This window comes from Syngnathus typhle, linkage group LG5 (assembly GCF_033458585.1).
Source record: "Syngnathus typhle isolate RoL2023-S1 ecotype Sweden linkage group LG5, RoL_Styp_1.0, whole genome shotgun sequence".
In the NCBI taxonomy this organism is placed as follows: Eukaryota; Metazoa; Chordata; class Actinopteri; order Syngnathiformes; family Syngnathidae; genus Syngnathus; species Syngnathus typhle.
In genome coordinates this window covers 8,327,804-8,467,743 of record NC_083742.1, presented here as the reverse complement: position 1 = coordinate 8,467,743, position 139,940 = coordinate 8,327,804, and the positions used below count along the sequence as shown (strand labels likewise).

General features: G+C 39.2%; 3 protein-coding genes and 1 long non-coding RNA gene across 5 annotated transcripts; 1 reads left to right on the top strand and 3 right to left on the bottom strand.

Moving 5' to 3' along the window:
• Window positions 1–332: 332 nt before the first annotated feature.
• Window positions 333–20,974, top strand: htr7c (5-hydroxytryptamine (serotonin) receptor 7c). Of its 2 annotated transcripts, XM_061278966.1 has the most exons (3): window positions 333–503; window positions 674–1,011; window positions 20,230–20,974. In XM_061278966.1, the coding sequence occupies exons 1-3, from the start codon at window positions 333–335 to the stop codon at window positions 20,966–20,968; spliced, it is 1,248 nt and encodes a 415-aa protein (XP_061134950.1). In that variant the 3' UTR covers window positions 20,969–20,974. The 2 variants fall into 2 exon arrangements, with proteins under 2 accessions (XP_061134950.1, XP_061134951.1); XM_061278967.1 differs by lacking the exon at window positions 333–503 and having other exon boundaries at window positions 545–1,011.
• On the bottom strand, window positions 11,103–41,928 carry LOC133154340 (uncharacterized). Its single transcript, XR_009714457.1, has 3 exons — window positions 41,902–41,928; window positions 40,329–40,489; window positions 11,103–11,219 (listed from the first exon to the last, which is right to left on the bottom strand). It is a non-coding gene; the product is annotated as an uncharacterized LOC133154340 (long non-coding RNA).
• A 12,953-nt stretch (window positions 41,929–54,881) lies between these two features.
• Window positions 54,882–63,999, bottom strand: atad1a (ATPase family AAA domain containing 1a). Its single transcript, XM_061278990.1, has 10 exons — window positions 63,899–63,999; window positions 62,861–63,083; window positions 62,679–62,777; window positions 62,089–62,209; window positions 59,208–59,408; window positions 58,688–58,794; window positions 58,432–58,521; window positions 58,034–58,084; window positions 57,778–57,950; window positions 54,882–57,025 (listed from the first exon to the last, which is right to left on the bottom strand). The coding sequence occupies exons 2-10, from the start codon at window positions 63,029–63,031 to the stop codon at window positions 56,896–56,898; spliced, it is 1,143 nt and encodes a 380-aa protein (XP_061134974.1). The 5' UTR covers window positions 63,032–63,083; window positions 63,899–63,999; the 3' UTR covers window positions 54,882–56,895.
• Window positions 64,000–90,199: 26,200 nt separating this feature from the next.
• galnt9 (polypeptide N-acetylgalactosaminyltransferase 9) lies at window positions 90,200–138,533 on the bottom strand. Its single transcript, XM_061278679.1, has 11 exons — window positions 137,625–138,533; window positions 131,923–132,103; window positions 124,578–124,744; window positions 121,019–121,193; window positions 112,844–113,041; window positions 107,428–107,545; window positions 98,716–98,901; window positions 97,538–97,675; window positions 95,501–95,596; window positions 92,200–92,367; window positions 90,200–90,943 (listed from the first exon to the last, which is right to left on the bottom strand). The coding sequence occupies exons 1-11, from the start codon at window positions 137,863–137,865 to the stop codon at window positions 90,797–90,799; spliced, it is 1,815 nt and encodes a 604-aa protein (XP_061134663.1). The 5' UTR covers window positions 137,866–138,533; the 3' UTR covers window positions 90,200–90,796.
• Between the last annotated feature and the right edge of the window lie 1,407 nt (window positions 138,534–139,940).

Below are 139,940 nucleotides of genomic sequence, written 5' to 3'. Positions count from 1 at the left end.
CAAAACTTCCTCCATCGTTGCTTCCTCCCCTTCTGGGGTAATGGCAAGTGTATTATACACTTCCAGCGCCTCTTCGCCGACAGTGTGGAGCAGGATGGCAATTTTAACCCCCTCATTTTTATCCACCGCGCCAGAAGCAACCATATAGAGCTGGAAACGCTGCTCCCACCTGCGCCAGTTTTCAGCGAGGTTCCCCGTGATTATCAGCGGAGACGGTGGCCTGAACTGCTCCATGTCGGCTGTGTTAGCTCCCGTTAGCTTGCCGCTTATCTTCGGTCAACACGTGTTGAATACTGTCCTTGACTTACTCCGTAACTCCGTCTTCTGACACCATGTTGTGGCTTTATGCTCTGATACACTGTTGTAGTGTTGTCACTAACCGTGGGTTGCTTACTGGTTGTTTCACCAATAATACACGGAGGCAAGGATGCAGTACAAGTCGATCTTTTTTACTGCCCGCTCAGTCAACATCTCCCCGACTCTCAATACAGACAGACCACACAGTCGAGCACCGAGTGCTCGATTCCAATCTACCACAGTCGTGATGTTCAACACTTCAGGCATTGAGCTCCCATTGAACAAGAAGGAAGATATTTCTGAAGTTACTAATGGCACCTGGCAGCTTTTTTACAACGTCCTGCAGAACATCGGACCCACAACCATGCGGAATGAGTCGTGCGGGGAGCAGCTGCTGAATTTCAGGCGCCCGGAGAAGATCATCATCGGAGTGATGCTGGCCGTCATCACAGCGGTCACGGTGATGGGAAACACGCTGGTCGTAATTGCGGTGTGCGTGGTGAAGAAATTACGGCAGCCTTCAAACTACCTCCTGGTGTCTTTAGCCGTGGCCGACTTGTCCGTGGCCATAGTGGTGATGCCATTTGTTATAGTGACTGACCTCACCGGGGGCAAGTGGCTTTTTGGCGAGGTCTTTTGCAACATATTCATCGGCATGGATGTAATGTGCTGCACGGCGTCCATCATGACCCTCTGTGTGATCAGCGTGGACAGGTACAGTACGTCACGAAACGTAAATTGCTTATATGCGCGCGCCTGCCTTAACGTAAATTGCTGATATGCGCGCGCCTGCCTTAAAGTAAATTGCTTATATGCGCGCGCCTGCCTGAAAGAATCCGACCTGAGCTCAAGTTGGACTCAATGAACAGGTTACGCTGTGTAAGTGAGTAAGTAAGCAAATTTCATCCGCCAATAATAAACTGGGAGTCAAATGCATCTAATAACGGGGTATTTGGCGCCAGGGGAGGCAAAATTCAGATCAGCAGATATTCTAATTGCTACACTCACTGGAGCAGCAAATGCACACGCACACTCATTAATTTACGGCACATTTAATTAATCTGCTTGACCAGAGGCGTGGGAAGTGTAATTTGGATCAACTGCAGGAGTCAGGACTTTTAAAGCAAATTTCACCTATCCTGTGCACTCAGGACATACTGTATCGTACGTATCAGGTTATGTGAATGGCTCAATACTACATGAAACAAGAAACATCCCTGAATGAACTTAGAGCGAGTAAGCATCTGTTATCAGAAAAATCCAAGTTTTCGTACTTAGAACACACTAGAATTAATTTACACTAATTGTGTTGAACAGTACAGTCATCACAACGAAACAAATGAGAGTGGAGTTAACGTAATAATCAAAGCAGGACTTAGATTATTTTCTGCGGTATGGTGAGTACTGATGATAGGATAGCTGTTTTGAATGTGATTGAAGACTTACAAAAATGTATCTGCAGGATACGGGTTGGTCAGGATTCTAGAAATGTTGACTTTTCTCGGTGAGGACATTAATGCTATCTTGGAGCCAGAAGCATAGGCCCAATAAATATTTAATCCCACAGGTTTATAAGGATGTTCTCCGAGAGACCACTAAGGTGGAATTCAGTATCTCTGACCTTTCCTGCCCAAAATCTAATCAGCGACAGATAACACCACAAAGACCCATGGAAAATAGCAAACTGTGAGCTCACTTATGGGCAGAGGTGGGCACTTTACCCAATTTTGCCGCTCCGACATCCATCCTTCGTTGCTGTCCTCAGTTAAGACTTGATTAGCATCCAGGTAATAGGACTGCATGCAGTTTCCCTCCTCTGCCTTCTGGAGCATGATTGCTGGAATAGGTACATTTGGCTCCAATTCAACAAAGATACAATATACATACAAAAATGATAACAACAATGAAATGAATGGTGATATACTATTGATAACATGGTTAACAAACAGAACTCAACATTCCCTTCTGTTTAGTGTACCGACAGGATGAGTGATCACTGAAAATGGAAGTCACCAATACAATTGCTAGATTGCAAATTTTGTTTTGTAAATGGACATTCTTTTTGGCCTTGTTCAACAACAAAATTGGTTTGACTGATGATATAGTTAGTTTGACATTTTAATAGGACAGCAGGAACACTGATAACTGATGACATCTCACCAGAATAGACGTTTGAAAAGTCACCAATACCCTCTTGTTGAAACCAGTGGCTTACATCTTTTTACCGAACTCGGTAATTAAAAAATCAAAATTTCCAGCAGACAAATGCCCCTTAATCAATCCCATACAAAGTGTATCCCACATTAGATGGACTAACCTTTTTTCTTTTGGGCAAAGAAGGGTTCCCTCAGCACGTCTGACATGGGTCAAGCTAAAGGTTGGCTTTGGCTGGCTGATTAGTGAAGCTCCCTTCTTTGCCTGAATAATTTGTGTTTATAAAGAAGTGAAGGAGCTGGTATGCTGTGCATGGACATGCTTTCTGAAGGACAGGGCGGTGTAACAATACAACCACAGATAACAAAATGCACTGTCCAGTTAGGTTTAACCCTTTGGCTGATTGGTTAGTGGCATTGTCAGTGTCTGGGATACTAGGTTTCAAAATCCAGGTTGGAAAACTCTCAGATCGCTATGCTGTTCTATAATTGCATCCATTTAACTATGTATGGCATGATATGATGAAAAAAACATTTAAAACTGTAGCAGACCAATTGATAAGGGAATTCCAAATACATTTTATACATCTTTCGGAACCCTAACTTCTAAGCAATTTATTTGTATGATACACTCCCATGGCATTTATATTTTAATATAAAATCGGATTGATGATGTCATAATGTTGATGGCCACACATGGATGAGTAATTCATCACCTCTGTTGCTTAAGTTAACATTCAGTTGCATAATTGAAATGATTGTTTCTGTCTGTGTTATAAAGAGAAAAGATGAAGTCATTCACATTGCATGCACGAATTTTAAGATTGAGGTGTATGAAGACACCCTCCCATAAGATAAAATGCGTTTTGGCTTCCCTTTTTTTTTTACAAGTTCCCTGAGTGTAATATGTACACATTCAATAATTCAAAAGTCAACATAAATGATTTATTCAAAACAGTGGGAAGAGAGGGTGCTTTCCTGTAGTTCCTTGGATGTCTTAGGAAAGTCATACTGAAGGAATGAAGGCGCTAACATAGGAGTTTGGATGATAAAATATAGCATATATAAATATCAGTAACTGTAAAAGTTGACTGTAGGTTACACTCAGCATGGGAAATCAAACAACTATTTCAGTAAGAAGCAATGTTCACATTTTTAAGAATTTGTGAGGTGGGTCTGTCCCTGCAGAGAGTGCAGCTGGGGAATATTCACCCGCAGCAACACACACGTGCACGCACGCACACACACACACACACACGCATGACCTGACATTGCTGATGGATCCTCAGGTAATGTGATGTGACGCCCAAGCTCTGCTCTCGGGCACTTTTCCTTTCCAACTTCCACCTTGTGTAGTACTAGATCTTTCCTACAGGACAAGCATGATCAGCTCAAAGGAAGTTTGTCTGTGAAGGAATTCTTTGAAAAATCGAAAAAGTGCACGTTCGAGTCAGGAAATACGACAATATTTGAGAATCCCATGATCACAAGCATAGTTAATGCAACAAAGCATTCTGAGTATTTCATGCTGACTACAGTTTTAATCTTCGAAGAGGAAACGAAACAAAATTCCATTTAGTTAGTCAAGACATTTTACTATCATGGAAATAGAATGGTCAAACATATATTGTAACATTCTTCATTAAAAAAAATTAACCTATGTTAATTTTGAGATTCTAAACCCAAAACAGTCTCAACTCTAATGATATACAGTAGATGATACGGTTTCATTGTTGACATTCTTGAGTGGACAAAGAATGTGAGTATCTATCTACTAGTGAATCTTTTTCTCTTTCTGGTTATGACACTCACCCAGCCAGCCAAAGCAAAACACTTGTGCTCATGCCCCAGTGTCAACAGAAATAAATACAATTTCCGGCCACAAGTCAGGTGAGCGCTCCCTTCCATTTCAAGATTTCTCTCAGTTCACACAACTTGCTATAAAAATATCCAAACTAAATGATTTGTCCAAATCACCAGTTATTTCCCCACCCCATTTTGCATTTGTGCAGAAAATCATTTTGCATTTGTGCACAAAATCTGTAAATGAGTCTCCTTTTTTTTCTCCATTTTAAGTTTTGGAACAAATATTAAGAAAACAAGTAATTATTTCATTTTTTTAGTTTCTTTTTTGTTCTGAATAAAGGAATAAACAAATGATCCATTTTCTTAGCAGAACAAAAACAAAAGAAACAAGATTAAGTCCATCAAAGGTATACATCTTGCAGTAGTATAAAACACTTAAAAGACTCAATACGACAGTCTCAACATGGCACCAATTTATCTTTAAACTATGTTTATTTGTGCAATCCAACTGGGAAACTGTCTCACAAGTTTCTGTATGTCAATTACGCTGAATAAATCAGAAACAAGTGTTGTCTCATGACACATGACCATCCAATTTGTATTTTACATTTTATTTTTCGCTGCATTTTATTGCTGTCTGTATTGTGATTCACTTCAATCAAAATTATCCTTTCGCTCTAATCTGTAACCTCTTGAACGCAACCATACAACTGAAAATGAGGCCAGGAAGGAATTTGGGATTTTCAAGTGTTTGTCAGCTAAAAAAAAATCACAACCATCTTTGCTTTTTAAAGTCTTACTTATATTGAAATCTTACACAGCTTTGAGTGGATTTATGTAAATACAAACCCTTTTTTTTTTTTTAACCAAACCAAAAAATATATATGGGAATGTTTCACTCTCTTGTGAAACTTGACATGGAGGATGATGGATTATTAATAACCGGCAAGCTGATAGTGATCAGAGCTATACTTTACTATTGTCTCCTTGCCACTCTATTTATTCAACAATCTCCAGAGACAGGAAGAATAAAAAGGGTGAAGTGCTGAGTGACTTTAGTGTTGCATAAATCAAGCTTCAAGTTTGGCATTACAATGTTGTGATCCATTATTAGTCGATACTAAACAAGAGGGCAATAAACAGTTACAAATCAGAAAGATAATAGGCTTTGTGTTGACTTCTTGTTCCTCTGGGACTTAGAAAAAGAATGCCATCATAAATAATTGGTTGTTCACTTTTAAGATGTCACACATACTATACGTATCTAACTCTGTGTGTGCTGATATGAATAACATTTGCACATATTTAAAGCAATTAGGAATGTAAGCGAAAACAGTTACACCAAATTGTATATTTGCTATCTTTGCTTTGGATGTGAAAAATGGTGACTTAATCTTTGGCACTGACTGCAGTTTGTATTCCAATTGTGAATTCAATATTGTTATGATGCTGACATCAATTATCAATCGGATATATTTCCACGGACCGCCCTTTAAGGTGTGGTGAACAAAAACAACTGAATAAATGATCTGACCGGCTTATAAACAATGGTATCATATAATAATAAATGTGAATCCACTGTGTACTTCTCTGCAACTGGACTAGCTGCGTCCTCATAACATCGGACCAACAATCTAACATGGGTAATGTTATGTTCACGTCGCAGAGCGAATCCGGTACATTTAAAGAAAAAAAAAGATTGTTCAGACTCAGATAAATAAAATGGAAATAAAGCAAATTATTTATTCTTTCTTGAGCAGCCCGGTACCAAATGATCCACGGACTGGTACCGTTCCGCGGCTCGGGGGTCGGGAACCACTGCTCTAAGCTATAACGATAATGACTTCAAGATGTGCAAGTAACAGTTTACTAATGGACCCTTGGTGAGATTGTCTGCTGTTGAAGCATTCTGCCAGAACTGAGTTATTGGCACATGATTCCTAGAGGTTTGAGGTCGCATACAATATGCTGAGAAGCGTGAGCTGTTAGGTCACAATTTGGAGCAGAGATTGAAAAGAACACAATTAGGAGGTGATTAGGAGCAAATTATTGACCAGCAAGTTTATGAAGCCTGTCGCTTGCTATTTTGCAGAGCTTACTGCTTACTATGTACTTACTACTGATTTTAGTATCGATTGATATCAAGTGAATGGCGCCAGTATCCACGATATAGATACCAAGTAATTTTAGGTTAAAAAAAATCATGTTACTTTAAGTTGCTTGTCCTATTAAATAACACTTATATGCAAATTCAATTTTTTGATGAGTTCTCAACTGTCCCATTCTATCTTCAATGGAAACATGCCTGGATTGTCATCATGAATGTTGCAATATCGCTATAGAATCCTACATTTTTCATATTGAATCTTTGACCTTTTTGCATGGCATTGCGTATTGGTATGACATGTCTGGGTAATGTAATTACACAACACAATGTATTCACACCTAAAAACGATCCACTGCAGCATGTCGCAGTGTTTTTTTCAAGGAGCTCGTAGTGCTTTTTCTCTGTCACTTCATTCACACATACTGTTTCACTGCTTTGGCATTGAAAGCTCTCTCACAGAACGTCGGCAGTCTGGTGAAATGGAAGGAGAGTGAGCAAACGTCAGATGGCGGCGGTGTCTGTAACGGGGTGTAGAAATTGAGGGCAATTAGGTATTGTGGAGCCATGGCATGGAGGGATTTTCTATGGAAGTAGGAGCAGTGGAGCCCCTGTAAACTAATACAGTACAATTGTCACTCAATACATTAGGTACATACACACAGATACAAATACAGACAAACTGTAGTTGTCCATTATTTTGTTGACCCTATTTCCCATTTTACATGTACTGGCTGTAATTAATAAATTAAATCTTTGGGTCAAATTATGTTCAACCACGCATGTGGGTCTTTTCCAAAAGGAAGATTCGGTACATATTGTGTTTACAAAAATCTTTTTTTTTTTTTTTTTTTACAAATGATATCTGTCTTGGCTGTTGTTCCTGTGAAAGGCATTGAAAATTGTTTAAGGTTTCCTAGGACTTATTATGGTCCTAAATGTTGTTATTTATGAGCCATTCTTCTTTGAATTAATGTTACTATTTTAGTTAAATTTTTAACACATCAGTTTGTAATTGTCATAGACAGCATTATTTTTTGTCCGTATTGTTCAAAGAAAAGAAAAGAAACGAAAAAGAATTCAATTTTCAGGTTTAGCTCATTCCCATTTATCTACTCAGTGTACAATAACTGTCATTTTCTCAATGTTGCACCTCTTTTTAAATATGTATCTTTAGCATCTAGATCACTGATGCAAAGAGCTGATTTTGGTACAGCCAGTGTGGGATTGATCTCCACTTGCAACTGTATAATTTAATGTCCTGCCACACTAACTGGGACATGTGAAAGACTAATCCGATTTTCAATCGATCGAAGCGTATACTTGCAGGAGTAATTTGATTTCCGATCGAATAGTCTGGTTGTGTTAATCCACGTTTAAACAGTTGATCAAGGTCAGAATAAAGTGTTTGCACGTAAAATGTTCTGCAACCTGTTTTTAATAAATTGAATGAAATAGTTGGCTCTCTCAATTGTTTTGATTGCAACTTCTAGTTACATCATGTGGAGACAAAATTTGTATTTGTCATTATATTAATATGACAAATTACACCTCTATTTGTCATTATATTAATGCACAGCTAAAACATTTACTGTGCATGCATCTTAATTTCATTTGTCAGAAATAACCAATGCTGTATCCATCTGTCTCTTACCCAAAGTCAGCTGGACTAAAAAAGGCTCCACCTGCAACACTAATAAGAGTCCAAGCCCGTTAGAAAAGCAATGGATAAATAAAACATTGGTAACTCCCATCAGGTATTTTTGGGTCACAATTTATAATTCCTGTCCCAGTGAACCCTGACAAAGTCATCTGGCCGAACTTCACTGAGGCCTTGGTTTGATTTTAATAGTGGCAGGCTGACAGAGCATCTCTAAACTCTTCTAAACATCACAATATTTTGAATGTAGTCACAGAAATGTTATGATGAGTGAATCATAGATTACAGTATATGTTTCTGTATTCAACTGCTCCGAACCGGTTTATCCCGCTGCAAGACGATTTAGATAAGAAAGTCCACAACACATTGGTGAGCTGCCAATCTTCGGGAAGACAACCACCTGCGTTGTATATGTCAACATCCATCTATGTATGATGTGTTGAAAGCTTTATCTCACTCTCACTATCTCTTTGGGGTAATACAAAATCTGTGATTTGACCGTTCAGGTCTTAAGCCCTGTCTACTGGATCTAGGTCAGAGTATTTTAGTGGATTTGAAACAAGCAAGTGAGCATGTTTTAAAATCCACAAGAGGAAAGAACACAATACGCTTTTTTTGAATTTGCGTTCACTTTTCGAAAGACTGTTATAAAGTCAGTCATATTCTACGGTTAGTCAATTTCATACTGGACATTAAGCGGCCTACAATTTTTCAAAGCTCTATTTACTCCAATCAGCAAAGACCCCTTGAATTGGATAGGTTGTGCATATTTTGCATGTCCAAAGGTAGCTGCAGTGATGTAATACAGTACAGTAGTAAATTTTAGGTATTATGATGATAGCATGTCACAGACAGTTCAAGTAATTAAATGTATAATGGAATCATTTTTACTGACAATATGTCCAGTTTAATGACCTCATTTATAACCATGTCAACATTTATTTTCAGTGACCAAAGCTAATGACAGTGTTCTGGTTGCGTAGCTGGAGTGTATTCCAAATGAAGGGTGTCACGAAAACTCATTTAAATGAGAAAATGTATGTTGTTCCAAAAAATGCAAGTGCATTGAATCGAATCCATCTGATCTTTTATTGGAGAGGTACTGAATATCTTTGAAGGAAATGCCACATTTTAAACTGTCAAGTTCATTGATATGTGTTGTCCCTGCGGATGCAGCGGTTTTGGGTCAGTAGACGCCAAAGCGCTGTTCATTCTAGCACTAACTGTTACATCGCATGCAGTGGCCCACGAAGCATCAGCACAGGCACCATTGATGTAACTCCTGCACCTTGCAGTATAGTCAAATTGTTGTTTTAGATCAGACTGGACTGCTAGAATCATCATCAATATAAGAATTGTTGATGGGTACAGGTGTTGTACGTGAGTATCTGCATAGCTGTAAGAGGTTTGTAAGTATTTGAAATGTGATCCAAGTGTTCTGGGATCAAATTCATGGTTTAAAGCAGTGCTTCTCAACCAGAGGGGTACGTGGAAACATTTATTAATTTATTTCCAAGGTGTCAGTCAATTCATAGGTTTGTCAATAAAATGATATTTGTGCGCTTGTTTCACTGAGGAGACAAAAATCCTGTGGTCTTATTAGTGCTCAGATGAGTGATAGAAAGAGAGTAAAAATGCTATAATGGATCTGAATATTATTCTTGTTTGGTGTTTTATACATTTATATTTTTTATATTTATATTGGTTTATTTTCATGAGTAATTTGAGTTAAAAATAGGGCAATATCTGAGACAAAATAAAATGACTCATTTAATAGTTATAGGCTCCAGCGCGCCCGCGACCCCCGTGGGGACCTAGCGGTACAGAAAATGGATGGATGGATTTAATAGTTACAGCACCTTTGCACAAATTAATACACACAACTTTGTGAAGGAATGGAGTGTGAAGGAAAAAAAAACACAATTATATTTCAATTTACAACTCATGTCCAATTACTCCCTGTCAATGATCTGGAGAAGAGTGCCTTTTTTCTATGTACTATACAGTATATTTACAATGCATGTGCAAACAACTATAGTCTGGATTTTTTCCCATGTATTTGCAGCTTATCATTGGTGGGGGTCTGCAATTTTTGTGGCAATCTAGCTTTCATGACAATTATGGCATTGCCAAAACAACAAATGATAAGTTGACCTAAGCGGCCAAGAACTTGTACACAATACTATATATGTAATTTGGGGCATCAATCATTTGCTCAAGTTTGCCATTTGTGGTCGTGTTTGGTCCAAATCTTCACTGTAGCCACAACTTTCCGTGCACAAACAACACGAGTTCATCTTAAACAACTAAGCACATGGCATTGCCTCAGAGCAAATTTCAAAGAATAAATGAAAATGCTTATTATTCCATGAATTTTGCATTAATACTGAATATTCCTGCAAGGAACTAAAATCCCCTATCGCTTCAACTTTGCATCCCAACACTAAGTCACCAAATCCATTAAAACAGTAACATCATAGCAGAATACGTGTCTTTGAATAAAGACATGAATTTGAATAAAGTATTTGTGCTACAGGCGAATATGCAGGCATTAGCAAGGACGTCTTCCACTGTTTCCTTGTCATGATAACATCAGAGTGGCAGTGTGAAGTACCCCTTCTTTTTTGTTGCAACCCTTTGGTCAAAGAAAAACCTGAAAACTAAATAAGCGTAAACTAGAGGAACTCTTCATGTCTACCCAATTTATTCCTGACCTTTAAGGAAAGATGTTGAGTAAAGGAAGAGAAAGGCATTTTGCCAGGAGTGGTTCAAATAGCAACCTACAAGAAATATAATGTCAAATGTAGAGTTTGCTAGGCATTTAGGGGTACCTGCAATCAATTGACATCAACTATATAAGATGTATAAAAGACATTTAAAAAAAAAAAAGAAAATAATGGTCAGTTTTACAGTCTGGGTAATATTTTGGCGATAATGTTTATTGTGGTCATATTTTGCAGTAGAGTAGAAATGAACAGAAAATGAACACGAAAAATATATATCATAAAATGTATGAATATCTGATTTGGAACAGATGGAACCGATTTAATGCATTTTCATTTTTTCAATGGGAAAAGTTACCTCATTTTAGAAACGTTCCATCCATCCATTATGTACCGGGCTAGATGTTTCTCATCATGAGGGGCTGTGAGCCGTGCTTTGTCAAGTCCCTCACTGGACCTGTTTGCTCTGGATGACCCTGACAGGAGAATAAAGCCCCAAACATCTTAGCTTCTAGGATCACTAGGACATGCAAACCCCTCCACCACAGTAAGGTGGAGGGGTTTTCGAACGTTTTCAGTTACAAACTGGGTCACATCACGATCACGATTTATATCGTAACAATACACACGCTTAAGTAAACACTATAAACAAACATTTAAGGTTGTTCGGTTTTCAGGAGGTGAACAGCAGAATTCACAACAGATGTTTGAGACTTCGAAACCAATACATTTTCAAGGACATTCATTTCTATGACTTTCCAGTCTTATGGTCTTTCTGTATCTCTGTTGCAATCTGCAGATGACACTAAGCTTCATGCATCGTTCCTCTAGTTTTGTGGGCATTGGTTTTGTATACAGTATATTTGTGCAAACTGTTCAATTGATTGCTGTGAAAATGGGCCACATAGAAAAAGCATGCGATGACATAAGACTTTTAAAAAGTCATAAAATAACCAATGTAAAAAAGTCACTTTTGGTATAGTGGTACCGTGGGTTCTGTTCCCACTCAGTGATAATGTAAATTTGAGAGTGACTGGTAGTCCGTTTTTATATGCGTCCTGCAACTTTGACCTGAAATCTGCTAGGATAAGATCAAACTCATCCATGCCCCTGAACAGCGTAAGCGGTGTAGGAAAAGGATGGGTAGATTTTTTTTTTTACATTTTAATTACATTATACATTGGTTATATTTCACATTTAATTAAGAATTCTTTTTAAATTACATTTATTTAGATACATATTATTTTTCAGTTATAGCAGACTGGTTAAGAAAAAAAATATTAGTCTGATAAGATAAGATAAGATAGAACTTTTATTGACCCCACGACGGGGAAATGTGGTTGTTACAATACATTTACATTATGGGCCCTGTTTTCATGCTGAGCTCATCTAGCAAAAAGCACAGTCAAACTGTGCGCATGGGTGGAGTTTTCCTTGTTTTTGTATTTTGCTAGACTTTGATCAGGTAGAATTGGGTGGAATGAAGCTTTTCCGCCTCTGCCCACCATTGTGGGATGGTAGTAGCGCCAGACTTCATTTACATCAAAATCAGAGCGATTGCAGTTTGCCCGAGTATGCAGTGCTTGACATGACGAAAACAGAAAGGCCCGCTGAGGTCTGTTCATGACATTAGTCATTCTAACGCATTACAAAAGTAACGGGATACAGTAATATATAATACATTTACGCGATAACAATATAATGTAATATTTAATAATATTACGGACTATAATGACTTACATCTTATGTTTTTGTAATATTATAACAGGTACAGGTAGAGTCTAGTAATGCATTACAATTGCAGGAGCAACTCAAATTAATTACTATGTATGCTAGACATTTATATACAAAATGTACGTATATCACAAGGTAAGCTTCTTAGATTGAGCATAACAAAATACATTAAACATCCTATGATTTTACACAAGATGCCATAAATTAGTACATTAAATATGGAAATGGAATCTATGTCCCTCCCTGTCAAAGCACTGTTGGCTCTCACCAAACAAACTATGACTGGTGACATGAATTTCAGTACAAGAGCGAATGTTTATCCTTGCTCTGTGTAGCGAGAAAATAATGAATTCATTCATAAGTACTCAGCTTGCAACACACACAGTCACATTTGTGCATCTCCACATACACTAGTTTGAAAGATTACTGGCAAATAGCGTAACATTATCGACATGTAAACACAGCTGTGACAACAGTCAAATAACATTGACGATACTGATCCAATTTAGTAAAGGTCACTGATGAATAAGCAGGTAAGATTAGAATAATTTATTGGATTTTTTATACACAGTGCTGTATTTAGTGCATCAAATGTGCAATTTCAGGGCAACGTTGGGCAAACAACTTGAAATAATACATACGGTAAAAACACGAGTGATGTAGCAAAATGGAGTCATTAATGATTAGATCACATAAATAATTAATTGATGATTAATTCAATGAATTATTTAATTAATGCTGGTGGAACAAACGCCACTGGGGGCACTATGTTCTTTTCTTAAAGATTAAAATGCAAAAAAACTCTGGAATTAGTCATTGATTAGAAGACCACTACAGTTAAATTATTTTGAGTTTGTTGTTAAATCATGCTGGTGGAATTCGATGATCTACAATACACTCAAACGCCACTAGGAGCACTACGTTCTTTTCTTAAAAATTTAAATACCTAAAACCTCTGAAATCAGTCATTGAGGCCGCAACAGTTACATTATTTTGAGTTTGTTTTGAAAACTTGGAGTTTAATAACTTTTATTTAAACACACACAAAGACAATCCCCAATGCAGCTTTATGAAAATTTATTCTCTAAAGCTACTTGGGAATTCTAAGGAATATGTCATGAGGAAAACTAACTATGGTGGAAAAGAATAGCAAAGAATGAGAATATCAAAGGATAAACAAGAAAAGCAAAGGATCTTGTGCGTTCTTCGGCACTCTGTGAATAACGATGTTTTTTTGGCCTGGTTGTATGCCAGGTTGTATATCACCTTGACTGCTTTAAAAGGCATGCTAATTAGTTTAACTAGCTTTCAAAAAAGCTTGTTAAATAGGCAAACATCTAAGCAAATCCCCTCACTGAGCAAACAAACAGTGCCCTCGCTGATCAAACAACAAACTAAGGATACAAAAAGAATGGACAAGTTTCTCAATGTTGAATTGGAGATTGAAATATCAATAGTCTCGACAGTACAGCTTAAAACAATGATTAAATGTCAACTCTGTGACATGCGCATAAATCAGTATGCATCGCTCCTTTGACTCATAGAGGGCTCTTCCACAAGAGGGTGCAAATTCCCCCTCCAAATGCTTAAGCTTATTGGGTCCTGTCTATGAAATACATAAGTATTCACACCATTTTGCTCAATACTTTATTTTATTAAATTATAGATGCAGCTTTGGCAGTAATAATGGCCTCGTCTTTTTGAATATGATACCACAAGCTTGGCAGAACCAAAGTATCTTTCTGCATTTCTGCCCATTTCTCTTTACATCACCCTTCAAGCGCCATCAAATTGGATAGGGATAGTCAGTTGACAGCCATTTTCAGAACTCTCAATGGACGTTTGATCAGATTCAAGTCTGTCCTCTGACGGGGCCATTCATGGACATTCACAAAGTTGTCCTGAAGGCACTCCCATGTAATCTTGACTGTGGGCTTTGTCCTGTCTGAAAGTAAATGTTTGCTTTAGTCTGATGTCCTGAGCACTCTCGCACAGATTTTTATCCAGGATTTCTTTGTACATTGCTGCATTCATCTTTCCCTGAATCCTGACTAGCCTCCCAGTTCCTAATGCTGAAAGTCATCTCTACAGCATGATCCTTACTGGAACCTTCTAAGCAGAATATTTTTTTTAATTTGAAAAAATTCTTACTGATATACACTTTCGCCTGTGGGAACTTTTAAGACAGGTGTAGGCTTTACTTACTAACTTTTTCCATTGCCTAAGATTTCTGTGGGTTTACCAGTTCAATAATTCGGTGACAGTGCCTTGCCAGCTGTCCCAGCTGAACCGACTCCCATTGACAAATATTGTCTCATTCCCACGTCAGCATCAGCTCTGAATGACCCCCGGCCAGCAATACGTCCAGCTGGACTGAGTCCATCAACAAATATGATGGTTTTCCACAGTGAACTCAGCATCCACTATGGTCTTGTATTCTTCATCACTGTCAAAAAATAAATAGAATTATCTAACACCTGAATGTATTTCAATTTGATGTAGCTCAATAAAATTGCAACTTTGCAGACTTTGTCTTGCATGGTCTTCTTGGAGAGCAAACATGTTTGAACACTGAACATGGTCATTGTTCCTGGTCTTGGAAAATGTGTGTGAATCTACCCACCTCATTCCTGAAGGAGGAACAATTAAAGGGTCGACTCCCTGTAAGACACTTGAGCTAGCATTGAGCCATTTGTTACATCCCGGAGTGTTTTATTTGAACTTTCTTTGTTTGCTTTTGTAAGGATCATAAACCCCAATAGCATTTAAAAGTGTTTGGCACAGCTTGGGAATGAATGTGTTACATATATAAGTTGTTGGCGGTTGTCTTAACAAGCAGAAGAAGTTAATTCTGTGGATACAAGAGCAATGAGAATCGGTATAGTTTCCGGCATCTACCTAGGGATGAGGGACACTGAATGATTAGGCTTAAAAAAAAACTGCGATCACCTAAACTTTTTGATTATCCGCCTTTCATTGTTATTGTTTCTTTGTCACCTAAACATTGAGAACACTGACTAAAACAACACCAGGTATGATTTCAGGTGTATGGGGTGGCCCGTTGCTCATCAGTAGTCAGATAAAAATACGATCATTTCAGCATACCTATTTTTTTGTGTCTTTTGGTGCCAAGGAGTGACGGTGAGAACCGATCTAGGGTCCAAAATGTGATGACTGCAAATAACAAAAACATTCATGCATGCACGCACACTCTGACATACATAGAGTTTTATTGTAATGCTGCTGAAAACATGATGCGAGCTCGTGCTACTTTAGCTGGTACCTGAATCTGTTGAATTTGTGTTAACGTCTTAGATGTTGAAAGAAGCTTCCTTTTGGTATTTCACTAGAAACATACCGTAATTTTCGGACTATAAGTCGCGTTTTTTTTCATAGTTTGGGTGGGGGGGGCGACTTATACTCAGGAGCGACTTATATACATATATATGTTTTTTTTTCACTTTTTTGGGCATTTTATGGCTGGTGCGACTTGTACTCCGGTGCGACTTATAGTCCGAAAATTACGGTAACTGTTTCGTGACAGAGAATTTGATAAGATTTTTTAAACGTATGTCCATGGGTCTTCACAAATTGTTCCTATCTCTGCCCCGCTTCTGCCATTGGATCCAGCTGCATATTTTTCATCCCACTCCATGACGCCAAACAGAAGAGATGCATTTAAAATTTAGTACTACCTGGGACAATGTAACTTTTGTGGATGCTACCGGGTTACATAGCAGCCAAAGCTGTTTACCGAAAAGCTATTTGATCATGAAAACCGAAAAAGTGGTTACGACCATGCAAATGGAAAAAGTGTAGTGGTCAAACTAGTAATGTCGCAATGTGTAATATTACCACTTCTCAAAACTCGATTGGGATGAAGGTTAACTATACCATCTTGGACTTCATATCCTAAATCATTTTGGAATTATTTGCAGCTTTTTAGTTAGCCTTGTTCATTCTTTTTGATTCCACTGCATTCTGCAAATGCCACGATACCTGCATGTTTACTTTATACACCTCGGTCACAATACTGACAGTGATGGTCACAATGGCTTTTAGAATGCGCCTATCACTATGCCACTAACAGTTGTCACTTATCTCTATTGCTGTGAGAGCAGATAAAAGGCTGATAGGAAGGTTTACAGGACAGGTGGTAAGCCTCGTTGCAAAGACTATAAAATACTCAAATAAAGGATTTCCGCTTTTCAGCTATGAGGAGGTATTACTGTATCAAAATTCGTGAATATGAATTTATTTCAGTTTTTTGATAGATAGATAGATAGATAGATAGATAGATAGATAGATAGATAGATAGATAGATAGATAGATAGATAGATAGATAGATAGATAGATAGATAGATAGATAGATAGATAGATAGATAGATAGATAGATTGATTGATTGATCAGTAGTTAATAACTTTGCAACTCATTTTCAGATTGAGCAGAAGAGCTGTTTGTAATATGTTGTCATCATGCAGCGTCTGCAGTCAAATGTGGATCATAGTAAATACACAATGTAAAATGTAGAAAAAAAAATCTCAATCTTTTCCTGACTGAACTGCTCATGCACAGGGAACACAGCGTCAGCACACACGCAACGCAGTTACATGACTCGAGGCCCGGCAAATTAAGGCAATGTGCACAAAGCGCAACACTTATCACAGCACACCAATATGTCTTACAGGCTTTTATACAAAGATATTTTATCTATCTAAAACAAGAAGTGACAGTAGCAGTAGTCAACCAACAATCTCAAAATATTTCTCGTGAGACAAACTAAGCATGACATACCCCCCTAAAAAAGAAATGTAGGCCACTTCTCATTTTCAAAAGCATATTTTAGCTCTCCCTGATTGCCATTGGAAGTCTAAAGATGAAAAGATGAGTGGAAAGTTTCCATGGGGGAAAAGTGTATGTACTTCCTCACTGCCCTGTTCCTCTTTTTGCTGTTCTAAATTTACCTCACTGCCACCCAAACCAACCACAGCTTGGTAAATATTTCACCGCGTATTCCCTCTCAGACATAAAAGGTTTGAGAGATACCCTCAGAGACAGGAGGCTGTTGCACACTATGGCCGATTACAGCGTTATGGTGCAGAAAATAATTTACTTCACTGTGCCCTAGCTGGTAGTCCAGTGGAAGTAATGGAATTCTCCATTAGTTTGCCCACACAGTGGGTCTGTGACAGCAGAATCCCGGCGGCTTGCACATTAATACATCCCAAATACTCCTGACATACCTAAAAAAAAAAACACTTTTCTATTTTGTCCAGACTGCCTATGTCTACGGGCAGCTTGGCTCAGGATGTCGAATGTGCACTCAATCCACAACCTTGCGGTTGACGGTTTGACTCTGTGGCTGCATAAAAGTATCGTTTAACAAGACGCCGAGCTCTCACGCTCCTCATGTTGCATCATCGTGGTGTGAATCTTCAAGTCTTTCAATGACAACATAATCCAAAAATCCAAGAGTATTGAAAGAGTGTGGTCAATTCTTTTATTCATGCTGTAAACTCAATACATCTGGGTTCAACATCAAAAGATCAGTATGGGACAGAAGATTTTGGGGCCTATTTTTGCACCCAGCACAAGTCTAACGTTAAGTGTGGTTATCGTTGCGCTATTGTGAGACTGATGGAAATAAAGACTGAAATGTCACTCGATTGTCTCATTCATAGTTTGATGTCCAACTTGGGTGTTTTCAGTCTATGTCAAAAAATAAAAAAAATTATCTCACAGTTTCAATACTTTTAGAGAGGAGTATAAGTGCTAATTTATGGCCAGGGCCTTTAAGCAGAATTATGACACCACCCTCGTCATTATTTCACCTTCACATGCATTCTAATTCTCTTCATTTCACTGACGCTACTAAAGATGATGTCAGGTCATGGCTGCATGTCAAAGCTGTCTACCCGGGTTGAATGTGTGTTGAAGTGTCCCAAGCCGACTGCAGATGCATTGGATGTCTACATATGAAAGGGGGCCTGCATCGGATTTTGAAAAGAAAAGAAAAGAAAAAAAAAAAGGGGATTGCACTGTTTGCATATCCATAAAAAGAATCACATAGTACTGTGTGTCACATATTGGCATAAAACCTGGAACTGACCTGCAGTGTGAACGTAGCCTAGCTCTTCATGAACCAAATACAAGTGATCATTATAGGTGCAGTAACTCTGTCATCAAACAGGCCAAAGATGAGTCATAAACACGCACGCACGTACCCGCATGCGCCCACACCACAAATGACCACAACCCTCATTAATAAAACATGTATTCAGGGAGAAGTCTTGCATTACTGAAAATCCATTATAAATCTCCTTGTGTATATACTTATAACATCCATCCATCAATTTTTCAGGACCACACGAGGGTCACGGGTGTGCAGGAGCCTATCCCAGCGGTCTTAGAGTGGTAGGCAGTAGACAGCCTGAACTGGTCGTCAGCCAATCGCAGGGCACACATACATGAACAACCATTCACACTCACTACGGACAATTTGGAACGGTCGATTGGCTACCATGCATGCTTTTTGGGACGTAAAAGGAAACCAGAGTACCTGATAGAAACTCACACAGGCACGGGGAGAACGTGCAAATTTACTTATAAACTATGTTGTGGAACATAATTCACATCTCAGCGTCTTCCATGTTGGATGTTGGATGAATTTGACCCAACTTTGGGTTGTTTGGCAAAATAAGAACTCAGTTGTTGGGTCGTTTTGGCCGAAATAATCCAGGAAGTTGGATCAATTTGACCCAACTTGTAGTTTTCTATTCTATTACCATTTTAATTCAAGTTAAATGCATTTTAATACTATATATTTGAAATTTTAGTGCCTGATTGCAGTTTACTCTTATAGTTTGAGCTCAACATAGGATCAAAACAGACTCAATTACAAAAGCAGGATAATCTAATTCTAAAAATATAATTTGCAGGGCTCTTCTGTTGTGATTTATATTAGTGCACAACGAATATATTCAGAACTTCCTTTTAAACTGTCACAAATTCCACATCTGAGCAGGATGGCCGAACTTAATTAAGTTTGTCTCATGTCTCCTGCTCCCAAAACCTTGCCTGTTCCAGAGCAAAAACCACAGAAAATGTAAACGTAAATCTAAACATACTACTTTGGATCATGATACATTTGATGCTGAATGAAGACTGCTGAGGGCATGCTGCCAAAACACAGTGAGCTGCAATATACACAGTCTTAGCATTTTGCGAATATAGCAGCTATTTTGTCAAGCTTTTGTAAGCTTTCCGGCATCATTGTTTTTCCACACTGCTTCAGCTGCTACTTGAAACCACAGAGCTGCTTACTTGATTGATGGCTCCCTCTTTAGCAGCTACATTTCTCATGGAATGTCACAGAATAAGAGCTAATAGAGCACTTGGCATTTTTAGATTGCCTGAGCTCTTCCTGAAACTTTTTTGTTTGAAAGGGCACGGTGTGTTTGACACTACACTTACACTAAATCTGAGCCTTATTTTTTTTTTTTTTTTACATAAAAGATGACAGAATAACAATGGCAACATTATTCAAATTAATACCAAGGACCTTAGACCAAGTTAAGAGTGACAAAAAAATAACAGAGTAATAAGGATGAAGAAATGATTCAAATTAATGCAGTACCAAGGACCTCAGGCCAAGTCAAGAGTGACGTACCAGAAATAAGCATGTTGGAATGATGGTCTTTCCTTTCCGAGCACAGACAGTGTGTAATGGTATTTTTGTGTCCCCCGCACAGGTATCTGGGCATCACACGGCCCCTAACCTACCCAGCACGACAAAATGGTCAGCTCATGGCAAAGATGATCTTGGGTGTGTGGTTGGTGTCAGCATCCATCACTTTGCCCCCCTTCTGTGGCTGGGCCAAAAACGTCCACACGGCCGGCGTGTGCCTCATCAGCCAAGACATTGGCTACACCATCTATTCCACAGCCGTAGCCTTCTACATCCCTATGCTGGTAATGCTGTTCATGTATTACAAAATCTTCCGGGCAGCCCGCAAAAGTGGTGCCAAACACCGCTTCACTGACCTTTCTCGCCGGGAGCGCCTGGAAACGGTGACCAATGAGGCGCTACGAATGCAAGGCCTAAAGCCTCCTGGTGTGGCAGAGGAGTGTGCCGCCTTGTCCCGACTGCTGAACCGTGAAAGGAGAAACATCTCCATTTTCAAACGAGAGCAGAAAGCGGCCACAACACTGGGGGTTATTGTGGGGGTCTTCACTGTGTGCTGGCTCCCATTCTTCATTCTCTCCACTGCGAGGCCCTTCATCTGTGGGGTCGTGTGCAGCTGTGTGCCCATCTGGTTGGAGCGCACGCTGCTCTGGTTAGGTTATGCCAACTCCCTAATGAACCCCTTCATCTATGCCTTCTTCAATCGAGACCTACGCTCCACTTATCGTGACCTTCTACGCTGCAGATACCGAAACATCAACCGCCGTCTGTCAGCGGTGGGCGTGCACGAAGCCCTCAAGGTCTAAAGAGGTTTTGCAGCAGACAGTGACTTACAGAGCGAGACGTGGTGGCCCTGCGCTTGTACTAGTGCACCTCGTGGATTGTGGCGTGTACGCAGCAGGCCTGTAGATAAAACACATTCTGACAGAATGTGAGTCACTGTCAGTAGCTTTCCGGTCCCACTGAGAAGGCAGATAGACAGCGTTATCATTGCTGTGTGTGTGTGTGTGTGTGTGTGTGTGTGTGTGTGTGTGTGTGTGTGTGTGTGTGTGTGCGTGTGCATGTGCGAAGAGACAGTCAGTTATGCTATTTTGGAAAAGAAAATCATAGAGTGAACTTTGTGAAATAATCATGTCGACTGCTTTTGTGGATTTATTGGTGGGTGACAAGCTGTGTTACACAATCAATCATCTTGTGCTCTTCAAAGATAATGGAGGCTAATCGATTTCTGTATACTACAAAAATTATGTTCAATAAAGAAACTTCGTCGGGCACGAGGCATATTAAGTTCTTCTGTTGAACAGATTCTGTGTATTTTCCTGTGCACTTCTGTTAGAAGTCATTGTTTGAAAGAGGCTGTCCTACTGAATAAACAGAGTTTTTTTTTTTTTTTAAAGTGTGGCGATGAAAGACGTCATGGATTATACGAGTAAAAATATCTATGATTTGTTTGTTTGACTTGAAAGATCTGTCCCACACGTTACTTTTGGATTTTAAATAGTCAAATGTCACCATAAGAGTTCCATGTTTCACACTGTCACACACTTGAATTCTGTCTTTAGTTTTTCCACGACTTGTCATTTTTCACACCACAGTCGTCTTGCTGACCTCGTTAAAACAAGTCAATGTATCACTTTAAGAGACAATATGATCCAGAGACTGCTCCCACTGGTAGTCAAGAGCGTCCCTAATCTTGTATGTGAGATGAACCGTCACAACATATCACTCCCATTACAAGTCTTTGGTGACTTGTACAACTTGTCTCACATGCCATCAGTCAAACAGTGTGTGCTGATTCTACCTCGACTTTTGACGATTCTCTACATTACCTCCGGGCTGATGTGACTCAATATTCTTTTTGTAGTCAATCCTGTTTTTCAATCATGTGATGTGGATCTCGAACTGCCCTCTTTCAGCACTGACATTATCTTTAGTGGCAAAGCATCTACAGTATTAACTTTGTAAATAAAGAAGTACCCAGTTATAATGTCACTGTGGTTCTGGCCAATTCTCATGTTATTTTTGGTTCAGTTTGGGTTCACACACACATATCCACTCCACAAAGGCTACGTACTTCTTGTTATTCGCACACCGGCTACTTAAGCAAGATTGCCTTCTGACTGACTTTAGGGTTCATACAGACAAAGGTACACCCAAAGCAGGGGTGTCAAACTCATTTCGCATTGTAGTCAGAGCTTCTTTCGGAGGGCCATTATGACTGTCAACCCAAATAAATGTATGAGCACCTCATATTATATACAATAAAAGCTACACAACAAACTGACAAATAACTCATTTTCAAATCAGACGAGTAAAAACTGGTCAAATATAAAAAAAAAAAAGATATTAAAAGTGAAGACAATTTGCAATTCTAGTAATGAGACACGAATTTGATGCACAATTTGATGTGGCGGGCCGTATCTGGCCCCCGGGCCTTGAGTTTGACACAAGTGACCTGAAGGCTTGCTTGAAGCCATTTTCAGAAGTGCTTGACAGTGTTTGATTTGTTTGCTAGCACCTACAGAATATATTTAAATCATAGACGGGTGTGTGTGTGACAGATGTTTGCCAGTTTCTTGATAAAGCCATTTTGTATTGCACAGCCGGAAGAAGTGGTGTGAATGTTTGTTATGCAGTTTGAGCAGTGCAAAAGTGGTTTTTGAAACCTCCAGGAAGATGGGGCGAATGTCGTTCTAAACCTCAAATCTAGCCTTCACAGCAGAAGGGTGTTGATGGTTTTTCTTCCAAGTGCCGCATACAAAAAAATAGAAGGATGCAAGGGCCAATTTGATTTTGTTTTGCAGCTACCTTTGTCGCCAGCACTCATTCATACAGAATGGGGAGGTCAGTCTCATAGTTTTGGTCGCCTCTTTGAGTCAATGGCTCGTCTACTCCACGGTGTCCGAAGCCCTCTGCGAGACATCTGGCATGACCGTAAATGGCCCCTGGATTGTTGGGAACCATTACTCTACCTTCCTTGAACTTACCTAAAAAATATGATAAATATAGTTATACATATTTGAACATTACCGTTTGGGGTTACCCATTCTTGCAATTGTTTTAAATGAGCAAAAGAAAACAAATTGTGTGTAATTGTCCATTTGACACTGAGGATCCTTTGAATCCCAATGAACATTGATCAAAAATCTTTTCAAATGTTTTTATGGGCAGTACATAAAAGATGTTTAGTGGCCTGAATGTGAACTATTCTCAACAGAGTGACACAAAATGAAAATACTGATTCAAAAGTGCCTGAAGTATGTATATGTCCTCTGCCAGCGTGTTGACATTTTGCCTAGGAACATGAAATAGCAGTCAGCCTCAGTGCACCTTTGTGCAGCCCCGTAACAAGGTCCAACATCCAAGCATCCATGTCAGCAGATATTACACTTGGGGGCATCAGCGGCGCCACATTTCACTCACAGCGAATGTGGTTTGTATCCCGAGCCTGCTTTGCGTGTGTGACACGGTGCTGAGCTGGCGATGGTGATGGGAAAATGCGCATGTGATGATTCAGAGGAGGGAAGCAGGATAGAGGCAGATGATTCTTGCCCAAACGAGATGCCATCCAGAAGATATTTGCACAGTGCTGACAATGCAATGTGCACACTCAATTTGCTGCTTTTTAATGTGCTCTTGTAATTATGGGAGGAAGCTTGAATTATTTTTGGGGAAAGACATCTCTTTTTAATTGAATACTGTGTCTCGCACCAAGAGTATGTCACCTCTGCCTTGAAGACACAGGGCTAGATAAGGAGAAGCAATTTGATTTAGACTGTTGGGACAGGAAGAATGCGAGAAGGGTAATGCACAACGCTTTCCACTTAAAGGAATGTCAACGGTACATATTCTTCTGGTGCAAATAATTATTTATGGTAGCAAAGGCTCTACAAAACGCATATATACTCACATAGTGCATCCCAAAAAGTGAGTCACACCACACTTACCTAAACAGTACAAAATGATTTAAAAGGTCAATAGCAAAAAACCAACGATGCTTGCTCTTTAAATAAAGAGTGCTCGAAAGTGTTATGGTGATGAAACGGGAATCGAGTTTAACAACAAAGTGCTTTTTCATTTCTGAGACAGTATTGCAAGCCCAACTGCATACATAAGTAAAGACACAAACACTAACACATTTCTAGTATAAATTAAACACCTAAGGCTGGGGTCCACCTCAAGCTTCAGTGCTAAGGCTAACAGGTCCTCCTTCGTCATTGTTCTTCTCCCTCAACATCAGACATACTTGTAAATATGTAACGGATGTTTTTCAAAGTTGAAAACCCCTTGATCACAAACAGATGCGCCTTCTACAAGTGCATTCAGTCAATATTGTGTTTTAATCCTAGAGGCCAATAATATTCCAAAAGGACCCAGAACTAGATTCTGATATAGCTCCTGAACATACGCTCTTGGAACAGCTTGAATCACTCAAATAAAACGGATACACGCTTACAATCATCAATTCGATTTGAAGAGCTGTTTCAAAACTGACACTTGCGCAACTAGAATACACAAAGCTAAACATGAGTCTTAGCCCTAACTACAAGAAACATTCAGAACAAGCAACAAAACAAGTGCAATCTAGTGTCACCTAGAGCCTACTTTAATTTAATCAATAAAGCACTCATGGCTGATAAATATACTCCCCCGTGCTTCAGTTTTAACGGAAATGTGTTTGGCAACAAAGAAAAGTGTATTTGCTGATCGTATTCCGATTGTCGACCAACCACATGTCCCACTTATACGGTAACTAATCAAGCTACATTAACAATATGTTGCCGGCAATCACGGTGAGCCCTTTTCAGCCCACCATGGACAAATCAGCATGGGCAAGGGACAATGTGGGATGAATGGCCGGGAAAACGTGATCATATGTGTGCTTCTGAAAGGGGCTGAGCCACTGATTCCCACACTGAATTTGAAGTGATTTTTATTTTATAATTTTGTCTTCATTAGCATATTTGTTATCAGAGTAATCTAAAAACAGTTCAAAGTAACCATGTTAAATGACTTTAATAATACAGCACTTGGATTACTTTACTACATTTTCGACAAGTAGTGCTAACTATATCGGATGCATTTTTCAAATTACGCTCCCAATCCTAGAGGCCGATCACAATTTGAGTCACCGCTGTTACCCTATACCACTTCCTCCGGGTATGACCTCCATTAAATTAATTTGTAGGCTTATCTGCAAAGTGCCAAATCAAATAATTTATTTTGCCACCTTTTTTTTCCTCAAGGCAGTGTTCTGTAATTAGCTTTTGCTGGAAGGTGAATGCATGCATGCTTTTTAATGTTGCTGGCTTCAAAGGAGTTGCACGAGGCCATGCGGACAGTGCGCTTCAAAGTGAACGGAATTTCTTTCCTATACCCAAGCCCTAATTCATTCACTGTCATGTACTCTGGATGTAAGATGTCTACACACCAAGGACGTGTGGTCAGGGCAAAGCCTTCCTGTGCTCTCTACTGCATGTGAAGAATTAACAACATCAACAACAACAACGACGACGACGAGAAAACCTTTTATAATGATTACATTTCATTCTTAATGTGATCCATAAACACCTCTGTTCAAATTTCAGTGATATATATATATATATCACTGATATATATATATAACATATATATATATATATATGTTTTTTGTGATATATAAAAAAAAAAAAACAGGAACGAGAAAAAGCATTTCCAATCTTCCTTCACCATGAATGTCACTATTTATGCCTTCGATAGGTACAGAGACAATCAGGTGAGTAAGGACACAGTGCAAAGTAAAGTTCAGATAAAGGGCAACTGCACATTCTAAAATGATTTGAGGCCTTGAACGGGTAAGAGTCTATGCATGAAAAGAGGTATACTGAATGTATTCAGAAATTAGTTATTCCTGTCATTGATACAAGAGAACATATGTATGCACTAAGTGTATTTTAACAATTCTATACACGAATTATGGATTTATTTACTGGTTTATGAATATGGTTTACCGGAAATTTAGTAATTCCGTTGTCTTTAGATTTTATTGGAAGTTTGTTGTGTTTGATGTTTCCAGTGTGCATATTGCTTGTCAAACGATATTTTGATGTTAGCGTTATTTCGCATGTTTTTTCAATTTGCGCTGTTACGTCAAGGTAATACTTCCTAATGGAGCCCCAACATAACCTCCAGGAGGACAATTTGCGCCTGCTATGTCTTTCGCTTACATATATTACAAATCGACATAAATCAACCCTCTTATTTGGAATAAAATCTTGATTGGAAGGGGTTTGATCCAATGAGAATATTACAAATTGGGTGTGTATACGAAGCATTTTTATTCCGATCAAGCTTTAAAACTAAATGCATCCATGTAAACGTACGCAGCCAATGTTGTTTAGGAATACACAAGCAAGGCAGGGAAATGTACGTAATAATGTCGCAACAGAACACTTAACAGCCATAGAGGGCAGGCAAAAAAAACCATAAAGTGCTAAAAGAGAACCTGCAGTAGACTGAGATGGTCAAAAGGAGAAGGGCAAGGCAGCAATGTCAAATGGAGGCTTAGGCGATGGAGGAAGACCACCTTGCATTGGCTCCACTTGAGATGTGACTTTGAGGTTCTATTCCTACCTATGAAATATTACATGGCTTAGCAGCTTATTTTCTCGCCAACCTAGTTGTACCATAAATTCCATCCTTTGTTCACAAAACCTTTTAGTGAACTCAAGAACCAAAGAGAAGTCTGCAGGTTCGAGAGCATTCTCTATTCGGGCTCCAGAGCTCTGGAATGCCCTACCCACAGATATCAGAGCTGCTAGCTCAGTAAAAGCATTCAAGTCACAATTCAAATTTGTCACTACCAGGGACAAGAATGGGTTGGACTATCTCCTTGCAGGCGCTGCCATGACTGAATGCGTCTTCCTGGAGCACGTCATTTGTTCATGTAATATAAATATATACATATGAACATATACATACATTTTGTGTTGAGTGTTCAATGTAGCCCACTCTGGATCCATTGCAGCCTGCTCGTCTTGGAAGGGAAATTCTCCCGTTTGCGCTCCCTTCTCAAGGTTTCTCATTTTCCCCAATTGGGGTTTTGTGAGTTTTTCCTTGCCCTTCTGAGAGTCAAGACCAGGGGAGGTCGAGAATTATTGTTAACTGTGGCCATGTGAAGCCCTTTGAGACATGTTTGTGATGAAGGGCTATATTAATAAAAATGGTTTGACCTTGTGCTCCGATGAGACGAGTGACTACTGAGGTAAGAGTGGGTGACTGGCAGAGTGGAGCAGTGGTGGGCTGTGTGAGAAAACACTGCAAGAACATGCAGGCAGTATTAGTACAAAACCTGTTTCTGTAAGAAAAAAAGAAAAGAAAAACTAGTACTTTATTTGGGGTGTCAGTGTTGTGCCGTTAACATGAGTTAGAACTTGTGAACACAGCCACACTACAATTGTAAGAGACTGTGCACACTTGTACAACCAAATTATTCGAGTAATTCATAATCCCCCCCCTCTCAAAAGAGTTTTATTTTTCTCAATTGAGCTGTACAATTTATTTATTTATCGATGGTGGATTTTCTCGAATGACACACAAAAGCCTGATATTTGAACAGTGGTGTGTAGACTTTATCCAGTATTCTATTGTTTTATCCCATATATTTATTTATTTTTAACATTACTTATGAAGTCTCGCATAAATAATGTAAAAAAAAACCCCCATCTCACACATTTTATTATGTTTTTTTTAATCTTTTTTTATGTTTTGAGAGCCAGGAAATAAGTATGTTGATGTCAAGAATAATAGATCATCTTCTGCATGCAGGAGCGACAGTCCAATGAGAGTAAAACATGAAAATTACATCATAAATGGTAAATAATTCCTCTTTCTTAGCTGTCTGCCAGATTAAATTACAATGTCAGAGATGCAGAGGGAAAGTATGAATGCATCGGGTTGTTTCTGTAGCTGATAACGCATTAACTGTTCATTGCATTGTTAAAACCTCTGACAAGTGTTGGACATAGAAAGATTTATCATTCATAACTTAGCACACAACAGCTTGGACAGTCATTTGACATACAGCATAAAGCGTAGTAAAATGATTCACTCTGTCATCTTTACATTATTTACAATGATATTTAAATGACCTTCCCTCTTTTCTTCTCTCAATCGTATTTTAAAGTATGTATGCAATTATAACTTCATTTACATTTCAAATGGCTGTTAGCCAAACCAAGCAACTTTCACCTCTTTTAAAATATTTTTTTACACTCAAATGCAAACTCCCATCTTGCTTTCCTCAGGCTGTTTCAGCTCATTTATGTAAAGAGCATAATGTGCGCATTATGCAAACCATTTTATCATATCCTACCAGGACACTCAGCATCGTTTTACATGGCTTATTAGAGCAGATTCACATCTGCGCATTCAGACTTTTCATTCAACCAGTACCATCCAATGCTTCTGTAATCTGAACTGGCATTGTGTGTCCAGACTGAGAATGTGATTTGGCACAAATCGTGCAGGGATGGTTCCTGAGGGTGGGGAGCAATGTGTTATAATAGAAAATCTGGCTTCCTAATAAGATTTCAATTGAACGAAGGACAAAGGATAAGGTGAGCGTGTCAATTTTTTTCCTTAACGTACAAAATCATATGCAATGTAAAGGAAATCAATCGGGGGTGCAATTAAACAAACAATTATAATAAAATCCCTTTCTGTTGTTTTTATTAAAACTAGTGGCATGAAAGAACAGTAGATGAACTATGGGGGTGGAAAAAAAAAAATCACCCCTCTCTGGCCTCAACTTGTACCGCTAATTTCATTTGTAAGAAACCACTGTTCCTGAAGAAAAAAAAACAATCAGACAAAAAAGTTGATTATACGTAATTGTAATAGAGCAAAGGTAGCTTGTTCATCCCAACCTGTCCTTACCAATGAGGACAGATTGTATGACCCTCGGGATTGATATGAAGGACATTGAATAAATGCTCAAACAGCTTGCTATGCAGTACTTATGCAGGGTGGGTGTGGACTCCCAGTGGAATATAATTTCAATAGGAAAGACATTTTGTGTGCCAACTCTGGCTTGTCAAGGTGGGAAGGAAGTAGCTCATCTTGCCCATATTAATATGTACAAGGTAGCCTGCGCCGTATTATGTGGACTGACAGCAGTCAGTCTGTAAGTGTAAACTCCAGTTCACTCAGGTGCTCTGTGCCGTCTAAAGCTGTTATAGCACCAGTCAGTTTGGACCTGCCTCTTGTCACTGCACATTATTCCTGATCTCTGGTGCTGAGCTTGTCCAAAGATTTCCTGTCCCAGCATGTTGTCTGGCCGCTCATAAATGTCACCTCTATTTGCTCCTGTGACTCCCATCACACGATACTTGGTTGTTGACCTCTAGTATACTGTCAAGTGTTAAAGAGCAGTCAGGATCGTTTGTCTTTGGCACTTGTGGGAGATAAAGCCGGCCTTACCAGTCTAACCAAAAGTATTTTCATTGATTCTGTCATTTTCTTACTCTGGATTGCACCTATACAATCACGGTGTGTACGGAATGATTATTTATGTTGACAACACATTTGCAGTTACATATTGCCCTGCAGTTGGTTGGAGACTAAACTTGGTTGTACCCTGCTTCTCATCCAAAGTCACCTAGGTTTGGCTCCAGATCACCAGCAACCCTAATGAAGATAAATGGCATAGAAAATGGATGGATAAATTTGCATTTAAGATTTTATCAGCAGCACCTTCTGTAATAGAGGTTAAAAAAATTCAACAATCATTATAAAATTCCTAAATTGGAGTAACATTCCAAAAATGTCTGTATTTACATTGTACTTCCACCATGGAAAAGAAAACTACAGTGAACTAAAACAACTGCAAATCTCCCATTGATAGCTAAGGAAAATGACAATGCAATTTATGTGGGACTTCTTATTTATATTTCCAGCAGGAGAAAAAACATCCTATATTTGTTCTACCCTTATTGACTTCCTGAAAGCATCTTGCTTGGGCACTGATGATGACAAATTCTCATTCTGTAATATTTGTTTTGCAGTTTTGACCCCTTGTGTGGATAATGGTGCTTTGCAGAGGTTGAATTCAACTCTGAAAAGTCTAAATGACCTTCGGGAGACGATGCAGTTAGACACTGTTCTCTTTTTTTTTTCTTTTTCCCCAGAGTTCAGTGCTCGATGACGCATGATGGTGCTCTTCTTCACTTCAACATCATTGGGTATCGTTACAGGTGTTTACAAGAATTGATTATTAAAAACACTGAAACACCCAAGGGCAATTATACGATTGAGCGTGAGGCTTCAGTGCTCATAAAACTGCTGTATACTTGAAACAATGTGACTGTCTGAAGTGTTTTTGCAAAATGACTTGGGTTGATTCAAACTTGCAGCCATGACCAAAAATAACCAACCGGCTCTTCAGCTGAGTGCATCACACAGCCTGAGAGATGACACTAGTCTTCCACACTATATACCCAACCCTTCATAAAATCAATACATGCCTTTTATTTACCAGTGGTGTTTTTTTTACAAACAGCTCCCCACCCCCACACACACAGGTTTTACCAACAATCTTTTATATGACTATTAGGAGGTACACTTTTTTAGATGAATTAGTTGACGATTCATTTTTCGTAGATGTTGGCATGTTTGGATGCATCTTGTGAAGATATAGATGCTCAGAAGCAACAGGGAATTAAAGAAAAGGGCAACAGTCTGATCTGAGGCCTCAAGGAAGCCATTGAATTCTGTTAGCTAAGGATTTGGCAGAAGAAAAAAGACCCAGCTGGGCCAACAATCCAGCACAAAGAGCTGCTATGACTTGGCTATAACACACATGCAAGTCTGATTAGCGTGCTTTTAGCCAGCCTCATTAAAAGTCCCGCTAACAACATGGGGCAGTTGCGTGTTATTGCTGATGTCAGCGGAGTATACATTTATGGAGACGCATTAGTCACAGACCTCAAATTCTAACTTAAATCTACACAGAGTACAGTACTAAAATATGCCTTTGGATAAGAGGAGGGAGACAAGGAGTTTAAGCTGGCATGGGCATGTAATGCAAATGTCTTCAGGTCATCTGTAGACAGAACTTTTCACAGAGGAAAAATGTTACCCGATCATTCTTGTATAAATATGTCCTCAGATGACATGTTCTTTCTCAAGGAATGTTCTACCGCATCGGGAGGGAGATATGATAACAGGCGAGATATACGTGGCTCTTGTACAATCATGGTTCCCTTCTCCAGTATACCAAACCCTTTGGCCCTCATTCGTCCGTCCGTCCTTCATAATATAATCTTCTGTCCGTCATCTTCATTTTAAAAGCGCTTCCGTCACCGGTCCTTCCGCCTGTCCATCGTCAGTCCGTCATAATACAACAGATGAGAAACCCAACTTGATTAAAATGGGGGAGTGCATTGATCAGGTGCTGGTCAACAAGCCCCACCTCCAGCAGGGTTCTACGGTGGACAATGTCCGGCCGGTAAAGGGAAATGCTGGTCCAACAATTTTATTCCAAGGGGTCTACGTGAGCCATCATTTGTCTAGTAACTAGACAAATGATGGCTCACTAGACTCTAGTTCCTCACTCAGGGCTTGTTTGCCATGGCTCATCCTGCCAGGAGCATAAACCCACATATAACTGTGCTCCTGCCTATCATTGGGAGTCAGAGACCCACGATAAGGTGACGGCTAATGGAAGGGGCTATTAATCAAGATTAATTTATGACAAGATCTGCAATTAATTAGATTAATATTTTTAAATCAATTCCAGCTCTAGTTCAAACAAACTAGAATAACGGTGATGTTGTATTTGCTAACATGAAAAAAGTGCAAAAGTTTAATTAGCAAGAGCAGTGCATTAATGAAAAGTACTTGTTAATGAATCATTGAACACCATTTTAATGCCGGTTTGGGCCCTCATTAGACAAGTTATCTTTGCCAAGGTCTCTTGGCTTATTACTAACGCCAGTGGAGTTGGTAATGGATGACGCTGTACAACACAAGCACTTTTCTGCTTTGTTACCATGGAGACCAGCCTGTCGAAAACACGACACCATCTTATACCACAAATAAAATCTGGTAATTCAGCTGTTAGAGTATAATGAAATTTTGCCGTGATTATAATCCTACTACACCAGGTGTCTGAACAGACCTGGTTCCGATTAAATAAACAAGGTCTGAGAAAAATAGTCAACTATTCAATATCCACCTGCAATAAGTTTACTTTAGCACATTACTGTCTAATACATCAGATGACCCATTTATACTCTGCTCTTCAGAGTGATATTTACACTTGTCACACCTCCTGTTCTTATGACCTCTGCTGAGTTTGACACAAAGTTTTTTATTGTTAATCTAATACACGAGGACAAGGGAACAATGCTAGGTATTAAATCATGCTCTGCAAGAATTTAAGATAATTGTGTTATAGCATTATGCACACCAATGCATTAAAAAATGAATGGATTAGAAGACATTTTGTAGAGTTCTCTTAACATCAAATGTCAGTAAATCAAAGGTCACAGACCCGAAAAAACAACATTCAGATAAAACGATGTTTTAATCGAAATCCAGCATTTTCTCAAACCAATCAATATTTTCAATTCTGTTATGCCTTTGTATTGTGAGCAGCAAACAAAGCCTTTCTTCTTTTAGTGAGCAAAATGTGCACCAAGTGTGTTTATGTCAACGTTCCTCAGAGACCCTTCAGTGAAGGGCGACAATAAAAATCACTGACAGCAGATCAGAAAGAGACCCTCATGACACAATAAAAAGTGTTTGGATTTGCTTCTATCAAAATAGAATGGACTGAGATAGCTTTATCAGAGTTGATGGTGGACACAATTCAGGTTCTTAGTTGTACTTGCTGTGCTGTCGATAAAACGCACAAAAAAAAAATTGTAATGACTTCACATCTGGTGTTTCATCAGCTGAATTTTCATCCAGATAAATTTAAGTGAGGTAAACCTCAGTGCCAGAATCACTTCTGTTATGGAGTGGCATAGAAATATATAACACATTGTCGCTGACGTTACTCATATTTGACACCTTCGATCCTTTAAAATGTGTAGTGTGAAGTGTCTATTTCTGGATTGCCACCTTTTCATTTACTTTGAGCACAGTTCAGAGAAACAAGTTCATATAGTCGCCCTTCAACAGACTGTTTGGAATTGGGTACACAACTGTGAACTACATACTGATTGAAACTTTGTCTCATATGAATAACAGCAAAAAGCTTCATAGAGGTGTGTCCATCATACAGTTTTATGAACATTATTCTCACAGTATTTCCGTGAGATGGCTCATTGAATCAAGATAAGTCTGACAGAACTGCCATAACCTGCCACTTGTATCTGTTTGTCCATCCATCCATCATTTCTATCCCGGGTACCCTGGATTGGCCACCCGGTCAAACAAATGTTTAACCAAAACTCACTTTTAACAGCGTGTACTGTAGTGATCGACTGGCGAGGCTTTCGGCACCTGATGTTTACTTGGTGCTTTTTCTTCCTATCCTGTGAAAAACGGAAGTCAATTCCCTTCTTATTGTGGTATCATCCGCAGCTTGGATGCTCCATTGGCAAAGAGTTTAAATCACTCTTTTTATCAATGTCAATTCTGCTTTATATTCTTTTCCTCCCTTGGTGAGGCTAGTCCTACAGTTGGAATGTTTACAAAGCCATACAAACACAGTTAATCTTTCAACACGGTCTGAATTTTGGCGTAATTTGGTAGTTTGAGGAATCTTAATGCCATTTTTGAAGCATATCTTCAATGCCAAGTTATAAATGTGTTGTTATTCAAATTACTACCTTGATTTCCTGACTATGAACCGCACTGTACTATAAACCACACCAGCTAAAATTAGGGGAAATTTTTGTTTTTCCCATATATAAGCTGCACCGGACTATAAGACGCCTAGTTTATGATAAGTACTCATGCACAATACGCCACTACTGTCTTCCTCGACACATATTCCACCTCTCTCACTCTTACCTTTTCTGCTCGAGCCCCCCCTGACGGCCGTTAGAAAGAATGCATGTAAATTAGCCGCATCATTGCGTAAGGTGTTTTAATATTTCATTACCATTTGTAAGGGAATATACACAAAGAGGATTGTCAGGAAAGAGATGGTTCTTTGGGGACGCTTACCTTTTATTAACATAACGTTTATTGACAGAGATGAAGGGGCACTGCAAATATACAAACATGCATAAATCTCCACGACGACCATAATAAACTGAATGTGCAGCGACCACAAGCAACACACAACTGAGATGGAACCACTTACAGGGTTTGTGTATAAGAGCTTCCTTTCTATAGTAGTGTTCATCTTGATCTTGTTCTGTCTCCTTGTATGAATTATGCGGCACTATTTGCCTGGCGGATGAACATGCGATCAACCCACCACTCTTCTCCCAAGTGATCGGGTCAGATATCCCTCCGCCCAGCAAAGCGGTGCCGCGCAACAGATGTCCACAGCCTTTTTACGAGTGTATAAGTGTTTTAGTCATGACAAAAAACACGGAAAAAAATCCATAGATAAGCCGCACCGGACTATAAGCCGCAGGGTTCAAAACTTAGAAAAAAAAGTTCCAGTTTATAGTCCGGAATTTACGGTACTTAGCCCTATCAGCAATATTTGATAAGGTTTAACATTTTGGGGGATGCTGATTGCAGCCTTTTAATTTCCTCAGGTATTCTTAGCAAAAAAATACAGTATAATAAAACTACAAATTTACTACTATTGTAGGTGCTACAAATTGTGATCTTTCACTAACAGCTGACTGGTCTTGCTTCCACAGACAGGGCACATAGTGTTAAAATGCTAAAGAGAATGAGTCACAGTCACAGCAAAAAATAACACCTCTGCTTGACACCCTCAGTTTTCACACTTGCGGTTGCAATACTAAAGAATATCACAAATCGCCCGAGTTTTTTCCCTGCTAGGAGATGGCAAATGTTAAACAAATGACACCAAATACAGCCAAATGACAGGGATTGTGCGCATGCCATCATCCTAATGATAATCCATTGGAAATTTGCACGCCTCCCTGAAACTACATCTGTTTTTTGGGGCTTTGGCGGGTCACGGTTTGAGTCCCACTATGGACAAAAATGGCAAAATGGCTACTAGTTGTTGAAGGAGCAAGTTTGCTTGCTGGCGATGACTGTAAGAGTGACCTTGAGTTAGGCCAGAGGTCTGCAACCATTACGATCAAAAGAGCAATTTTGCCTCCTTTTCTACCCAGAAAACATCGTCGCGAGCAGCAAAGAATATACGGGGGGCACGTACGCACACACACACAGAAGGCAAAGGTTTCTAAGAAGACATTTCAGTGAAAATGATTTCTTGACCTTGAAAGTCATAATTACGAAGATACAATTATTACATTAAATTGGAAACTGAACAGAAACAAAGTTCAATGAAAAAAAATCACTTTCCTCTGTCATGATAGACCTATAAATATGTGCAAGTATGCTATGGGCTCTTTGGTAGACGCAATGCTGGGAGGACCGAGAAATGAAGACATTGGAAACCTTGACCTATGTCCAGCCAAATCTTTGAAATACAGTTGCAATCACTGACGTAGAGGCCAAGCAGTGCAGAAGGATTTAGTCGCCGTGGCAACTTGATGTGACCATCTTTAAAGTACAACCGCAAGCAAAGCCTGCAGGTTGCCAAGTTTTTGTGCAACTTCGATATTAGATTTCATTTTGTGCGGTATGCTTCCTTGTGATGGATTAGCGGGTCACAACGAGGTAGACATTACTATCTGTCATTTAGAATTTGTAGAAGAGCCCACTAGCCAAACAAAGGCAGAAGATTTTTTTTGTCTTAAATCACTGTGACAACACAGGAGATCTTAGTACAGCGCGTGTCTCCTTAATCATTTAACACTTTTCACTGCCAAACTAAAATTAATCCTCAGTGTACATTTGAATGAAGATGGTGCTGCTTCAAATTTTCCGCCTTTAAATACGCCGCTCGTGCTTGGGGTTGTGCTGCATCCATGGCTGCACGTAACAGTTACAAATCTGAGTGGGTAACAGGCAAGATTGCAAAGGGCGTATGAGAATTTTGTGTGTGTGTGTTTTATCTATATAATCCGTAATGCAGTGGTAATCTGACCCTTGAGGAACAACCATAGCAAAGTCTAGTTATTTCAACTAATGGGATCTTTTGTTGCAGTGCATGAAATTTTAGATTTTAAGACATTGTTTTGGATACTGAGAAATACTTCTTGAGTACTTGGTAATGAAAAAAGGCTACCATTTGAATAGACATTTAATGACTACCAGAACAGGCCCACGGGCAACTCATGTGGGCCAGTGGGTAACTGCTGTTTTTTTTTTTAAACACATCTTACTGTCTTTGCCTGATAAGACCATTTTGCTCTGGTTAATGCGGAGATGCTTAACAAAGTTCTCTCCACTGTGAGGCCCACCACATATCTTGTGGATCCTATCGCAACATCACATTTTAAAACCATTTTATGGATTGCTTCAAGGAGAGCCTTCATCTGTTCATCCATTATCTGAACCGCAAACATGATAAATTGCTCTATTTAGAAAGGCAACTTCCCTGCGGCCTTCAAAGTGGCAGCCTTAAGGCTTCTGAAGAAGAGCAATTTAGATCTGAACAACCTTGATAACTACGTACTGACCTGTATCTAAAGTGGTTATTATAACTCAGTTTTTACTCAATTAAAATACTTCTGAAAAGTTGCAGTTTGGTTTTAGGATAAATTACAGCACTGAGTCAGCTGGAAAAGACGCATGTGGTGATAAAATGCTATCAAATCATATTTTAGCTCAGGATAAGCGAATGAGAAACAGCCATATAAAAGGTATGCAATCTGACTCGCTCAGGTGAAAACTTGTTGGATATCCAATAATACATTGCCACTTAGAAATAACTAAAATTAGAATACTACTTATTAATAATGTTACTTTTTATCATATGCGAGTTCTCGTATGGATTGGTAGGGGAAAAAAAGAAATATGTTGGGAGGGAGTGGGCGACTGTCAGCGGGTGACAAATGTCAAACAGGCAGCTATAGCCTCACTTACCCCGGAGCAGTTCTGCAGCCGACATATGCCAAGGCAACAATTGTCAACAAAGCCATTATCAAGTCCTTGATTGTCAGATGTAGTTTGCTCCTGCCATTTGCTGACAACATTTTAAACTTTTCTTGAGGTGATGGGTTGTAAATACAGACCCATTTCCAGAAGATTATTTACACTTCATTCCAAAACGATTTAAACCAAGAGTTTGAATTATTCGTTTCCCGTTTTAAGTATCTTCTGGCTGCAATTGAGACAATTTGCAATTTTCAGACCGAAGACATGCATATGAACCTATTATCTTTTCACCAAATCCTCTGATGAGATTAGCACCGTTTTGTTATTTTGTAAATATGAATGAAAATAATGAATAGAACATTTTGCCTCCCATTCAGAAGTCCAGCTTGGCTTCCTACCACATTCAAAAACATGCATCGTAGATTAATTGAAGACTGGAACGAGCAATGTACACAACTGAATGCCATTTATTTGTGATGTGACATTGCATTTATTATTTATCATAACTATTCATTATCAGAATTCCAATTTAAATAGGATGAGAGGCTGGTTGTTGACATGAGCGCTTCTCTAAAATTAGCAGCATAACCAGTGGATGAATTGTCAAATTGAATTGACTGTGGTGAATCTGCTTGCACAGTCACCATTTGAGCCAGGGAACATGCAAAAGTTTGATTGGCAAGATAAGACCAACGGGATAAAGTTGTTTGTTGTCGGGAAGAAGCAAGGGTAACTAGCTATGTTCGTCTTATGCAATCTGAGTTTGGCAATCATGGCCCCTGAACTAAAATGAGCAATAAGCATTAGAAAAATAAAAAAGGGTTTACTGACAATTAACCTGCGCAAAAGAGAAAGCTTTATTTGACGGGTCCAACATAATATTGAAAACAAAACCTAACAATAATGGCACATCAGCGTAGACAAAAATCCTGGCATCCAAACCAATGTTTTCCACAACCCTTTGAGCTAATCACTGCAATCGAATGACTTCTGTAACTCTTAATCACACTTCAATATATCTGTCAATTGTTATTTTCATCCAACAATATTAATTTAAGGTTAATATTATATTAGAATTTTTGTTAGTTGGATATTCAAAACATAAACAAACTTAAAGCCATACCTGAAACAAAAAATTCTTACAAATGTATTCCGTGCAACAGTTTCGTTGATCTGTCGGACTGGTGCGTGGAAAACATGAAATCAACACGAGGGACAAGCACATGAAACACATTTAGCTGCGGTATCGTCATGTGTAAAATATAGTAAATTATTAAAGTTGAAACACACAGTACATAGTGTAGCTTCCAACTCTTAAATCAACTGAAGCAGACAAGATTAAAACGAACATCTGGTGATTCCCCAAAGCTGAAGCTTGAACACATTCCATGAGTAGCTGAAAACGCATTCCCCAGTAAATGTGCATGAGTGAACAGTACAGTAATTCCTCTAGCTACATTAGCTTTAAAATATAGTGTCATGCATTGTAGTGATTCAAAATACTCCCTGCCATGTACAAACAAACCTGCATGGAAAATATGCCTCAGAGGCATTCTGGATTTAGATTTGTATACAGCAGCCTCCTCTTTAACTTCCTCACTGTGCTAAAGAAGGACAAACTGGAGGCGTGTGGCAAGACAGAAAGTCAGTAAGTCATAAAGAGAGGATTTATGCCCTGCGTACGTCCCTGATGAGAAGTACAAGTTCATTGGTGACATTCTAGTTACCAAAATAGAAGGCTGCTGAAGACAGGGTGATAGCAAAAAACAAAAGGCCTGAGGAAGGAGAGAGTTTGATTTGCCTTAAAGTACCACCTGCAGAATAGTATCATAGCATCCGTGTTTTGCCAGATTGTAGACCAGAGGACTCAAATAGTCCCACTGTGGTTTCATGCCTGGTTTGACACTTTGGTGTGGAACAGTTCTGCCTAACTGTGCAACATAAAATCACAACCATTTAGCAGAAATGCTCATAGTTGAGTGATTCCAGAATATTTCCCTCTGAACAAGTAACTGTTGCTGACTGCCACATTTTCCTCCTTTATTTCTTTCAGTGTTATTTCTTAAAGCCAGAAAGGTGCCCTTTGAAATTACTTTAAAGGCACAGTTGAAGGAGCGTAATATTGGCATAAGTATATACAGTATAATATTGCCACACATTATTTCATTGGTCCGACCGTGTGCATGCATCTGTCTGTCTCTCAGTTCTCTTTCACTTTTCTGAGGTTGGGTCACGGGGGCAGCAGGTAAATCAGGGAAGCCTACACCAGGTGTCTCAAACTAATATTTGTCACGGGTCGCACCGTAGTCAGTGTCCTTTGGAGGGCCAGTATGACTATGACCAAATCACAACAACAGTGAAAACAATTTGCAATTTTAGTATTGACATACGAAGTAGATGCCCAATAAAACCACATAAAACGATGTGGTCGGCCGTATCTAGCCCTGGCCTTGAGTTTGACACCACTGGCCTAGACTTTCCTCTCCCAAGCCATTTTGTCGAGCTCCTTCTGGGGGATCCCTAGTCATTTCCAAGCCAGCCGGGAGACATCGTCTCTCTCGTGTGTCCTGGGTCATCCTCGGGGCCTCCCCCCAGTGAGAGATTCCTGGAACACCTCACCAGGGAGGTTTCTTGGTGGGATTCACGAGCCACCTCAACTGGCTCCTCTCAATGTGGAAGAGCAGAGGCTTGACTGAGCCCCTCCCGGATGGCCAAGCTTTTCACCTTATCTCAAAGGAAGAGGCCACACACTGCTAAGGAAAAGCCTTTTGGCTGCTTGTATCTGGGATCTTATTCTTTTGGTCATAGCCCACGGCTCATGACCATAGGTGAGGATCGGAACATACATTGACCAGAGGATCAAGAATTCTTTATCACAATGGACTGCACCGATCTTCTTGTCGATCTCCCATTCCATCCTCTTCTCACTTGTGAACAAGACCCCAAGATTACACATACATCCAAGGATGCTTCTCCTTCATTCATGCCTGCCATCCCTTCACCCTGCACTCGTACAGGTCTTAATACTATGTCCTTTTCCGTTCAAATGCCTCATCATGCCCCTCTTCCCATTACCTTCTTAGCTACTTCCGACCACAGCAGCACATTCGGCGTCCGGGATGTCTGGACAAACTGTGAGAACTTCAGCCTTCTCCCCAAGTCGACCTTCATTTCCCAGGATTGGGCCTTTTGCAGCAGACAAGGTTTTGCTTTGACTGTGGTTGGTGGAACCAGAACTGGAAAATATTCAAACAAGTAATGAAAACTTTGAGACTGAGCTGGTGTCTGCTTCCTGTATGTTGTGTTATCTAAAAATCTTGGTATAACATTGAGGTGAGCTGAGCTGAGCACCAGCTGAGCTTTGGTGGTAGAAATTCACTCAATCAGAAGCCTCTGCCACCCTGCACAAACTAATTGGATAGGCACTTATCATACATTGCATACAGGCACACGATTAGACAAGAATTAAGTATTCACTTTGTAGCAGTGAATGTGCAAGATATGGCAATTTTGAATCCAAAGCCCCAGGTGGCAGGCAGCAGCTGTGGTAAAGGTGTAATAACAAGCGTCTTCTGCAGTGATTTGGATCCTTAGCTACATGCAGTAATTGAAGCAACCTTGAACCCAAATGTCTGAAATAATCATTAGGTGTTTTTTTTTTTTTTTTGTTCGGGCCAGACACAGATGTTTGAGTTCAGTGTTCGGTTCCAGATTATTGACAACTGTGAAGCTTATAAAAACGTGAGGAAAATAATTTATTCAAATTGAGCCATCAAGTGACGCGACCAAATTCCCTTCAGAAAACAGAATGTGCCTGCACTTTGAAGTCATTTAGCAGGAAATTATAAATATGGGCTCACTTGGACTCCTCACAGGGAAGTGGCTTTATTGAAAAGGTCGTCTCTGCAGTGGTATGACGTTCTACCCACACAACTCTCTACAAGGGGCTTCATCTGAACTGCCAGACCCACTTTTATATCATACAAAACGCACAAGTGCATACACTCTCCCTCAAAGCTGTTGTTAGTGTAAAGGCAAACTGCACGAGAATCCATGGAAGGGGAGAAAACCTCGTATTTTTCTGCCTTTGTATGCCTGCTTTCCATTAGGTAAACCGGCACAAGCAAATGCAGCCTTTTCAAACTTTGAGTCAATATTAGAAAATCAAAGCGAAAGCACCTTTTCCAATCAAGAGGAATAGCATTTAATTGCTCTGTCTGACATAAGTAAATAAGACCCAGATTCTCCCATTGAATTAAGTGTTCAGGTTACTGATCCACCTTAATGAAATATATACACCCTGGGAGGCATGACCTTGGCATGAGGGCATTCCCTGACAAATCAGAGCAGTTTTTCCACTTGGGAGACTGTACTAATCAGGCGTGTTACTCGGGATAACGCGCTCTATAACTTTGCATTTATCAAAAAACTCAAAGGGTTCAGGCTAATCAAAATGGTTTATTTCGCAAACAATACTTATAATAATAGTTCAATACCAAAAGGAATACCAGGTATGCATGTGTCAGTAAGAATCAGTGGTGTATGCAGTGCATGAATGTCAATGACTGGGTGGCTGTGAGGGTTACCATGTCTACATGAAAGGCAACTGGAACACAAAATGAACTGAAGACAAAGCCAAAGGTGTTACCTGTTGTGGGAGAGAGCAGAGGAAAGGAATGAGCACAGCCCAAACAATGTAACACCTCAGGTGCAACCAACCATTCAGGTAGCCCCACCCCTGCCTGCCATGGGAAACCTCCCACAACAGGCAGGGGAGGGCCGTGAAAAAAAGAACTATGAACTTCATCAATCATGTTTGGAACCATGAACTTAGTTCATCCATCCATCCATCCATCTTCTGTACCGCTTAGTCCCCACTGGGGTCGCGGGCGTGCTGGAGCCTATCCCAGCCGTCATCGGGCAGTAGGCGGGGGACACCCTGAACCGGTTGCCAGCCAATCGCAGGGCACACAGAGACAAACAACCATTTGCACTCGCACTCACACCTAGGGACAATTTGGAGTGTTCAATCGGCCTACCAAGCATGTTTTTGGGATGTGGGAGGAAACCGGAGTGCCCGGAGAAAACCCACGCGGGCCCGGGGAGAACATGCAAACTCCCCACAGGGAGGGCCGGAGGTGGAATCGAACCCGCACCCTCCTAACTGTGAGGCGGACGTGCTACCCAATTCTAATTAGGAACTATGAACGGAACAAAATTTGTGAACTGAACTTTGAACTAGTTTGCGTAGAAAATGAAACAGGAGAGTGTTTTGTTAAACATGTTCAATGAATGTTTTTTCAATTTCAAAAACGTAATCGTGATTTCAATATTGAATAATCGTGATTTTGATTTTTACCCATTTTCGAGCAGCCTTATTGTACGGTTTGATTCAGTTAGGTGTTTCTATGCTCTGCTGGTGACAGCTGCATGACAGAGCGGCTGCCAACTTGTGCTCGCGGCTTGGCGTTTGTGTGAAAGCGCCACTCACAACAACTACATACAGTCGTTGTAATGCATACTTGCCAACTGGGTTGTGAAAAATTGGGAGAATTTTCTTTCATTGGCAAATCGGCTCAAAGTTTCTTTGCCAGGTTTCCAGGTTTTTGCCTCATAGCTACCATATGAAGTTATTTAATCCAACAAGCACGCTTTTGGAATATGGGTGGAGCCGGCAGAAATGAGAAGGCTAGAATATGGTTTTACACTACAGCAAAAAAAACAACCACAAAAAATATAATGATGATGTTAGCATAATAATAATAATAATAATAATAATAATAATAATAATAATAATAATAATAATAATAATAATAATAATAATAATAATAATAATAATAATAATAATAATAGTAATAATAATAATAATAATGGGTGGATGGATGATAATAATAATATATTTAATAAATGCATAGTTTTACAAATATCAACGTAACAAGTCAAAATCGATCTATTTCATCTATTTAAGGCTGACATTTTATTACAGTCCTTGTTTTGAATCTTAATACGTCGTGTAGGTGATGGAAATTTGCATTTGCATTTAAAAACAAAGACATAGGCTGGTGGAAATTGCAGAGCTGTTTTGATGCCACAATTCATTTTAGCTTTCATTATCATCAGCTCGACTATTGTCTATTGCAACAATCAGACTCTTAAAATTTACCTGAAGATTTGCAGGGTAATTAGCATCATTGGATCGTTATGTTTACAAACTAAAACAATGATACTGAAACACTAAACTCTACGCTATCCAAAGAGTACATGGTCTGTTGTAGACACGAAAATAATCTCCTGTCATTTGGACGATCACCGTTTGTGTCACTATCACACATTGTGCCACTTGCCAGTTTGAGTTCGTAACTGAGTTGACACCTGCAACAGCCACCTCCAATGCTTTTGCTGACACTTGCTTCCAATTTCACACTTTCATGCAACTAAATGAATGCCCCCTCTTCACTTCACGAACTGTGAGATCAACCGATTAGTCTCTTTGCTGTAAAGTTTGGATACCAGCTACGTGATACATGAGTCTGCGTGCACAGCCATTTCAAGATGGATCACTACACTTTGCATGCTGTTTTGCATGCTGTTGTTCAAAACAACATACATAAAAATGAATTTTTATTCTTTTTAGTCTTTTTACTCTTATTTTGCCCACTCATCATTCTCCCCTTCTTTAATTGGTCCTTCAAGTGAATTTATCTACAACTTGCTATAGATTTATGACAACTTGCTTAAATCTAATATATCAACGAGACTTTATGAGGATGATTATATTCAGTTTCAGATTGACATGTGTTGAGAGTTATTCATTTAAAGTTTGTCATGTGTAATATTTTGCGGAGTTCCTTGAGCTATTGTGTGCGAAAAGGTCGACTGATTAGAGACAGTACTCAGTACTATGCAGTTCAATTCTACACTGCAAACTACAATCACAATAACAAACACATTGTTAAAGCAACATCGTGTTTCTAATGGTAGAGTGTTTGACACGGATCTTGTATCGTATCATTAGAATGAGGAAGTAGTAATTATGTTATAGCTTGTCTCTGTTTTTCTGTCCTTGATATGTGATCTTTGAATATAGTGCAATATGAATATTCAAATTAATATTATAATATTTGAATATGAATATTATTCAACTTGGGTGTTTGCTGTCTGCAAACATCGACCTTGCGTGGTACCAGGCGGTGTGGCTTGGCGTGCATAGGCATTGTTGCACTACAGTAAAAACACGATACAATGAAAGGGTTGGTTGACAGCAGTGCAGTGTGAAAAGGTTTATAAATTCCTTGCACAACATAGTTCAATACAATCCACACTATATCGAGCAGTCGTCCCCCCCCCCCCCTCTCCCCCCCTGCAGTTTAAAAGACTAAACCAATGGAAGCAATAACAAGGTGGAAAATAAAAATGCCAAAGGGAGAGAAAGAAGAGGATAAATACAAACAACCAGTGGGCTGCTGAGTGAATGTCAACAGCAGCCTGCGCTGAGTCATCGGGGTGAAAAGAATATGGGGGGTTGAAGACGGCGCGTCTCAACACTTTCTGCAGTGAGTAGTCACCAGAAACACAAAGTCAGAACTAACTATGCAGAATAAGACCCACGCTGCCGTACAAAAGGTGTGTCGAATGTCTCCCTCCGTGTATACTAGCATGCATCATTAGTGGGAAGATGGCTTGTGTAACTGACATGACTAGTCTGTGATACAAACACATCTATTAGAGGCGGGCAACTTGAGTCGCTGACTTGATGAATTCTGACTTGCTTGGCAAAACATTTTGAAAACTTGCCTTGATTTTGACTTGGCATTATTGAGGGGCAACTTGAAGTCCATGACTTGACAAGTAATTCTGCCTTCATTTGAAAATGTATTTCTTTTAATCTGGTGTGTCTTTTGTTTTTGAAAGAAAAGTTATTATAATCATGTTTTGGGGTCATGACATGTTCACTGTAAACCGAGTAACTCATAGTCAGTAAGTCATAAAAAGGCTACGCTGAGCTAAAGGCTGACACTGCCTTGTTGTGCAAGTGTCATAAAAGAAAGCTTTATTAATTTTGGATTCATTAAACTTTTAAATTAAAAAAAAATCTAGAGGGTCAACCCTGAAAAAAGCTAAATCCATGATCTGCAAAATGAAGACACAGCTATGTCATTTAGAGTCAGAGTCAGCTTTATTGTCAATTCCTTCATGCAAAGACACACAAAGAAATCGAAATTACGTTTCCTCCATCCCACGGTGACGAGACAGAGTCCACGAGTAACATACAAGTAAACAACGGGGGAGAGAGTTCAGGACCCCAAAAGCCTGGAGATCACAAACTTCGCCATAGGTGAGCAGTGCTTGCATCCCACCACAGAGCTTTGGCTTCATCTTCGAATATTTTACAGTAAATGTTTTTTTAAAAAGCAGAAAAACTACCGTATTTTCCGCCCTATAAGGCGCACCTAAAAACCTAAAATGTTCTCAAAAACCAACAGTGCGCCTTATAGTCCAGTGCGCCTTATATATGGACCAAATTCCTAAATTTAAACTGGCCCAAAGCATTGTGTCATGAAATCAATCATAAGTGGCCCGCTGAAGACGATGAATCATGACTCAAAAAGACTATGGATCATTATTTTATGATTATAAAGTAATTTGTTCTGTCTGAAGTTGAAATAAAAAAGATAAAATGGATAAAATTAATGGTGCGCCTTATAGTCCGGTGCGCCTTATATAAGGATAAAGTTTTAAAATGGGCCATTCATTGAAGGTGCGCCTTATAGTCCGGTGCGCCTTATAGGCCGGAAAATACGGTAGCTAAGAATTGCTTTTAAAATGTTTGCATGAAGGCTGTTTCATTCATGTGTTGTTTTAATTTTCTGTTTCCCTAATTATTTGGTGGTGCTATACTTTTATATTTTTTATAAGCTATCAATTCTAAAGAATACAAGTTGCACACGTGTGTGTGCGCGTGTGTGTGTGTTTGGATCTTCCACAGAACACCATTAAGCTTGTACCGCCTTTGCTTGACAACCTGGGGGGGGGGGGTTAATGTGAAGGCTGTTCTTCAGCCAGACACTTGATGTTTCATTTAGTTTATTTTTTCTGGTGACCTTCTTTGCTGACTTTCAACAGCAGTTGATGAGTGTATTCCATCAATCAGCTGCGACCTGCATTGATCTCACTTTTGTAATGTCGCCTGCTAAAACTCCACATGGAGACCTGGGCAACATACTGCGAGAGTTTGACTACTGCTAGGTCAAATCAATGACGCACTCAGTCAGTATCGTCTCCTCACACGGGGAGGTAGACAAAAATCAGAAAAACAACATCAATGATGCTTATTTTGCAGCACATATTTAAATAGAATAAAAGTGCAGTCTAATAAAATAAGATATGGAACATCCAAAAGGCAAACAAAGGGGCAAGAGAAAATTAATAACAAATTGCTTGAACAAAGACTCAGGAAATGAAATATGAGGGACTCATTTTTGAGAGTGATGAACCATAACTATCCATTTGCTTAGCCTCAAAAAGTATTAGCTTTTTTAAATTCACACAGAGAAGGCTGAAAGGAAGCTTATTTAACTGGCAAGAAATTAATTACAAAAGTTGTAGGTCCTGTTCTCATCCCATAGTCATGACATTTGAAATGGATGTGGTTGACCTACTGTAAAGAAACGCTATGGAAGCTTAATAATTCATTTGCATCAGTGGCCTTCGGTTCAGCTCTTGACAAAATGCCACCTTGACAAACAGCATCATTGATGCAAAAAGGACCCTTGGACAAGTTTCCCTCGTGTAGTATCCGGATTAATTTCCTTCAAGAAAGAAATTGTGCTAATGAATAAGGACTCTTTTGAAATAACTCAATAACTTTGAGGTTATCACTGACCTAAAATAATTTTAGCATTGTAGGCATCTCTTAGACATAATTCTTTGTTATAGAGTGTTCACAGGACATCTCGTACCCTTTTAATCTGCCAATGAATGATTGACATGACTTTGCCAACCGCCCCTGTGTCTCTCTAGACTGGACTGTCTCGACAACTGTTTGATGGAGCGGCATGACATTTGCTGCAAACACTAGCTGATCTTCGAGAATCAATCCCAATGACATTAGGCAGCTGCTGGGTATGAGTGAAAATGTCTTGACATTGCTCCAAACATTCATGATGAGATTACTTTCTTTTATACTTCGGTCAAAGACAAAATTAATTTTCTTCAAATCTACGATATGACGGTATATTGAATGAAGGGATGGTAGTTAAGGATAAGTCTAGCCGTTGAGAATAAATACGTCATACAGTGCATGACAAAAAATTCCCTCACGTTGTTGGACTGCATTGACAGTAGCTTCGATTATGGCAATCATCAGATCATTAATTTTCTCTGTAATGCGCAGCAAAGTGAAGCCTTTTGATTTATTTTTGTTGGAAGCCCATTTCTCTCACAGGGAAGGATAGTTTCGTGAAGCATGCACAGCGCTTTAGTTGTGTTTACTTTTGTCTGTGGTCATGAGAAAAAAAAAAGAAAAGCTTTCGACAGGCAAATAAAAGATGGCCTCTCAATTTTTCTTTTCATCACACAATACAATGCGCCAGAAAGGAAATGAGCCCATTGCTTATAGCTTAGGAGTCTACTAATTGCAGAGATGTTTTTGCAATTTACCTACAATTTGAGCATATTGGCATTCATCTCATTATTCTTCATATGAGAGGGATTATATTTCTCTGTTGTGACGCATGCCTTCTTAAAATGAATGTGGAGAAGAATCATGTGATTCCTGCTACTCTGAGGGCTGTGTAGGCTAATGTGCTGTACATAGAAAGACAACATTCTCATTTGTAGGTGAAGTGGAAAATAAACTGAAAAATAATTAATATCCAATAATATCTTGATAGCTGTCGTCACTCTACTTTGAGGGAGCACTCTGATCTTTCGACCACATGCAGAAAATAGAGAACGACAAGATTCTTTACATCTATGCCACATATATTGCAACATTCATTTTCTCTATGAAAAGAAAAAATTAAACAGTTTTCTGGAAGGCGTCACTGAGAATCAATTTGTTGGTTCTTGCTGGAAAAAATGGTCCAGCATTCATTGTTTTGCTTTCAACTTGACCGTTTCATGGTGTGAAAGACAAGCCGAAAATGTGAGAGCCATCTTGATAATTATACGGGAGGTGCTTAACAAATTATTGGACATATGAATAGCCCTTTTCCCAGCGTAAGTCACATATTCGCATCAGCGCCGAGACCTAAGGAAAAACAACATCTTGCTGCAATAACCGTGTCTCACTTGACATCAGCTCATCCAAAGTGGAAGTGAGTCATAATATCTTGCTCTTGTGTCGGTGGAGAAGAAACAAACAACATGATCAACCCCTCCCCTGAATGAATAATTAGTCATCATCATCCCATCTCCGTTCTAGCAGTGGCTGCTGCGCTTTTGTCCATTTCTGCATGATCCTAGCAAGATGGGCCACTTTTGACAAGACTCTATACAAATATGAGAATCTGTGCTGCAGTGGTCCGGCACAGCCTTTCCCAGATTCTGATTAGCTCAACATGGTCCTAATGTTTCTTCTTCCTGTGATGAAGAAGAAGTGTGAAAGCGGGGAGGGAAGGAAGGAAATGTATCTTGGGTAAAATGAATCATGCCATTAGAAATGAGGATTTTCCTAATTTGCTTTCTTTCATATTTGAGTGAAGCATGGTGGTGGAATGATTTATTAAATAGTATGTACTACTACTACTACTATTAATAATATTAATAGTAATAACAATATGGTATTAAAAATAATGATGGGTGGCTTGATGGCCAACTGGTTTGCACTTGACAGTTGAGGTTTAGAGTTCAATCATGACTTTGGTACGGATTTGGCATGTTCTCTGCTGTGCCGACCTGAGTTTTCTGCGGGTACTCTAATATCCTCTAACATTCTCAAAACAAAAATGGGAGGTAGATGAGGCATTAAGAGCGAGTTGGAACAAACTGATATTGATATTTTGTTGGCCAGTGTCATTGTGTTTGCTCAATAGGGCACCTGCTGGATCTTACATCATTGCACTGTAGGCAACCTGCATGTATACATTATTGGACACCTGCTGGATCTTACATCATTGCACTGTAGGCAACCTGCATGTATACATTAACACAAACACAATCAAACAATAATAATTATTTTTTGATTGTGTTTGTATTGCGTGTTATTTTGTATTAGTCTGTTTCTAGAGGTGGGCATACCGTCCCAGAGACAGAAAAAAGATTTGTGTATTTATGCAAGAGAGACACTTTTCAGTTACTCTGTCAGCCAAACTTTGGTCATCATTTTGTGTCCCTGCAGTGTCTTACTAAATAATTTCATTTATTTCATTTTTATTTTTGTTTCAGGAAATAGCAAGGCAACACAGTCAGTGTCATATTACAACAAACACATGAGTAACAAAAATCAGTAAGCCTGAGAGGGGAAGTGGGAAGGAAAAAAAAAATTCATAAAGATTTCATTCCACACAAATAAAAGAACAACAACAAAGAACGAATGTGAATGTTATTATGAAATTTGTTATTATTATTATGTTTTATGAAACCTCTCCCATTATCTTCTCATTAACTTCTTCAAGGATGACAAAAAAATGAAAGCTGTTTGCCCCAGAGAAGAATGACTCCTCAGCTTTAGGTTGGCAGCCGATATTTTGTACAGCAGCACAATAACAGACTTGGATTTCATTCTACACTTGGCTACAAAGCAAATCGGGGTTAGAGTAAGCCAATTTAAACATAAAACTTTTTGTTTTAAGGGTGCAAATAAAAACAAGTGAATTTGAGGCTTTGCAAAGCTCTTTGGCAGCTATCATATGCGTAGATACTCTGATGCATGCCACTATTTTATTCAAATTGGGGTTCTCATCTTTCGGACTACAACTTTTTTTTTTCTCCAAGGGAGTCAGATTGCACTGCTATTTGCACTATTCAAGGAAAATGAACGCTCAATGGCGTCTGCACATTTTGTTCAGAGATGCTGGAAGGGCTGTAAATTACTGAGGTGAGGCTACATTTTGATCTTGCTTGCAGTTTTAACACTGCAAAGTCCCCACTCTTTGTTTGATCTTCTGCCCTCTGGGAAGAGGTACAGGAGCCTGCGCTCCCGCACCACCAGACTCACCAACAGCTTCATACTCCAGGCTGTTAGGATCCTGAACTCTCTTCCCCCCTTCTGCGTAGTGTCCTGTACTTTTGCGCTAAATTCTGACTGTCTGATGTATGCACACTTGCTCCATTTGTGCTCCTCTTATTTATTATGGTATTTGTTTATTCATTATTTATTCATCACTCTTATTTATTCATTGTTTGTGCATTCTTGTTTTTATTTTTTTGTGTTGTTTGCTTGTATGTTTATTGTGTACTATATCTTGTCACCGTGGGATAGTGGGAACGTAATTTCGATTTTTTTGTGTGTCTTGGCATGTGAAGAAATTGACAATAAAGCAGACTTTGACTTTGACTTTGATTAAATGTGGTGCCTCAGATGTAGCTCTTGGATATGAGATCAAGGTGGCACAAAGTGCAATTTTAGTCAAACCATGCAGATGACTCGAGTGCAGTGAACTCGGCAGTCAACAGCGGTTTATGAGACAACTGGCTGAAGTAATAAAGCTACCAATTCAAGTAGAAGCCATAAATTTAAAAGGGTCAAACTATCTGTGAGGGACAGAGGTGAGCATCAGGTAACACGGAGAGAATACGTTAGGCTATAAAATACCGGACACGATCATGACAAGGCCATTTTAGAGGACATGCACTCCTCAAAGAAGTCTCCAGAGAATATGCTTACTGATTCATTTTACCCAGGACATAACCTCTTTCAATTCTTATCCTTCGGTTGGTTCTACTGAACTCAACAATTTGGATGTGTCAGACACCATTTCTGACTCCGCACAGTCACACTGGTACTCTTCAGAGGGATCACATACGGACACCAAATGTGATATAACCTTTACAGTGGAACTCAATTTTAACTCTAAACTTTGGAACGCACGCTCAGCCTCATAATATGTCCATGACACTCTCCAATTGCATCAGCAAACAGAGTAGACTATCCTCGAACTTTGCTCTCAACGCAGTTACAGCTGAGAGTGCAGTAAAGGTTGTGCATAGGCAAAAAAAAAAAGTAAATAATCACACACACTCTGTTCAATTACCATATTCAGCTAATGCAGCGGTTTTTTTTTTTAGGACTAAAGCAGATGATGTGCAAAGTCAATCGTGTTTCCCAACCTGGGATCGTGAGCTCATTGCAGGGTCTCGGTGGAAACATTCAATCGTTTATATTTGGGGTGCAACTAACTTATAGTTTAATAATTGGTTAAGCTGTTATTTTGTTTCAAGCTCAAATAAAACTTCACAACTTTTAATTTCCATCCCTTCATAACATTATCCTAAATTGACAATCCACAAAGAAATTAAGATCCAGTTAATTAGTCCTCATCAGGGACTGAATAAATTAGACAATATTTACTAGTGAGAGAGACTGATTTGGACAATTTTAAATTACTCAAGGTCTCATCGTTCAATGATTCTCAAAAATGTTTTTTGATTCATTCAATAATCAATCAGTTGTGGAATAATCGTATTAACTGTAATTTATTTTCAAAACGGTAAATATTTTCTGTCATTCCATAAACCCAGCAATAAAATGTTATCTGTGGCACAGGTGTGTATCAGTTCACGAGTCTCATTGAAGCTCAGATGACTGATCAAAAGAGGGTAAAACTGCCATGGATGACCTTAATACGTGTGAAATGAGCTCATTTTTTAAAAAATGTTATCTATGAAAATATATGTACATTAATTATTTTGGTTCCTTATTGGTTTTTAAAGCGTATATTGATTTTTTCATTCTCAAGGCAGTTCCAAGTACAATGTTGTGTTTGAACTTATCTTCATTATATCTAAAAGGGTCCGTATGGGCATGGACGCAATTCTTCTCTTCTGACCATTTCTCCCCTCATTCTTCTACCAAATATTTTTCTCAGATCATGCAGCTCCTGAGCCTAGGAGAAACAAAGAGACAAGGCTGTGCGTTAGGCAAGGAGAAGGAGCCAAAGCAGGCAACCACCCAGCAGCAAGACTGCTATCTCCTCCTGAATCAGTCATCCTTTCTCAAGGGTTTTTCCTTTTTTTCCCTCCAAATTGTTCTTTCCTTGCCTTGGGAGATTTTTACCAGGGGATGTTGTTGATCTCTGTGAACTGTGGGTGGAGTGAGATATATACGTGTATATATATATATATATATATATATATATATATATATATACAACAGCAACATATATATATATATATATATATGTGTGTGTATGTGCGTTTGCGTGCATGAAGAAAGTCTAGCTTCAAGATTCCACACAGATTACTGAGGAAGGCTGATGTAGGGCAAAGCCTCACTGCCGTGTAAAGAAATGTACATTACAGCTGAAAAATCTCTGACCCGCAGAGGCTGCTGCTGCAAGTGCCCTCGGGATGCAGGATTTCTAAATGGGGGTGGCATACAGCACCCACGCGCAAGGAGTTATCGGGATGAACCAGGATGTATTCACGTTGATATGAATTCATCCCGTGAGTCACAAGTTTCTCTATTAATAATAAGAACATGCAATGCAAGAATGCAATGAAAGACTCGACTCAGTTTTAATTGACACAGCCGAGAGGAAGGTACTGTAGGTGTCCGATGTACAAAATCGCAACCTTTCAGGATTCACTGACAAATCACTGTGCCTAATAATGCAGTTTTGTTCTGACACTTTAGTACCCACAGGGTGTGTTGAGCATAGCGTGCAGATTGACTTCAAACATTTCATAAATTCAGATGAGTTGGCTTTATTTGTAAATGTCAGCATTACGTGTCCTAGTTTTCTTCGTACAGCGACAGATACATTGTTGTGCATTAATTGTTGCTTTTTTTTTTTTTTAAATCGGTGATAAAAAATATAGCTTTGAAGAAAATCGGACAAATCACCCACTGTCCTCCTACCCAACACCTTTCAACTTTGTTCTCTGAATCTTATTTGCCAGTGTGAAGCTTCCCATTGCGTACTTATTTGATATTTCTTTGCAAAGGATCTCCTCCTATTATTAGACGGCAGCAGGATATCATGCTGAGAGTGTGGCTAGGGAAACAGCCACTTGCCGATTTCTTCGGAATTGCTCAAACGCATTTAAAACCACTGGAGCTTTTAGAGCAGCGTGATCAAGAAGACGATCTGATAGGAAGAAAAAGTTGAGACTGTAAGACAAGGGCTGAGTGCTGCTGTCAAGCCTGCTATGGTCAGACAAAAGTGGATCAATCAGAATCTAAGCTTTCCACTCCAGAGAAATCATGAGATATCAAGCCAGCGGTGACAGATGAAGAATTCTTTCATCAGTGTCTGGATGCCATCCTCTCAGGGAAAAGTGTATGGATGGCAAGTGTCACTCCCTGTATATAAATAGGTCCATGTTACTTAATCTATACGTAAGGGTAGTTGAGAATTTAAGATCAGAAACACAACGTTGCAGAAGGTATGTGGAGAAAACCATTGCACTTTGCCTCATTAAAGACAGAAGGGTAAATAACACCTTACCATCTGTTCATGCAACAGGCTTACGCATTACGCCTGGGGGGGAGGATGTCTGTCAAAATGATTAACTGCATTAATAGGTCATTACGGATGGTGAATTAGCCCAAGGTTCTTACATAGACGGTAGAAATGTTCATCATTGAAACACATTCAGAGACCTAATGGAGCCTTGGTTATTTGTGATTATCATGATGTTGATACGCTATGACCAATAGGTATTAGCATGCTCCATTAGAGAAGTAATTGACCGTATAAACTTGGTTCCTATTAAACATTCCTTTGCATATGGATGAGAGAATAGAGCTGGTTGGTGATGCAAATCACTTGTTGCTTATATATTTAATCACGCCCCATCATTTCTTCCATATGAAAACGCCAGCGAATAACTGTCTGACAGTGTCAACAAAAATGTCGTCTTTTTAAAGGACTTTGGCCAAAGGGCTACGCCGCATCTACAACATGGCACTTTTGCAATAACTTTTCATCTCCCACACTAGGGATAGTGTGAATTAAAATTAAATCGATATTAAATTATTGCAAGTTTGATTTGATTCACCAAACAAAGTAATAGCTGTGTGAATTCATTTTAGCAAGAGGGTGATTATTTGAAATAGGTTTAAGGGCAATCAAGCGCATTGCCCGTTGTTCGTGCCAAAATTGATTTTGATCAAACAAATACTGTTTATGCTCATGACGCTCAAAAGCGATCGGGTGAGGAGATGAGGAGCAATTATCAGCCGCCGCAAATTGCTGCTTCCTGGAAGGGATTTTTTTTTAATTCGCAGGTAATTAGTAATTCCCGACCTCTGACCATTTAGCCAGACAGCTATTAGTACCTCAGACTGTAATTTTGAGGTATTTATCCCGTCAAACAGTCCTAGAAGCGTGAGTGTTTTTTGTTAAACAGTACTAATGGAACAATGCAGTGATTCAGACTTCAACAACTTGTTTCTTAGTTCGGAAAAACCAGCGGAAACATACTGAAGCAAATAAAGTACTGTGCTATAATCAAGCAAAATCATAATTATTAGGATGTTTATTTGACGAATAACAACAATGACACCTTTTATTTTTTACACTTTGTGTACTTAATAAGAATGCAGCTTTGACATTCATAAAGCCTGACCGAGGTAACATCTCAACAGGGGAACATTTTAATTAAATAGCTTGTGATCAACATAAAAACTTGATGTGGTAAGACACAATTACAGGTTTTCATGGAAACGGTTGACATATTAACTGTCATCTATAGTATTCTAACCACAGAAATACCTCATCATCAATAAATAAGTCCCAAAACAAAAATCTGAGGTATAATCTGGGCACATTAAAACCTTAATGCTACAAGGAAGATAAAAAAAACAAAAAACAAACAGCCTTTCAATGTCAACCTGCTTTGGTGAAAATCAGTGCAACTACAGCGCCCCCTGGTGTTTACTTTGAGACACACACACACACACACACTAATGGAGCCACGTTCATAAATCTTTAGACCAGTGGTTCTTAACCTGGGTTTGTTCGAACCCAAGTGGTTCGGTGAGTCGGTCTCAGGGGTTCAGCAGAGCCTCCACTGCAGAGATCCGAACACACCCGATTTACAAATGTGTGATAACGCATATCTTAACTGGTCTCGCAAAGGCAACAGCAGAAGTCACACTGATTTGCAGGTATGCAGTCTGTTGTGAGTTCCTGAATTGTGTTGGCTTCGTTCTTTGAACAAGGTACTGTTCATGCACGGCTCATTTTGTGCACTAGTAAAAAAAAAACATCTTTGTCTTGAGTTTGAAAAAACATTTTATTTTTCACTAAAGAGGGGTTCGATGAATGCACCTATGAAACTGGTGGGGTTCGGTACCTCCAACAAGGTTAAGAACCACTGCTTTAGACCAAATACGAGATTGTAAATGCATGCAAACATGAAATGATACATCAAACGTGAATTGTCAACCCCTTCAACCCTGCATTTAAATTCCAAGCATTTCCGTTCCAAATCCAAAGACGCAGCAGAGTGGTGAGCGGCCACCCAATATTATCAGTATCAATATTGATCAATCGCATGGTGGAAAAACTTGTCATTGACTATGTATATGTATAGGTGTGTGTATAAGTATATAATGTATTTGACACACATAATATATATATATATATATATATATATAATATAATAAAAGATAATAAAAAACAATAAAAGAAATACATTTTAAAAACAAAAAACAAAGATGTATGGGAAAGTAAGCGATGATAATTGTTAGATGTCTTTGTTATAAGTTTAATGGGATTTTTGGACCACTAGGAAACACATTGCTACATTCAAAAGAAGGGTGCAATTTCAAAATACTTTCAGACCGAGAAGTGCCATTAAAACACGTCTGCCCCAGTATACACAATCCGACTTTTATAACTTGATTATTTATTATCATTGTATAGCTGGTATAGAGCAGCAGATGGTATAGAGCAGCAGGAAGTATGTTGTTCAATATCGTGCGTCTATCACCAAGGATATGTTCCCAATGTGGTTCACCCGGAGATCATTTACATAAAATCACTGCACTGGCAGATCGGCGATAATGCGCCGTCTTTTAGTTGTTGCCATGACTCACAATTTAGAAACCAGCAGGCTCATTCATATGCATCAATGTTCATCAAGTTCTCTGCATTGAGATTTTAGGATTGAATGTGGGTGTGAAGAATTTATTTTGGTGTGCTAACACCCTACACGGAGGCTTTTTTTTTTTTTTGAAAAACATGCATGACGTAGCAAGTACATATAACTAAAACACAATATCTGTTTCTGCTATTATTGTTATACATCATTTCATTTACTGCTTGTGTGTCTTAGGTTTGAGAAAACATGCCCTATTTCAAATCGCAACAGCAGGTACAACTGTTAAGTTTTGTACACAACTCAAATAGGGAAGAGCCACAAACCCAGTGCTGCCTCCGGTTCAATGCACAGAAGAGACAGGTAAAGACGAAAAAGAGTGTGTACCTGATGGACATCAACGAGAACAATAAAAGAAAAGCTTGAAAGATGTTCAGTCCAGTGGAACCTCGGGAACAGTAGGTAACATGGTCGCCGTGCCTCGTTTGGACTCCCTCATCTTGTCCAAGCCAAATAGTAGGTCGAGCTGGGTGATTGGACGCAATTTATCCTCATTCATGGATCTGCAGCACACAACATGAAGTGTTACTAACAACACGCAGTCAGAGATATGAACAGTACACTTTCCCACAGCTAAGATTACGCCACATAAAATCTAACGTTGCTCAAAACAAGACTAATAATAAATACTGTATTTTGATGAGAATGAGAACGAAGATGCAATGGGAAGGAATGTAAAGGAACAAACTGAAACGCCAATATCCATCCACACTTAACGTGCGACAGATTACAAGGCGTACTGTGATTTGTTGAGAAAATTGAAGGATTTTAGGTATGAATTAAGGGTTGAAAAAATAGCAATAATCTTACACAGAGGATAAAAAATGTGTATTTGTGTGCAAAAATATCCACTGCTGAAAGAAAAACGTAAGTAAAAAAAATGTCCTTAGGATAGTTTGTTCTATGCGCCTCCACTAGTCCAAACATAGTATTCCAATTAATATTACATTCCCGTTATGTGAATTAAGCAGCATAATCCACCTCAGGTCGTTGCCAATTTGCCACTTGCTGTCGACTGAAAACAACATCACCATGCATAAGGCAGGGGTCTTCAATCATGGGGCCTGTTTCCTGATTTGTACGTCTCCCTGCTGCAAAGAGTTGACTTTCTTTTCAAGGTGTGAGCATTGAACTACAATAATAAACCTTAAGTAATCATTCTCGATTCATGATTTCATTTCACGTCAAGCTTGGATTTGAGACCGTGACTGTTGTGGCAAATTTTCCTCAGCTGAAATGATGGTGTGGCTCATACATTTCCTCTTCCTCGATCTCTCCTAACTGCTGAGCGATCTGCCTCATCTGTTCCTTGCGGACGTAGTCTCGAACTCTGTACATGGCGGCATCGCGGCACAGTTCCCTCAGATCGCTGCCCGAGTGGCCTTCTGTCTTCTCGGCTATCTCCTTCAGATTAATAGTGTTGCTCAGCTGCCCAACAGAAAGCAAAATGGTAGCATGACAGAATTGTTGTCGGGCAGTCTTTTGATTTTTGCATGCACAAATCATCTTACATTTTCTTCTGCTAATATCAACCGCAGAATGTCGTGTCTTTGTCTTGTGTCCTGCACAACAAGGGAGACGATTTTGGTCAAATTAAAAGAAAGCACAAGGTTTGTGTGAGCGGTCATGGTATCACCAAAATCCAAATGAACATTTTAATATAATATGTACACTGCCCTTTATGGTTCTGTCATTTAACAAAGTTATTGTTTACATTTGTTTGTGGGTGATTATGTGATTAGCTTTTTCAAGCAGGGCAGCAACTGATAAAGAGTTATTTCTGTAGTCACCATTTCATCATTAAATAATGTGTTTTAAAAATATATTTTAAGGTAACTATGCGGTACAACATTCCTCAGAATATACAATATTGCTCGTATTGAACATGCTTTTGCAAGGAAGTTCATACAGGAAAGCCAACATGAAATGTGGTGGGCATTCTGCGTAGGATAGCAGGATCTACATCTTGTGGTCGGTTTGTCGCCCCCATGACCATCACCTGTAATTGAAACAATGATAGTGTGAGCCCATGCTAATATAGCATGCAAGATAACAGCTACATAGTCGGTGATTGACAACAACAAAGATCTGATGCTATTGCAACTCCAAACAGACCCAAGCAGCTTCATCCACATTACAGTGTGAGTAAGTGCTGGTGTCTTTACTTGAGTGGCTGAGGAAGTTTCCAGGCCATCCCACAGACTCATGAACTGGGCCTTCATCATGGCAGTGGCCTCGTGATCAAGGCTGGAGCGGTTCCTGAGAAATGAGTCTGGCAAACATAAAATCAAGCACTCCTGAAGTTCAAACTGGGTTTAATAAAATAATGGTAGCATCAGACAGACCTATTTTTGGATTCTGGAGTATGCTTTGTGTGGGTAGTGACTCAAAGCAGCAGTTTAGAAGATTAAACCTTTCTTTCCTTCTTTCTCGTTCTTTATTGTTTAGGGACTGTAATGAGGTCCTTGGGGGAAAAAAGGGTGACTAGAAATGCAACATCTTGTTATCTATTCCCATGTGTTCAAGTTCACAGTAAGCATGACCAATGTCGATATTAGGGCCCTCATCATATCCGGCACACGATGAGTGACAACATATTTCACTATATGTACAGTATTTATAAAAAAAAGGGAAACATTTCTCAAATGAACATGTGCTGCAAGCCATCCTGTTTGATCCACTTACCAATTTCATCAATAAAAATGATACACGGTTGTAGTTTGGCCGCCAACGAAAAGACGGCAGCTGTCAGCTTTTGAGATTCGCCATACCACATATCGGTCAGCGTCGACGCCTGCAGGTTGATGAATTTGCAGCCAGACGCTTTGGCTGTTGCCTTAGCAATCATGGTTTTCCCACAGCCTGGAGGACCAAACAATAAAACACCTGCAAAGGCAAAATAGTAACAAGTCTGAGTCAATTCAAATAGAGAATATTATTTTGTTGGGCTATTATGTTGTTCTTTAAAAAAAAACATTCTGAAGATGAATGAAAGAGGGGTGCACTGGTTAGCACGTCCGTCTCACAGTTCGGAGGTTGCAGATTTGATTCCACATCCCTGTGTGGAGTTTGCATGTTCTCCCAGTGCCTGTGTGAGTTTTCTCCGGGTATTCCGGTTTCCTCCCATATCCCCAAGGCATGCATGGTAGGCCGATTGGGCACTCCAAATTGGTCGTAGGTGTGAGTGTAAGTAGGACTGGTTATTTGTCTCTGTGCGCCCTGCGGTTGACTGCCAACCGGTTCAGGGTGTCCCCTGCCTAGTGCCCGATGACTGCTGGGATAGGCTCCAGCACGCTCGCGACCCCCGTGGGAACAAGCGGTACAGATAATGGATGAATGAAAGAATCAATGAATAAATAAATACTATACAACTAAGAAAAGCCACAGCACTGTTGCAAGAAAGAAAGAAAACAAAACATTACAGCTTTCTGGGATTTTCAAGAAAGCAACATTATTTCCAACAACTTGCAGCACTGGGAATATTCTTTCCCGAATTGATCGTACACCCATTAGATGTAGCTTGGCTCCCATGAGCATACTTTCACCGAATAGATAAACAAAGCTTGGAGGCTGAAAAGGGAACAAGTCTCCCAGAGCGCTAATTTCAGAGGTTGTCTATTTCCTACACAAAACTTTGAGGCAAACAGGCACAAACAAAAAAAACTCACGAAAGAAATGTATTTTTTGACTACATGGCGCGACTGAGGTGAATTTTTGAGGCTGATGCTGTTTCTGAATTGGCAGTAAACAATTACGATACCCGACTAATCAGCCAATTAATGTAAAAATCATATGATACATTTTATTTGTTGCGTCACTTAAATCTTACAAGAACAAAGATTAGAATTGTAGGCAGAATATTTGACTAGCGAGAGTGACAGACAGACATGTCTACAGTATGTGTTGGCCGTTTTCAAGCTGGCACAGATGTTAATGTCTCAGGAAATATGCTCATTGATGGAGTCAGAGCTTCATCGATTGGACAAATTGCGTAAGGGCATTATTCTGATTGACTCCATCAGTGAAGAGCATTTTCTCTTTCATAATCATATACTATCACCGTTTAATGTCTGGCCAATTATAATTATTTTAGAAATGCTACTATCGCCTGATTTTATTTGACGTCCGTTTAATCGGTCAGTCTTTACTTTAATCAGATTCCAAAATGTGTTTTTTTAAATTGCTTTTGGGCCCAGGTTCCCTCACATAAATGCTGTTGTGAATGAAATAAGCTCTTTTTCTATTGCAACCCAGACCATTATCACTGTATGAATGAATGGCTTTAGTAACATTGTAAAGGTGCCATAGGTACGTTACGTAAATGTCAACCATTCATACGCAGTGATACGAGTGGATATAAAAAGCTGATATACCCTTGCGCGAATGCCAGGCTTTTGTGGTACAAAAAAAATAATAATAATGAAATGAGGAAAAATTATTTTGGGACTTTTCCCACCACTAACCTATAACCTTTGCAAAAGCTGCAATAATGTGGTTGCACAAGTGGTACTGTTAACCAATCATATACAAACTCATATTCATGAAAGTCAGCAGACCACCAATAAAGTACCTCTGATTAACTCAAAATAAATTTCAGTTGTTATATGCCTTTGATTACATTTTGTGGTCACAGCACAAGCCATGTTCTGCAGGGAGCGTCAGAAAGATCTAATTGTTCAAAGGATTCAGCTCTGAGAAGGGTACAAAAGAACTTCCAAGGCATTAAATATCAGTGTAATGGGGTTTGTACTACATCCGCTGAGGTTGGCAAACTTTGAAGACAGTTATTGTGGAGCCAGTTATTGAATGGAAGAAATATTACAGTGACATTACCAAAAACTGGATGCGCCTTCAAAATTGATGAAAAAAATGAAACAGCCAACAGCCAGGCAAAAGATGCTGCAGGAATATCTGGCAAATACTGGCTCTTTAGTACAGTTGCCAATCATCAAGTGTTTAAATCGTGGTAGTTGCGTGATGACGCCCATTTAACATGAACTTCAATCTGATTGGTTAATTCTAACACTAACCACATCCTCAATTATAATGGGGTGTGTACACTCGTGCAACCACAGTATCACAGTTCTTTTTTACTTGACTTTCAAATGAGCAGATCTAACATTTGCATTTGATGCTATTTGGGATGGATTTAAGATGTATATTTTGAGTGATGGTATAATTCAGATGACTTGGCATAATACATTCAGTGTCAAAAGAAACAAAACTGCGTAAAATCAGGAAACATTTCAATGCAATTTGACATCTTTCAATTGTATGCATATGATGTGTGTCGGATATAGTATAAGTGAAGCGTAAATGCACTGAAGAGCTACTATAGCTCATAAACATATTAGAAAACATCTGCTATAAATCTATAAAACGGTAAAACTGTGGCCAATTAAATATGGTCCAAATACAGTCCACAATTTAACAATCGACATAACTGCTGACAACAGCAAGTGTGATACCTTCATTTCAATCAATGGGGAAATAAGTGTGTTGAATTCAATTAACAGATTATAAGAGATTGTCCATTGTCGATCTGTTTACAACATGAAAGATTCACCTTTTGGTGGCTGAAACAGTCTGGATCCTGCCAAAAGGTGTCTTTTCTGAAAGGGGAGAATGACTGTGTCTTGTAGCTCATTGATGATCTCATCGAGACCTGCGATGTCTCTCCAGGACACCTGCAGAAAGACAAAGTACAGTTAAAAACGGAGCATTTGGATAAGATTCACAATGTCTGCGTATACTATATGGGGTAGTTCTTATGTTCAGACAAATAAATAATTATCAGATGTTACCTGCTGACAGTTTCGACTGTGGCTCCAGTCTTCTTCAGATGCAGATTTTTTTTTTTTTTTTTTTGTCTGAACAAAAGAACTACCCTATATAAAAGCTGAGCATTTGTCTATGCAAGGGCTATTAGGATATACAGTAAAACTGTCCGGCCACTTAATTGCGTTTGCTCAGAACGAGGACTGAGCGATTTGTGAACACAATCAAATTGCAGTTATTTCCTCAGTATTGCAACTGCCATTGCAATTTCTTTTAATGTGTCTTTTTGCTACTTCTTCCAGAGAGGTTATGATTTCATTGAGGTCTCAAGAGTCATTGTTCTTGATGAGAAGGACATATATGGATTATAACCATTACCTTCATAGTTTGTGGATCCACTAGTTGTGATGCGATGTTCATCTCATACTCAGTCAGTTTGACCCCTTCAACACCAATCGTCTTCATAAGCTGTTCGGCCTGGGAACACAAGGGCTAATCAATATTGGCCCAGATGCTGCACACTTTGTTTTAGTTTTAACAATGAGATAAAAGACAACTACCCTTTTCTTGGCTTGGCTTTTCTGTTTAGCAGTCGGGTCCATTGCGTCTACAACCCACTTGATGCTATAGTAGGTGGCTGCTCCAAAGATCGTCAGCCTCAACAGCATGCCCACCACCTCATTCCTGGTCAACGGCCGGAACAAAGCCTCTCGAGGAAGATCTTTCAGCATCTTGGCTGGCCAATGTCAGTCCATTGACTTGGTGAAGTAAATAGAAGTATAACTACGGAAACAGACATGTAAAGTTTCGTCATGCAGGGGTCACTAATCTTTTTTTAAAGTCAGTGCCCATTTTTGAGTACTGATCAATGCAATGGGCTACCAGGTACACTATTTAAATAACAGCGGCTCAACTTACCTTGAATTAAATAATAAATAAATATTGTTCATATATGTGAAGACACTGATCATTCTAAGGATTTATCACAACAATGAGGAGAGAAACAATTAAGATCAGAATGCAACATTTTTGTTCCGTAGCTGCCTTCCATTTTCAGACGATTACTTCTTAAAAATTCCAAGGAAATCACAATGTCCTATCACTGGCGAGCTATTTTCTTTTTAGAACAGGGCGGCAGGTGTCTTATGTAGTTTGTATGTTGGTGACCCCTGCTGCAGCGAGCCACAGCTTGCATACTGTAAAGCATAATGAATGCATTGCGTCTAAAGTAGAATGTATTTATGTATCAAACTGCTTTGGCTAATCCCATAATTTTACGCTTTAGTATCTAGTCCTAAAAAAATAATACAATGCATACACAGGATAGTGATTCGTATAATTATAGTACATTGAATTGAATAGATTATAAATTAAGTTCACACGTTAATTTCAGATTTATACAAAAAAGCGGTGTTCTACATTTGATCATCGTGGAACGGTGTAAGGTACATTTAGGAATTTTAAAGTCATGTGCACCACTGGATACACCGTAACCTTGCATCAAAAGCCGCATGCGTCATTGTCGCGAGAGCACGTAAACATAACTCAATCGTTTTCATGCAACGCGGTACACAAAAGTTAAACGATGCCAAGCTTACCAAACAAGATTAGATGATGTAAACACACGGGCACCAAGAGTGCATCGCGAATGTAAGTCGGGCAGAAACGTGAACTTTAACTCGTTCCGGGTCTTTTCTTGACGCTCTCTTTATTGGAACAAAAAGCGGCCACTGGGTGGCAGGAAAAGAACGGATGTTAATGCTCCTCTGGTCAGCACCACGGACAGCGTCCATATACAGCATGGCGTGTGGCAGGAAAAGCACGGATGTTAATGCTCTGGTCAGCACCAAGGACAGCGTCCATATACAGTATGGCGTGTGGCAGGAAAAGCACGGATGTTAATGCTCTGGTCAGCACCAAGGACAGCGTCCATATACAGTATGGCGTGTAAATGAGAGAGAGAGAGAGAGAGAGAGAGAGAGAGAGAGAGAGAGAGAGAGAGAGAGAGAGAGAGAGAGAGAGAGAGAGAGAGAGAGAGAGAGAGAGAGAGAGAGAGAGACAACCAGATCATTTTGTCTTCCCTTTTCAATTAATTGGTACAAACTGTTGTTAAACGTTCATCACTGTTTGCATTTTACTCATTTCCATCGCTGCATAGTGGAGAATCCCAACTGTCTTCTGAGCAGCTTTAAAGATACGGCCGTAACAAATGGGCTTCCCTCAAATTCAATTGATCACACACGGGTCAAAGTGATTGTTAATTGTTCCTGATTGTGCAATGATTGAGGAAATGCTTTAACAGATGGCTGTTTTGTTCAGGATTTTCATTAGGAAAATAGATGTAGGCTGCTGAGAAGAAAATAATATTAAAATCCTAAAAGATCAGTATTTCTAATGGATTACTGAATGGAGGTAGATTGAAAATGAAGCGGTGCTTCATAAAATACTTGTTTTAGGTCTTATAAGCAGTGGTCAGTACTTTTAAGACTCTTATTCTTCTTCTTTTCAACAATAAAGCAAATATTTTAATTAATTTGCAGTTGATAATATGCTTCGTAAGAACTCATAATGTGTCTTGTACAGCCCAATCAAGATGTAAAATATCAATTGTGCACAGACTGAGCTTCAAGGATCGAGCAACTGGAAATCCACACTTGCTAAAGAAAATGACACAACTAGTACACACACCTCCCGCTTTCAAAATGCTTCATAAAAAGCCTTAATCCCTCATATGGCACTGCGGCATGCCCCAGGAGATAGTAGACAGGCAGCACCACGTTGACGGCTCCGGGAAGCAATGTGCTAGTTTGTGTATCTGCAAAGTGCAGCTGGGGTTCCACATTCCCACAACACCTTGCACCATGCCTAAACATCCATCCTCATGGGAGTGGTTAAAAAAATCAGAGGGCTTGCCTGACAAGCTTCATTGTAGCATTGGTGAAAACATTTTAAACCCTAATTGTAATGTAATATAGTGTAATTAATGCATTATCATGGATCTCAGACTTATTTCACGTGTTTTTAGAGAAGAAAGGTGACTATTGCTAACTGATAACTTTGTGATAGTGATTAGTTTTATATTGGTGTGCCAACTGTCACATTTTCCAAGCATACCTTTTCAAACTTACAATACTCAAACTAGGACGGTTGTTGAAATTGATTCAACGTGGCAAAACCAGCAGCAACTGACAGGAACAATGTCTGAGTGTGATGCACCACTGCTCAACAAAGTTTTTTTTTTTTTTTTTTAATGGAACTGAGGCTCTCTGTTCTCTTTATTCATTCTGTAACTTCACAAGAAAATAAAAGATGATTACAGCTGTTTCTCCTGACTGACAGCGTGTGCAGTTTCCATAACTCCTAGGGCCCTAACCCCTCACCATGGTAACCAAGACACTGGCAACATGAGGGGGAAAATACTGAAAAAGGCCGAGAATGTGTTCTTTCTTTCTCTTCGGTCACATCAGATAGGTAAGAAGGCTTTGCATTCCCAATGGCCCTTATGAATTTCATGCATACAAATAAGCCTGATTCCAGAGGCAGTGTGAGGAGAAAACTTGTTATTCAGGTGGATAAAAATGTGAGAGAATGTGGTTCAGAATTTGATTGTATTTAAAGTTGTGTATGCGTTTATTACCAATTTCAAGTAATATTTTGTCACACATTATGTGTACTCAAATATGAATAAATAAAACAACTAAAACATATTCCAATGTTGGATGATGATAAATATAGTTAACTCGTAAAATAATTCAAACCAACAACAAGAAGACATCATCAGACGTTTTTGTCAAATGTAATCCATAACCATTCTATTTTTATTAAAACCAATGGAACAGTTCGTCATTGAATTTCTGTCGAAAATCTTGAGAATTGTACATTTCTTCAGTGCACTAAACAAATTGAGCATGACAATAGAATCATAGAAGATTGAAGCATTCAAGTAACTCTGTCTAATCTCTTTCAAATCGCTTCAACAAAAATGAGTCTGATTCTGAAAAACAACCCGTTTTCTCATCTTTTTTCAATTTTAATGTTAAACACGATTGCATTCCACCACCTAGTGGGTCAAAGTGGAATTACATACGAAAATAAAAGCGAATATTTGAGTTATTAATGAACAACAAAAAAAATCAACAAACGAGAATATGGAGCCTCTGAAGGGGGAGGGGGGAGGTTGTTTCCTGTAATATTACCTGCAGTTATCTTTTTTATTCATAGTGAGGCAACAGTAGCACATTTACTTTAAGGCTGATTAACACAGTTTTTACTTGTATTGTACATCATAATTCTCATTCTAAAATAGTTATCTTAATCTATTTATTCATTCCTTCATCTTCCAGACCGGTTATCCTCACGAGGGTTGCGGGCGTGCTGGAGCCTATCACAGCAATCTTTGACCCCATAGGTGAGGTATACTCTAAAACGGTCGCCAGCGAATCATAATCACTTTAATCTAGCCACATTCTAAAAATAACAATCAACGGGGCAATCAATGCTATTTTCCAAATATCACCGACCAACCGTTTGAGCCAAGTGTCAAAAACAGTGCCAGTCACAGCCGCCCCTTAGGTCCTGACCACTCTCCTGAAACACTGGCGCTAACCCCATAATCACCACCTGGCACAAAGCAGTCAGAGAAATGGACATCAAACTGTGGAGAACTTGCCTAATTCCACTGTTAAATTTTAACAGTCCCGGGGAGCAAGGGGTTGACAGTACACTGTGTGTGTGTTTAAGCGTGTGTGTGGTGTGCGCGGGCGTGTGGGTATGTATGTGTGTGCGTGGGGAAAAAAAATGGCTCCATGACATGAATGTCTAAAAAAAACACAAGAATGACAGAGCTGCTCTGGCAAGGAGCACATTTGAGTTCAGAGTATGTGAGACTTGTCCTGTCGAGTGAAACAATTGGCTACTTCCAGCTCCCATTCATCAAAGTGACAGCATTTGGCCACTTGGAAATGAATGAATAAATAAAGTAGAATACATTCAGTAAACATATAAAGTGGGGCCTGCTGGAGCTTTACTATTTGAGAGGATTGCTTACATTGTTGGTGAAAATGACGTCCCCTTCGATTGGAACTCGACATGCATCAATTTACTGCTGTCTTCAGCATTACCTATGCGTCAAATACAACTGATTCTGACTTTGGAAAGCTCAATCACCGTCAATTTTTACAATCCTCTTGCTGACATAGAATGTGTAGCGGGGATGTGCTCCTCTCCCAGTAAAATAAATTAAAAAGAAATAATCTTGGAAAGTTTTTGAAATATTGACAATACATCCGCATTCTTTTCTGACATTGACAATGCAAAGAAATATATTCGTATGCACATGAAGTGCAAAGGAAATCTTTCACCATCACTCCTTTGCTGTTGAGCTACGATCTGCCAGATATTCATTATTAATCATTACATTTCTTTGCTGCTGTGTTGCCTTGGTAACCACTTAGATGACTACGTTTTTACTGTTCGAGGTTAAAATAAATGTATGTACTTGAATACATAATGCTACTGTTTTTTATTTTATTTTTTGCATGTGCCCAGTGTCGCAACAATCCAGTGAATGAATACATAATATATTTTGCAAATAAAACATTTGTCAACTTTCAACAAATCCAGAAAAAAATTGGGTCCTGTGACCTTGCAGGATATGAATACTATACAGCCAACAGCTACAGCACAGTTTGGATGGCATTCCGTAGTTTTATCACAACATGACAACAGAAAAAACAAAAACAGATGAAGCCTGACTTGATAACTGTAACTGACATTTATTTGAACTGCATAAGGGGAAAAAGAACAAAACTAGTCTGAGAGCTGGATTACATTTTTATTTCCAATTATGGGGGCAATATTGGCATGCACACAAGCACATGAACGTCCCAACTGTCAAACAATGCCTTTGTATAATGCATTCCAATTCTGTGCAATAATAGTGGCCTAAAAATATTCCATTCATTTCATCTGTCATTCACAGCCATTTGAATGCAACACTGCTCATAGCTTTTACGGCATCCCTCAGATCAATCAACTTGTCGAGAAAAGCGCACAGCACCCTAGAAGAATTTTGTTTTTCTTTACAGGGATGAATATTTCTATTTTTTGTGAAATGGACTCCCTCATCCATGGCGAATCATTTTTAAAGTGACACTTTAGTCATAAATTACACATAGGCAGAGTGAGTGCACCCACTTCAGCACAGCTTGGTAATGATTATCACTCGTGTTTATTTTGAATCAATCACCATCACCTATTGGTTTTCTTCATTACCTCTCAGTTTGGGTGACAGTGCGTTAGAGGCTGTGGCAGGACATTCCAGGCAAAAATGACCTCTTTTGAATCCAACCTATGGAAAAAGGCCCATCACTGTCACTGACTGAAAGCTTGACCCATCGACCCTTGCCTTCACACATTCCTTTTCATTGGACCCCTAGAGATCCAGAGACATTTTCTTTGGCTGATTAAAGTCTCTCCCTTCCGTGGAGAAGGTAAATTCATGGTTAAATCCAATATATAGTCCAATATGTATATGATGCACAGCACCACAACAGATTTCAAACAAAACAATAATTTACCTGGATCTTATTAATATCTGGAAAATACATTTACCGTTGTGGCTATTAATAGTCACACACATTTGTTCCTGTATTTTCTGGTGATATAAGAAAATGAGACCAAGATGAATCATTTCACATTTTCACATTTGACCTAACATGTATATCAAAGGAAAAATGTTGACCCGTTAGTAGACAAGCATAAGGTTAGATGATGCGATAAATATACATTATTATTATTTTTTTAGATAAGAATAGTATGGCATCATTTTTAAATGCTTTATCAACTCCCAAACGCTAATTTAGATTGAACACGTTTTCTCAGCTAGTCCTCTCATCATAATTAATCCGAGTGGTTTTCCTTTACAGATGACAAAAGTGGAGGCAGTAAAAAGTGTAGGTGGCTGCAGTGAAGGCTTTGCAAAATTTTCTGTCAAAACACACAAAGAATAAAGAATAAGAGCACACTTAACATCCACTTTTTATGTCTTGTTGAACTGCTTGTTTTGTCTCATGCAAATGAGTCTCGGCTCGCTTTGACCACAGTACGGCTGAGCCAATGCCAAGTTCAGTTTTCATTACCTGACAAGTCCTGCTGTCCTCCAGATTGTGTAGAAAAAAAGCAACCGCCGTAATGAATTGTGTTTTTACTCATGGAGGAAGTCATAGCACTTAATTAACATCAAGACTTCATCTATGTGTAAAGTGCGCATTGCCAGACACGTGTCACTTTCTGTTCTACGAACAGTTTTCCATATCATTGGTTTTTATCTTTTTCCTGAATGTCTTTTAAAACCAATATTTACCTTAAAAACGATATTTCTACTGCACTATTTTAGATTGGTGATGAATTACGACGCATTGTGACATTTAGGGTACGTCATTCGTACTTTAAGACAGCCTGGTTTACACCACAAAGTTGTGAAGCAGAATGAATTTGGATAGTGAGAGCCAGGTTTATTTTAAAGCACTAGAACTCCATCAGTGGGGTGTTGAGCCCCAAGTCCGAGCTTATTGAGTCCATCAGCGTTCTATGTTGCCTTGGGGATGTTGGCTGGCAGCCTAGATGAGCTCTCTCTTCTACCTCCTACTCCTCATGATGTGTCACTGTGCTTTCAAGAATTATGGGCTGCTCTAAACCCTAACGTTCAACATCTCTCTGCGTGGCTTTTTATGATGATACACAAGCCTAGATACAGTATGAAACAGCAACACACAGGAGAACTACTACACACACAACAAAAGACTCGTTGCTGAAGTAGAATTTCCATTCCATCTCATACACTGTGTGATACATAAATAAATATACAGAGGAACCAGGTCAAAGGTCAAGCTCATACAACTGAGAGTTGGCCACAAATTGAGTTGGATCTTTTTTACTTCCACTTTTCCCTTTGGGAATGTTGCTGCAAAAGGTCAGCGACCAGTGTTCTGGAGAGAATTGTGTTTGACCTTTGGCGTTCCACTGTGTATTCCTGTCCAACTCGTTGTTCTGCATGTTTGTTAACTGATTTGGTTTTGCGTTGACTTCAAGCACCAATTTAATATGTCCATTCTTCAACAACTTAAAAATACATTATCTATGAGCAGCCCTCTTCCTGTGAGAACAGGCTTTGCTGGAATTTGTACCAACATAATGCAGTCACATTTAAAGTCGGCCTGAGCTGTCGCCACGCCCGGCTGAGGAGCTTGTCGATTCTCCATATTGAAAGTAAAGTCTCAAAGAGCTTATACACACACACACGCAGTATAAAACAATGATGACGGAGCATCAAGAGTATTTGCTCTTGTCCTTTGGGTGCTCGAGGATGCCGGAGTTGAATCAGTAATCTTTGATTTTCCAGACAACCATTTCCCCATACCTCCCAGATTTAAAGGATTCTGGACCGGTGGATGCACTTTTTTGAGGGTATAACAGGCTCATTTGTTCTTTTGGATTGATATATCTCCCAGTGGCCAAGTGTGCAGAGCTGTAGAGAATACATTCATGCAGACCGTGATTACACATTCAAAAGGTCAACGGGGTGGCAATTGCTTGTAATCACGCATCTAATTTAGAAAGTACGCTTTCATAAGCTCTTGAAGTGATTGAGTTCACATGGAAGCCAAGACTGTCACGTCAAAACAGAAATTCAAACATATTTTTTGACCCATCAAGGGCATTTGGGAAATTATTTGCTGAGAGTAGAGGGTTTAAGGATTAGGTTGTTTTCATTTTGCCTTAGAATTGACAGATTATTTCATATGTTCTCAGTTTTAGAGATGATGACGACTTCTAGCGTTGTCAAAGAGAAGACAAGATTGTTTGTTCACTTTTTCAAACCCGCAAGCAGCTCATTCCCTGAGGCTTCATCAACTTTAGATACATTTCTAATGAGTTTCAAGCTAAGCAGAATTTAGAAATGAATCCACTGAACAGATGGCATTTGGGATCAGTACCAGACTTTAAAGGACACCCAAGGCTATTTCAAAGCACTACTGTCTGGAGCTCAACTTCAAACTAAAACCACTAAGGACCTTCTTTAACCTAATTTTATTTGAGAAATTATCCTGAATCTATGAGTGTTTGTCTATATACGCCCCGCACTTTTCACAGTTCGGGGTGTACGCCAGACGTATGCTGACATACGCTCCAGTAAACCATGTAAGCCAAATCATGACATACCTCCAGTGAGTTTCACAGATGGCTTCCATGTTTGGAACTATAAGCAGGTACATTATTTTTATCTCCAAACCTTTGCCTTATCATCACTTTGGTAAATCTTTAATGGTTAATGTTCTCTCATTATTCCATAAAAATATGTCATTGAAGCTTTGAGTTTTGTCTCTGTAATTCTTTATTTTATTTTAATTTCATTCATTCATTTATTATTATTTTTATTATTATTATTATTATCATTATTATGGTTGATGGTTGGATCAACCGAGTTCTTATCTGACTGATGAAGGAAAGAAGGTTCTGATATAAACAGTAGTAGGTCAATTGTCCGAAAGCTTTCTTGGCCTTTATCTATCGAACAAATTGGTTAATGCCAGAATAACTTCAAGAACCAGCAGGCTTTCTTAAAGTAAAAAATACTTCAGCAGGGAGAGGAAGGGGCCTCTTGTGCAGCCACAGTTCCCCTCTCATGTTATCGTTCTTGTTCGTGTCCTTGGTGTTATTCTCCTTTGAAGCATTAGCGGATCAAGTGCCAAGGTGAACTGTAGGATGAGGTATGTGAATGTGTGACTGTAATGCTCCATCATCTGACAAATGACAGATTGATTGCTCTCCTCTGGCTATAAACACCTTTCGTTTTACTCAGGTTTAGAGGCATCAATTTGTTTTTTTCCCACCACTTTTGAGAAGTCACAAGGGGCATTTCATTTTATGATATTTTGGATCATCTCTCGCTCTGACAGGCAGCCTTCACCCCTCCTTATCTTCCTTTACAGCAGATGGTGGATGCTGCTGAAAATGGTCAATCTTAATCAAAGAGCTTTCACTGAGGAGGAGGAGGAGGACACTGTAGATACGGGTCAAACTAATACTCAGAGTGTGGCCGCTTGAAACGCCTCCCTTTTGGATAGGCGGCAGAGAAAAAAAAACTTCACGGGAATTGTATGTCAAATTAACCATTACAGATTTAAATTGAATATATAAAGCACCTATTAACAGTTTAGCTTACAAAAAGCCCCTCGAAACACATTTTGTTTGAGTATCTTGGTGACTTATGAAAGAGAACATGCAGACGTGACAGAAATGGCACCTTAGCTGCACATATGCTTCTCTTTTCTTGCGATTTTAAGTCAGCCATGGAAGGGGACAACAATAAGGGGCTTGGTGATCCCCATTATTTTGACATTATTTATAATGTATTTAACAATGATTTTGAACGGATGAATTGTGATGATTCCTTCTTGTGACACACCAAAACATGAAGCGAGGGGGGGGGGGGGGGCGTGGCCATATTCCTCATTAAAAGTAGCAGTTTTACATGGCATTAGTTATTTGATTTGATTTTTGTCTCTGTGGCTCTGTTTTGTGATTTTCTTTCATTCTCAACATACTTCCTCAATCAAAGCAACAGTAAATTTAAGATGAATTTTAATTGTTACATAAATGACATTCAGCATCACACCTCCACTATAATGTATTCCACCCTCTTGCCTATAAAATGCTGTTTAGCTGCCAAGTCAAGTCACATCAAATTTATTTATAAAGCCCTTAATCACAAAAAAGTCTCAAAGGGCTTCACATTCACGCAGTTTATAATGTGTATGACATCCCCTGGTATTAACTCCCAGGAGGGGAAGGTAAAAAACACATCTGGGGGAAAATAAGAAGCCTTCAGAAGGCACCACAGATGTGGGAATCTCCTTTTCAGATTTGGTCGAAAAATGTAACAGTACTGACAACCACATTAGTTTTCCTTGCTTTCTTTTAATGTCTCTTGAAGCCAGAAAGTTGTCACTTGACATGGCTTTGTTTTGTGTCGTGTCTGTGTGATCTGCTTTTCTTTTTATTTTACTACAAAATGAAACATCTGAATGAACATCCTCCGAAACAGGTGATTTAGTCAAGGGTTGTAGTACAGGGCAGTATCAGCACATCCAAGCCATCCACATTACAACTCAAAACTATAGAATACAGTGAGATGCCAGTAATGACGTGGGACGTGGAATATGGACCGACCCAGAATGCATTGAGCAAAAAGCTGCATATAATCGCATATATTAACACCCATTTGAACGCATGGGGGGGGGGGGGGGCTTGTTGATAAAAAAATCTGAAAACACTGATAAACCTTTGACATGGGTTTGCTGTCTGCAACCCTCCGCCCCACCTCACCCCCAAAACCCCGTTTTTCTTCTTAAACATTGAAGAAATATGCGAGAAGCAAAAATTGCAGGCTGTCAATTTTCTGGATTTTCTGAGAAAGAAGAAAGATACGATTGTAATGTCTGCTGGTTTTGGTGTATGTAGTTCGATAGCGTTTACCTGAGGGAAAGCGCTAGTAGTGGTTATGACCAGGATGTCGAGGGTTGGAAAAAAATTTGCCAGCTCTTGTCTTAGCGCTTGCATTGTGCAAGTCTTCAAGTGATCTTCTCAACAGTTCTCATTGTCCGTTGCTGTCGAAATGTTTCCACCTTCTCTTCATCATTAAACGTCATTTATTTAACGTCAAATCATAATATGCAATATTTCTGTTTCAGGAGGCTGACTAAAAAAAGAACAACATGAAGGTCATGTTTTATGATCCGACAATTAGAATGGGATTTGAACGTTATATCGAATGACTTCTTTTTGAAGAGCATACACGTGAAAATGTAGAGAGAAGGCTTGAAAGCAAACTGTGGCTTTGAGAATTCTCTCATAAAAATTACACTAATGTCCCCGAGGACCTCTCATTAAAAGGCATTACCATTCACCCTGACATGAGTTAAATAGTTAAAAGCTATTTATACAGTGGAGTTCAATCACAATCCATCTATGAAACTGGTATCCCTCCACTTTGTTGTAATGTCAAAACAAGTTTGGAAGTTTTCATTGACATTGTGTTTGAATGAATTCATCCTACCTTCAAACAGGCCCCATCATAAAAGCTTTATTAGCTGGCTCAGCAATTCTAACCTGAGTATTATTAAATTGACACCTGGATATGACTAAATAAGCTAAATAAAAATTGAAATAAAAAATAAAATAAAAACAAATCTGGGATGCAGACTCTGCACCATGGACAGATTGATATATTTGTTAGAAACTGTCCAAGTGAAGGAGGAAGGCAGATGGCGAATGAGTAAGGCTGAGGAGGACAAAGGGTCTTGAATGGGATAACACAGAAATAAAAAGCTGGAGACAAAGAATATTTGCCGTATGCTGAGGTAAAGTTGAAACTGGTTGTCAATTAGGTAAGTCTGGAGGAGGCAAGGAAGTGCAAAAGAGGTCTTCAATCTCATCTAACCCAGGCCCAAAACATAAGGAGGAGAAAACAAATTGACATATCCTAACGTGTGACTCAGGCGGAACGTGGTGAGGGAGGTGGGGGAGGCAAATGGCTTCATGAATCAAACATTCTTAACTCATAAGCTCATTTTCTTTTCACGTTAAAAAGTCCACCAAGTTTCCTACAATCATCTGGTTCTTGTTTCAAAGGCTTCAACTGTTAGCCCACAAAAGCCAAATAAATGCATGGGTCTCTCCCCTGCTCTTTCCAAGCTTTGATAATGCCTCAGGCGTCATGTAGGTTGAGCAACTTGACTCCCCCATTCTGTGTTCATTTATGTTGAACCGCAGCCAGGAAATACTGTAGATGGCTATCTCGTGGCTTGGACACACTATAAGCACTTTAGATGCTTACTGTGCAGAATCCTGATAAGATCTCTTGCATGACATACTTTGCAACTGGATGGAGATCAGCCTTTTTCCTAACTTTTTTTTTTTAATCTACAAATAGAGAAAAAAAAAAGGCCTTTGGTAGTTCCACTATATTGTTGTGGAAACAGTTCTTTTCACAGAAAAAATACTCTCCACTTTACTCAGAACATTTGCAGTTGCTTTCCTCATCAGGTCAAAGAGCAGAGCTTCATCCACAACATTGCTGAGTGCCATTACTAACTCAGTTAGGCCTTCTCCAAAAAGGAACTGTAAAAAGAAAGCCATTCAATCTTATTCTCGAGAATACCTAAAGGGGAAGAGGGGGAAAAAAAGAGCAACAAGGAAAACGCTATATTTTCTGTGAGTCATGGGGCCTTTTGGGATAGCACAGCATCTTTAAAGCTGAATAAATTATGAGGTGTCTCTCACCAGAGATAGCGCTTTCAAAAAGAATGACTGGAGTGTGCTTGTTTCAGGTCTCCATCAATCAGGTGTACACTCCCTCTTCACAGGATCCTGGGGGATATTTGGTGTACGGGGGTTGGCTTAGACAGGCACATTGCCAAGACAGGATGAAGATGATGGACATCATTCTATCGCTTGCCTCATTTAGCAAGAAGGAGAAAGTAGGTTTGCCATAAAAAAACATGACACTTTCCTCATAGATGTGCCCTCATTTGATGCTCTCTTGGCTTTGAAACGCCACTTATGATTTCCTCTTGAGTCAATGAAGGCACAAAGTGGAACCATTTTGGTAGATGCCAGTCCATTCAGAAAAGAAACACGTTCAAAGTTGTCACCATGACGACAAATGCACTTTTATGAGATGTATTATGTTTATGAAATGTTATTTGAAGTTCATTTCACTTTCAGAAATGAGTTGAGAAACTAATTTTGAATGAATGACACATGCTTCATTGTGACTCACCAAGATATATTTTTTAAATAAGTTGGGACATTCTAGTTGATACATTTTCTTATAACACCAACATTTTTGGGGGTTTGGTCATGTGATGTTTTCAAGCTGACCTGTAATTGGTTGTGTGTCATTCGCAGTCAATGGTAAGCGACACAATGTGTTTATTAAAGGTACGTATTATGTGAAGGAAAAATAATGAATTGGTTACCAGCCAATCACACGTGGACAAAAAAACATTCAGACCTACAATCAGACCAAAGGACAATTTAGAGTGCCCAATTAACCTACCATGCAAGTCTTTCAAATCAAAACACAAACCATGTGAATGGGTGAGACTTTTGGCACCATTAGGCGTAAAAAAGGACTATAAAAGTGCCTTTTACTATTTACTGATTTAAATCTGAAGATCCATCCGCCCCTTTGTAAGATTTGATGGTAAATTAAGGATTCCTCCATCTATGCATGTTTATGCTGCATTTCCTCATTAAGGTCAACAGTGAGCTGCAGTTTCTCCAATTGACTTTGGATGGGAAGCAACATACACACTGGACTGGTGGGCAATTTGTATCCCACTTAGTAACACGTGTGTATTTGGAATATGGGAGGAGGCCGGAATATTGCCCTTGATTGAAAATTGACAAACAATATTAGTAATGTAGAGATGCCTACATTCCTTCTGCCGTGATTCAAATTTAAATTGAACTCTAAGGTTGAGCAAGTGCGTTTTGCCAAGTAGACAAATAAGAGAATCAATTTGAGTCAAGAGCACCTGGCGCCACAATTGTGCGAGCGTATCAAAGGCTAACCTTCTCGCTCTCATGCAAACAAACCATAAATCACTGCTGATGTAGAGAGGCCACCGCTGGCTTTATCACAGAGCTCCTATGAGTCAATGCCTTTCACAAAGCCCTTTACCTTTGAATACAAACTTCAGTGTTCAGTTCTATCCATCTATTTAGCACTATATTTTACACTTCTGAGAATGGCTGTTCAAATCCGGGTTGTTGTTTTTTTGTTGTTGTAATCTTACAAAACAAACTGCTGGGATACGCTCCAGCATGCCCGAGACACTTGTGAGGATAATAAACTGGATCGGCTTGCAGTGATGACAAATAGTCGATGACGGACAAATGACGAACCAGCAAAATTAAGTGACGTGCCCACTTGCGCAATCTAGCAACCGATTGTTCAGTTTGTTTTGAAGTAATACGACAAACAATGGTCCCAATCTTAGAAAATCACATTTTATAAACTGCAAGAGGCTTGAAAGTGGGCCTTTTCTGTCACTCACTCATATTTGCCCTCACAACACGCACGTATGCATGCACACGCACACACACACACACACCCACACGCACACTCCCACAGATATCAAGGGCATCAGCGGCTGCGTGCAAGCCTGATTATTTGATAGATAAAAGAACACTCATTTGTATTCATCGTTGTGCGAAGAGGGCCAAGTGAGTCTATCGCTCTCAAGCAGAACAGATATTTGCAAATGAGTGCCACTCTTAGGTCAAATCAATATCCTGTCTAAAATATTACAGTAGAGTAGTGAGGCAAACACATTTATAGTCTTAACGACACTTTCCTCTTCAACAACTCAATGAACGACAACAGTGTCAACGCTCCAAACATTGAAGAACAACTATTTAACTTGCGTAGAGTATTTCCATGACTATTCTGATATGAGACATCTGTTCACTTTTCATTTTAGTCAACGTACAAATGGTGTCAAACAGACACCATTTGACAAAGAACAGACAACTGGATTGCTATTCCTATCTCCTCCGTAATGTACATAGTATTTGTAAAGTTACCAATTAAAAAATTCCTACATTAGCGCAACTTATTGCCTTTGCCTTTTTGCATATTTGTCATGAAAAATGTCTGTAAAATGCTTTCAACTTTTATTTATTTCTTCTTTTAACAGACAAGTTGAAAAAATTGTCAATTGTTTGCTTGTTCAATGTAATGTGAATATTCGATACATTTGTCTGTGTAGCAAAAACTTCTAAATACAACAGAATTTCATCCAAGGATCTGAATTTCATCTAATATGTGAAAACAATAAATCATATTGCATGGAGTGCCCCGGTCGAGTACTTAAAAATTCAAGTTTTTTTTAAAAATAATTTGAAAGTGAATCTGCTTGACTTTTCTACAACATGTCTGTTAAACAACTAAGCGCTATTCCAATTTGTTAACACTATAGCTTCTAATGGCACTTAGTTCTGACCACACTGTATTGATTAAACTACTAATCATGGCAGTAAAGTCTGTGAATCCTCATTGAGTATACTGCAACTCTTGACTTGCCTCATGAAAATGATACATGATTATTGTTGATATAAAGAGTCAAGAAAGCAAACAAACAATAAATATGATATTGCAGGTAAAAGAACATTGTTCAGCAGCACAAGCAACCCACAATACGTACAAAGATAAGTCTTGCTAACAATTTGTGATATTGGTCGAGACGATGAACTGTATAGACTGGCTGCTCACATGAAATAACAGGCAGTACTTGTATAGGAGACCTTTTGTTTACTTGTGTGAATAATGTATGCAGCTGCAAAGGTCCCTTCATTCAGTCATCTCGCTGAGTCATCAACTGCTCAGCACAGACTGTCGGGACAATTCGAAAAATAGGGCCAAAGTTGGATGTGGCATCCAATTCGCAATGAGTGACGGGACGTGCAGATTTGTATACATATACCGGAACAGTGGATAAATGCATAGTCATAGATTTGAAATACCTCTAGAACAAGCTGGATGTTAAATCAGAAGTACTTACGTAACTTTGATGCAATGCAATGTAATGGAGGTGCAGATCAAATGTGTATTTATAGATTCCACACCAATTAACGTTTTGGATTATTGACTTCCCTTCTTGTCACTTGCTGATTCATCCCAAGTGATCAGAGTCATCAAAGTATTTGTGGAGGTGGTCTGACTTTGAGATGAGTCAATGTTTCTTTGAGACTTCTCCACAGAGACTGGAAGGACTGAAGGGAACATATTCATTACCTCAGATCAAACGAGTGCTCTCAAACTGACCACATTAGTTATATCTGTACAATTGGATCCAATACAAGAAATGAATTATCCCATTACAATAATAATGGCTGTTTTATTTAGATATGTAATAATACAACTTTTTAGTGTTGAACTGTTCTATATTTTATACGGTACTGGTCATCAGTGGTTCGCCCGGGGGGGGGGAGAACTGAAAATATTCCAACAATAAACGACTTTTTTTTCTTCATCGAGATTAAAAGATCTTTTGGCTTTAGCAATGAGATTTGCCACCAAGTATGAGACTCTCAAGGCACTTACATGTGTTGACAAATCAATTTTGACAGCATCATCGACCCGTTGGAGAGCCCATCACCGCATATTGGGCTTCATAAGTGGAAATCTCCTGTCCCTGTAAATCCATATTTCAAGTGGGTCTTCTGGAATTGTCTGTGAAGCGCAACTTTCTTTGTGAAGCGAGGCTGTCCAGGGGGGTACGGAGGTCGGTAGCTAAGGAGCACGGTTAAGATGAACAAAATCGTTAAGCACAGCAAAGTCTCCAAAATATAAATGTTTTTCCATTGACTGCTGTTATAGCATTCTCGCAAATCAGTTTTAAATTCATGAGTTCATTGCTGATCAGCAGCAGGGGCCTGTTCCAGTCTGAAACAAGAAGATAACCAACAACCTGGATACCGGAGCAACTGGACTTGATAAATAAAACAAAACATTCATCCATTCATTCTCAACACTGCTTGGCCTGTTCAGCATCATGCTGAAGCCCATCCCAGCTGACAAGAGGCAAACTACATCCTGAACCGGTCGCCAGCCAGCTGCAGGCATCATAAAACAAAACAACAACAACAAAACAACTGCAGAAATATCACAAGGACACCCTCATTAGTAGAGAGCAAAGAAACACCACACAGCAGGGCCTGAGCCAAGATATCTGACTGTTCGTCAGACATCCAAACTTACCACTGCCTCCAAAAGCAAAATATTGAAACCAACCACTGAACATAGAGTTTCGAAATCTCTCTAAGAAAAACGTTTGGGTTCAAATGTGCCTTTTAATTTGGCTTGTTTGATAAAATAACACAAATGTCTGGATATCCTATTACGACCTCATGGTATGGTTTGATAGATTCCATTCATCCGTGTTATTAAAGGCCTGGAGGGCAGCCAATGAACACGTCGTGTTGTATGGCGAAGCAGAGTTTGTCTGAGAATTCAATTAGCCTCCTCCATTTTCTCACCACCTTCATATGACCTGCCTCAGCAGTTTCATGCTGATGGAACAGTGATGCAAAGACATGATATCTTTGAGTTGAACTGCCACTGCAACGTGCACGCTGATTGTTACAAAAAAAATTGTGAATAAGATAGGTGGTGGATGTTACTCCGCTACTTTTACTAGCTCTGCTCAGAGATTGACTTCTATTTAATGGCTGCCCAAAATTAGATTTAATCTCAAGCGAGACAGAAACGCTGTCACATTTGATTTCTCTTTCTCCAAGCATGTGATGGGGATAGCTAGAATTAGACTTTTTCGATTGCATCTGCAGTAACGCACTCTCGTTCTCTTTGGCAGTCAGGTTGATATAGCAAAGGTAATATTATTGTACCAAGTTGCTGATCATTATTATAATATAATTGCATTCCATTTAGTTTATAATGGTAGAGGTGAAAAATAAAATACACTGTACGTTGACAAACATCACTGCATTACACATCATTTACAAAATTAAATTAATTAAATTAAGATTTATGTGACAATGTCACTCACAGCAGTTTTTCTGTTTGCAATTCTTTTCTTTGTTTGCTTTGTTTGACAACAGACTTGGATGAGGTTGTATTGCGATGTTACTGTGCTATTATAAAAAATAGCCTTCACAAGCCAGTAATAAAAGGTGCTCAGTTTCCTGCCTTCTTATAGCCTGCTGTCCGGCCTGCTTTCTTATTACACCACACACAACAAAATGGGGACAAACACTTCTTGCCATCTTTACAACCAAGATAATAGCTAATAGCTTGACCAGGCGGTATATTGGGTTGACATTTCTAGTTTTGACTGAACTGTACGTGAAAAATATTGGCTCGAGTGTAATGTGTTCAAATATTCAATCCTAATCCCCGTGGTGATGCTCTTGTCCTTCTGGTGGTTAAAATGCAAAAAGTGACAATTCCTAATTGCTTCTGATGTGTTTTTGTTGTATTGAATGTCCTTTGTACTATAACAGCAGTAAAAAAATACAGAAACTCTAACAGTCACCACAAGGTCAGCTATGCTGAAAATTATATGATTGCTGTATTTTACCTGAGATGATCTCATCAAAGCGATTTGGTAATTACTGTCTTCTACAGAGGTTACTTGGATGCTGTTCAATGAATGTTGTCTGGCAAAAGCACAACAGATCGCTCGGCCTCACACAAGGGGCCTTTGACAGTGACGCGAACAGCGAAGCAACTAATCCTTGACACTAAAATTGAACTGCATTTCATTACCGACTCAGGCAGTGCTTCTCCTCCCTCATGTGGGAACGCCTCACAGCAACTCGTCTGCCCTTAACATGTATTTATGAGCCTGTATCAAACAGTTCATTGTGAGCTTGTCTGTTTTAGACTTAAAAATTACTCTGTTTTAAATTTAAAGTTTTATGTTGATATGTAGACCTCGGGGGAGATGAAGAAGAGTGCCCAGGTTGAGGGTACATGCAGGTAGCAAATAATCTGAAGCATTGCAATGAGCAATGCATTTCCACAAAATGCTGTCACTAAAGTCAGGGAGCACAAAGAGAATAGAGCAAAGAAAGGTTTACCTTGATGTAACTTACCATCTATGAGCAATGATGGGAATGTGAAACTACAGACAAACCCCAAAGATGCAGGTTTCAACGTTAAGAGCCATGCAAGACAAACTTACGTGATACGTGATGTTGGGGCCTGGAATGGAAAAATGGCATTTGAATTCAGATAATTGGTTTGAGACAGAAAACAAGTCAAAGCTACAGTTATTCCTTCCTGGGTCAGACCACTGACTAAAGTCAAAGCTACATTCCTTCCTTCCTGGGTCAGACCACTGACTAAACATTTAGTATTGAAACTATTGAAGTAATCCACATCCAGTTTTGGAAGACACAATGCTAGTTGCTTTGAATTATTATATAATGGGATTTATTTGGGGAGGTGATTCAACCAATAATAATAGTAATGATGAAAATAATGCAAATCATCACTGCAATTTTCTAGGTTTCAGGGGCTATATTAGGATTGAAATATTAGGAACACTATCAAAATGCCGATTTAAGCACTGAAATAGCAATATTAACTTTTATTTGTACCGCAAATAGAAATGTTTTTGTGTAGTACAACTCGGAAATAATATACAGTACTGTATATCCGAAAGAAAATCCTCCTCTGGGAAAAAATGAGTGCAATAAAAATGATCAAAGCAGCACACACAATATTCGACTCAGTTGAATAATTTTTGATGAATTTGTTGAGATCTTAATTGTGATTCTTTGGCTGCATTAATATGTAGTATGTGTCAAAGCGTAGAATAGAGAATGAAACAGATTTCATGTGCAGGGAGGGATATGAGCTACAGAACACTTGCGTGTAATTCTCTCTTTACACGTTGCTGTTTCCTGATAAACAATACATGCTTTATTCTGTCAATAATACATTGTAATATTCAAAGGAGTGCACTGATAGCTGTACAAGATGACGGAATGTGAGAGTGAGTAGACTTGATATGTGTCTGAGCAGCTTGTAGATCTTATAATGAGATCTCCAGAGATGTGAGCACACCAGCTCCAAGACACAATTAGCTACAGAGTTGCTTTTACGCCTGATCACGCAATCCACAGAACCAAGGTGATACTGTACAATATGTGCGCACGTGGTAGAGTTTTGCTGCGTATTTGAGCAAAGCAATTAACTGTCTGTACTCAACAATCCACTGATTGCTTATCAGCATGTTACATTTCAGGCTTGATTTTGTATTGTATGACTAAATATATCCATGCCAAAATACTGAAGGCAGTCACAGCTTGTGCAGCTTTGTCTTGGCTCTGTGCACCGTAGCTTGTCAGATCACGTTCTTCTACCACATGGAGCTCCAGGCTGATTTGGAAACTCAGAGGAACCCGCCTCTCAGCAAGGTCTTTGCACCATTTGTTTGGACTGCAGCTGTCCCACATGGGCATTGTAGCCCAAATGAGGAAGAGACAGCTCCGGAGTAGAAAATAACTGCTGTAAAGCAGAGAGGTGTGAAGATGCCTTTAGGCTAGGATGAATACAGAATCAGCACTCGTCTGTTCGCTAGGCTTACATCGAAAACGATAGGCGAAAAAGTTTGTCAAAAGAAACAGTGAGCTGTCAACATGATGAATGCCTTCTTATGACTTACTAAATATATATGGCACCATTAAGATTGTCTGATGAAAACTTGTACTGAAAAGTGCTGACAAAGTAAAATGGGCGTGTGGCCTGTCAGTTGTTCAAATGCAGCTTGTCATGGGTTGCTTTATCTCTTAATAGCCATACAATGTGCATCGACACAATGGGATAGTATCGAAAAAAGTTTTCATGAAGTCAATCATTTTCTCCAAGTCAAGTAGAGGTGCGTGGACAGAATTCAGTGAAAAACATGTTTGCCCTTCCATAGCATACAATTTGGTATCAGATTTCATCAATAGTAATTTATAATAGTAATTTGATATTTCAATTGGCTACCATCGATTTTAGAGAAAAAGGTTATGCAACTAATTATATTGCAAACAATTTTTGATTGAAAATCTCATGATAAAAGGCACCCCAGAAGCCTCCCCGCTCCCCCGCTAAACCACCTGCACAGAAAATGTTACAAGACAATGGATGTTTTTTAAAAGTACTCGCACGTTTTCAAGGGAAAAATGGTAATTTTTTAGGAGACAGTATACAATTGTTAGCAATATAATTTAATAAAGATTTTTCCAACCAGATCAGCTCTTCTTAGACAAGTCACACACGGAAGTGTGACAGCTCTGATGAGGTGCTGAAGTGGCAGCTGAAACTGTCAGCATTTTCTCTTCAGTGGGACAAAAATGTCTGGAAAAAATGTCAAATAATAAAAACTCGCATGCCAAGTAGATTGTTCTAATCCGAGCAGCAACAATCAACTAAATGACATTACACAATCAGAGAGAGGAACACTGTCTACTTTATGTCAAACCAAAAGAATACAATTGAAGTGAAAACATTTCAGAAGTGCAAAAGGAATATTTTTTCAAAATGTACTCACAGATAAGCTCGCCATAACAAACTTATATTTATGACTACTTTGTCTTCTTTTCAGCTTGTGACATTAAATATAAATTACAAAACATATTTCACCATACCTCACAATGTTATCAAAGTAATTTGAATTTGTGGCCCATCTGATCCCCATGAAATGTAGAGAAGCGCCCCAGATTCATTTTCAACTGTTTGTCAACCCAAACAATTACGGTGTTACACATTGGGAGAAAAATGAGGCCTGCAATTTTGACTTGCAATCAGACTTGTAAACACTGTACACTTTCATTGTCAAAGTATTATACTCAAAGTCCAAGGTTGTTAGCATTTGCTTTATGAGAATGCAGCGATGGAAAACAGGATTCTATTCAGCATTTTGTATACTTTTGTTTGTCAGCACTACAAAGTGGATGGGTGTGCTGTGGTCTGAGGCAAAGGACCCTTCTGGCAGCAAATGGAGAGGCCTTATAATTAACTCAAGGCTCTAAAACATGTTTCCTATTGTTCTTTAGCTACTTATTGTTAACAAGGCACTCAGCAGACTGTATTTAAAGTTTCTGAATCATCACGCAGGTGGAGATTCCATCCATCCATCCATCCTTCCATCCATGCATCCATCTATGCATCCATCTATGCATCCATCCATCCATCCATCCATCCATCCATCCATCCATCCATCCATCCATCCATCCATCCATCCATCCATCCATCCATCCATCCATCCATCCATCCATCCATCCATCCATCCATCCATCCATCCACCCAACCCATCCATCCGTGTACCATCGCCCCCTGTTGTGACTAATCCGTCAGTCACCTACTTTTCAAACAGACCACTAATCAGTCAGTCTTTGCTCTAATGGGGAAATGTGTACAATATATTTTCAATGTGGTGCAGGGAAGTAGCTTTGGTGTAGCATCACAGTAGATTTGGTCCCTTTTGAAACACTTCACCAGATGCTACCCAGCCAGTCACCCCCAGCAACGTTCTGAAGAATGAAGTCACCTCTAACTCTTGGCAGTGGCCCAGGCGTAAAAAGAGTATTGTCAGCATCACAATGAGCGCTAACGTGGCTCCCTTGCTCATGAGACGGATGCATTGTCCTTGTCCATGCGACCCTTTCCCCAGCCTCAACACTATTCCCTACCCTCCAGTCCCTTATTTCCGTACCATCCCATCACTCACTGTCACTTTGTCATCCACTCAGAGGGGAATAAAAACTCTTAATGCAAACCACTTCCCTGTTGGGCTCTCAGAGGAATTGTGTGATTCACAAGCTTACGACTGCATATCCTCACACATTTGGTATGTGATACTTGAATTTCCTTTTTGTGTAGCAAGCATACACAACTGAAAGTTATGTTTTTTTTCCAGTGTGCTCTCTAGGATTGCAATCGTAGAGGGACTACCACAATTGCATTCCTACGTTTCGCCTGTGCTCACCTTAGAATAGTAAATACATAATGAATGTCAGCAGTTCAAGAAAGACCAGCAGATGAGAGACGCTGACGATGTTGGCATAGCCGTAAGCGGTTGTAAAGTAGGCAATAAATCTTCTAAAAGGCATCAGTGTCTCAATGCAAACAAATGCCTCATGTTAAATCAGAGGTTAATATAAAGATACTATGTACACATTTTCAGGACTTGGGTGTGTGGACTATATAACATTGATGGATTATTTTCTCTATTATTGCGCGGACTTGAGTAAGGCTCTTTCATATGCAGTCGCTTTGTGACTTAGTTTCCTACACCTGGACAGTATGACAAAGTGAAATAGAGTTTAGAGATAGATTGGCTGTCAAAATGTGTGGGTCACACTTCACACTCTGGAGGGACTGACGATGGGCCAAAAATGAAAAAAAAAAAAGAGACATTAGAAGCAAATGGCCGCTTTTTTAGAAAGATATATATGTAATATCAGTCTATCGATGTTAGAATAAATCTCAGGAATTTTATGACACATACTATCTAAAGCAAAATCGCAAGCACAATAACTTTCACTTTTAGAGCACGATACAAACGTTAGGAGGCACCACACTCGGTGTTTGTTCACTAAATGTCTTACTAATATATTAACGTACTCTGGGGAGCCTGCGGCGGTCCATTTAAATGATACAGAGATGATGAATTGCTTAGATGATGTGATTCAAGACAAAGCAACTAAGGCTGCACATTAAAATTGTGCATACAAATTGGAAAGCATGACAATCCACAGTGAACGGACGGCAATCTCATTGCTTCCTACAATAGTGAGCATTTCTGTGATTGGAGTGGACTGGTGAAATTGATTGAACACAAAGAAAATACTGTCCTCCAGATAGACAGACACTGAGGAAAGGCTGCTTTTGGGTATTGGTTTTATACATTTGTAAGAGACAATGCATGCAACTAGTGCAGGTTTTTCATATTTTCTTGTCTGTCAATTCCAGTATTCATTTCAAACGTGTCATTGCTACAGAGAACAAAAATCAAACCTTTTAATTTGAAACAATGATCCAGTCTGTCAATTTGCCAATGCCTGTGTATGTATGTACGTACGTATGTGCATACACATTTGTCTGTCTTTTCTCTGCCTCCTGTCTTTTGACATCACTGACACCAATCCAAGATATTTTTGCTAATTAATTTTCCATTTCATCCTCAACAAAGGAAAATCACTGGTTTCTCATTGACAATCTTAAACAAATCATGTTTTCATGAAGTATGTGGGAAATTTAGGAAAGCAGGGCAAACGTTGGCTATTTAAAGAAGAACGTATGGTATTTTTACTCTGTGTCACTGGCGAACAGAGCTGCCGTATTTATGGCTCGTGGACAAAATGGGATAATCATAAAATAAAATGGGGTTGGGGCAAATGTGACAGGCCATGATTGCTGTGACTACTTGCCAAGCTGTTTGAATTGTCCAAAAATTTCCTAAGGCAATAGAAGTTGAGCCTAGTCAGCTATAATAAGTAAGTGTACAACAGAAACTAACAGTATACCAAATAATAGGATGCTACAGAACTTGGAGGTATTCATTAGTGGGAGAGGAAGTATATTTTTATGCCGACATCGCACATTAAGCGCCAACAACTAAATCCAAGCAATGTGCTTAATTTTATTTGCTTACAATACCTGCCGAGGCAAACACTGAAAGCTCTATTTTCACGAACACGGGGCATAACTCAGTTAGACGCAATGTTTTACCAGAAGAGCACTTACTTGCCTGGCGGACCTGAGTTGGAGGTCTTTGCAGCAGTGGTTGAGGTCAGCCTATCTTAGCCAATCAAAGCAGCTCCTCCATCCATCCATCCATTTTCTTTACCGCTTAGTTCCCACGGGGGTCGCAGGCATGCTGGAGCCTATCCCAGCCGTCATCGGGCAGTAGGCGAGGGACACCCTGAACCGGTTGCCAGCCAATCGCAAGGCACACAGAAACAAACAACCATACGCACTCGCACTCACACCTGGGGACGATTTGGAGTGCTCAATCGGCCTACCAAGCATGTTTTTGGGACGTGGGAGGAAACCGGAGTGCCCGGAGAAAACCCACGCGGGCCCGGGGAGAACATGCAAACTCCACACAGGGAGGGCCGGAGGTGGAATCGAACCCGCACGCTCCTAACTGTGAGGCAGACCCAGTGCTCCACCAAGCCGCAACAAAGCAGCTCCTCTCCCTTTTAATTTGGGGACGGAGAGACATGCAATGTAATTTAATGTGCTCATATGTTTTCGGACCAACAGGCTGTTTTTGTGTTTCGGTATAAAAGATAGATTAGCAAAATGTACTGTTTGCATAAAATGTTTGTTATCCATTACTCTTGCTCTGTTGCAATGTTTAAATACACTGTAAATGCCATAAAAAAAATGCCTAGGGTGTATCTAGATACGATATTTCTATCGTGCGACTCTTTGCTTATTATGTGTGTGTTCTGAAATATAAATCCCCCTGATGGATTACTGTATACATGTGCCCTGTATTCAACGTTACCAGGGGAACAAACATGCTGCCTGCCTGCTCCAATATTGCTCACGTTTTACCTATAGAAGGCAATTCCATCATAACATGAGAGACACGTACTGGAATTCAGTTTAAACTGCAAGTCGCAAGTTAGAGCCCTTTGTGCATTTTTCAGCAGCTTCTGCCCAACTTGCCCATGAAGGACATTGTGATACATACACTGTGAGAACACTGCAATGACACCACACACTACATTTCGGGCGTACAGGGCTTCCGTGGCCACTGTCAGGAACATACTGTGAAACAGGGGTCACCAACTCCGGTCCTCCAGGTCATCTATCCACAGTAATTTAGATTCCTCCTACAAACACATCAGGATTATTGTCATGCTTATGCAGAGCTTGCAGATGAGTTGATCATTTGAATCTGGTGTGTTGGATAAGGGTTACATCTCAAACATTATAGATAGAAGCCCTTGAGGACTGGAGTTGCTGACCCCTGCGGTAAACGTAGCATCTCTGAAATGACTGTACTGTTAAAAAAATACGAGTAAGCAAATGCTTGTTCAAATGGTAGCAAATGGGTTTGTTCAGGTAAAGGTGACCTTTTCTGTGAAGCATTGCATTAAGAGTGTGGCTGTTAAAAAAACCATTCAAGCAGAAAGCAGTTATTTCAAGGGTCGGGCATCTGTGGAGACCCTTTTTTTCCATGCATTTTTTTTTTAAAATTTAAATCCCAACCACATTTCAACCAGCGCTAACCGATCTCACAGGAGACTTTTGTATTGGGCTCAGAAAGGCAGGAAAATAAAAAAATTAGCATGTCAATTTTGGGAGGTCTGAACGATTTTTTATATTGCTTGCCCTTAGCTTGTGAGCTGTCTCAGATGACATTTGGTGTGGAGGGGTACACAAACAATTCATAGTTTTCAAGTAACCTGCACTTCTCCGGATCTCAGAGAAATCCTACCTACCTGGAGAAAGCCGACATAAACCCCAAGTAATAAGAGCAGATGCAAGATTTCAACCCCAATCATGAAGTTTACATGCATGTAAATTACAGCGTCAATGTTACAAGCTGTCCTTTGGAATGGAATCTCATTGATCACGCAGCTGAGTGAGGAAAATGTGCTAGTATGAATGTATTAGGAATTAGAGTGTGATTTTGCATATATGTTCAACTTGTGCACAGTATATGAACATTTCTACACATATAATAAATGACCTGATAATGCCAAATATTGAGCCTCCTACAGTTCCCGGCCAAGAACAACAAATCTTTGCTGGAGCAAGCGTTCTACTCACCCAACCTGGCTCTGTGTCCTCCCTCTTTCCCAAGCTCAAGAAAAGGGGGAGCAGTTTTAAAGACACGGTCGACTTCAAGATGGCTGTCATAACAGAGCTGCGAAGCATTCTGGAGGAATTGTTCCAGGAATGCATGTAGGTGTCAGAGAAGGCTGGAAAATGGTGTTGCGCTCCAGGGGCATTACTTTGAAGGAGAAAACTCATGATTTGTAATTGAAATATTTCCTACTCCTTTTTACGAATGTGTATTTGCTGTTTGTGTTGAGAGCTGTTTCATTCCTTTTGATTTTTGCTCTCTATGTGCACAAATGCATGCACACAAACACACACATTCACACACTTAAGACTATAAGTCTACCCCTATATAAATGCAAGATTTTTTTTTTTTTAATATTTAAAAAAAAAAATCCAGTTGTGTGAAGTGAGACATAATCATGAAAAATGATTTTAATATCCTATCAGTTTAAATCCTTCACTCTTACAGTATATTACTAGACTTTTTATTGTTTTATACATTGCCTTACATTATTAACTTCCAAATAGTGTTTACATGCTTTAGGTACTCACATTCCCTGGTCAGTTGAAGCAAAAAATGATTAAAAAAGGCACAATTGCACTTCCCCACAGTGAGCAATACTATTAAAACAAAACAAGGTATTGTTGTAGTTTGTGCCACTGCAGATGAAAATACTGTCCTCTATTGAGAAAATAACAATCTCCTTTAAAGCCTATTACTATATAGTAAACAGGCTGGCGCAATCTGGTTGATATCATTTTCAGAAACTCCAAATAATCATTTAATGTGATAAATTACAATTTACAACTCTGATAATATTTGAATGGCTCAGATGCTCTCATCAAAACAACACACACGATGAAACGGATAGCTTTTTACAATAGGAATAAAATAATTTCGGGTCGCACCCGTGTGTCACTGTACACCTCTTTATACAGGTCAGAAATGAGAACTTTCTTATAAGTGTAGTCAGAGAAGTCTAGGAGATGGAAAGCTCTGTGGCTTGAGGGAAGCCCAACAGCGTAGTGGTGTCACATCTTCCGATTCCTGACTGTGATCTTGAAAAATAACCCCCAAAAAGTCTCAGAGGTTTTCCTCATGGCTTCAGTGTCTGGGATGCTTAATCCAGTTTCGTATGATCCACTTCTGACCTGAGCATCTCTGCACCACTAGACGAAGGCCAAAGTTGGCATCTTTAGACATTTCCACTTCTAAGCAACGACCTGTGTCCCTGCTGATGATTGGACCGTTCTGTAGGGGGAAAAAGTCAAATCAGACACGGTGGACTAAAAAACGTTATTAACCAGATTGTCGGTATGTTTTATAGACAAGGTCATTGTGCAAAAAGCCAGTATAGTATATTTGTCAATAGGTATTTTCCATAGGCATTGTGACAACTCAGATATGTACACAACTACCTTTATTCTGTATTTAATGGTTGTCAAATAGTTTTCTTCAGATATGTTGCGTAAGATCATAAGAAATACATTTGACTCCAATGGTGACATTCATGGGAATTTATGGATTCATACATTTCTAGGACATTGGGAGCCAAATCATGTCAAGATTTGTCAGCCGTGCACTGCTACCGGAATAGACCAAATGACAAAATGGCAACATGGTCTCTCGTTGTTTGTCACAGTGATGCAACTGGGTATTATTAGAGCCGCACACTACATTCATTCCAAGGGTTGCGTTCGTGCTGGAGCCTATACCAGCTGTCTTTGGGCGGTAGACGGGGGACACCCTGAACCGGTTGCCAGCCAATCACAGTGCAGATACAGACCAAGATGCATACTCACACCGAGGGGCATTTGGGAGAGCTCAGTCGTCCTACCATGCAGAGAAACCCCACACATGTACGGGGAGAACATGCAAACTCTACACAGGAAGGCCGGAGCCGGAATCAAACCCTGAACTTCAGGACTGTGAGCTGAAGGTGCTAACCAGTGCTTCACTGGTGTAATATCTCCAACAAGTATAGTCATTGAGATAACAGCCTGCGCAATATGCTCTCAATTGTCACCTGTGAGCGCTGAATCCTGATGCACAATGAACAAGCGGAATATGATTATAAGGGAAATCTCTCTCAGATCAGACCCAAATGGAACGATGAAATGGAATTGGTAAAATAGAGAGCGCAGGGTCATCAACATCGGGACATATTTTAGTAGCTTTTTGCGGCATTTCAGCTAATAAAATTGGCACCACAGAAAATAATGAGCCTACCCCATGGCCTTATGATTTGGAATTTTTGAAAGGCTATTCAACCATCTTGAGATTGCATGCATGTTTTTAATGAGCCACCTTTGGTCCAATTATACGCTGAACCAGGACCTAATAGACCAAAGGCTTTTGCATAAACACAGTTTAAGGGAGGCTTGTTTACAATTTGGTGTAGTTTTAGACATAGACATGTGTCTCCTCCTTCTTGTCTTAGACTTTTTCAGCTATCAACAGAACTCCATCCACTAATCACTAATGGCATTGCTTTTTTTGTTTTTTACCTGTGTGAAATCCCAAAGCCGCTGGGAAATCCTGGCAACGGCCTCACATTTTTTCAAACTTGCAATGCGTCCTCTGCCGTCATCAACAAGACATTTTGTGTCAGGCAAGAAGGTGGTCGACCCCAGGGGTCCGAGCTGTAGAACGCCATCAGTTGAGTAGCGAGCAAGCTGGAACCAAAATATAAGTGTGTTTCAGTGCAAAGTTTGATGATGGTTAGGCCTGTCACTGCTGTGACAAAACACATTTGCGAGTATTGAGACATTTTTCTTGGATAAGATAAAATGAGAAAAACATGAACAGACAGTAAGAAATTAAAGCAGCCGCTGGTGTTCTCAAACATCAGTTCTGTTCATGATGCATTGGTGGTAATGAAATATGTGCTTATGTTTTACATTCGATTTACTTTACATGCTAATCAATGAGACTTGCAGCTTCATGGAATGCATGTTGCTGGTCCATGACCTCCAAATACATACTTTTTACTGTACGTTAACTTGCAGCGAGGAGCAATTACCCTTTACTGTTGTTGATGTGGTGAAATAATTGCGTGGGTATAAAGAACACCATACATTTGTTCTGAGGAATCTATAAGTCTGTATTTTGCAACACCAGTACGGAACTGTAGAGCACTGTGGCTGTGTTGCTGATTCTTGCATCATCAGTTGATCTTATCAAAAGTGCCCTTCAAGTGAGGACCAACACCCCTCGGTGTTTTACAATAGTCAGAGACTGTTGGTTTCACTACTATTATATGGAGTATAGTTGAAGGAGCTCAGATAAATGCAAGATAGAATGATATACAGTACCACATGTTGGCTACATCACTGGAAAAAACCATGATCCCTCAGTGTTTAATACATCCTATAAAAGGTTCATTGATAATGCGGTGTTCCTATCATATAAGGAAACATGAGACATTGTGTTTATTATTTAGTGGTGTGAGGCCTCGTGAAAAATGATATGGCAACAACACAAAGGCAAGCGAGCTCCCTCTCAAACAATAAAATATCATTTATTGCAACTGTATCACAGGATTCACCTCGTTATTTGGAGTCTACTCGGAGAAGGTAGAGATGCAGCAGTGAGTGTAGGTGGTGCAGTATGCGAGGATGACATATTTACTGGCTTTCAAACCAATCAAATGTTCTTCCCCGAAGGGTCAAATGGGACAGCTAAGGCATTTGTATAGAACAACTTTAATGTCACTCCAGATTCATTGGAGGTGGTTATGGGCGATACACAAGGATGATGACGACTCAATAATCTAGGGACACATAATGCTGTGAGCCTGTGTCAATTTGTCCGTGGGGGGTAGTCTCAAGGTCTGTCTTACAGATAGCTACAAATTCCTGATGGGATAGTAAATTGTTAGTGCCATGGCCGGGTGTATAAATAATGCCATATAATTCCCTTCATACAGCTTTACATTTCAGTTCGGCAGCCTTTTATACACCACTGCACTCAACACGAGACAATAACAAATAATTAAAGCGTGCCAATTAACCTGTGTCTCTGCAATGTGCGACGCTTCATTGCCTTTCTGAGATCAGAAAAGGTTTCAAATTGTTTGGGGGTCAACCTAATCCGTTTCTTAATTAGCTCAATAAAAGCACAGCACTGTTGTTGATGTAAGATAGTGTTGGTACATTATAATCTCCAGAATTGTACATTTTTGGTGTCTTGATGCTTGTGATGTTTGACGCCGTTTGTGAATATGCTCACGGAACCGAGTATTGCAAACATGTGCTAAAAGCGTGGACCTGCATTTGGTGTGTCCATGTGGAACTTTAAGATGAAATCACTGGAAGAGCAAAAAAAAAAAGTGCATTTCGGAGTGACTGTTGCTTTGGGCAAAACGAGGCAGGCTTTTGAGAAACGTGCACAACTATGTTTCACGGCATCTCACACTTATGACAACGCTTTCAATGGGAAGAGGCACCCAAGAAAAAGAAAATGCTTGAAAGGGATAAGGAAAATTTATGTAGAGCAATTATTGTTTCACGACTAAAGGCAGTAAAGCTAAGGGAAATACAATAGAGAACTAAAAAAAACAGATCACTGTGCTCCTCAAAATTGAATTGTCCCCCATTGCTCATTGTTGTAATCTAATTACACTAAGGCAAGGTATCCCTCTCTACTTGATTATTTCCCTCGGGTTTTTGGGGGGATCGAGACATGAATAACATTTACATGGTTTGCAGGGCTTTGTCTTTTATTTCCTTGCACCAAAGGCAGAAACACATCCAGCATGCAAGTTATAGCAGCATTTTACAAAATGTTTTTGTTTCAATGAAGCAGGCATGTTCTTTTTCTACACAATGCTACATTATATTCATGATTCTATTAGTTACATGGAAGTATTATCTCAAATCTTAGAAAGTGTTATTACCTCAAACAAGCATTTTCACTCTATATTTGTGACAATATGTAAAAAAATAAAATACACACACATCCATAACATTAGAATTTCTCCAAAATGAAGCATTTTCAACATAGAATTTCTGCCATTATTTTGGAGTGGGTCGCTGGAGAGTTTTGCACACTAATGGAACTGGAATATCTATGAATTATTGTGCACTACCCCTGCATGCCAACCTCAGGCATTGGTATATAGAGTGGTGTTTTGGTGTTGAGTCTGGCAGTTGAATGAAACTCTATTCAGTGATCCAGAACTGTAGTAAAGCCCCATGCATACGCAATTGCTTTACCATTGAATCGCATTTGAAATGAAAAATGTGTGCATTTCAGATATTTCATTCCATTGCGATTCTTCTGGCAGTAATGTGTCTCCACAAAATAGCTGAGCAAATGAAATTATCATTTAAAAATAAATGAAGGACTTTGAGATTTCAGAAAATGGATGGATGGCTAATCATTCTGTGAGTTTAAAGGGGATCTGAGACATCCAATGACTAACTTAAAATGTCTCTGGTCTTTTAGAGTGAACAAAGCGACCTAAAATGTCATCACAAAGACATGTACAGCAATACCAAAAAAGTTGCTCTTTAACTGCCACAACAAGTTACTGTCAGGAAGTAACTCAAATCTAATTATTTCTGTGAATACTTGTTGTGTGTTTCGGTATGTTTGTGTATTGTTGCGAGTCGAAAAACACAAATGCAAATAAATGGACCGTCAAAACAATTCAATAGCGTTTCTATTCACTGACCACCAGTCATTGGAGTGCCAACATTGACGGAAGACTTAGGAAGAATTAATTTTAATGCAACTGTTACTACCTTGCTATTGACATGACAAAACATTGGAAATAAATACAGAATTCTTCGATGTGGTGCTGACCTGTGAGGACATGCCATGGCAAGGATAGAGGATTGCTTTGTCATCGTCCTCAGAGCCTTGGTCCAGACAGTAGCCACTTGCTTTGCTGTTCCTTACCTGAGAGACACAATATGAAGTAAAATAGCAAATTCATTTTAAAGTTTAGCGTTAAAAACAAATAGCGTTTAAAAACAAATACTAATATCTAGTAAGTCATTCATTTTAGAAAGCTTGTTTAAAAAAATATCGACACATCAATAGCCTTCTGAAGTTCTTTAATTCGAACATTTGAGTGAGTTTTCACTGTTTCAACAATTTGAACAAGAATTAGGGATCCAAAAAATGCAACTTTTTACACAGAATTTAGCTCATTCACTGGGTTTCTCTGGCTTCTCTCAGAATGGACGGTGCCTTCTACTCAGACACAATTTTTTTTTTCTGTCCAGGAATACACGTAGCCTAAATGATTTTGATTCGACATCGTAATAATATTTTTTGCTTTTTTTTTTTTTTTTTAACAGTTCCATACATTACAATAAATCAATACTTCAATTTATTTTTCCAGTTAGAGTATGTCTAGAAATTATTATTTGTGAATATTATTGTGAGGGCAAAAGTAGTGGAGCAGATGAATCAAAAAAGTCCTAATATATATTTGCAATCAATTAGCTAATAATAACTGCGTCAAGCATGCAAATTTGTGCTACTTCGACGATTCACCAGAACCTTTTTTGGCTGTTTCTTTCAGTTTGCTTATTAGTAGGTAAACAAGGGTTAAGGGCTGTAGTCTTTAATGTGCAAGCAGAAATTCAATCTGAGGTAGGAACCAGGCTTAGGTAGGAAATGAGCTGTCACACACTCTAACTAAACCCAGACCCCCCCCCCCCTCCCCCACCAGACCACATCCCATTTTCAGGCTACCATAAAACACACGCACCTACGACTTCCTGCAAACATCCTGTACTTCTGCCTTGCTCCCTGCTTCCGTGTCCTAGACCTGTCCTAGACCTCAACCTAAATCTGTAATCCCGGCAGAGAGTACGCTACACCAGGGTTTATCTGTGGAGCCCCCGATGAAGCCCCTCGATTTTTTTCATTTGATAGTCTAAAAAAATATTTATAAATTATTGTCACCGCATCCCAATCCATGTATCGCTAAATTCCCTGTACATGTCTGATTAAAATACTCATATACCGTGAAAAATAAATCAAATCAATTGCCTCTGATTATAAGCCAATCATTTTTCTTTGCATGTCCTGCCTATTAAATCCTTTGTGCATCTTTTATCCCCAAGCAATATCTAATTCCTTGTCAGGTCATGATGGGAAATTATCATGCAGTGACCACTCCCCATCTTTGCCTGTTAGCCACGCTCCCAGATGGTGCCGTGCATCAAGCATGAGCTTTTGTTCCGTGTGCTTTGAATGAATATGGCTTCATTTCCTGGTTGTGACACATCTATCACACGGAGTGTTCGAAAAGGTTCCGGCTCAATGGTTTGGTTAGCATCGCAGAACACTGCACTGACAGATGAGACTCAATTCTATTGCGGCAGCTTTGTGACAACACTAGATTGTGAACATATGTGAAATACTGACAGATATGCAGTTGTTTTTCTGGATTGTAATATGTACCGCTCTTAATACACGCCACACAATTGTGTACTGTGGGTTTATATCCTGCTTTGTAATACGAATTTGATTCAAATTAATTGTGGGGAAAAAATACATATAATCCTATACAGGCACTAGTGCCTGTACAAGCTATAATTCATGTACTGACTTTGTCTTCTGTATGTGATTTTTAATGAGAGGTGAGAGCCTGGAGCTGTCAGAATGTGTTTAACACCTTCTAAATACCAAGATATTAATTATCTCCATGGAGGTTTGCTATGGACAAACATTTATCAGCAATCAGCACCCTACACACAGTTTTCACTGACTAATTTTCTGTTGTATGAGGTAAAGTTAAAGGTCTTTGTGTCTAACACTGCTGTTAGAATTACAAATGATGAGACAGCGGTATTGTTTAATTAGCTGTCTAAGTATCTTTCTCACCTCGCCATATGTGATGGTGTTGTTGTAGATCCGCATCTCAGGGTAGACGTGTTCAAGGTACCAGCGAAAACTTCGACATTGCAGCCTTTTCCTCAAGGCCAAACGCTCAGAGACGTCTCCAAAATCAACCCCTGGGTTCTGTCAACACATGTACATAAACAAGGGTGACATTCTTTTCTTTTGTTGGACAGATGCTTGTTTGCGTCATGACTTTTGCCAAAGTGGTCTTGAGCAAGGTACAACCATATACTAGGCTCCGAAAACTCAGCTCAGGGTCATGGCATGACCTGTAACTTGACATCACATCTTGAACACCTTTGGTGGGGTTCTTTATATGGTTTGCAAAGATAAATAAAACCACCGTACATGCTCGAGTTGTGCAAAATATGAACTAGCCACAGTATATCTATGCTATCTGCTTAGGTTTGTTGAGTAATATCGCATATGTCGCAGAATACAAAATCCATAGCAACTGCAATTATACAGTATCGCTGTTTTTGGAGCCATGCAGCGAAAATAACAAATGCATTCCATTTCAGGAAAGCCACAGTCGTGATTCATAAAGCCCCCCTACAACTCCACAGTTGTGCTTGCAGCGGGCGATGTAAGATTGTGTGAAGAGGAAGGGAAGATGGGATAATCATAGTACGCAGTCTTTGTAGTGTACACTATGGAACAATGAGTAATAATGTTTCATGTTTGTAATGCCACTGCAGAAGGGAAGTGGCGTCTTTACGTATTGGGCCTTTCTTTGTCTTGCTTAGCTACTATTAGTCTGTTATGAATGACTGTTCTGGCCAGTGCTCAGAGGTATTTGCTTATGTCCTTCACTGACTATCATCCCAGTGTGCAAGGCTAAATGGCACCAATTAGCATTCAATATGAACCTTTTTTAATAATGATAGTATCAGGTTTTTTTCCTACAGGCAATCTCAAAAGACTATTGAAAGCAATTAAGCTAAATGATGTGTTTGAAAATAGAATGATTAGACATGAGTTTCTTCTCATTTGTCTGTTTGGAGAGAGAATCTTTGCCTGCCTTCACTCTGGCACCCGTGCGAAGGTCACGTTAAATGAATACAGAACTTTAAAATCGTACTAACTTGCTGGCAGGAACCACCTCTGCATGCTCGCGTGTGCAAGTATAGCAAAAGGTAAATGGAGACAATAAAGCTTACATTCATGGGGATGTTCCAAGCCATGTAGACGTGAGATTTGTATTCGTCCATCCACACCTCAGCTGCTCGCAGCGCATTGCGTTTGGCATAGTAATCAATGTCGTTGTTATAGGGCTTTTTGCTGCGCTCGATGTGGGCCACTCTTGCACACGGCAGGACTTCCATACTGCCACCGCATTGCCACACCTAGACAACAACAACAACAAATGTGTTTCCTGTAAATGGTGTAATGCATGTAAAAAATCATCAACATATTATTAACTGACTGAGAAAATAGTACTGTGCTGAGGTACAACTGGTCAGCTCTGAATGTCAGCAAATATGGCTCCACATGGGCCGATGCCTTTCCTGCTGTCACTGCACACCCACAAAGCTTAGTCCACTCCCATGCCATATCAGTGCTAAGAAAGCAAAATGAAGTGAAACTTTTTGATTCCAATGATGTCAAACTCTTCTGTCATTTGATAGATGGTAAAATTTTTACTTCACGCAGAACTGAGTCAACAATTACTCTCAGGGCATTCTTATTATGCTAGAAAATTCCAATTCTGCGAACCAGAATTCCCTAATATCAGAATACGACGTGCTTGGCACAGGAGCTGATAAAGTGAATAAATCCTGGCAATAATATGTCATCCTGGAAAGTACCCGCCACACAGAGAGGACTGATGGATAGGAAAATGAAGGATGTTGTGACACCCAGATCAACACGCACAAGGTGAGAACACCGAGGTGGGCGGCCATCAGGGTAAACAACAATCATCTCTTAGGAGTACAGCACAAGATAAGAATTGTAAAAGGACAAAAGCAAATTAATGAACCGGATGGAAATCTGCCACGCTGTGGGAGAGTTTCTTGGTTGTCCTCATTACAACCCACTCACACTGTGCTGTCAGAATGTGAAACATGTTTTATGTTATGTTTGCACTGTACGTGAAATGAACTGTGGCATCACGTGCCTTGTGCGAGTTTGATTGCGGGTGTACATTCGCATCACTTGCAACACATCTACCAGAGAAGATGCGTTGTTTTTTTTACTTAAAATTCGAAATAAGAGAAGAGACACTTCCTCTGTTTTATCAGCAGATATAGGCAACAAATAGTAAGCCTGTTGCCTGTGCCCAGTTGACCATCTTAAGCCTAAATGTGTCACAAATGTGATTTTAGGAGCCTGAGTGCACATTCATGCCTTATGGTTTATTCATACTCTGAACCTCTTTCTCGTCATTAGTTGACATGTGACACTGAATTTGGATAGTTTTCAGTGATGGTGTATTAACTTGACTTCTATGCAGGTCAAGGACATGCAACAGCTATAACAAATGCACCAACTCAAGTATGAGCAGAACCAATTATGGCATGTTCTTTGCACTACATTTTTTTTTTTGCAGTGTTAATAGGCTTGTACTTACTGCAGATGTGCACATGCGCATGTGTCTGTGTGTGTGTATTTGTGTGTGTCTTTGCGCTGTGTATGCGCAACTGTTAATGATTGAAAAAAAAAAGTGTGATTGTGGTTTTAAGCATTTTACCCGTCATCAGTAAAAAGAAATCAATGTTTCTATTGTCCATTTCCAGAAATCATAAAAATAGCAGCTAAACAGCCTTGTCAAACAACTAGTGATTTCCTTTGCTAAAAATTACTCTTCATGAAATTTGTTTGGATTTTGGCAATACTGACTACAGGATATAAAATGATTTCTGTAAGTGACTACAGAAAAAAATATATTTTATTTCTTTTGAATACGCATGATAGATTTGTGCACAAATTAACCACATGACTTGTAAACCTCTGCCATAAATCCGATCATCCGGTCTCATTAGGGTCATGGATGAGTGGGATCTTATCACACCTATTTTTGGGCAAGAAGTGAGCACATCCTGGTCTGGTTGGCAGCCAAGTTAGTGAATTCATTACCTTTAATCAGCTTTTTATTTTGACATTTTATACTGTGGAATAGGTGATTGTTAGGGCCAAAGAGTTAACACTATGTCACATTGAAATATACGATGGTTTGCTTCTGGTTCTGGTGAGGAACGGTAATAAAACCCTGAAAGTCAAAGTAGCATATCATTTGATCTGAAGGGCTATTAAATGAACAAAATGTTGCATAGCATTACATAATACAACAATAATTGTGTTAACACAGTGCCCTGATGGACAATGTATTATTTGCTTGCCACCAGAGCCGGAAGGTAATGAAGTCATCTTTCAAAAGTACTCATATTCAAATGGTTTCAAGAAGTTTAACTCGATATCTATTCACTGATATGCTCAACAGGCTCACCATACACGTTTCAAATGTTTGGTTTAACGTTTCCTCCAAAATCTGTTCTGGTTACTAAAATGATGAGGAAACATTGTTCTTCACTATTTGAATTCAGGGTTAGTTTTTGTGTGCAAATCACACTGGAACGAGATGTGTTTAGTGAGCATAACAAATGATGTTCTGCATTGAAGAAGAATGTCATAATAGTAATAATGTAATTTATTCCTCCAAAGTCAACCTGTTAAACATGGTAAAAGACAGGTCATGACCTTGAAATGACCTTCTATGGTGTCGGAGGAAAAACCTCAAACTATTGGTTGGGTACATTTCAACACTGTTCATTAGCGACACTTACTAAGTGACTACATTATTTCAGTCCTAGACTGTTAGAATAGCCTAGAAATTGTTAAATGAAGCAGGTTTCACACTGCAGAAGTGACAATCTTTGGGAATTTCTGCTTCCAACAAAACTAAAAAGGGCTAACTGTCTGTGTATGATTTATGTGATACTGCAATATTTGCAGGATTTATATAATCCTATAGTGACACCACCTGCGTAGAACTACACAAAATTATCCCTGGAAAAGAGTGATTTTTAGAGCTTCTTTTTTTTTTGACAAATTGCTGAAAATCCAGACGAGGTGAAAACAGGAAAAGTCCTCTGGCGGGGATGTGTGAAACCTTAAATTGGTCTGAATTTTAGAAAGATGAAAAATATGTATTTTTCCGCCTCTTCTGACATCCCACACACAGGTTGTCCTTTGGACTGCATCTTTGAAGTCCATTCTGTTTTGACCCCTCATAAAATCCCAAACTGTGTCATTAAAACTAAGAGCCTAACACATGGGATTTTTATGTAGTGTAATGTAATTGCTGATTTAATTTATTCATCACTGCACTTGTGGTTGGTTGATTGAATCGAGGCTGTTTGAGTGATCAGCTCCTTGGGGCTACAGAATGCAGAAGCTATCAAAAGCAGAAACGCCATTAAAAGCAGTAAACACATTTGCACCTGGTCCATCCGTAGGACAGGAAATCGGAGGGCAGCACTGACCCACAGTTACAACCCAACTTCTAATATGTGTTTGAATGTACGTATTGCCAACAATCTAGTCTAACCTCCTTAGTACGATCAATCTTTTTTGATTCTGATATTGCCTTAAGAAATACAGTAGCTCATTTCTAATCCAGATCATCGACGGGGCATGTTGATGGCTAATATGTTAAATCTTTTCACAGCGGTCCTGTACTTGCTGGAACATAGTAATTGCATTCAGTTGCTGCCCTTGTCTTTCATATGATTGTTAATTTGCTGCAGGAGCAAAATCAGTGTCTACAAGTACCCTTCACATACCCTCTGCCTGCTGAGGTCATTGTACATTTTCAGCCACAGTCAAAGACATCTGACAGTGGTAATTATATGATCTAATCAAGCGATGCTTGGAGGGAGTACATTGCGTAATAAGAGACAGTATGGGATGGATCGCTATAGCTGGGCTTCCTAAAAGTGACTCTATTGATGGTGATGATAATGCCTGCAGAGAGGACGTCTACTTGCACAGCACATTTAAGTGGGGGTATCTTGGCAGGGTTATAATGAATATTATATTAGTAAAAGGCGAGCTGACAAGGTCTCTCTAATTACTGCTGACCTGGGAGCTTTATCAGTGACAGTGATGTATGGGAACATCCAAATATTTCTCTCAAACTACATGCATTGTCAGTGGTCTTAAAGTGTAAATAAGAGATAATAGATAAATAAAAGACAAACAGATCATTCAAGATATAAGTACTGAATATCCAGAGACTGGACCCGCAAGCAAATTGTCCAGTTCCAGTTTTATTGGTCCATGGAAAAGAAAATATTTGGAGAGAGTTATAACTTTCATCATTCCCTCCTATCAACTCCCTTAATCCACATATTTTCAACACTGTATGAGTTTCCTATTATACAATAAAACAATTTGTGAATATTTACACTGAACCTTTTACGTTCAAGTTGGGAATTTATTTTTTAATATTTGATAACTTTTTATCTGTTTTGAAGAGAATTTGTTTTGTTATTTGAAAGTGACCATTTCCTCGTTAATGTTAAAAAACATATTCATTATAAAAATAAGCTTTTCTCTGATTGGGTCTCAGTTCGCCTTAATTTATGAAAAACCAGAATGTTGGCATATCCGATATGTAGGCATCTTGTGGCTCTTCATTTTGTTTGCTCTTTTGTAATTCAGCAGGCCGTTGTCAGAAATTAAGGCTGGCCAAAATGCATTCTGAGGCATTCACAGAGCGATAACCCAGAGGATATATTTCCCACCTTCATGTAGTAATACCTAACAACTTTGCAGCTGCTCAGCTAGCGCCTTTTATTGTTTGTTTTTTAATTCAGGCTTGGGATCAGCAGCGGCTGGTTATAGGGGCACTTGTTGCGAATCGAACCTTCACTATCCGCATGAGTCAATTGTATGTACCATTACACAACCAACACTTTACATAAAATAATCCAGAAACATATCTCTGTACAATAATAGCTCTAGATACAAATAGACCAGTTCGGTAGGACAGACACATTCCAAAATTCCAATTTAACATTGTTGATCTGACTGTCATAATCTCTGCACCGCTTTTTGTTACGTTCTCATACAACAATTAATTCTGTCTATCTATCCAATTAGGTGCCCGATGATTGTTGGAATTAAGCCGGTCATTAAACACTGAAGAAACACTATCAAGTGATTCTAGCATGGGCAGCTTTTACAGCTCTTTTACTGGCAGTACCTTTCCGATACAAATGTGAGCTCAAACATACAATAACGAACATTGGTGTAACTAAAACTGAGTCCATTAAGCTTGAGAAGATTGATCTGGCCTCTAAATAATGCAGGATTTGAAAAAGACAAAGGCTGGATCAATATCTAATGCTACCGCCCCCACATCAGGGGAGGGCAGATGGTTCAACCAATGTTGCTGCTCAGACTGCATGGTGAGAAAAATAATCAATTCAGGGTCATGAATAAGATACTTGAAAGACGATCTGAGACCTCAACTGGATATAATTAAGGCCTTTGTCCACATAAAGCTTGAAATAATAAAACCATTAACTGGTCTTTCATTCTCAATGTCTTGAGACCATACTCAATAAGAGACTTGACAATTGTGGGGACAGTATTGCAGCAACTTATGTATAAAAAGGTCAAATGTACTCAGCTTGCTCATACAATTACAGGATAAATATATGGCATGCATCCAATTGTTTGTCTCAGAGTTGCTTGCTTCTTGATGAAATGTAATTGACAAATTTGTTTACAGTCAAGGATTTGTTATCATCTTTTTTTAATTTGCCCCTTGGTGGAAGTGACTCACATATGGTCAGTGCCCGCTATCATTTGCTTCTTGATGTGCTCAGGCATGCTGGTGATTTAGAAGGTGCCAGAGTGGGTGGTGTCCACAGATGGCCGGGGTTTATTGCCACCTCAGAGCGACACTCTTGTCCTTCACAAGGTCGCTGCTTTTGCTGCAGGAAGCTACAAATGGTACAACTTCAATGCCAAAGCTACTGTATATAGTCAGCAGTTCTGACTGAGCACGACTAAAATATTGAATTTCATTATTCAAACATGAATTAACCTTATATTGTATATTAACAAATAAATCTTACAACACAAATTATCTATCAAGCCAATCTATCTATCTATCTATCTATCTATCTATCTATCTATCTATCTATCTATCTATCTATCTATCTATCTATCTATCTATCTATCTATCTATCTATCTATCTATCTATCTATCTATCTATCTATCTATCTATCTATCTATCTATCTATCTATCTATCTATCTATCTATCTATCTATCTATCTATCTATCTATCTATCTATCTATCTATCTATCTATCTATCTATCTATCTATCTATCTATCTATCTATCTATCTATCTATCTATCTATCTATCTATCTATCTATCTATCTATCTATCTATCTATCTATCTATCTATCTATCTATCTATCTATCTATCTATCTATCTATCTATCTATCTATCTATTTATCCATCTATCCATCTATCCATCTATCCATCCATCCATCCATCCATCCATCCATCCATCCACAAAGAGGACAGTGCTGTCTCTCTTAGCCTTTTAAAGGACAAGCAACAAAGCTGCATCTCACAATGAATTACGAATACCTTGTAACATTGATGTATAGACCCTGTCTTTCATCACCCCCCCTGTCATCACAGTGTTTGTGCAGACTTGGTTATTGTGAGCTACTCCGGCTAATTGCTTAACTTGTTGTTGTCAATCAAACCTACTCCAAATGGCACCTCTTCTCAATTGTCACCGCAATGACTTTCAGGAGACATCCTGGTTCTTGAGGCAAAGCCGTGTTTATTCTATGAGCTGCCATTTGAACGGCTGAATCAAATTGTTGCCTGTAGCGGTATTCAAGCGTGCACATGTGCTTATATACAGTACATGCATACTTTCAGGAATGGATGTTTCATTTTCTCACAGGACACACAAGAGGAAAAGGTAATTGCATTTGGTTGGCTACATCAATCAAAAGTGGCCAACAAATGTGCAAATTCATAGTTGTTTGTGTTTGGGAAAAAAAAAAAAAAAAACAGGAGCATATCAGACCGTTCAATAAGATTAGTCTAACTTAATTTAGCACGTGTAGCTGAATTGATCGCCCTTCTAATTTATATGCATAGTTAGTCAGGTACATAAAAGTGTCTCTACTGAATGAGAAATATGGTCACTGTAAGGGTCGCTGGTGGTTAGCAAATCATGCATCACATTGAGTTATAACTGTGATAATAGCACACTACCAATTAAACATGTGAAGCTGGTAGATTATGCTGTCGGTTGTTGATGGTATTGATGTAAAGGAACCTCCACTCCATTTGGAATAGTGATGAGCTCTGTAATGGTAATCAGCCACCATAAACATCACTGGGTTCACTGAAGCTGACTAAAGAGAGGACTAATTAGCAAAGCATAGACCAGCTCTCTTTTTTTTCCAAAGACGACTGGTGCATAAGAAGCCATGTGGATGACACCTTAAGATCTGAATGCAAGAGATGTAAAAGGTAAGAGTATTATCTCTTCCATATGACACGCTGAGGTGAGCATTAAGAACCATAGTGGTTCCACTTATCTTGAGAGAATTTTTATGATTTTAATCATCAAACCAGCGAAAGAATTCTTCAAGTCCTTAAATTCAACTCCAAGCAGCAGCAAAAGAGCCTTTGGGGTGGCTGTAAATTTGCATAAAATTTATTTCCCGTGTGCACTTCAAGTTCAGAAATTTTAACTCTACATATTTTAATCATGGTCTCTGTTGATGCCTTTGGGTTTTTCTATCTTATCCCGTAGCCCACAGCTGAGAAGCCTGGGAAATTGCTTGAGAACGTTGAGGTAAATATATGTAGATTTTATAGCCATAACTAATTATATAAATATACAATGTAAACTATACAATTTGTAGTCAAGGATTAAAATATATATATATTTTATTCTTTCATGTCAAAATCTGCCCCATATTCTTCTTTTTATGTGTATTTAGGTTTGTTCAACGTTCTTGCTACGGTTTCTGATCTATTAAAATAATTTTATATGATGATGATTATTGTTGTAATCGTGAAAAAAATTGAGAAAACCGATAAAGTTGTAACCAAATGTTGCTAAATTTCTGTTTAAGTTTATCTGGTCACTTTTCTACGTCTATACACCGCAGAGGTGCTTTTCTGATTTGATGTGTTGATATTCTTGTAACGACCCCAATTTCAATCCAGTTAGGACATTGAGTAAAAAATTAAAAACAGAACAGAATTATTTTCAACTGATTTTCAGTTGAATACACAACAAAGAAAACACATGTATTGCTTTTTGCAAGTATTCACAATTTTTTAATTTAATGCCTGCAGCACATCACACGAGCATGTTTCCTCTTCACTCGAGTGTTTGGGAAATTAGGATGCTAATTGCTGAAGCTCTTTTCCATTCCTGCTTGATGTCCCTGAAAAAGGCATTGCTTGGATGGCAACATTTGTTGCCATAAAACCTGTAACTACCTTTAAACATCGGTGCAATTGTGAGCTGAGAAATGTTGTTCTTAAATGGTTTGACTATTTGCTCAAACATTTGTACACAAAGTGGCTAACCGTGCTCAATCATTGCTTGTGAACAACTGAACATATGGTCATATTCACATATATAAAAATGATTCAAATTCAATGTGCACATCCCAGCTATACTGGTGCATGTATGCAGGCCTACCCTCACTCTCCACTTTTATTCCAAATTAAACAATCATTACCTCACAATCTATCTTTTTGTTTTAGAATTTGTATTCATTTCAAATGATTCTCTTGCTTTTCTTCAAAACCTCCTCCACAATTGAATTAATTAACAGTCAGTTTTGGTGCGAATCGGACATTACCCTCATGCCAAGCTCGATATTTTCTCCTCCATAGACCTCCATGCCAGGATCTAGCAGTCCGATCTCTCCAAAGTATTCACGATTTACCACAAAGGAGCAGCCAATCATTGCTGGGGTTCTGAAAGACAGAGACAATATAATTATACTAAAATGATCAGACAGGGTGTCCTACTTTCCGATCCACTTCCCTTCAAAAGAACAGGAACAGCGATGTTAATTTTTTTTTTGCCCTTTACAGTCATCTTTAAAATAGATGACCATTTAATTTGAATCAAACTGTTTGCAATTACAGCATGTGACTAATAGGTGTGTTTCCTTACCCAGAGGCACCCTCGGCAATACATTATTCAATCAATAAATACCACTAAATATGCACGATCAGTTTCAGTTCAAAAGAGAGCTGACTAGAGGGTAAAACAAGCAATTGTGAAGTTATACAACTTGACGTAAGATTGAACAGGGTTTACCAACCTTTTGAATATGAGAGCTACTTCTTGAGTACTGATCAATGCGATTAGGTTTTTTACACAATTCCGAAATAACAAATGCGCTTAAATGACCTTCAATAATGCCATTATACTGCAAGGTATTATTAATAAATGATATCCATGTACGTCACAACACAGATTGTTAATTATTTCTCAAATTAAGTAAAAAATTATATCAATATGCAACTATGAAACATTGTAAAATATATATATATATATATATTTATAGTTTTAAACGTACTAGCACAACCTGACCAACCATGTTCAGCATGTATAGCAAATGTTGGTGAGTATTCTTCACAAAAGTGGGGTAACCCACTCAGCAATAGTCCCTAGGCGAATTTTATACCACTATTATCTGCCAGCTCCCATCTTAAGTGCTTTGGGACAAGGACCCATAAAAAACACTCTTTTCATACAAGATACTCAACAGTTATGAATTTTTTTTTTCTCCAAAGAGGGCTTGCTATAGTCTTCTTTCTGGAAAGATGGCCTGAGTAGGTTCATCGTATTCTAAGTGCACACACGCATGCACGCACGCACGCACGCACGCACACATTTAGAGGACTATGATGTGGCATTTCTGCTCAGTGCAAGACTTCAAATATTATCAATAAAGTACCTCTGTATGCATGGAAAAGAGTTGAGAGGGTCCCTTCAACCTTCCTGTGCTGCATCTAAATCCAGTTGTGACACACAGCCACTCATTCACTGTTTATAGTTCAAAGTACAAATGTACTCAAATAGCCAAAAATGAGTCTTTTACTTATTCTTTTACTTTTATTTCTTCAATGCAATTTGAAATGCCCATATACTTAAGCCATCAAATTATTGGTCCATCCAATAACAACCTAATCTTAAACTGTAATTTATGTTTAGTTTATTTAATTATTTATTTGATACTGTTTTCAATTATTTATTCAATTTCTACAAATGATAGTCACAGCACAGCTCATCTCATTGGCTGTCTGTCGCTCGCACAGTTCTCTTCAGCTGGATAGAGTGACTATGGATTCGAGGACTTTTGGGACAGCTCTTGGAGGGGCTGTGCTTGTTAAACGGATGCGCGTGTCAGCTAGACAAGAATAATTGGATATGATGGGCACACTTGATAGCATATTTAAGTTGCAGCCAATTTAATAGCCACGTGTATTACCCATCACATCACCCCTACATGACCTGCTAATACCAAAGAGCCTGTTAAGATGGATAAAAGATTCACTATTGTAGCGAGTCCAATCTCAGCTCAGTCTTCACTCACGATATTAACCCAAACATTTTTAACTACAGTAATGTGTTTACCTGGGCACCCAATATTGGAGTGAACCTTGGAGAGCTGACGAACAACAGAGTTGGACACCAAGGACAAGGTTAAAACACTTGCTACTCTGGTATAGTTACACAAATTGGCTTTAACGAAATGAGAAAGAGAAAATTAGTGGTTTCGAAGACCAACACAGTTATATCTTGTGCTCTATGGGTCCTTTCAAATAAACAAGAGCAAATACCATGTTTCAATATATCCCCATTTTTGATTTTATTGAAAACCACGTCTTTTTTTTAGCAAAGTGTGAGCTCCTTAACATTGTGCACTGTGCAGGTCCCCTCGAGAAAGAAGTGGATTTATTGATATTATTCACTTGAATGGACCCGGCAACATGCGCACGTCCCGCACAAATCTTTACCACAGGCTTAACTTCTTTCATCCACTGGCACTGGAAACTATAAATCTGATTTAGTATTCTAGTAAAACGCAATATATGTCCTGTATAGTAGATTGTATTTTTTTACTTGCCCCATCGCTTAAAGAAATGCTTAAAGTGCTTTTAACTTACATATAGTAGTGTATCTATTGAACTTAAAATATACATCTAGAAAATGCTGCAATGTTTCTCAAGAATATGACATCTGACTTTAGTTGTTTGTCTCACATTTCATTATTACGAACGCAGCTAGTGAGCCGTAACCGATGCCCAAACAGCGCAACAACATTTGCACGGATGAAAAATCTTTAACATCTGTTCTCCAACTGTTCCGATGCTCCCTCTCCCATTCTATGATCACATGATGCATTCTAAAAAATTCTGAAATAATTTTGCTCAGCAAAAACAACCACTGTTACCAACAACACACGTAAGCCAATTTGTTAAAATATTGTGGATTTGCAATTATTCACGTACAGAAAGAAAGTAAATATCTGGTTGTCTTTTCACATACACACAATGTGAACATCTGCGTATAAAAATAATTCAGACCCACATTAATCCATGATTAATTGAAGGAAATAAATTAAGAGGTCTGAACCTCTGGGACCTCCTAGTCTGCTCCAGTCATGGTTGTGGCCAAATGGCTTACATGTAATCAACAGAACATGTGCAGGCATGTAGTTTTTGTACTTTTGTGTGACCACTTTCTGTCTGTGGTGTTACTAACAGCCAGAAATGACATTGAGAATGAGTTTTTACTGGCCACCCAGCTTCTTTTTTTTGATGGGAAGAACCTTACAGAATAAGCGGGTGAATGATTTCCAATAAGAATCCACATAGCTTTACCCTCGGGGCAATCTGTCATCAGGCAGCAAACTGACAATTGAGAAACATGGACCACCTTTGGCACGCCCACAGCTTGTGTCTTATATGACTTGGGTACAAATATTGAAGTAAAACAACATTGTAATCACATCCGCAGATGTCCCCATGGTGGGCCAACTGTGCCTACAGGATTCTTCTGCCTCCCCACTTGAGGATCTCCAAAAACAAACAATTTTGCTATTTAACTTTTATTTTATTTTACCATAGTAGCATTTTTTGTGTCGTGAAAGTTTACAGTGGTGAGGAATGTTTATCACTAACAATTTGAAATTATAAAGAAGCAAGGGTGTGATTTTGTTTGATTGATTGCCAGTCTTATCTGCAACAGCCGATCTCTGCCTCTTTTCCTTTCTTTTTTTGCATTTCTGTTGTGTTATCGTAGAGAATGAACACTTATTTGTTGTGTTATCTGTTTATTCATTATTTATTATTACTCTTATTATTTATTGTTTGTGCCTTCTTTTTTTTTATATTGCGTCGTTTACTTGTATGTCTATCGTGTAATATGTCTTGTCACCGTGGGATAGAGAAAACATAATTTCGATCTCTTTGTGTGTCTCGGCATGTGAAGACGTTGACAATAAAGCAGACTTTGACTTCTCTGACTTTGACTTTGATTAATTAACTGCAGTATTTTCTTCCTCGGCCATATTTTACTGAGTGAAGTGTGCTTTAGTAACGTACAATTCATCGGAACTGCTTGTTCAACAGCTTACCCTAAAAATATTTTTCTTGTATGAACTTTAACAAGGTTGAAGTAACACTGATTGCTGTTAAATAGTTAATTTGTGGAAATAATAGCAATAATATAAAGAGAATGATGATCTGCTTCATACAGAAAGATGCTCCCAAATAACTGTATATGCATCATTAACAGTGCCACTGTTTAATAACAAAACTTAGATACTTGTATAATGTATCTGAAGAACAGCATGTTCCATTTGTCTACATTCCTATTAATGATTGAAAACATCCAACATCTCCGGGTTCGAGGATGCATACGCCTCTGCTGAGGCTCCATGTGGATAATGGTTTTGGGATGCTGCCATGGAAACAAAGTCATGACAAACTGTTATGGAAGGAAGTTGGATGCATGTCTATAAATCACAAGGTTGACCTAGATATTTTTATACGCTTCATAAGAATTAAATGAAGATCACAACACCTTAAACAGGAATTAATGTAGTGTATATGAAAAATCAATGATGAGGCCACCTTTTTCATTCTTCTTTAACACTCCCTTGAGTTTGATTGTCACATTTACCTTTGATCGTGACACAATTATGGTGGTAATGATTTTTTTAAAAAGTGATTTTTTTTAAAAAGTGAACTTCTCACGTTTAATTTGCAGTATCCTTGGTTTCAACACTTGTATTTTAGTTACAACAGCCATTGCTGCTTACACAATTTAAAGAAGAAAAAACATGTGCTCTTATTTATCATCTAAAATATGTTCTTTAAAACTACAAATATTCACTTCTGAAAGGAAGGTTTTCATCAAACATTCTTTCCGAGCAAGAAGAAACAGAAGCTACTGGTTTTCAGAAGACGTGCAGGAGTCGGCATAGGCCAAGGAAAAACAGACAGGCAGGCAGGTAGACAGGCAGGCAGGCAGGCAGGCAGACAGACAAACAAACAGTAGTGCATGCAGCAAATTCAAACATAGTCATAGTGCGTGTGCACTCGCCGTAAAAACTTGCGTATCTTGATTTTTGTGCCAGAACAAGTCAAGTTTACTGTGTTTTTGGAATTTGGGTGCACTTTTCTAGGTGTTCTGGTGGACTGAGGGCATTTTCCATTACACACGCCGGCGCACCTGTAGACTAGACATTAAACCAGATAAAAGCAGGTCTAAGTTGCCGCGCAAGTGGTGTAATGCGATTTTGATGGATTTGATTGAGCTGCAGGCAGACTGAAAATCGTGATTTTTTTTTTTTTAAAGTAACTATTTTTGCAGATTTTATTGTATTGCAATTTAAAAAATGACATAGATGCTGTTTTTCTATGATATTCTTTGGTTTTTTTACAAAGACCACATGCTCAATTAAAGGATTATACTGCAATGTGATCCAAGCTGATTCTTGGATGCCACTCAAACACATTAATGATGCAGAATTGCTGTGGCCTTGAGATTCTCCATACAACTAAATGTGTTTATCATGGTAATGAGACAGCTTTCAATGAGGTTATTTATGTGTGTGTTTGGGTGGCACATCAGTCAAAAGAGGACCCAAGTTTGATGGCTACCCATATGAATAAGTCCCAACCTCCAGTTATCCATATTTTATCAAACATCCTCATCTATTATGGATGTTGTTCACTTGCTGACGTGCTCACCTGATAGGGGCCGTCTCATCGCCCTTGTCCAGCCACTCCTGTGGAGGGATGATGTACATACACCACAACCCCCAGTTGTAGCCGTGAGCGGCATTGGCATACTGCTGCACCTCAAAGGTGTTGTATTTAATGTTGTCTATAGCGGGCAGAATGATCCGAGTGTGATCCTCTTTCATTCGGGTTAAAATAGGTTCAGCCCTATAGAAGGAAAAGGGGAAAGAACAGAATCAGAGATTAATTCCTAAATCAACATTGCTTTTTTCAAGACACTTCAGAATTAGAGGTTCATTGACGTTAACATATTATTCAAACACAGAACTTTTTTTTAATTCAGAAGAATAGGAACGTTTTTCCAAACATTTGACCTTGATTGCAATGTATTCTAATTAGTCAAGCTACATATCATTTCTGATGGGAATTTATTCAGCACTCCCAAACAAAACAAAAAAAAAGATATTTTTTCATTTGGGCTATAATTTGCCGTTATTTCAAAAGCATTAGTAATATTATGCTTGTTTCTGTTATTTCTTTGTCAATACCATCCATTATGTTACTCAAATTTTCTTTGTTCTTTGATTTTTATATTAATAAAATTGTAGAAATTTCAAACGCTGAATTTCATGTGAGAAGAGATGCACCCATTTTATTCTTGTACATCTGTGAGTGAAATAACTGATATCTGTGATGAATTACAGTCTATATCAACAAGTCATCAGCAGTAATGCTGAATCCACAAAATGATGCTAAGAGCATTTACACACAGGCAATTGCAGATGTCATCTCATATTTCATTCTCTGCTGACATTAATTCTGCTCAGTTCACAGCAATGATACACACTGCCAAAACAATGTTATTTAACATCCCAAACAACCGTCAGATGGTCTGTTCTTAATGCAAATGTCTAGTAAAATGAATTTTCCACAGGCCAACAAATAAAACTAGATTTTGAATAGCCTGGCCGTGAAAAAAAAAACCCAAATCTTTCCACCTTGAGACTTCATAAGAGGTAAGAGGATGATCTTTTGAAGCAAAATATAAAGAGTAAAGAGAAGCTGAGTGTGCTTCTAGCTAAACAAATTGCACTTTATTTCCAGAGATGGCCTTACTTAAAACCCCATCACACGATTCAGCCGAGGTTTCTTTTTTCTCCTGCTTAACACAATTATTGTGAAAGAAGAAAAAGGATAAAAAAAACATAAAATAAATGAAGGCTCTTCACAGGTCAACTTGGGCACATTTCAAATTCAATAGACTTTGTAGAACATTTTAAACACCGAGTCCTAAATTACTAAGAGTAGCAAAATAGCACTCCTGAAAGTCACAAATAAAGCTGAAATGTGGGCAGATATACATTTAAGTGAATCAATTTGTTCGCTTCCCAAGCCTTGAATGAGATAACAACGTTCATCCATATTGCGGATGTTACCTTCATTGATGCATATTTTGCAGCACTGAAGGTAATGAATGAAGCCGCTTATACATTTCAGTACGAATTTCAGTCATATAATGTTGACAGATTATTTTTCATGAGGCTCCGAGCTCATCATTTTGGGTAATTTGTGTTTGTCTGGAAAACACTAGTCTTTATGTTATGGAGTAACAGTGAAATAACTGCGTGGTACATTAGTACACTTTGATGCTCAGCGACAAAAGCCGCCATATCTTCAAAGCTAGTCTTAATGCACTCAGCTTGTCATGCGATGTACTTCTAAATTTATAAAAGAAGGCTGCAATTATACCGTGATAAATGTGTCTCCGCAGGATACTCCCACACTTGTGGTTTCTCTGCATCTTTCCGCCCACTGCCACAGTTCACCCTGGTTCTTGTGCTCTCTCGCCTCATCTACTTCTCTTCAGTGGGACCCATTTATCTTGCCGAAGCAAAACTGCTACATGAAGGTGAGGCTTAGAGTACTAATGGAACAGAGCGGTAGAATGCATAATTACATATGCTGGGATGATACGAAAAAGCTACTTTAAATACAAAACTTGGTAGTAGTTGAAAACACTGCCAGCTATTGAAACCGGCTCAATTCCCCCTCTACAAATGATGGGCATTTATTATCATTCATCCACCACTCCATTCCATTCCCTGGTTTTTGCGAAGCTGTGTGCTCCCTGAGTGGGAAAAACTCGTGGGAATGAGCGATGTGAAGATATAAAAAGTTGTAAGGAGTGGAGATCAAGCCAGAGAAGACGGTTCAAGAAGTGTAGTGTGTATTATTATTCTCTATCATCAGAAAAGATATAATAAAGAATTGTTGATGTATGGTTTTGGAATACATGCAATTATGATAAATGGTAACAAATATGTTATTTATTTATTCTTACCAACAATTGCCACATATAATAAACTGAATACTAAAATACCTTCCACTAAGTAGAAACTGACTGGATTAAAAAAAAATCATTGAAGACCGTTATGTCAAGAACTTTGAAACTTTGTAGGAGGGAATGGATAAACCTACTGAAACAAGGAATTCAGCAAAGATTAAGACCATTTTGGACAACATTTGGTGCACCACAGTCCACACACATACACGTACATGACAAGTAATCAAAGTTACAATTGTAATCATGTTTATTGTTGACACATTTTCCCCTTCTTCTCAAAAACAGAAAGAGGCCCTGTGCCAATTTGAGAATGCAGCAACCGTTTAAAATAATCTAAATCACGTTACTGACTTGTTGTTACGGGCTTAGAAGTGCACGTCTATTCATTTTCTCGTGTGCTTGTGAACCTAAAACAGCCCCTGAGCAAAGAAGCAATTTCCTCACCACAAGAAGCCACGAAGATGGAACGTAAGATAGGCTCTGGAAATGAGGACGCGCAGTTTGAACAGATGAGTATGCATGTGTTATTCCATTCCCTTTATCTACTGTCCCATCTGCTCAACAATGAGAGGCTTATTCATCCACATCAGGAAAAATCGCACAGAGACCCATAATACAAAAAGTGAATGTGATGACGAGCCAGAGATTGTGAAAATACGCCAACACCTGTGGTTATTTTTCTTCTAACCATTCAATTCCATTTCATGCGGCACATCATACTAATGTACTAGACCTACACAACAGACAACATTATATTACAAGGATAAGCATGCTAATATCTTGTCAGCAAAGATCCACGGCCCACCGACCTTTTCCATACATTAATGTGAAAACCCGGCTGTCCATTTCATTTCAAACCTAGATTATTCATTCTCTCAGATATCTTTCATCCTTTATTCTTATCAGGATCATGGATGAGCTCGAAACCCATCCTTGCTCACTGGGCAACTGGGCTCACTTGTAAATTCTGAGCTGGTCACCCGTCAATAGACAAACAGTCACACTCACATTCATGCCTATGTGTAAGTAATATGGTCTTAAATCAATACGCCTTTAGAATGGAACACACAAATGAATTTGTACAGAGAGAAAACGCAGGCTCCACACGGGGGGAGTCGAGTCAGCCGACATCCAAACGCAGAACCTCTTGAGTCTGACGCAAACCCTAACCATACAATACAATATATTGACTCATTCTGAAATCGGGAAATATCAGGAATTAATGTGGTTCGAATTATTCCTTGAGATTTACAGGGCCCTTTGTGCCTAGTACAAGAACCCTTTGAAATTCTAACGTGGGCTAAATGCATCAGAACATGTAACCAGCCTTGCAAGAAGAGATCCAATTTCATCATTTGGGTCTTTCACTCATGACCTAAATAATTTATTTGATTGGTATTCGAGAATAATCAACACGGTATACTGTACATACAGCAGACAAATGCATGTGCTACAAACATGCAAGTACCCCAAAGTGGCCAGGGTTGCGACTTGCGAGGGCCCTTTATAGCTGGTCGCAGCTCTAGTTTATTCTTCTCATTATTGTGGGTTGATGACACGTGAAAGGCTTTCAGCAGTGTTACATTTAATTTCATTTTTTTCCTAATCTTGCTGAAGATGCGGCTGATATAGTTGTCAAGAATTACAATTTTTGCCATTTTTTGCATCTCCACAAAATGGATGTCTGTATTTTATACAATACTATTGCACTGCCTTGCTAGTGGAGAGGGACATGCACCAGTCTTTTGTGCAGAAAGATAAGAAAGATATTACAGTCACCACACAATAACATTTGCAGCATTCACACAGCAGGAGGCAAATGCCACATTGCTAATGATTAATCATTAATAACATGATGTCTGACCTGTGCAGAGGTATGAATAAATGATAAATAATTTCAGTGTGTCTCTTCCGCACTAATGGGGTTCAGGAGTGACAAACACAAGGTCCAAATTACAACACACTCCTGTTTCCTGCCATTAATCCAGTTTATTTGTCAAATGAAGTTTGAAGTATGTGTGGCTCAGTTGTGTCAAGGGGCCAGATTGATAAAATGTCGGTGTTTACTTTAATAATTATTTTTTTAATCCCTTTCGATTTAACAAATGTGAAAAGTGTCATAAAGAGTTCTCATATTACAGTCGGCGCCTTATTAAAATAGCATTATTTTCGTAGAGATTTTAGTCTATACAGCCTATTTGGTCCTATTCTGAACGCAAAGTAATAACAACACATTATTAGCTTGTTTATTTTGTATTTTTAAAGTAGTCACTCAAGCCCACGACCTTCAGGTTGGGAGGTGGCTGCCATGCAGTGGCGTAGCCAGGAGTTTTTCCAGTAGGGGCGCGCGCCCACAGGGAAAAAAAAAGATCAAACATCACCCACGCCGTTCGCTGATCGCTAAAACAACATCCGGGTCCGGGAGGCAAACGGTGAATGGATAACATCGCGCAGATAGAATAGCGCAAGCACATTCGCGCAAGACCGAAAGAAAAAAGACGGCATGAAAATGAAGAATCGAAAAAGCTCCATTTTTTTCAACCGGGGCGCAGGGAGTCCTAACCGGGGCGCCGCCCCGGCTTGGCTACGCCACTGCTGCCATGCAACTCCTACTGTGAAGTAGTAAATTGCAGGTGTATCTGAAAAGAGACCTCAAATCATTTGGGCCTGGGGGGCATGAGTATTCCACCTGACACCAGCAATTTAGCAACACAAAATAGGAGCAGAACTGCTCAGCTGGTCATTCGGCGGTCTCCCCTTCTAAAGATTTGTTCTGCAACCCTCTTTAAAAACAAACTAATAGTAAAATCATCCTTGTGAAATGTACTTATAATTAATTATATTAAATATTTAACTAAAAAAAATAAAATACAATATGTATAAAATATTTCTAAACACCACCCCACATTTGATTCACTGTAAAATTTACTGTAGTCTCTTCCAAGTGTTAGTTTATTACAGTGTTAGTGTATTACAGTGTTAAGAGTGGGACTACAAAATTCACAGTGTACACGATGCTACATTCCTTTTTTATGTCAGTTAACGATTACATGTTATTCACAGCAATATAAGCAATTATTATCCCTGTAAAGTATGTGTGTTTAGTAGTAGTGCTTATGAAAGATATAACAACCTGGTCAAAACTTCCACTTCTCATTGACCAGAAAGGTAAAAGGGACTTGGAAACAAACAGGTGCCAAACTACATTATACAGTCAATACAGTCACGTCATCTGAAACACAAATGTCAATGGGCAGCTTTTCTACTGCAAATATCCAGAAAACCACAGGGAATGCCATGCTAATGAATCGAAACACTGGAACTGCATGTTGGCAGCATTTTTTGTTGGCTCGCTATGCACAGGCAACACGCACAAGGTCATTGATGGAGACTCACAACATAGAGGAAGCATCCATCTTACTAATCACTGGATGTGTCATGGTGAATAATCATATTATGATAAATAGCTGACGCCTTCCATTGTAACAAATAGGTTGTGTAGATAAAGGGCGAATCTTTGGGAATAAAGGAGGTGCAAAAAGTGCTTGCACAAAGACAGTAAATTATGTAAATTCACTTATTTACATGCACACACAAAGCGGCACGAGCCTATTTCATGAAAAAATTAAATAAAATCAGCTTTGGTGAAACCTCTCAACCACTACCCATCTACTTCTGGTTTATAAAAAAAAAAATCACAGGATTTCTTTTTTTCATACACTTTCTTAAAAGAAAGTTGTAATTGAGATTTATGCAAGTGCCCAGCATGGGATTACAAGTCGACGTAGTGGTAAAAAAGGCAAATCTGTTTTAGAAACAACAGCAGATGCAGAACAGATGAAGATAACCAGGCTATTATTTAAATAAACAGTTTTTACACAGGGTCATGTTTTGTTGGTTGCTTTAAATTGTACCGAAGCTATAGAACCATAATGTAAAGCAGAGGTTTTCAATTGCTTTTGTCCAAGGGACCACCATTATTATGCTCAGCATCAGGAGTAAAAGAAGATATCAGATACCACAAAGCTTAGCACTGTAATAGAACACAGTTTGCGATACATGCGCTTAGGTGTGTGAAATCCACCACGATCTGCTGATTTAATTTAACCAATCCTAACCTTCCCTAGAATGAACATCAACACTTCATCTGGAGCTTCATGGTACCTTCTGTTTGCACCCTTTACGAAAATACTAAAAGAAAGAAAACTCTACCCATGACTGAACCTAAGATGGGTGCAGAAATAGGACCCAGGGTTATCAGTGTCAAATTCAATACCAACTTCCCTGTTTCTCGTGTTAAAAGCGCCATCACTGTCAGTGGCTCGTGAAGCATACTTGCTGCCTAGAGTCTGTTGGCCCTTAAAAAGTTACTTGACGAGGGAGCTGAGATCCACATGGAAATTTTTTTCACACTTATTTTCAATACATAGTTGCTATCTGTTAGACTTTATGCCCTTTTCTGTCATATGGATGCCCAAGGAGGGTTAGGTGGTTAATATAACCTCTGGTCACTGTCCAAAAAGTCCATTAAATGAGAATTATGTGACTGAAGGGACTCAGAGTTCAGTTCCCACTGCGGATAAAAATACAGTTGCTGTTAGTTGAAATAGGCTCCACCTGACAGGCGGCCGAAGTTTCTATTTTCAGCATAGCAAGTATACGGAGTTATATTAATTTACCTTGACAATCTAATACAGATTGAGTCAGTATTTTAAATAGGTTTTGTGTGTTGTATGTTTAAGAAGGTACAAATCATCGTCTAGCGGTACATTAAAGTGGGATTAATTAGGATATAAAACATTGCCAGTTTCCCATGATCGGTCAGCCAGTTGAAGTTCCATAGTGAGTGAAGCACTTTGATCTGACAACTCTAGCACACTTATGTCAAAGCCAAAAGGTAAGCTGAGCTGCTGTGTAAGAATATATTGGTGTGCGCTAACAGTGTTACCAGCATTGGCTTTGGATTACATTTATTCATGTTATACTAATGTTTGGCTAGATTGTTGACGAGAGTTTGGGTGATAATTATGTTTTGCAATTCATGTGCCGCTCTTCTACTCGAGGTGTATTTTGGCATCTTGGCAGCCTGGCATCTTGGCAACTGAACTTTTTCCGGGCTCGAGTCTGAGCTAATTCTTGTAATGTACAGCCCTTTCACACAAGTGCAAGGATATTCATCCTCAAGAGGATGAATTATTGATGTTGATTGTACTTAAATGTCATTGTTGTGCAACATGAGAATGTTTCAGAACTAGACAGAGTGAATGAAAATTGTGACTGATATAATCTCACATCACTTCTATACAAAATATTTTTTTAGCATAGGCAAGAAGCTAGGATCACTGAGCACATCATATTGTGAAACTACAAAATACAAAACGATATGCACTAAGTACAGTGAATCTTTTATGAGTCGTTTGATGGAATAGAAAAGATGTACGTAAATTCAGAGGCAAATTGTGTCTGTCTGGCTTTAAGAGGTTGGCCACTGAGGGTATTGTAGATAATGAAAGGACATCCTAACTAATAAAAGGCATCAACTTACAATACCGTTTTAAATTGAGGTAGTACATTCAATAAATAGAGGTTTCCAGGTCCATTTAGTCTATCTACAATATGCCAAGTATATCACCATACTCCGCTGAGTGTATTTTAGACTATTTGGTATAGCTTCCGTTCTTATCATTCCATGATGCGTTTCATTCAGAGTGCCTTATTTAGCCAATTCTAACCAAAACTCACTGGAGAATTGAAAACCTATATATACTGTACACGAGTGAGAATAGGATGTAAGAGTCAGGCAGACCTTTGACCCGCTTGTGATGATCGTGACCTCTTACCAGCCAATGTTGAACTCGACGTGGGCATCAAAGAAGCCAACAACAGGAGCCGTGGCTGCGTTCCAGCCGTGTATTCTGGCTCGGATCAGACCCTCCCGTTTGTTGTTCCTCACTATCTTGACCAGGCCAGGGTAACGTTTGTTCACATACTGATCCAAGTTGAATTTCAGCTCCACTGTAAAAGGGCAGATTAGACAGTTCATTAAAATGAAATGTAAGAAGAAATGAAAAAAAATCTACAACATAGGGTTGTTGAACATTTAAAATATCGACCATTCTTAGGTAGCTTCATTGGCAAGCTTGAGTCAAGAATTATTATCGAACTGAACTATTGAACTAGAGTAAACTGTCGCTACATCACGGTTCACCTTTCACGGCCTCGCTGCTTCACAGTGCATTGCATTATGGCTTCAGAAGAAAAAGAGAACATAGAGCAGAGTCAGGCTGCAGCAGCACAGTCGAAAACGCAGTGAAATATGCGCGATTTGTCCTACGATATAGTACGTACTTCGTATTGATGATTTAAATTATTTCACTGTAGTTCTTTTTAAGAAAGCGTTTGTTTTGTTAAACAAATGCTTGGGCCTCGTAACAGCTTTTCTTATTTGGTTTCAATTTATGCCTGTATAATAATGGTAAAAAAAACAACTACTTCAGGGATTTCGCCTATCATGAGTTCTTTTCGGAACGTCACCCCAGCGAAAAATGAGGGATTACGCTATTGTTCAATTGTTGATTATGGTCCTTCTTTTCTGTTTTTACCTTTCTTTATCAAAAAAGATGAAAGAAGGGATGCATGTCTTGTTGAAAGTACGTAGTGAAACAAACACAATAAAAACACGATAAAAAAACAAATCGTACATTTTCTGAACCGCTTCTCTTGCCTAGGGTTGCAGAAATGCTGGAGCCTATCTCAGCTGTCTTTGCCAGGTAAACATCCACTGGTTTAGAAAATATTCGCTGTGTTCTCTTATTGCTGAGTGTCCCACTTTAAGTGAGACAAATTAACAATGCATGATGTGCGCAAAATCCGACTATCGTTTACGGCTAGCAGACACCCATCCATCCAGTTTGATAAAGATTGTCTTCATTAGGGTAAATATCTCAGATGCCATATATTATATAAGTAAATAGAACAATCGAGGGATGCATATTTCCCCCAGAAAGAGGAAACTGTGATACAAAGAATATAGAAAAATTATAACTGCAAAAGGTAACCGTAAATAAAGCAAGAGAATAATGCTGGCAGAAACCAGCTGACCATGGCGATGCGTAGGACAAAACTTGATCTAATTTCTCACTGCTGAACATGGTTGAAGTCTAACATTAAATAGATTAATATATATATATATATATATATATATATATATATATATATATATATATATATATATATATATATATATACTGCAGATGAGCATTTAGCCCACGAGTTGTTTGTCCAATAATGAGAGATTAGTTCAAATGAATTCGATTTTTGATGTTCTTGCTCAGATTTTGATTTAGAGGGGTTTAAAAGTCAGAGCATAGCTTTTATTGTTGATTTGATCTGGATCTCAGAACATAACCTGCTCCCAACCAAGTTATAAATTCAGCATGTTATCATGGTTATCTTGCCAGGTTAAAAGAGAGCTACCTTCAGAACACTGACAATCCCGTTTTTAGAGACGACACAGCTCACTAAGACATTAATCTCGCCTTGTAGGACACCCCTTTGGGCTGAACTGGCACAAAAACAAACAAAATTGGCCCTGGCAGTCCGCATGACTCTTGACTGCCAGGTCGCTCCACAGCTGATGTTGACTGGTTCTGTTTGCTGTCTGCATTGTACATGATTAATGGGCTGCTTCCTTCAAATTTGGGCCCAGTCTCTTGGGTTAAGGAAGAATATAAGTATTAAATACAACCGTATCTGCCCCAAAAGACGATTATTTCCTGTCTGCCAGATGGTTAGTCCAGCCTTGCACAAAACTAAACCATTGCATTTTTATGGACATCTCCAACAGGTCATTCAGGTGGATTTTCTGTCTGGGAAGAAATATTCGGTATATGCTTAACATCCAAATTTAGCAAAATAGGTGAAAACACTTTCTTCCAGCACAAATAAATGATTTCACTTTTGTTCAAAGACAACAGATACAAAGAATGAAGCAGAATAAGTTTGATTTCAAACCATCATGTTCTCAATCGTTATTGTAGCAGAGACAGAAAGCTTGCTAACCTATTTATTGATTTTGGTCACGAGGTTCCACATACGGCAGATAAAGATATAAGATCCATTTCCTGTGAAAATTGTGTTAATTGAAAAAGACAAACAAGAAGTCTGTTTTAGGTTTTAATAAAGTAAATGCATTAAAGTAAAGTAGACTTAACAATACGTATAATGAAAATAATCAGTCGAGTTTGGACTATTAAAAAAAAACATATTCCAAGGGAAAACAATAGCAACGATCAATATGTATTGCAAGGTTTTTGTTCTGAATTCTGTTGTGTTTTTTTGCTTTGTTTGAGTCCAACTAGTGAAGATGGAGGATGTTCTGTGTGTGTGCCTTTTCATTGAACTTGTGTTTTTAGAATACTTTATACTCTGCCAACCTAAAGGAGACCGAGTGTGTTGAGTGAAGAGGGCCAAGTGTATTCTGGTGCATTGTTCTTCCTACACCAAACACTAAACCCTTTGTGATGTGGAACAGAAGAGCATCATGACCTGATGCGAGCGTCGCACAGCATAAGGCTTTGTTCTCATCACCATGGAGACAGCACTATTAAATAGATTGGAACGGGATGAGAGTAGTCCCATCAACTTTGATTTTTTTTTTTTCTCTAGCATTTGTATACAGACTGAATCCATTCCCTGGGGTTCTCCATTATGTTTTTCTGGAATGGTATAAATATTGATAGCACACATTCTGCACTGGTCGTGTTCACGGTCAAAGGGAAGATGATCAGCTTTTTTTTTTTTTTTTTTTCCCATTTGGTTAATTATTGCAGGCAGACATTCTTAGATCCAAATACGCCCTCAATAAAGGTGCTTATTGTTTTTCTCCCCCATCCACAATAGCTTTTACAGTTGGTAACCGCTTCCTTTCTGTGTCACAGTTTGGTGTGGTGGAGTCAGGGCCAAAGCTTTAAACACAGGTTTTCCTTTGAAAACAAACAAAACAACAACAAAGAAGACAAAATAGCAGATATATTCCAAAAGTCAAAAATAAAATGAAAATTTCAGAGGGCAAAAAAACGATCACATGGGGACTGATGCACTACAATAGACAATGACCAGAGAAAGACTCAGACCTAAAGAAACTGAATACTCAGACTAAGATAACAAAAATGTAGGTTGAATACTAACAACTGAGCAGATAAGACTAACATGAAAAATGAAAAAATGTTTTAACCAAAATTGAACCCCGTATTCCAGCTTTAACTTCTTGAGTCACACATTCCACAGTCTTCCAAATCATTCTAGTCATCTTAGTTCACATTTAAAAAAAGAGAACAAGAAAAAAAACCATGAAGCAGAGTTTGACCAGTATTAGTCTGTTGCCATTCTATTGCTTACCGCTGTCGCTGTTGTCATCCACTAAGATGATTTCCTTGAGTAGGTGAGCTGGCGTGTGGTTGACCACACTGTGAACGGAACGTAGTATGACTGACAGAGCCTCGTTCACAAAGATAAACACCACAGAGATCTGAGGAAGGTCCTCTGGATAAGTCAGCTGCTTGCACCTGTAATGATAATTTCAACATTATTACAAATTGTATTCTGCAAGTGGTTTAATGTTTGTAGGGTGGCATGTGGAGGAGTGGCAAGGAGTGCACAAATCTCAAAATGTGTTTAGAAAAAAAAAAAAAAGACATGAGACATCTTGAAATAATCAGAAGTAATAAATAGAAAACTAAATGAATGTCACCAACCACTAATGGAAATAAACTCCCCATGAAAGGAAACAAAACATGACTCAAATAAACAATCAAATGACCAAGACAGAGAAAACCGAGGGAACTAACTACAAGCAGACAGATGTGAATTTGAGGAACACCTGGACAAGACACAAGTGGCAGAGGGAGCCGATTGGTGGACTCGAGTCTGAGCTCATAAGAACAGCTGGAAATAAAAACCTGATGAGGAAGGCGAGGCCGAAAAAAAGGCCCTCAAGGAAAACATGAGAAAACTAAATCCACTCAAAGTTTGAGTCTCAAACCAATATCAACATAAACGCAGATTATCATAGCAAATTAATTGAAGACTAAAGTTATGAAGGCAACGCGAGACAATTTCATTTATAAAGCACATTTCATATGCAAGGCAACTCAATCAAGCAGAGACATCTACAAGTGCAGCAGTTCTATGCAGATATTCAAAAGCAAAACAGAAAACAGTAGCGCACAAGAATTATTATCTGAATCCAAATCTGAATGTTTCTGTAATGGCCATAACAGTGTGTCTATAAATAAATACAATGATTAAAATAAGGAGATCACGATAAATAATTCAGTAATTTGCTATTGGTCATAAAATGTTATAAATGTGCTAATTGAACAGACATTTGCAGGAGAGCAAGTGGTCAATACTGTGCATGTGAATTACTTCTTTTGGAATGACTCAGATATTGTATTGGATATCATTAGATGTAAAATACCTCATTTTTGGCCACATTTTATGGTAGCCCTTGCCCTTATCACAGTAGTTTCATTGCTTGCGTTTAGTTCTATACAGATAATTAGTCCTACTTTTATAGTCATCTGGAGTTTGAGCCGATTTGGACCGATGATTAAAATGAATGGAATATTTTACCATCTAACCCTTCAAACAACAAAGACACGTAGTTTATTCCTTCATTCACGTTAAAGCTACCAAATCATTTCTATCTGAGTACAATTTATTCAGGTATGCACTTGGACTTTGAAGTCTGACATAAAAGTGTTGAAATGCCATAAGCCTTTCGATGAGTTTCTTACATACTGTGAACTGACACCAACAGCACAACAAAGCCGGCATCTTTCCACACTGCTCCAATTAGGCCCCTCTCACAACAGTTTTATTTGCTGCAGACTACACTTTTTCCTCTACCGAATCATGCAAAGATAATCAAGTTGTTATTGCAAGTGGTCTGGCAGAGTGTTATTAAAAACAAAAAAAACACTTGACTTTAGAACATCAAATTTAGAGGAATAAGTGTAAACAAACCTATGAGTGGAATGTAACAATCGGAGCTCTAGAATCATTTTCATCAATTTCAAGGTAGATTATATGCTGAAGTGACATTTTGAATTTAGCAATTGAAACCATTCATGCAAGAGCAGCTAACATATTGTTTTGTCAGAATTGATCAGTTTCGTACCTCAGTGTCGTTATCATCATGAATTAGATGTGACAGTAAGTTTTAAGTGGAATCTTAAAAATAATGACTTGGCAGGTAATATGAATCACAAACTTGAGTCACAAATTGTTACAGACAAGAATATTTAACGTTTTATCTCCCGAGACAAAATAGACACTTGCTGCTCAAATTAAATTGGCTGTGATGGATAGTATTTGTGTAATCATACTAGTTCAGCATATAAAAGTTGACTGTCTAAATTCAGTTCCTTCACCACTGCTGTGATTGTGTTCTCTTCGTAGACAGCATGTTTGCCATCGTAACTCTGCAGGTGCTCTGTTGAACTGGGACACGAGTGTGACGACAAGCAACTGAAGGGCGGGAAAGGAAAGGCAACACGCCAGGTGGATCCCAGCACGGTTCTGAGTCTACAGCCTTCTCCTCTTTGCCAGTGTGTGTCTACTGTCAACATATAATGATGCAAACATTTATATTTGATACCTGACACCAAACCACTGATTCGAGGTCATGGAAATCACAAGAGTTTGCTTTCTCTCCCTTGCCAACGGCTTAAGTAGGGTGCACACTTGTCGCCAAGTCAACAAAGCTCATTTCTCAGATGTCTGTGGAAGATTATCCTGACCATTTATCATGTGGTGTATTGAGAGAGATGTTTCTTTCCCAATCTGCTTGAAAAAAGGCTCAGGGCTAACAATCGTAAATATACTGAGACATGAAACGGAACGGGTAAGAATTGAACGAACGGCATTGTTATTCTACTACTTTTATCAGATCTTTGTATTTTTTTTGTCACGTTAGATATGCTGCCTCTCACAAGCCAGTCCCACATCGTTAGTACTCGATTTGTGTGATGTACTGTGTTGATCGATTGAAGTACGTAGACCGCAGATTATAAGAGCAGAATAAAAAATTAGGCTGTCTATCATGTGTGGGGTCACTTGCATTCTAAAAATCCGTTAAAACCCTGCTTTTATGAATGCGGTAAAATTTGATATTTTTGCTAAAATACCACTTCCACCTTACTCCATATCAAGCATGTCAAGATCCGGTCCTCTAGGGGCGCTGTTCTGACTGTTTTCCATGTATCCCTTTTGCAACACACCGCTTTCAAATACTTAGCGGATCATTTGAGCTGGGCATGCTTGCCGTGCCTATCAACAGAGATGGCAAATCCAGGTCCAGAAAGTAAAAACTGGGTCACAGTTTGGCTTTAGCCACAGGTGCTTCTAGTCAACCGGCAGGTAAACAAGCTCATTTGAGGAGAAGCATCTGTTAACCCATTGTAGTGTTAAAGACCATGTACAGCTTATTGAAAGAGATTTAGGAGTAAAATCAAAAATTCCGTTTCGGACTACTGCTCACGAGGTATGTGCCCTGCAAATATGCAGGCAGTTCTAGATGTTCAGCTTCCAGGAATCATGTACATGTTACAACATAGGCCTACGTATAGTGTTGTAAAAACAAGGTCGTTAAATGAACAATGGATCATTTAAATTGGCACAAATAGCAAGCAACTGTGTTGTGTGTGGCTTTTGCCTGCTCACACCATCATTAGGTACTCCAATCATTAACATGTGATGCATGAAAAATATATATTTTGGAGTGGCCATTTATTGTTATCACTCTGAGACCAGTGAAATAATTTCATTAAAATACATTCCTCACATTGGTACATTGGTATTTTGTTGCGTTTACACGTCCAGCCAACAAAGAAGCTACGTTGAAAATATTCTGGATTGCAGAATTTAGCTTCATTTGGGGCCACGCCTTCAACTTCTCTTCTTAAGAAACATGGTTGATACTGCCCCCAATGTGTTTTTTCAGTCATGTTTTCATGCATATATGTTTTACAGTAGCAACTCTACTTGTCCCCTCTCACAGAATTTTCTATGGTCTGCCTAAATCAGCCCTGCCAAGTATATAAATACAATGACAAATTTGGCAGTGAGTTTGTATCGGGATCTTTTCGCATCACATTTTGACTTTGGAGAGCCTGGTGCCACATTGCAGACGTGCAAGCAGCAAGCCAAAAAAATATACACACACATTTCCCTTTTGTTCACTGACCTGTTGAGAGGCATTGGTTTAAGAATGCATGTAAATGTCAGACTTTCCCACAGATTCATCTTTTTTGGTTGACATGAAGAGGTGAAGCTCGGTTTCAGTCGTGAAACCAGGTGATGACATTGATCCATTTCCTTAGTTATTGGATCCAACTGTAGGACATCGGTCAACCTTTTCATTTGTACCTGTCTACCTTGGTAGGGAAGTCTTGTAAAGCAGCAAGAGTGAGTGATTGAAGCATCTGCTTGAAATGGGCCTGCGCTCAATGGCCAGCACTCATAATTTGACCAAGAACAAGCTTTGACAGAAACAGAACGCCAGATTAAGATGTATTTCGAACATACCGCCCTCGTCTCCACCTGCGCCAGCTTGCAGTCCCAGCTGCTGGCTTTGGCTTTTCCCCCAAGGCTCGTTGTACATGCTGTGGATTTCAACATTGAACTACATCATTGCTCTACCATGATGGTGGCATTCCAATCCATAAATATCGTCTCAGAGAAAGACAGATTAGTTTACTTCACCCTCTATTAAATCCTCTCAGAAGATATTCACTATCACTGGAAAGAGTAAAGGATGGATGACAGGAGATTCAAACACAAATCGATTTCAGATCTTTATAGAGGATTCGCTTCGCCTGTTTCCTTAGTATCAGCCATCTCCTTGAATGGTTATCAGCCTCCCACACAAAGACAACTTCATGTCCTAGAATTGTGTGGGTGGCCGACCAACTGTGTATTAGAATATTATTGAATACAGAATAATGTTTTCACAAAATATGCATCAAATCAAGTCAGATATGTAAAGATGTAACAGAGAACATATAAAAAAATAAATAATATATATATATATATATATATATATATATATATATATATATATATATATATATATATATATATATATATATATATATATTTTTTTTTTTTTTGGGAAGTAATAGAAATGTATGTTTTTGTCTCTAACTCCATCGTTATTTTTGTTCCATTAACAGTAGTAATGCTACCATCGTGTCAGCTTTTATTGGTTTTCTTCTCACGGACCAAAAAGCCATTATCAGACCAAGGCCACGGCCCAAGGACAGCAAATAGAACTTTAGTCCCTTCTGGTGTCTCGTCCAGACGTGAAGAACAAAATGAGAAAAAGTGGCACATGGTCAGTCATTTGGGTATTACATCATTTTTTTAAAGTAAATCACAATTTCTATTCAGCCAGGTATCCATCAACTCTATTAAAAAAAATAAGACCAATTTAACATGGGAAGCTAAATGGTCACCTCTCACCCATGTCCATCCATCCAATGTCTATACTGCTTGTCCATATTAGGGCTAACTCAGACAACAGGCAAGGTGCAGCTTAGAATCCTCACCATATAAACACATGTATACAGAAATCCATTTGCGCTTATATTGTCACCCTTGGACAATTTGGAGTCTTTAAAAACATGCAAGTTTTTCAAATGTGGGAAGAAGCTCGAGTACCCAGATAAAACTCACACACGCACATGAAGAACATGCAACCTCCATACAAAGCAGCAAGCAGCAGACCTGCTAACCCGCTGTACACTGTGCTGCCACAGAATGACTGAGTTCTAAAGAACGAAAGTCGCCACCACACAGACAAAAGAAAATGATCATCATTTGTAGAATTTATCTAGAGAATGGTTGTGAAAGAAAGAAATGTATTATCAACCAATAGATCACAGTTTTGTTTTTATCAGAGAATGAGCCATGTACCTATTGTACCATGTAACTACACAAAAGTATGAGTTGTTCAGACCCGCTTTTAGTCTGCTTGTTTCTGAAATATCATCATTTGAAAATTCAGTTTAATGGCTCGAATGGAAAGCCGTATAAAAGGAAGAGCAGCTTGCAGAATGTAATCTCAGCAACACAACTACCATTAAAGTGAACAAAGTAGGCACCATTTAATAGCGGAAGCAGCCACTTCAAAAAAATCACAAACCCTCTCTTCCCCTGTGTCAGAAAACACTTTCCTTATTTTTTTTTATAAGGGGGGCGGGGGTCAATTAAAAATAATTTCCTAAAAGCTCTTCTACTCGACAGATACCCTCTGCTGACTTTATTAATTATCAAGCCCCTCCCCACCCTTTTCCTGCTTTTAGTCTTGACAATTTTCCCCTCTAAATAAAGCAGTATGATTGAAATACATTGTTACCAATGCTACTGTCCTCAGAAGACTCTTGTGGCTGTCAGATTCCCAACCGGTGTCACAGCCCCCACTCACATTGTTCTGACACCGAGCGATACTAATCCCATTCAGTTTGTAATACTGTATGCATCAAGATCGCACCCAAACCATCTTGAGCTGTACAAATCATTCAATGGCTCTCTTATATGAGGAATGCAATTGTCTGGTTGTTTTAGATATGATAGGATATGTGCTTAAGCCCCTGGAAAGAGATATGGTGTGTGTATTCTGTATTTCTATTCAGTCCTTGTTGGTGTGTAATGCCATTGGTATTTTCCTTTGCTCATGTTTTGGTTTCTTCTATTTTTTTATTGATTTCTATAGTTTGTGATTGCTTGAGTGCATCTCTTGACTTCAGTGACTTTGTATGATTGTTTGGGTAATGAAGACGCCTATAGTACAGAAGCGTGCAGCTGCAATTTTTTGTTTGAACATACTCATAAGTACGTTGGAACGTCCTTGTGAGTACGTTTGAACACAATTGTAGCTAAATGCTGAAAAACGTAGCATTTTTTTCCCCAAAGTGCCATGGGGTATTGGCAACAGCAACAAAAAAACTTTTTGTTTAAAGCTTTGGCCTCCATGATACAAATCTGGTCAAAATGTAAGTACATTTGTTTATGCATGTTTTTTGTTTTTATCGTGCTAAAGAACAAACTAATCAGTCTACCGAGCGTGCTCATGATGGTGTCTTATCACTAGCCATGCTTGGCGCTTGACTTAACAAAACTGCTGAGCAATGTAGAATTAAACTATTTCTGGAGTAAACAACTGAGTTCCAGCATAATTTGCAATTCCGGCAGCTTTGTAACACACACAGTTCCACTGAGAAGCTGAGGGCAGTCTGCACGTAATTATCGCCATAAACCACCCGCTGTGCAAGATTATCCCAAAGGGCCCGTTTTACATTTTACATTTACAAGGGTCAATTTGAATTTTTCTGTTTTATTCATGCAGCATTGCAAACATTCATTCTGCAACTCTCCCGGAGGATGAGCGGACATCTTGTGCATGAGATCTTTTTAATGGAACAAAACACAATTTTAACTTCATAGTTTACTTTGTGCTGCAGAGGTGTTGCAAAACTAAATAATGATCATAAAGGAATGGAGGGAGAGAACTGTACTTTGTGGAGACTTGGATGTGTTTTCACAGTAATGGAGCCCATTAACTGTCGCTGGAGTCGTGCTGGTCTCCAATTAAAAACCTATCGGACCAGCAGTTGTTGATGTATCGATGTAGAGACAACACGCATTCCGGAAAATGAGAACAAATTGAAAATGAGCATACTTTTTAGGCCTGTAGTCTGGGATCGTCCTGTCCAGGGAGATCCTGTCACTGAGCTGAGCATTGTAGCCATACTCTTCATACTTCCCCTCCACATCACGGCTGTCTTCCCCAAGTGAAGCGGCAGCTCCCCCCTGACCGAGTCCTCCGGGACCCTCCACCAACCCTATGGGTTTTGCTAAACCTGCCAAAAAAATGACATAGAACATCAGAGGTGGACGCAAACAGAGTGGGCAGATTTTGGTGAGCAGAGGGAGCATGTAGAATGGCAGCTGATTGACATTTGATGGCAGCATGCAGAGACCACAGGAGCAGCTACGATACAGCAAGGCCCCATCCTGAGGGAATCATTATACTGTCTGTCAATGACAGAGCTGCAAAACACTCAGTTGGACAAGGACATGACTGAGCTCCACAGCAGAGAAGCTGAGAGAGACAATGGTAGTAAAGCCACCACAGATAGTGGAAAGAAAAACGGATGAATGAATGACGACTGGTTGTCACATGAACACTGAACTATCACTTTGTGACAGATGGATTATTGTTCTGATTATCATTGTTTGCCTTGGATATTTACATACAAAGAGGATGACACAAAAATACATCATATATATATTATTGGGGAGTCATATAATATACAAAGAAGGATGATCTTATCAAATATACAGTATAATGTACTTTATACAGTGAACAGTGGAAATTAAATAACAGTAATCTCATATTGATGATCATAAACAGTAAAGTCACAAAAAGTTTGGATTGGTGGATACTTGGCGACATTCAAAATTCACTGGCCGTCATTTGTTTTATAAAAAGACATAATAACAAACTAATTAAGGGACATAACTTGGAATAGAGACTGAATGGGAAAGTCCAGGCTTGATCCAACCAAGTTCTCTGAAATCACTATGAGTCTTTAGGTGTGTTTTTTTCCTGTCTCCTTTTGATCCTGAGCCCTTGGTCATCGGCTGCCCACAACACATTATGCTTTCTCAATCTGTTGGAATTAATAATAGGATTTTACTTGTCAGACTTAAAATACGCCTCTATGATTAAGGTGACTCATCATGACACCAACTTTAAACGGACGTCACTGTGACGCTGTGACATTGTTCAAAGGGGATAGGAAATAATATATTTCCTCCTACAAGCAACTACGTCCTTTTCTTTTCATTCAGTTTTATGAGCAACAACATTCTGACCACCTGCAATATATAAAAAACAATACAAGTGCTGCAGTACAATTGCCATATTAGAAAGATGTTGGAATACGGAGTACCAGTGAAAATTTCAAATTGAACTAAACGGGCTTCTCCCGTGAGAGGGATTCAACATGGCCCGATCCAGTCAAAGTGGTGGCATTTTGACAATTATGGGTGGGGCTCACGTCACTGTGCAGCCATCTGGCATCACAGCCGTGTCACAAAACAACACTGATACCCTCCAGAGGGGAAGGCCTCTCTGTCTCTGCTTGACACTTGGAAGCAGAGCATTGCATGCCAGCTTTGTTTTTTTTTTGTCCATGCTGTTATTTGGCTAACCCTCGTCTTCTTCTTCCGCTATATGACTTTGTATATTATTTATGATACCTTGTGGAGTGTGAGATGAGGGAGGTGTTACGCCTCATAGTACCACACTTTTAATTTTTAGTTAGCTCAATCTCGGGTTTTTTTAACACAATGGTGATCCCTTCCCACATAGCTTTATATGGATGTATAGAGTACCATTAACATGACAAAGCTTTATTTCTTGAAGTCCTATTGTCCGAATATGTTTGACACAATACATACATACTGTACATTCTAAATGAAGCTGTGTATCATTTCACCTTTTTAAAATTAAGACTCAAATTCAACAATGACCTTGGCATAATTAATGACAAGAGTGATGTTTTTGTTAGTTAGTGTAGATGGAGCTGAACATACAACATCAATAGTCCACTTTGTCAAACAGGCCTATGTCTATCCTTCTGTCCGTCCATCCGTCCATCCGTCCATCCGTCCGTCCGTCCGTCCGTCCGTCCGTCCGTCCGTCCTTCCATCCATCCATCCATCCATCCATCCATCCATCCATCCATCCATCCATCCATCCATCCAGCCACCCTGATCCATCCATCCATCCATCCATCCATCCATCCATCCATCCATCCATCCATCCATCCATCCATCCATCCATCCATCCATCCATCCATCCATCCATCCATCGGACCATTTATGAGTCTATCCCAGCAGTATTTGGGCAGTAGGTGGGGTACACCTGATCACCAACCAGTCACAGGGCACACACAGACAAAAAACAAATTCACACTCACAATTACACCCACAGACAATGTGCCGTGGTAAAACAGCCTACCATGCAAGTTCTTGCAATGTGGGAGGAAATCCACACAGACACAAGGGGAACATGCAAACTCCACACTGGAAGGCCGGAGCCGAAATCGAACCCTGCACCTCTGAGCTAAGAGCTGTCATGATGAAAAAAGTTTGCATGACTTTAGGGAAACAGTCTCTACGTACTATAAGGGCAGCACTCTCTCCTTTTGAACACATTCCATTACTGTGAGTGGCTGAGCCGCTGACTGCTGATTTTCAGGTGAGCCGCTGAATATATTATCCCTATCTTTCAAGGCTGAAAATCGATTCTTATCTGCTTGGGACAACGGTTTGTCAAGTAGAGTCTCATCTACATATCTTTATTGGATTTCTATATATATAAACTTCCTAACTTCCTCCAGCCTGTCTTCCTTGTACTGCACTCGTGAGCTATACATACTTGCACTGATGCACACAGCAATATTGATCATTAAGATACAACTGGAGCTTTGAGTGTGCATCGTTGTGGAGGAGATGGAAGTGCGACATTTCTCCTCATGCTTCTTGGAATAGTAACAGCATGGGTTTCTTAGATATAAAGGGCCTTATAGATAAGAAGCGTATCGGGTTCTGCAGCTGGGCTCATCCTATCGGCACCTTCAGACGGGAAGACGGCCATCGAGTGACTTCCATGCCTGACGAAAAGAGTCTTAGTGTAAGTCTTGGCTCACATAATTAAACGTCTAGTGCCAGTCTGAGGTAGAAACAGAATGGAGGCATGTTAACCCATTGTGTTTACAAAATACTTTGAGTTTTGTTGTTGAGGTATAGTAGATATTTAGAGTTTGTGCTTTCTACCCATGTTTGTGTGGGTTTTGTACAAATACTTTATCTTCATCCTCCATTCCAAAGACTTGTAATTGTTCGAAGATATGATTGCTATCCATATTGCCTCTATGATTAGGTAGCCACCAATTCACGGTGCACCCCGCTTCTCACCCAAGGTCAGCTGGGACAGTCTCCACCTTACAAAGTGAGAACAAGCCATCCAAAAAAATGGGCTTAATGTAGAGCTTCTACCCCTCTGCATTGAGATGGGCCAGATGAGGTGGCTCAGACATATTGCCTCCAGGACCCTTCCCTGGTGTAAGGAGGAGGCCTCGGGAGCAACCCAAGACACGCTGGAGTGACTGTCTGTCTCTTGGTTGGCCTGGGAACACTTCAGAATTCCCCCCGGAAGAGTTGCATGAGGTGGGTGGTAAAAGGGAGGTCTGGGTTTCCCTCCGGATGCTGCTGCCTCCTTGACCTGATCACGGTTCAGTCGGAAAAAAAATAAAATAAAAAAATAAAAATATATATATATATTTAATTCGTGTGTATTATCATAAACTCAGGAATGGCTATCGAAACAAAAGATATATATTTCAACTTGGTATTTTAATCCATTTGATGTTTTTATTTCAAGCTATTCTATTCTTACTCATTTGAAAATTGTTATTTTTGGTCGAACACTTTTCACCGGCAGGATGTATGTTTAATTTGTGATATTACTTTATTTTCTAATCACTGACAGAATACTTGGTAGCTTGTGGGTGGAGGTGGTTGTTGGTCTTGTGGTGTGCGGTTCTGTGCTGCTTTGATTGAGTGGGTGGTGTGCACTGGGTCACTTTGCATGGGTTGGTGTCCTGTCAGTTCTGGAGTGGGGTTCTCCCCCCGCCATTGGCAGGGGTAGGAGGAGGTCCTCTATCTCCATCATGCCAGCCAACAGAGCAATTCCAAGAAAAGGAATAAAGGGGAAAAACAACTAACTCTCATGACCTTGTAATCTTCCTTGGCTGTTTCAGTTGTACTCTGCAGCTCCAGGTGTTTAGAATTTTCAAAGGCACTCCCAACACACCTGCTCCTGCGACACAGCAGTATTCAACAAATATTCAAATCATGTTTTATTTTGCTTTTCTTTTTTTGTGTCACTTCCCTCTGAAACATTGTTCTGGATGACTGCACTTTTCAATAAATATCCATCATAATGAGAATGCTATGTGGCAGAAATGAAAGTCCATGGTCCACAGAAAAAACATCCTGGCATGACAAGGATGCAGTCTCCATTCTGCATCACCTATTAGCTGAACAGGACAGATAAAAAAAAAAAGCTAACTTTTTTCCTCTTGTGTTCACTTTAATCATACCTCAACACACGACAGAGTTAACATGGCATGCATATACTTTAAAAGTCGCACAATGCTACGGTTCTATTCTCTAAGAAGCAAATGAAGGAAACATCTTCACAGATCACATCACTTTGCCAAGTCCAATATGGCTGCAATGTTGATGTCCACTATGACGTAAATGTTGACGTATATTACGTTAATATTTTCTATGGTAAGTGCTGCCAAGGGCTTGACAAGTCAGGCGGACTCAAGACTATTGACTTCTGTGTGTTGCAGTGATGCATGAACAGAGTACAGTATAGAATCACAATGTTCAAAAACAACTCTTTGTAAGTTTTTCAAATGTGCATACGATAACAATGAGGCTCAACAAGTACAGATGAGGAGATACAGTATCTGTTGAGCTTAATGCACTACTTAGGGTCAAAACACAGCTTTAAGCTGGCTAACAAGCTTAAAACGTTTTCATCTGATTAGCGAAAGGCGGTGGCATTCACAGCTAAGCTTGGCCGCAGATAACCCTCAAGTCGATGCTTTGTGCGGAAGCTAACAATTGTTGACTGTTGTTTTCTTGTTGGGAGTCTGGTTGCCCACCATCAGGAAACGATCAAAAGTACAATTCCAAGACTTGTTTATGTCCTTCAAATCTAATTGACCCTTGCTGTAACTACCGTAACATGACATCAGGAGGCAATAAACAACAGAGAATGGGTGATTACTTCATATCGCTGCAGGACATGGTAATTGTCTCTGGCTCTCTGAGTCCCCCTTCTCACAATGGCAATTTCACAAATATGAGGAGTCATCACAATTTACAAAGTGGTTTGACCTGTGGATACTCAATATTATAATGTTTGCTATTAATAAGATGAAGAAAAATCATGCAGGATTTGGAGCAGAATGTTTTCAGACAGAGTTGACTAAATGACTTGCGCTGTTTTCGAAAGGAGGAGGTTCATCCTCATCCATACATTCACTCACATGTCAAAGAGCGTGGCCAGTAGTAGTTGCTGGTTTATTCTCGCTTCCGTCCAATTCACATAGCATCAAAATGATGCCTGATATTGTCATCTGCACATTGTTTCTCTTTTACTAAATTGTCGACAGTCCAGTAACATGACTGACCTAAATAAATTATTTATTAATTAATTGATTATCAAAATATTATTATGATGTGATTCTTAATATGATCAGATTATCATTGTGTGATTCTTAATCTCCCTACCGTTTAGTTGATTGTAGACGACATCCTCCAGCCTCTCCAGCCGCTGGAGAATAGATTGCCTGTCCACCAAGTTGGTAACTTTACCATGTCTGGCGCGCAACCTCTGATCAGAAGCCCGTCCAATTTGGACGAACTCCTCGGATCGGTCCTGGATCCTGCAGTAAACCGAGAACAGGATGATTCCCACAAACACAAGGATGTTGACGGTCAGTAAAGTTTTGATTTTGCGTGCCACAGCCATGAAAGTGACTTGCGTGTGGCCGCCGAGTCCCAAGTGTTCATGTGTGTCTTTGGCCAGCTACCGAGGTCTTTTTCATTAAATATCGCTCGGGTGTGCAGGTGGGGGTCAGCGGCGTGCTCCGTTCAGGACCACGGACAGCGTCACTCGGGACCTCGCGAAAGGACCAACGAGGACTTGAAGGTGCGGTGCTCGGCGATGCTTCTGGTTGCGGGCGGTTTGCGTTTTACAGCAGAGATTGGATTCCATGGGACGCGTTTATCATCTCAAACAGCCAAAGGCAGTTCCGAAGCATCTCCCTCCGTAACCTGGAACGTCACTATTCGGTTAGCCCCAATATGTCTCGTCCATCTTCCGAGAGAAACACAATAACATCCTCTTGCTTTTACTAGATCTGTCCATTTGTGAAAATATGAAGCCGAGCAGCTTAACACCGCTATGTGCACACATGCTTCAAAATAAAATATACAATATACATAAGCGGATCTTCCTTTTCTTTGTGCAGTCCTTTGTTGTGGTCCTCCGACCGGAGGCGGAATCCAGAGCCGCTTCGTCCTAATAAAGCAACGATGTTTCGTGTCGGTGGGAGAGATACAGTCAGCCAGTGTGGCATGCTGTCTCTCTCTCCTCCACGCAGCTTCACAGCTCGATTTGCTGCGTCCTGACGTCCACGGGAGCTCGAGCATGAATAGTCATGAGCGGGAATGGCTTTAAAGCACACAATAAGCTTCGCAACGTCCTTCCGCTTGACAGAGCAAATGTCTACTCTTGTTAACTGCTCACGTGTGAATAAAATGTCACTTGTTTCATTTCATCCGCCTTGAGTGGATTTCTTTGCGTCGCTTCACCTTTTTCCAACCTATCTTTGGATCCCGCACGTGCACAAACATTTGGGGGGTCGGGCGCACGGATCTTCCAAACTATTTAAACACAGGAATATGTGTTCAGCTTGTGTTGTTATGTCCGTTTACAAAATTGGAAGACTCGAATTAATAAATTAAAACTTCGGTTTCTCTCTCTCTCTCTCTCTCTTTCTCTCTATCCCTCTCTCTCTCCCTCTCTCTTTCTCTTTCTTCCTCTCTCTCTCTCTCTCTCTCTCTCTCTCTCTCTCTCTCTCTAGGCCAGGGGTGTCAAACTCATTTTTTTGGCCGGCCGCATTGTCGGAGGGCCATTATGACTCTCAGCCTAAATAAATGTATGAGCACCTCATAATATAAACAGTAAAAGCTACAAAACAAGCTGACAAATAACTCGTTTTCAAATCAGACGAGTAAAATCTGGTCAAATATTAAAAAAAACAAAAAAACAATATTATTAACAGTGAAGACAATTTGCAATTCTAGTAATGACACGAATTTGATGCACAATTTGTCTTCACGGGCCACGTAAATGTGGCGGGCCGTATCTGACCCCCGGGCCTTGCGTTTGACACCTGTGCTCTAGGCCAGTGGTCCCCAACCTTTTTTGCGCCACGGACCGGTTACAAGTCAGAAATATTTTCGTGGACCGGCATTTATATAAATAAATAATACATTTATATAAATAAATGTAGCACGTCCGCCTCACAGTTAGGAGGGTGCGGGTTCGATTCCACCTCCGGCCCTCCCTGTGTGGAGTTTGCATGTTCTCCCCGGGCCCGCGTGGGTTTTCTCCGGGCACTCCGGTTTCCTCCCACATCCCCAAAACATGCTTGGTAGGCCGATTGAACACTCCAAATTGTCCCTAGGTATGAGTGCGAGTGCAAATGGTTGTTTGTTTCTGTGTGCCCTGCGATTGGCTGGCAACCGGTTCAGGGTGTCCCCCGCCTACTGCCCGATGACGGCTGGGATAGGCTCCATCACGCCCGCGACCCCCGTGGGGACTAAGCGGTTCAGAAAATGGATGGATGGATATAAATAAATAAATAAATAAATAATACATTTATAATAAATATATAAATACGATGAAATAAAATGATACGACTGACATAAAAACAAGTACAAATGACAAAAATAAAACTCACCATTACGTTGAATTAGTGGGAGCACTGAGTTTGTTTCTCAGAAACGAGCCAGTCCCATCTAGACGTAATCGGAGAC

Coding starts and splice junctions, on each gene's coding strand:
- htr7c (XM_061278966.1), top strand. CDS start 333: ATGTTGTGGCTTTATGCTCTGATACACTGTTGTAGTGTTGTCACTAAC. Junction 504..673: donor CAATACAGACAGACCACACA/GTCGAGCACCGA, acceptor ATGCGGAATGAG/TCGTGCGGGGAGCAGCTGCT. Junction 1,012..20,229: donor TGTGTGATCAGCGTGGACAG/GTACAGTACGTC, acceptor TCCCCCGCACAG/GTATCTGGGCATCACACGGC.
- galnt9 (XM_061278679.1), bottom strand. CDS start 137,865: ATGGCTGTGGCACGCAAAATCAAAACTTTACTGACCGTCAACATCCTT. Junction 113,042..121,018: donor GTCGAGTTCAACATTGGCTG/GTAAGAGGTCAC, acceptor TTCCTTCTATAG/GGCTGAACCTATTTTAACCC. Junction 97,676..98,715: donor CTTGGAACATCCCCATGAAT/GTAAGCTTTATT, acceptor ATGTGTTGACAG/AACCCAGGGGTTGATTTTGG.
- atad1a (XM_061278990.1), bottom strand. CDS start 63,031: ATGCTGAAAGATCTTCCTCGAGAGGCTTTGTTCCGGCCGTTGACCAGG. Junction 58,795..59,207: donor CATTTTTATTGATGAAATTG/GTAAGTGGATCA, acceptor TATGTTTGCCAG/ACTCATTTCTCAGGAACCGC. Junction 58,085..58,431: donor CATTTCATGTTGGCTTTCCT/GTATGAACTTCC, acceptor CTTGTTGTGCAG/GACACAAGACAAAGACACGA.